Below are 144179 nucleotides of genomic sequence, written 5' to 3' on the forward strand. Positions count from 1 at the left end.
CTAACCCTAACCCTAACACCCCCTAACTTAAATCTATTTTTAATAAATCTAAATAAAATTTCTAAAATTAAATAAATTATTCCTATTTAAAACTAAATACTTACCTATAAAATAAACCCTAATATAGCTACAATATAACTAATAGTTACATGGTAGCTATTTTAGGATTTATATTTATTTTACAGGCAACTTTGTATTTATTTTAACTAGGTACAATAGCTATTAAATAGTTAATAACTATTTAATAGCTACCTAGTTAAAATAATTACAAAATTACCTGTAAAATAAATCCTAACCTAAATTACAAATACACCTAACACTGCACTATAAATAAATTAATTAAATAAATTAACTACAATTATCTAACATAAAATACAATTAAATAAACTAAACTATATTACAAAAACAAACACTAAATTACAAAAAATAAAAAAATTACAAGAATTTTAATCTAATTACACCTAATCTAAGCCCCCTAATAAAATAAAAAAGCCCCCCAAAATAATAACATTCCCTATCCTAAACTAAATTACTAAGTAATCAGCTCTTTTACCAGCCCTTAAAAGGGCTTTTTGCGGGGCATTGCCTGTAAAAAAAAAAAAATACAATACCCCCCCAACATTACAACCCACCACCCACACACCCCTACTCTAAAACCCACCCAATCCCCCCTTAAATAAACCTAACACTACCCCATTGAAGATCACCCTACCTTGAGCCGACTTCACCCAGCCGGGCCAAACTCTTCATCCTATCCGGGCACAAGTGGTCCTCCAGCTGGGCAGAAGTCTTCATCCGATTGGGGCAGAAGAGGTCCTCCATTCAGCAGAAGTCTTCATCCAAGCAGCATCTTCTATCTTCAATCAATCGGAGCGGAGCGGGTCCATCTACAATCCAGCCGACACGGAGCCATCCTCTTCTTCCAATGTCCTAACAGTGAATGAAGGTTCCTTTAAATGACGTCATCCAAGATGACGTCCCTCGAATTCCGATTGGCTGATAGGATTCTATCAGCCAATCGGAATTAAGGTAGGAAAAATCCGATTGGTTGATTTAATCAGCCAATCGGATTGAACTTCAATCCGATTGGCTGATTGGATCAGCCAATAGAATGCAAGGTAAATTAATTTTAGCTTTAGTGTAGAGATCAGCCTCCCACCTGACACATCCCACCCCCTGATCCCTCCCTGACCCCCTCAAACAGCTCCCTTCCCTCCCCCACCCCACAATTGTCACGGCCATCTTAAGTACTGGCAGAAACTCTTTTTTTTAGTTATTCTGTAGTGTTGGATCCCCCTTAGCCCCCAACCTCCCTGATCCCCCCAAACAGCTCTCTAACCCTCTCCGCTCTACCTAGATGCCGCCATCTTGGGTAGTGGCAGCTGTCTGCCACTACACAGTTTGCTGAAAAAAATGTGTTTTTAATAATTTGTTATCTTATAGATAAGATTTTTTGTAGTGTAGCTACCCCCCCCCTCAATTCCCTCCCCCATACCCCTCTCCCCCTCCCATATCCCTTGCCAAATATTGATTTCCCCCTTCCCTCCTTCTTATACATAACTTGTCTCATTCATACTTGTCTGGTAGTGGTAAATGATGCGGCACGGATGTCAACCACCGATGGGCCGCCCACCCGCCTCCCTGCTGCACTAACACCTAACCACCAAAGATTGGCACCATCGATGGCCGATGCAGAGACGGCCACAGAGTGGCCCTCTCTGCATCAGTGTGTAAAAAAGGGTATCGCAGTGATGCCTCAATATCGAGGCATCACTGCAATACCCTAAGAGCAGCTAGAAGCGATAGCAATCGCTTCCAGCGCTCATTTTCACAGAGGACTTACCAGGTACGTCCATTGTCATTAATTGACAGTTTTTGCAGGACGTACCCGGTACGTCCTCTGTCATTAAGGGATTAAAAAATAGGGCAAGAAACAATACAGAATCAACAATTCAAATAGAAAAGAAATGGGATTCCATAACTCAATTGTTTTCTCAACTGAGTACTCTGAGCAGTTTAATAAGGTTTGCAAAATTTTGAAAAGGAATCTTTATATTCTGAGACAGGATGAGATATTGAGTGGGGTAATTGACTCTTGTAAATTTGTACCAAAGAAAGCTCCTACTTTGTCTAATAAGTTGTCACCTAGCCTTGTAACAAGTAAAAAGAACGTAAGCAGAAATTGGCTAAATAGGAAAGGCAACTTTAAATGTGGAACTGGCCCATGTTTAACATGTGATGTCATTAGTCTGGGGAACAGGTTTAGGAGTTCTTCTACCCAGGCGACCTTTGAGAATAAATTCTATGCTAATTGTAGAACTGAGTATGTTGTGTACCTTTTAGAGTGTAACATTACAAATTATGAACCATTACCCCTACAGGGATTAATAGAGAATGGGACATGAGTTTGTTTGTAGAATAAAAAGATTACAATGAGTTATTTTATAATATAAAATGTATCCGCTATTTTTAGGTCGTTTTGATACAATATATACTTGCATACTATAATAGTATTTGCCATATTCAAGATTTTGGGCTATGTTTAGCATTTGAAGAGAAATATGTTACTTTCTAAATTTGCAATAAGAACTAGGCTTAAAATATATGCTTAGTGAAATACTGGGTCATATGTACCATTTGATAATAATGCATTAATTATCTAAGTTCAAATTGTGTTTTTTTTTTGTCTCATATCATTGTCTCTGTGACTGCTTTTCATTCCTGTGATCATATGTTTGTGCACTTTCAATGTCTAAATTGGCATGTTTTAAATTTTCTGTACTGGTGATTGGCTGGTCTCACCTTTATTAGGGGGAGGCTGGACTTTGACCATTATTCCTATGACTAAATGCCCTGTGGCGGCACAAAATGCGTAAGGAGTTCTGTATTGTTTCTTGCCCTATTTTTTAAGATGATTCAATAAAAGCATTTTTTAGCTTTCTATTGGTGTCCTCCTTGGACGCCATATTTAATCACGTACCTTGAATTCACTATTCAGTGTACGGCGGCGATCGTACAAAGAGGATCCTCAATGCTCCATGTTTCCACGGTCGCCGGCTTCAGTTCCATGGTCGCCGGTCTTCAGTTCCGCGGTCGCCGGTCTTCAGTTCCACGGTCTTGGATGAAGATAGAGGTCTTCAGGAACTTTGAGCACCTACCTGGGATTAGAGTTAGGCTTTTTTTTAAAAACATTTTTATTTTTTATTTTTTAGATTAGGGATTTGGGCGCTGAAAAAGAGCTGAATGCCCTTTTAAGGGCAGTAAAATAACTGAATGCCCTTTTAAGGCAATTCCCATACAAATGCCTCTTTAGGGGCAATGGGTAGTTTAGGATTTTTTAGTGTTATTTTTTTTTTATTTTGGGGGGGTTTGGTTGATGGGTTGTTTTACTTAGGGCATTGTGGATTAGGGGTTAATAGATTTAATAGATAGTTTGCATTGTGGGGGAATTGCGGATTAGGAGTTAAAAGTTTAAATAGATAGTTTGTGTTGTGGGGGCATTGCGGATTAGGGGTTAATAGATTGAATCCATCTTTCCTGCCTTGTGTTTAAGTGCCTTTCTGGAAAGCTCCCACCCTACCTGAGCAGAATGCTCTCCACCGGCTATTCCCACCTCCTATATCCTCCGATCGAGTACCAGCACATTATTTAGCTTACATCAATACAAAAAAAAATCAGCTCAATCCTCCTTTTCCTACCGAGCGCCACACTTATGGAATGACCTCCCGCACACTTTCAAATCTTCCCCAAGCCTAACATCCTTTAAGAGATCCCTCTCTACATATATCAAAATAGAATGCACCTGTCATGGTTGATTATATATTTCTTACCTGTTCTATGTAAAATTTTTGCATCTATTGTGAATTATTATTGTTTTTGAATTTTATTGTACCCTATTGTATCAATGCAATGGACCCAGGACATACTTGAAAACGAGAGAAATCTCAATGTATCCTTCCTGGTAAAATATTTTATAAATAAATAAAATAGTTTGTGTTGTGGGGGGATAGTGGTTTAGGGGTTAATAACTTTGAGAGATACTTTTCGGTATGGGGTTTGGCAGATTAGGGGTTAATACATTAGTTATTGCGGTGGGGGGGGGTTGCAGTTGAGAGGTAGATATTGCGCATGTTTTATTCTAACAGCGAGTGACGGGTAAAATATACGGTGCGCTGCACTTGTATGGGGCACCGTATATATGCCATCGAGTGTAGTGTAAGGTCGGGTTACCATAGTAAACTATTAATATTTTAGAAATCCGGCATCAGTTGGAAGCGTTAACAGAAAACTAACTTACACCTACACAAAAAGAGCAACCGCTCACAAAGCAGAAACCTTTTCAATGGAAACCTGGTACTAAAATGGAGCCATAAATTACTTTTAGCTGTCGGCCACTTCGGTAGTTTATGGCTCCATTTTTAACGGCTCAATGAAAACAAGCCAAAAGTTACTGGCTTGTCTCTTGCCTGCATCCTATTGTACTGCTGCTACTACAGACTGTTAAATGGTACAGACCCTGACAAAGTTACTGGCTTGTCTCCTGCCTGCATCCTATTGTACTGCTGCTACTACAGACTGTTAAATGGTACAGACCCTGACAAAGTTACTGCTTTGTCTCCTGCCTGCATCCTATTGTACTGCTGCTACTACAGATTGTTCAATGGTACAGACCCTGACACAGCTACTGGCTTGTCTCCTGCCTGCATCCGATTGTACTGCTGCTATTAGAGACTGTTATATGGCACAGACCCTGAAAAAGTTACTGGCTTGTCTCCTGCCTGACAACTATTGTACTGTTGTTACCATGGACTACAAAGTTTATAGTTGTTCCCTTGTATGCTTCATTACTACAGAGAGTTATGTCATCCTGGCTAGGTTTCTGGATTGTCTTCTGCTAATCCATCAGTGTTGCCATCCTCTCAGACAATTTCATGTGTCCCTTTCCTTGTCATATCCTACACTTCACCTGGCTTATATTTCAGTTGCTGATCTCTGGTTACATCTTGCTTCCAAGAACCTTCTACTTCTGATTACCTACTGAACTAAGGTGGAACTACTAGCATGTTTGATCTAAATGTTTCTATATTCTAGGAAACCTGTTCCAGCTCTTGACTTCCTTAGTAAATGGTGAGCTCTCTTTGCAAGGAAAGATATTATATATCTGCGTGGAAACATTGTCTACTTACATTATGATAAATATGGTTCACAATGTTAAATGTCTAGATTTTAAAGGGACAGTCTACACCAGAATTTTTATTGTTTAAAATTATAGATAATCCCTTTATTACCAATATCCTAGTTTTACATAACAAACACGGTTATAATAATACACTTTTTACCTCTGTGATTACCTCCCTTTATTACCAATTTCCTAGTTTTGCATAACAAACACGGTTATAATAATACACTTTTTACCTCTGTGATTACCTTGTATCTAAGCCTCTGCAAACTGCCCCCTTATTTCAGTTCTTTTGACAGACATCCTTTTTAGCCAATCAGTGCTGGCTCCCTTGAACTCCACGTGCGTGAGCACAGTGTTATCTATATGACACCACCTCTAGTGGTGAAAAACTGTCAAAATGCCCTAAGAGAAGAGGTGGCCTTCAAGGGCTTAGAAATTAGCATATGAACCTCCTAGGTTTAACTTTCAACTAAGAATACCAAGTGAACAAAGCAAAATTGGTGATAAAAGTAAATTGGAAAATTGTTTAAAATCACACTCTCTATCTGAATCATGAAAGTTTATTTTGGACTAGACTGTCCCTTTAAGTGCAGTTAGATTTTGATGCTCATGACATTGCAAAGGGGTTAAGTACACAGGAGAAGTACTAATCAGGACCCATAGAGCACAGTGGTTCCCAATTAAACATTTCTGCTGATCCAATCAGCTGGGCTAGTTACACATCTGGGGCCCGATCCGATATGCAGCGTCGCCCGCAAAAGCCGGCAACGCCAAATTTTGCGCTGGTTTGGTATCACATATACGGCGTAACATAGAAGTTACGCTTGTATATTTCACCCTTCGGCCGTAGTTTTTTGGCCCATAGAGTTATATACCAAACCTGCGCAGTTTGGTATCCAATATACAGCGTAAGGACTTACGTGGCGAAAATGGAGAAATCTTACTCCATTTTCACCTCGCCACAAAATGCAGGCGTAGTAAGCCTTACGCTGAGTATTGGAGCCCCGTAACTCCCTAAACTACCTGCAAAATAAAACCTAACACCTAACGCATGCGCAATGTCTATCTACCTGTCAACCGCAATCCCCGCCGCAATCCTTAATAAAGTGTTTAACCCCTAAACCGCCGCTCCCGGACCCCGCCGCCACCTACATTATATGTATTACCCCATAATCTGATCCCCCTACACCGCCGCCACCTATATTATATGTATTACCCCCTAATGTGAGCCCCCTACCCCGCCGCCACCTACATTAACTATATTAACCTCTAATCTGAGCCCCCTACCCCGCAGCCACCTATTTTAACTATATTAACCCCTAATCTGAGCCCCCTACCCCGCCACCACCTACATTAACTATATTAACCCCTAATCTGAGCCCCCTACCCCGCAGCCACCTATTTTAACTATATTAACCCCTAATCTGAGCCCCCTACCCAGCCGCCACCTACATTAACTATATTAACCCCTAATCTGAGCCCCCTACACTGCTGCCACCTATTTTAAATATATTACCCCCTAATATGATTCCCCTACACCACCGCCACCTATTTTAAATATATTAACCCCTAATCTAATCCCCCTACACCGCCGCCACCTATATTAAATATATTAACCCCTAAACCTAAGTCTAACCCTAACACCCCCTAACTTAATTATTATTGAAATAAATCTAAATAATATTAATATTAACTAAATTATTCCTATTTAAAACTAAATACTTACCTATAAAATAAACCCTAAGGCCTAGATTTGGAGTTCGGCGGTAGCCGTCAAAACCAGCGTTAGAGGCTCCTAACGCTGGTTTTGGCCGCCCGCTGGTATTTGGAGTCAGTGATTAAAGGGTCTAACGCTCACTTTTCAGCCGCAACTTTTCCATACCGCAGATCCCCCTACGCCATTTGCGTAGCCTATCTTTTCAATGGGATCTTTCTAACGCTGGTATTTAGAGTCGTTTCTGAAGTGAGCGTTAGAGCTCTAACGACAAAATTCCAGCCGCCTGAAAATAGCAGGAGTTAAGAGCTTTCTGGCTAACGCCGGTTTATAAAGCTCTTAACTACTGTACCCTAAAGTACACTAACACCCATAAACTACCTATGTACCCCTAAACCGAGGTCCCCCCACATCGCCGCCACTCGATTTAAATTTTTAACCCCTAATCTGCCGACCGCCACCTACGTTATACTTATGTACCCCTAATCTGCTGCCCCTAACCCCGCCGACCCCTATATTATATTTCTTAACCCCTAACTTGCCCCCCACAACGTCGCCGCAAGCTACTTAAAATAATTAACCCCTAATCTTCCGACCGCAAATCGCCGCCACCTACGTTATCCCTATGTACCCCTAATCTGCTACCCCTAACATCGCCGACCCCTATATTATATTTATTAACCCCTAATCTGCCCCCCTCAACGTCGCCGACACCTGCCTACACTTATTAACCCCTAATCTGCCGAGCGGACCTGAGCGCTACTATAATAAAGTTATGAACCCCTAACCCGCCTCACTAACCCTATCATAAATAGTATTAACCCCTAATCTGCCCTCCCTAACATCGCCGACACCTAACTTCAATTATTAACCCCTAATCTGCCGACCGGAGCTCACCGCTATTCTAATAAATGTATTAACCCCTAAAGCTAAGTCTAACCCTAACACTAACACCCCCCTAAGTTAAATATAATTTTTATCTAACGAAATAAATTAACTCTTATTAAATAAATGATTCCTATTTAAAGCTAAATACTTACCTGTAAAATACATCCTAATATAGCTACAATATAAATTATAATTATATTATAGCTATTATAGGATTAATATTTATTTTACAGGTAACTTTGTAATTATTTTAACCAGGTACAATAGCTATTAAATAGTTAAGAACTATTTAATAGTTACCTAGTTAAAATAATTACAAAATTACCTGTAAAATAAGTCCTAACCTAAGATATAATTAAACCTAACACTACCCTATCAATAAAATAATTAAATAAACTACCTACAATTACCTACAATTAACCTAACACTACACTATCAATAAATTAATTAAACACAATTCCTACAAATAAATACAATTAAATAAACTAGCTAAAGTACAAAAAATAAAAAAGATCTAAGTTACAGAAAATAAAAAAATATTTACAAACATAATAAAAATATTACAACAATTTTAAACTAATTACACCTACTCTAAGCCCCCTAATAAAATAACAAAGCCCCCCAAAATAAAAAATTCCCTACCCTATTCTAAATTAAAAAAGTTACAAGCTCTTTTACCTTACCAGCCCTGAACAGGGCCCTTTGCGGGGCATGCCCCAAGAATTTCAGCTCTTTTGCCTGTAAAAGAATAAATACAATACCCCCCCCCCCAACATTACAACCCACCACCCACATACCCCTAATCTAACCCAAACCCCCCTTAAATAAACCTAACACTAAGCCCCTGAAGATCTTCCTACCTTGTCTTCACCATACCAGGTTCACCGATCCGTCCTGAAGAGCTCCTCCGATGTCCTGATCCAAGCCCAAGCGGGGGCTGAAGAGGTCCATGATCCGGTCAAAGTCTTCATCCAAGCGGGGCAGAAGAGGATCTTCCATCCGATTGAGGTCATCATCCAGGCGGCATCTTCGATCTTCTTCCATCCGGAGCGAAGCGGCAGGATCCTGAAGACATCCAGCGCGGAACATCCATCCGGACCGACGACTGAACGACGAATGACTGTTCCTTTAAGGGACGTCATCCAAGATGGCGTCCCTCGAATTCCGATTGGCTGATAGGATTCTATCAGCCAATCGGAATTAAGGTAGGAATTTTCTGATTGGCTGATGGAATCAGCCAATCAGAATCAAGTTCAATCCGATTGGCTGATCCAATCAGCCAATCAGATTGAGCTCGCATTCTATTGGCTGTTCCGATCAGCCAATAGAATGCGAGCTCAATCTGATTGGCTGATTGGATCAGCCAATCGGATTGAACTTGATTCTGATTGGCTGATTCCATCAGCCAATCAGAAAATTCCTACCTTAATTCCGATTGGCTGATAGAATCCTATCAGCCAATCGGAATTCGAGGGACGCCATCTTGGATGACGTCCCTTAAAGGAACAGTCATTCGTCGTTCAGTCGTCGGTCCGGATGGATGTTCCGCGCTGGATGTCTTCAGGATCCTGCCGCTTCGCTCCGGATGGAAGAAGATCGAAGATGCTGCCTGGATGATGACTTCAATCGGATGGAAGATCCTCTTCTGCCCCGCTTGGATGAAGACTTTGACCGGATCATGGACCTCTTCAGCCCCCGCTTGGGCTTGGATCAGGACATCGGAGGAGCTCTTCAGGACGGATCGGTGAACCTGGTATGGTGAAGACAAGGTAGGAAGATCTTCAGGGGCTTAGTGTTAGGTTTATTTAAGGGGGGTTTGGGTTAGATTAGGGGTATGTGGGTGGTGGGTTGTAATGTTGGGGGGGGGGGTATTGTATTTATTCTTTTACAGGCAAAAGAGCTGAAATTCTTGGGGCATGCCCCGCAAAGGGCCCTGTTCAGGGCTGGTAAGGTAAAAGAGCTTGTAACTTTTTTAATTTAGAATAGGGTAGGGAATTTTTTATTTTGGGGGGCTTTGTTATTTTATTAGGGGGCTTAGAGTAGGTGTAATTAGTTTAAAATTGTTGTAATATTTTTCTTATGTTTGTAAATATTTTTTTATTTTCTGTAACTTAGTTCTTTTTTATTTTTTGTACTTTAGCTAGTTTATTTAATTGTATTTATTTGTAGGAATTGTGTTTAATTAATTTATTGATAGTGTAGTGTTAGGTTAATTGTAGGTAATTGTAGGTAGTTTATTTAATTATTTTATTGATAGGGTAGTGTTAGGTTTAATTATATCTTAGGTTAGGATTTATTTTACAGGTAAATTTGTTATTATTTTAACTAGGTAACTATTAAATAGTTCTTAACTATTTAATAGCTATTGTACCTGGTTAAAATAATTACAAAGTTGCCTGTAAAATAAATATTAATCCTAAAATAGCTATAATATAATTATAATTTATATTGTAGCTATATTAGGATTTATTTTACAGGTAAGTATTTAGCTTTAAATAGGAATAAGTTATTTAATAATAGTTAATTTATTTCGTTAGATAAAAATTATATTTAACTTAGGGGGGTGTTAGTGTTAGGATTAGACTTAGCTTTAGGGGTTAATACATTTATTAGAATAGCGGTGAGCTCCGGTCGGCAGATTAGGGGTTAATAATTGAAGTTAGGTGTCGGCGATGTTAGGGAGGGCAGATTAGGGGTTAATACTATTTATGATAGGGTTAGTGAGGCGGATTAGGGGTTAATAACTTTATTATAGTAGCGCTCAGGTCCGCTCGGCAGATTAGGGGTTAATAAGTGTAGGCAGGTGTCGGCGACGTTGAGGGGGGCAGATTAGGGGTTAATAAATATAATATAGGGGTCGGCGATGTTAGGGCAGCAGATTAGGGGTACATAGGGATAACGTAGGTGGCGGCGGTTTACGGAGCGGCAGATTAGGGGTTTAAAAAAATATGCAGGGGTCAGCGATAGCGGGGGCGGCAGATTAGGGGTTAATAAGTGTAAGGTTAGGGGTGTTTAGACTCGGGGTACATGTTAGAGTGTTAGGTGCAGACGTAGGAAGTGTTTCCCCATAGGAAACAATGGGGCTGCGTTAGGAGCTGAACGCTGCTTTTTTGCAGGTGTTAGGTTTTTTTTCAGCTCAAACAGCCCCATTGTTTCCTATGGGGATATCGTGCACGAGCACGTTTTTGAGGCCGGCCGCGTCCGTAAGCAACTCTGGTATCGAGAGTTGCATTTGCGGTAAAAATGCTCTACGCTCCTTTTTTGGAGCCTAACGCAGCATTTGATTAAACTCTCGATACCAGAGTTAAATTTATGGTGCGGCCAGAAAAAAGCCCGCGGAGCGTTAGCAGCCCTTTTACCGCCGAACTCCAAATCTAGGCCTAAGATAGCTACAATATAATTAATAATTACATTGTAGCTATTTTAGGGTTTATATTTATTTTACAGGTAACTTTGTATTTATTTTAACTAGGTACAATAGCTATTAAATAGTTAATAACTATTTAATAGCTACCTAGTTAAAATAATTACCAAATTACCTGTAAAATAAATCCTGCAGTCTAGAAATGCTGAAGATTTGAAACAAATTGATTGAGTAGTTCTGTAGTTATTAACTGTTAAAAAATGATTAACATAACCTACAGCAATACATCCTAAACTAATTTATGAACATCTGGTATGCAGATTAAATTTATTGTCTAGTAAGGTGATTTTCTTAATGAAAGAAACTGCATTGATTGATGAGATGTAAAGGCTCAGTAGTGATTTGGTTACAGTGATTTATATATTCTTTGGGAAAAAGATGTATACAAGAATTGAACAAGGATTGGACAAGGGACACGACACTAGGCAAGTGCTGCTGTAATACTTTCTTTTATTTGCTTCATTGGTTCCCTCTTTTGTAAAAATGCTCAATATCTTCATATTCCTTTTTGCTATCTCTTGTCTCAGTAACAAACTACTTTACTCAATTACTCCTTCCCCCTCACCACCTGCACTGTTCATTAGCCCATCTCTCCTAACCTCACCTTACTTTTGTACTCATGAACTTTACACATTCCTAAACATTCTCTCTCCTCCCTCCCCCTTATCCCAAAAAGTCTCATTACTGCAAATCTGGGGTCCATTACATATGCGGCGTCGCCTGTAAAAGCCAGCGCCACCAGGTTTTAAACACATTTTTGGTATTACATATACGGCATAACATACAAGGTACGCGCGTATATTTCACCCGTCGGCCATATTTTTTTCTTCCATAGATTAACATAGAACAGCCGCGCAATTTGGTATCCAATATACAGCATAAGGACTTACGCGCGCATAATTCAGAAAATCAACTCCATTCTCATCTCGCCAAACATTGCAGGCGCAGCAACCCTTGCACTGACTTAAAAAGCAATATAACTCCCTGGAAGCCTTAACAAACACATACATTTAAGCAGCATCTCAAATAGTTAAAGGGACAGTATATTATGAGATTTGTTTTTTAAGCTTTCTTTGAAATAGCTGATTTTGTATTTTGAAGTCACAACAATCAAATGCATTGAGCTTGTAGGTATAATCAGATCTCATTACTTTATCATATTGTGTACATATACTTGCTTATTTACTTTATATTTGTTCTTAAAACAATCACCAATACTTGGAGAGAACAATGGGAAATCATAATTGCATTACCTTTATCTCTTTAGAACCCACTGGGAATGTAATTTTTTCTACTGTTAACACAGCTTGGCATTGATGCTAAAATATATAATGGGACAGTCAAGTCCAAAGAAAACCTTCTTGTTTCAAATAGGGCATGTCATTTCAAACATCTTTCCAATTTAATTCTAACACCAATTTAGCTTTGTTCTCTTGGTATTCTTAGTTGAAAGATAAACCTAGGATGGCTCATATGATAATTTCTTGGACCTTGAAGGCCGCCTCTTTGGAATTGTGTCAAACCAATCACAAACAACACAACCTTTCACCTGCAGCCTTAAAACACCTGAAAATGCACACCTATCGGTAACATCAGTATTATATATACCCATGTGTCAATTTATATTGGATGTGAGATACATTGATTTACATCTTAGAAGTATATATTACTATATGTACCCTTCAGAAACAACTATTGTGGATGTGAGTTATAGTACAAGAATATGTCATAAACATTATAATATTACCTGTTTTATTGCCATTTCCACACAGGTCATATTATATGTTTTAACAATATTAGTGTAATAAAACATACCTTACATGGATGTGTATGACAATTACATGGTAAATAACAGAGGACAAGGTTTATGGTGAACTATAAAAATATTTATTTATTTTTTTGTCTTCTTGGATGAGGGAGCTGAGGTGCCTGTAGTGGATTTCCTTGTTTTCCTGGTTTTAGAAGATTCTGGTGTTTCTGCTGGAGTGCTGGCCACAGATGATAGGCTGGAGGCTGTGTCCTGCTGGTGTGTAAAGTGCTCAACCAACACACCCAAGAGTTGATTTTGTTCTCTCCATCTATTGTCCATCTGCATATCAGACAGAATTCGCATCCTCTCATCCTTCTCCTCCTTTTCCTGCCCTGAACAATCTATCCGCCACTATAATTCCACCCTTATATCCGTCCTTGACAATCTCGCCCCTCTTACCACTGCTAGGAAATCACACACTCATCCCCAGCCCTGGCATACTCCTCTGACACGGTACCTACGCAGATGTTCCCGTACTGCTGAACGGCATTGGAGAAAATCATGGAGTTCAGCTGATTTTCTTCATTACAAATTCATCTTGAACTCCTACTACTCTGCCCTTAATCTCCACAATCAACATTACTTCTCTACTCTTATCTCTAATCTTTCTTCAAACCCAAAACGTCTGTTCTCCACTTTCAATACTCTCCTCCGCCCTCCTCCACTTCCTAATACAACTTCTCTGTCAGCTCAAGACTTTGCCAGTCACTTCATTAACAAAATTGATTCCATCAGACATAAAATCAGTTCTCAACACAATTCCATTCTCTCCCCCCCTCAAATACTCTCACTCAACCACAACCCTCATAACCTGAAACTTAGTTCATTCTCCCCTGTTACTGAGGACGAAGTTTCAGCACTTATACTGCGCTCTCACCTCACTACCTGTCCCCTTGACCCTATCCCCTCACAGCTGCTCCCCTCTCTCTCTGCTACCCTTACCCCTATACTAACACACATTTTCAACCTCTCCCTCAGCACTGGTACATTTCCCTCATCAATGAAACATGCACTGGTCACACCTATCCTCAAAAAACCTTCCCTTGATCCTACCTCCCCATCCAACTACCGCCCAATTTCCCTCCTCCCTCTTGCTTCAAAGCTTCTCGAAAAACTAGTATATGCACGCCTATCCCATTTCCTTACGTTAAACTCCCTTCTTGACCCGCTGCAATCTGGATTTCGTCCCTATCACTCCACAGAGACAGCTATTGTTAAGGTCACCAACGACCTACTTACAGCTAAATCAAAAGGCCACTTCTCTCTGCTTATCCTCCTTGATCTGTCCGCAGCCTTTGACACTGTCGACCACCCTCTTTTGCTCCAAACCCTCCAATCCTTCGGCATCTGTGACACAGCCCTTTCGTGGCTCTCTTCCTACCTGTCAAACCGTACCTTCAGTGTAGCCTTCTCTGGGGCCTCCTCTGCCCCGTCACCACTTTCTGTCGGAATACCGCAAGGCTCTGTCCTCGGTCCCCTTCTCTTCTCAATCTATACGTCATCACTAGGTTCCTTAATTAAGTCCCACGGTTTCCAATATCATTTGTATGCCGATGACACCCAAATCTACTTCTCTGCACCAGATCTATCTCCTTCCTTGCTAACCCGTGTCACTAACTGTCTTTCTCACATCTCTTCCTGGATATCCTCTCACTACCTCTAGCTAAATCTCTCCAAAACTGAGCTCCTCATTTTCCCCCCTTCTTCCAACATCTCCACCCCCAATATCTTTATAACTGTCGACAACTCCATCATTACCCCTACCCCGCATGCCCGATGTCTCGGGGTCACATTTGACTCAGATCTTTCCTTCACTCCTCACATTCAGTCCTTGGCTACAGCCTGCCGCTTCCGCCTTAAAAACATTTCTAAAATTAGACACTTCCTTACACAAGACACAACTAAGATTTTAATCCACTCTCTCATTCTTTCCCGCCTTGATTACTGCAACTCTGTCCTCTCTGGTCTCCCCACCTGCCGCCTAGCTCCTTTACAATCCATAATGAATGCCTCTGCCAGACTCATCTTCCTTACATGTCGCTCTTCATCTGCTGCGCCCCTCTGCCAATCCCTTCACTGGCTTCCTCTTGCCTCTAGGATCAAACACAAAACTCTCACTCTTACATACAAAGCCCTCAACTGCACTGCTCCCCCCTACATCTCAGACCTTGTCTCCAGATACTCTCCCTCCCGTCCCCTTCACTCTGCTCATGACCTCCTACTCTCCTCCTCTCTTGTCACCTCATCACACTCTCGTTTACAGGACTTCTCCAGACTGGCTCCCATCTTGTGGAACTCTCTGCCTCGCTCCACAAGACTCTCTTCTAGTTTTAAAAGCTTCAAGTGCTCCCTAAAGACTCTACTGTTCAGGGACGCATACAACCTACGCTAACCTTTCCTAATACCAGTTCCTCTCCTCCACTGCAATCCCCTAAACCCTCTTAGCATGTAAGCCTAAAAGTCCAGCTGTTTGTAGATCACCTTCTTAAGAGCTGACTACAACAGTGCAACTCTTGGCAGGGCCCTCTACCCTATAATTGTTTTGTTGTACTCCCCCTTTGTTTATAGTGCTGCGGAATCTGTTGGCGCTCTACAAATAACCGATAATAATAATAATAATCATCTGTGACTGGTTCTGAACGCTCGCACTTAATGATGCTGCCATGTCCCTCTGCAGCTCTATGCTACATTGTTGTATCCTTTCTTGCCTCCTGAAGAACCTCTCTTGGCCTCTTTGTATGCTCTCAGTGCTTGTTATGAGCCTCCTCTGGAGTGCAAGGTATTCCTCACCCAGGGGACAATACAATGCTTCCACAGGCTCTTGAGCAACAGGGCTTCTAGTTGCTTGTGGGGCAGGTTCAGCTGCATCTGATGGTGCTTGTGGTGCATGTTCACCTGCATCTGCTGGTGCTTGTGGGGCAGGTTCAGCTGCATCTGCTGGTGCTTGTGGGGCAGGTTCACCTGCATCTGCTGGTGGGGCACATTCAGCTGCATCTGATGGTGCTTGTGGGGCAGGTTCACCTGCATCTGATGGTGCTTGAGGTGCTGCTGTAGTTTCTGATATATTTCCATTTTCAGATGGTGGAGGTCGTCCCATGGATGAGGGTGGGGGAGGTTGTCCCATGGATGAAGATGGGGGTGGTCGTCCCATGGATGAGGATGATGGGAGCTCTCATGGCTGATTGATAGTCCCACTGATGACCAGTGTGTGACCACTCAGCCTTTCCAATTGGCACTTCTTGTGACTTATTGGGTAAAATCCATGACTGACATGAGATTGTGTTGTGGGGGGGGGGGTAAATACATGGACCCTTTGTGGCTGTCTTGGCTCCCCCTCAAAACCAAAGGAAGGACATTCCTCTGGCCAGGAATCTTGCCAGGGGTCATCACTCCCGGGTCCTCAACTGAAGCCATCCAACCATGCTCATGCCTGGGAGCATACTGTTCTTGCGGTTGCCTAAAGACTGGTGGTGGTGGTGGTGGTGGTGGCATGGATGTTTGTATCCTCATGACAGGAGGTTCTGTGGAGGAGTCAAAGGATGAGAGGGATTAGTACAGTGAGATATATGTCCATGTGGGCATACAATTACATGTGGCTTGTGGCCTGTGTTACTCTGAGACATGTTAGTATTGCACTATTCCACCTCATATCATGAATTGCATTGTGTTAAGTAGCAGTAATGTGAAGTATAATTGTAGATGTTTTTGTTAGTATGCCAAATACCATGCTCCTCATTGTGTACATGAATGTGTGATATTAAAGGATGCTATATCTCAATAATACTGGTGTGTGGGATGTTACTCACCAGCATGATGTGCTGTGGTTGCAGCCCCTGAGTCACGAGCCCCTGGAAGTCCACGGACTGCTGTGATACTCAGGGACCTGCGTATCATCTCCTGCCAGGTGTTATACTCTATATCCAGGGATGGACCACCACCTGTTCCCTTCTGGTGTATAGCTTCCTCCCCCATCTTTTCTTTGACCCACCTCTTGCAGTCATTCCCACGCTTTTCAGGCCCTCAACAGTCCTCCTCTGTGGGGCCACACTGTTGACGGCATCCTCCACCGCCAACCATGCTGTTTTTCTTGTTTTGGCAATGCCTTTGCCCTTCTCTTGCCTGAAGAGGGCACTGTAATTGTCCATGATGGTCTGGACAAGGGCAACATTTTCTGCAAATGAGAAGTTGGGACATCTCATCCTCTCATTCTCCATGGCCACTTAACTATCTCCCTGTGATGTCCCTGGTGTGGGTTCCACCCTATCCTCTCCCTCCTCCCCACTTATGTCCCCATGTGCACCCTCTGTCCCTCTCCTAGATATGCCTGCTCTCTTTGGCTCTTGGGCATCTCCCCTCCCATCAACCCTTCTAGCTCTCCCTCTCCCCACTCCATTAACTCCCTGATGGGGGGGGGGGCACTGCTCCTCCTGTCCTCTCCAATACTCCTCTCCCTGCCACTCCTCTCCCCTCCAACCCTACCTCTCCCTGCCATCCTCACACTAAATTACACTACACACACTCACACTCCCAGTTCAATCACACACATTCACAACCAAACACTCAGCCTATCACACTGTAAAAATCAAATAAAATATGTGTGAGGTGTTAGAAAAAAAAGTGTGTTGTATTTGTATATGTATGTAAGTATGCAATGTGTCTAATATGTAATAATATGTGTAAGTGTACAAGCTTACTCAGCAACAATGCAACCTAACTCCTCTGTTTGCGCCTCTCTCTCTACTCTGACTAATCCTCCACTCCAGTGTAGTGTGTTGTAGCTCAACAAACAATCCAAACACAATGAAGAACATGGCGGCTGCGCATGGTTCTATATATGAATTTGAATAGCGTAATCACATTTTTATTTGAGTTCCTGTTTCATTTTTACCTAATTTGCATAAATACTGGCGTAAGCTATTTGCGATGACTAAAATGTGTATTTGCGCACATTTCAGAAGATCGCCAGTTTGTCCTACTTACGCCAGTTTAGCATCTAATGGCGCTGTATATGCTATACCCCGATGTGCAAGGTGAAATTACGGCTGGCGTAGGTTTCAATGCTTGCGCCTAAGCCTGGGTCGTATATGTAATCGCGCCCCTGCATCTCATCTCATTTCACTCTTCCTCTTGCTCATACTAGCTGCTGGTGACATATCCCCTAATCCTGGTCCCCAACAACTTCCTAGCCTTGCACATCCATGTGTGCCTTTCCATAGAGTCAGAAAACAAAACTCTGGTAACCTTACTCACATTTCTCTTGTATCTAAAGCCACTGCCCCTTAACTTGTGCTCTCTGGAACTCTTGCTCTGCTTGCAACAAGCTTACTTCTATCCATGACCTCTATATCTCCCACTCCCTCAACCTTCTGGCTCTCACAGAAACCTGGCTCTCTCCTTTAGACACAGCATCCACTGCTGCACTGTCACATGGGGGTCTCCACTTCAGCCACACTCCTAGGTCTGGTAATAGACAAGGAGATTATGTAGCATTTTACTTTCCTCTCATTGTACATTTCAACAAATACAGCCCTTCTCTTCCCTCACATTCTCTTCATTTGAAACATACATGATTAGCTTATTCTCTCCCCTCTCTATACATGGTGCAGTTATATACCGTCCCCCTCGCTCCTCAACTCAATTTGTAGATCACTTTGCCGCCTGACTACCTTATTTCCTTCCCTCAGTCACCCCTGCCCTCATTCTTCATGACTTTAACATCCCTCTTTTCAATCCCACTGCCTCCTCTGCAAAACAACTTCTGCAACTTACTTCCTCTTTTGGTCTGTCACAATGTATTGACTCTCCCACTCACAAAGATGGTCACTCCCTTGATCTGATCTTTAGCTATCGATGGACTATTTCAAACTTTACAAACTCCCCCTTTCCTCTTTCTGACCACCATCTCCTTACTTACAACATCACATCCCTCCCTACAACTCTCCCTCCTTCTTCCCCTTACACCAAACATCACAGAAGCATTATGCCATTAGATCAGCAAGAGCTTGCTAGTTCTCTCGAAATTTTCCTATCTTCCATCTCCTCCTTTTTCTGCCCTGACCAATCTATTTGCCTCTATAATTGCACCCTTTCATCTGTCCTTGACAATCTGGCCCCTCCTAACATAGCTTGGAAATCACACACTCATCCTCAGCCCTGGCATACTCCTCTGACACGGTACCTATGCAGATGTTCCCATACTGCTGAGCGGCACTGGAGAAAAACTCAGAGTTCAGCTGGCTTTCTTCACTACAAGATCATCTTATACTCCTACTATTCTGCCCTTAATCTCTCCAAGCAACATTAAATTTCTACACTTATCTCTACTCTTTCTTCAAACCCAAAACGTCTGTTCTCCACATTCAATACGCTTCCCCGCCCACCCCCACCTCCTAATACAACTTCTCTCTCAGCTCAAGATTTTGCCAGCCTCTTCAATAACAAAGAAGTGTGTACTAGGAAACCAAACTGGAAACGTAAAGGTGGCGCATTAAACACATCTCAAAGTGTGATGAAAAAACGTGTTTGTGAATAGGTTAAAGTATAAAACAGTGATATGTTAAAAACCTAATAATAAACAAACCTGTGATTATTATCACAACATTTATAAAATGAAGACGCTATGCAGAAATACAAATAATAAAAAAATAAATAAAAAAAAAAGCATAAGAACCGCAGTGCGGTGAAACAATCACTCAAAACTTGATAGTAGACTGGTCTTAGTGATCCAAAAGATGGAATAGATGAAAAGGAGGCTTGCTCCACTTAGGTCATCTAGATGAAACGGTCAGCACTGTAAAATTAGAACAAAACCAAGGGGCACCTCAAAGTGAATTCTGTGGCATAATTTGCAATATGAAGAAAGGAATCAAACTCGCAATTCTGTTGGCACTCGTAAGTGCTAGAAAGCAGTCTGAAGCTCACAGTGATCAGCTCACTGGTCACGTATGTGACGATGGAAACCTCCGTCGGTTCCGTCCAGGAAATCTGTATCAGCTGCTGTAGTCAAGGTATGCTGGTAACTGGAGACTACACGTAAAGTGAGTCAAGTGCAGGAAAAGATCTTAGCGGCAAATGTCTACTGATATGAATCAGGGATTGGTCTACTGATATAAATCAGAACTTGAGCAAACCGCCGTGATAAAGATAAAATAAAACACTTTTATTAACTGCAACGCATTTCTCGAACGGTTACTGGTCGTTTCATCAGGCTTGATGAATACAACAAGTTGAAAATGACTATATAAGCCTAACATTACAATCTCATTGGACCACTTCAGATTGTCCAATCCTGTGTCTGAACCTGCACATGTTAATTGGTATCATCTCTAAAGATATATTCTTTTAAAATTGAGATATAAACATAAAATATGTTGGTAAGTTATACCACATACAGTATACAATAAAGGCTAATAGTTACAAACCTTGCAATATAGTAATTTAACAAACAAATTTGTTACAAACTTGCATCCGCACAAATCAATGTGAGATGCTCAGATTTAACCATATAAGAAACCTCAATTAAAATGGTACATAAACAAGAGACTAATAAAAACCAACATGTATATTAAACTATCAAAAAATAGGTAATAGAAGAATGATGAAATATTGTATGCCAAAAAATAAATTAAAAAAAGGATATGTACATAAAAACGTTAGATGTTTGGTAAACCAGCGCCAAACAACTTGAAAATTGTACAAGACATGCAATCGCCTTAATGGTAATGGTGATATTATAAAAGGTCTATGTATATCTACTTCTATACTGTTTTAAAATCCGTAACCCCCTTGGAATAAGTTTGAGTTCATTATATTTTTCGAATGTGGTTAAGTCCCACCAATGCCCGTGTTCTTTTATAATCTCTTCTTCTATAATTGCGACTCCAGTTATGTAGTGTATCTTGTAGAGTGCTCTTATGTGGCATCCAATACGTAGGTTGTACCTCTAGGAAGGTTAGAGCCAGATGGGGGGAACATTTTCGGAATTGTAAAAATTGTAAAAATTGTAAAATCAGACATAGCATTCCCAATCACTGTTTGTTTATACATTCAGGAAATCCAAACATATAAAAATTTATGCCAATAGACTATGTTCCAAAATCTCAAGACTATAATAGATTAGTGAGACTCAGACAACGGGAAACTTTTTGGATCTACAAATTAAAAACTTTATCCCATGTAGATGCCAATGTAGATCTGGCTGCTTTTATCTAAATGCTTAGGACAAGTGTGCCACTTATAAATATATAAAAAAAAAATCCCCAAATTTGTCCCCGTTTTTCTTTTATATTTATTTACAATGGTTGTTTTTTCTATTAAGCAATATTCACATATGGACACACTTGTTCATTTACATTTAACATACAACATATTACATCACATTTTGTTGCATTTTAGTTTCAAATTCCCCTTATAATTCTTAGTACACATAGGCCTCTATTTATCAAGACGTTGACTTTCTTGCATTCGACGGCACCAATACGCTCACCTAAGTTCGCCTAACATCGCTTCCCCGCACCTGAATACGTTCTCCAAAGTTACCAAAAAAGCTTTCAAAAAGCCGCGCACCAAGTACGGGGCGATGAGCAGCAGACTGTTGTTAACTAACAGTCATCGATCTCGCTGCTCTTCAGCTTTTTTTCAGCTTTCTTGGTACCCTGTCACTAAACACCCGCACAATACTATACTGTTTACCCCCTAAACCGCCGCTCCCGGACCCCGCCGCACCTAAATAAAGTTATTAACCCCTAAACCGCCGCTCCCAGAGCCCACCTCAACTCAAATAAATGTATTAACCCCTAAACCGCCGCTCCCGGAGCCCACCGCCACCTACATTATACATATTAACCCCTAATCTTCCACCCTCTATACCGCCGCCACCTACATAAAGTTATTAACCCCTATCCTGCTGTTCCCGGACCCCGCCGCAACTAAATAAAGTGTTTAACCCCTAAACCGCCGCTCCCGGAGCCCACCGCCACCTACATTATATTTATTAACCCCTAATCTGTCCCCCCTACACCGCCGCCACCTACATTATATTTATTGACCCCTTATCTGCCCTCCCCTACACCGCCGCCACCTACATTATATTTATTAACCCCTAATCTGCCCCCCTACACCGCCGCCACTATATTAAATGTATTAACCCCTAAACCTAAGTCTAACATTAACCCTAACACCCCCTAACTTAAATCTAATTTAAATAAATCTTAATACATTATTCCTATTTAAAACTAAATACTTACCTATAAAATAAACCCTAAGCTAGCTACAATATAACTAATAGTTACATTGTAGCTATCTTAGGATTTATTTTTATTTTACAGGCAAATTTGTATTTATTTTAACTAGCTACAATAGATATTAAATAATTATTAACTATTTAATAACTACCTAGTTAAAATAAAGACAAAAGTACCTGTAAAATAAAACCTAACCTAAGTTACAATTACTCCTAACACTACACTATCATTAAATTAATTACCTGCATTAACTACAATTAACTACAATTAAATAAAATTAAATAACATTATCTAAAAAAGTACAAACCCCCCCCACTAAATTACAGAAAATAATAAAATAATTACAAGTTTTTTAAACTAATTACACCTAATCTAATCCCCCTAATAAAATAAAAAAGCCCCCCAAAATAATAAAAAGCCCTACCCTATACTAAATTACGAATAGCCCTTAAAAGGGCCTTTTGTGGGGCATTGCCCCAAAGTAATCAGCTCTTTTACCTGTAAAAAAAGTACAATACCCCCCCAACATTAAAACCCACCACCCACACACCCAACCCTACTCTAAAACCCACCCAATCCCCCCTTAATAAAACCTAACACTAACCCCTTGAAGAGCACCCTACCTTGAGACATCTTCACCCAACCGGGCCGAAGTCCTCCACAAAGCCGGGGCGAAGTGGTCCTACAGATGAGCAGAAGTCTTCATCCAGGTGGCATCTTCTATCTTCATGCATCCGGCACGGAGCAGGTCCATCTTCAAGACATCCAACGTGGAGCATCCTCTTCCAACGACATCCGATGACTGAATGAAGGTACCTTTAAGTGACGTCATCCAAGATGGCGTCCCTTGAATTCCAATTGGCTGATAGAATTCTATCAGCCAATCGGAATTAAGGTAGGAAAAATCCTATTGGCTGATGCAATCAGCCAATAGGATTGAAGTTCAATCCTATTGGCTGATCCAATCAGCCAATAGGATTGAGCTTGCATTCTATTGGCTGTTCCAATCAGCCAATAGAATGCAAGCTCAATCCTATTGGCTGATTGGATCAGTCAATAGGATTGAACTTCAATCCTATTGGCTGATTGCATCAGCCAATAGGATTTTTCCTACCTTTTTTTTTCAACTTCTGCCCATCTGGAGGACCACTTCGCCTGGCTTCGTGGAGGACTTTGGCCTGGTTGGGTGAAGACGTCTCAAGGTAGGGTGATCTTCAAGGGGTTAGTGTTTGTTTTTTTTTAAGAGGGGATTAGGTGGGTTTTAGAGTAGGGTTGGGTGTGTGGGCGGTGGGTTTTAATGTTGAAGGGGTATTGTACTTTTTTTTACAGGTAAAAGAGCTGATTACTTTGGGGCAATGCCCCGCAAAAGGCCCTTTTAAGGGCTATTCGTAATTTAGTATAGGGTAGGGCTTTTTATTATTTTGAGGGGCTTTTTATTTTAATAGGGGGATTAGATTAGGTGTAATTAGTTTAAAAAACTTGTAATTATTTTATTATTTTCTGTAATTTAGTGTTTTTTTCCGTACTTTAGATAATGTTATTTAATTTTATTTAATTTTATTTAATTTTAGTTAATGCAGGTAATAAATTTAATGATAGTGTAGTGTTAGGTGTAATTGTAACTTAGGTTAGGTTTTATTTTACAGGTACTTTTGTCTTTATTTTAACTAGGTAGTTATTAAATAGTTAATAACTATTTAATAACTATTGTAGCTAGTTAAAATAACTACAAAGTTGCCTGTAAAATTAAAATAAACCCTAAGCTAGATACAATGTAACTATTAGTTATATTGTAGCTATCTTAGGGTTTATTTTATAGGTAAGTATTTAGTTTTAAATAGGAATAATTTATTTCGATTTAGTTAAATTATATTTAAGTTAGTGGGTGTTAGGGTTAGGGTTAGACTTAGGTTTAGGGGTTAATACATTTAATATAGTGGTGGCGGTGTAGGGGGGGCAGATTAGGGGTTAATAAATATAATAATGGGCTCCGGGAGCGGCGGTTTAGGGGTTAAACACTTTATTTAGTTGCGGCGGGGTCCAGGAGCGGCGGTTTAGGGGTTAATAAGTATAATGTAGGTGGCGGCGGTGTAGGGGGGGCAGATTAGGGGTGTTTAGACTCGGGGTACATGTTAGGGTGTTAGGTGTAGACATTCCCATAGGAATCAATGGGATATCGGGCAGCAGCGAACATGAGCGTTCGCTGCTTTCCGACTCCCATCGATTCCTATGGCATCCGCGGCCTCCAGGGCGGTTGATTGAAAACCAGGTACACTGGGCCGGAAAAGTGCCGAGCGTACCTGCTAGTTATTTGATAACTAGCAAAAGTAGTCAGATAGTGCCAAACTTGCGTTCGGAACATCTGTAATGACGTAAGCATCGAAATGTGTCGGACTGAGTCCGGCGGATCGTATGTTACGTCACTAAATTCTACTTTTGCCGGTCTGTAGGGCGAATCAGGCTCACCACAAATACGCTGCAGAATTCCAGTGTATTTATTTGCGATTGACGGCTTGATAAATAGAGGCCCTCGTGTCTTATTCAAGTGCACAAAGTGTTTTTTTGATGAACTCACACATATATTTGTGCACTAATTAGTTTGGGGTACGATATCAGACACAACTGATTAGGCTATTTCCTCAACCTTATTTTGACATTTTCAAAAAAAAAAATGTTTAATTTTTTTTTCTGAAACACATTTAGATTTGTTAATTCTTTCCCATATAGTCAACACATATAGAACATCTTTCATTATACAATTAGATATACATAGACCTTTTCTAATATCACCATTACCATTTAGGCGATTGCATGTCTTGTACAATTTTCAAGTTGTTTGGCGCTGGTTTACCAAACTTCTGACATTTTTATGTACATATACATTTTTTAATTTATTTTTTGGCATACAATATTTTATCAATTCTTCTATTACCTATTTTTTGATAGTTTAATATACATGAAGGTTTTTATTAGTCTCTTGTTTATGTACCATTTTAATTGAGGTTTCTTATATGGTTAAATCTGAGCATCTCACATTGATTTGTGCGGATGCAAGTTTGTAACAAATTTGTTTGTTAAATTACTATATTGAAAGGTTTGTAACTGTTAGCCTTTATTGTATACTGTATGTGGTATAACTTACCAACACATTTTATGTTTATATCTCAATTTTAAAAGAATATATCTTTAGAGATGATACCAATTAACATGTGCAGGTTCAGACACAGGAATGGGCCCTTTGTATTTAAAGTGGTCCAATGAGATTGTAATGTTAGGCTTATATAGCCATTTTCAACTTGTTGTATTCATTAAGCCTAAGGAAACGACCAGTACCCGTTCAAAAAACGCGTTGCAGTTAATAAAAGTGTTTTATTTTATCTTTATCATGGCGGTTTGCGCAATTTCTGATTTATATCAGTAGACAAATCCCTGATTCATATCAGTAGACATTTGCCGCTAAGATCTTTTCCTGCACATGACTCACTTTACGTGTTGTCTCCAGTTACCAGCAAACCTTGACTACATTAGCTGATACAGATTTCCTGGACGGAACCGATGGAGGTTTCCATTGTCACATACGTGACCAGTGAACTGATCACTGTGAGCTTCAGCCTGCTTTCTAGCACTTACAAGTGCCAACAGAATTGTGAGTTTGATTCCTTTCTTCATATTGTCAATTATGCCACAGAGTTCACTATAAGGCTCCCCTTGTTTCTGTTCTAACTTCAATAACCAAATCGAATCCATCAGAAACTAAATCAGCTCTCAACATACTACCAGTCTCCCACCCCTCAAAAGCTCGCAATCATCCAAAACCCAAATTGTCATAAATTTAGCTCTTTCGCCCCTGTTACTGAGTTACTGAGGAAGACGTTTCTGCACTTATACTGTGCTCTCACCTCAGTACCTGTCCCCTCGACCCTATCCCTTCACAGATACTCCCCTCCCTGTCTTCTATGCTTACCCCTATACTCACACACATTTTCAACCTCTCTCTCAGCACCGGTATATTTCCATCATCTCTAAGACATGCACTGGTCACACCTATCCTCAAAAAACCTTCTCACTCTCAATCCAACCTCCCCATCCAACTACCGCTCTATTTCCCTACTCCCTCTTGTCTCAAAGCTTCTTGAAAAGCTAGTATATGCATGCCTATCCTATTTTCTTACATTAAACTCCCTCCTTGACCCACTGCAATCTGGATTTTGCCCCCATCACTCCACAGAGACAGCAATCGCTAAGGTTACCAATGACCTACTTAAAGCAAAATCCAAAGGCCACTTCTCTCTGCTTATCCTCCTTGATCTGTCTTTAGCCTTTGATACTGTTGACCACTCTTATTTGTTCTAAACCCTCCAATCCTTCTGCATTTGTGACACAGCCCTCTTGTTGTTCTCCTCCTACCTGTCTAACCGTATCTTTAGTGTAGCTTTCTCTGGGGCTTCCTTTGCCCAGTTACCACTTTCTGTTGGGGTACCGCAAGGCTCTGTCCTCGGTCACCTTCTCTTCTCAATCTATACGTCATCATTTAATTAATTAAGACTCTCTCATCCTTTCCTGCCTTGACTACTGCAACTCTGTCCTCTCTGGTCTCCCTAGCTGCCACCTAGCTCCTTTATAATCCATAATGAATACCTCTGCCAGGCTCATCTTCCTTACACGTCGCTCTTCATCTGCTGCACCTCTCTACCAATCCCTTCACTGGCATCCTCTTGCTTGCAGGATTAAACACAAAACTCTCACTCTGACATACAAGGCCCTCAACTGCACTGCTCCACCATATATCTCAGACCTTGTCTCCAGATACTCTCTCTCCCCTTTGCTCTGCTCACAACCTCGTACTCTCCTCCTCTCTTGTTACTTCCTCACATTCCCATTTAAAGGACTTCTCAAGACTGGGTCCCATCTTGTGGAACTCTCTGCCTCACTCCACAAGACTCCCCTAGTTTTGAAAGCTTCAAGCGCTCCCTAAAGACTCTATTGCTCAGGGATGCATACAACCTACACTAACCTTTCCTAATCCCAGTTCCTCTCCTCCATTGTTATCCCCTTGAACCCCCTTAGCATGTAAGCCTAAGAGCCCAACTGTTTGCAGGTTACCTTCATAAGAACTGACTACAACAGTGCAACTCTCGGCAGGGCCCTCTACCTATTTTATCCCTATAAATGTTACCTTGTATACTGCCTATGTAATGCCTTAAATCCTTGGAGGTGACGGAAATATAACTGCAGATATGAGATATCCATTTATTGAGTGCCTTAATCGCCACACCAACTGCACAGCCTACCCTATATGTATGTGATTTACATGACTTAAAGAGTAGCCCTTGCAATAATATATCCTACTGTCTTGATCGATTGGGCCCCTTTGCTATTTTCACAAATAATACATTTAGGACTGAGATCTATCTCTTGGGAACTTTAATATTTTGCAAATATATGAACTTTGATTTGTGTGATTCATATATCATGACCTGTTTACTGTTATACAACAAGTGGGCCCACTTTCATGAGTAATAATCAGTGGCGACTCGTGGGTTATTCAAATGGGGGTTCACTATATATATATATATATATATATATATATACTGTATATACACAAAATCTATATCATATATATAAGAGCTGGTCATTCAGTCAATAAACAATAACATATTACAAAGGTTATAGCAATGAACTTTCCTAAATGTAAAGGGGGACATTGGCATCTGCATACTGAACAAAATATATACCTGGGGCGCGATCACATATATGGCGCAGGTTTCGGTGCAAGCGTACGAACCTGCGCCGGCCGTAATTTCACCTTGCACATCGGGGTATTACATATACTGTGCCGTTAGATGTTAAAATGGCGTAAGTAGGACAAACTGGCGATCTTCTGAAATGTGCGCAAATACACATTTCAGTCATCGTAAGTAACTTACGCCAGTATTTTGTCCATGGAAAGTGTCAATAAAGAGTAGTTTTATGCAAATTAGGCTAACATTCGTAAAAATGAACTGCGATTTCATTTAAAAATGCGACACGTAATTACGCTATTCAAAATTCATATATAAACCCATATATAAAGAGATGAAGGTAATACAATTATGATTTCCCATTGTTCTCTCCTCCAAGTATTGTTGATTGTTTTGAGAACAAATTTAAAGTAAATAAGCAAGTATATGTCCACAATGTGATAAAGTACCTACAAGCTCAATCCATTTGATTATGTTGTGGCTTCAAACTATTTCAAATACACAAATAAACCTTAAAAAAACAATATCATAGTATACTGTCCCTTTAACCTTGAGATGCTGCTTAAATGTATGTGTTTGTTAAGGCTTTCAGGGAGTTACGTTGCTTTTTTAGTCAGTGCAAGGGTTGCTGCGCCTGCAATATGTGGAGAGATGAGAATGGAGTAGATTTTCTGAATTCTGTGCGCGTAAGTCCTTATGCTGTATATTGGATACCAAATTGCGCGGCTGTTCTATGTTAGTCTATGGGTAAAATAAATACGTCCGAAGGGTGAAAAATACGCGCGTAACTTGTATGCTACGCCGTATATGTAATACCAAAATTGTGTAAAATCTGGCGGCGGAGGATTTTGTGGGCGACGCTGCATATGTAATGGAGGCCCTGTTGTTTCTGCACGAAGAGCTGTCCTAGCTGTGTTGTAGCAGCTTGAGTACACACACACACACACACACACACATATATATATATATATATATATATATTATTGTTTTTATTTTATTTTTTATTTATTTCAAGAAATCATTTTTTTATTTTACTCACTAAATAACTTTCCCTGTTCTCCCCCCACAACCATAGGTAATAATATAACTAGTCACTGTGATAAATATGAAATAAAGATGTGTTTTGCCAATGTTAAAGAAGGGAGAAGGCACAAAATAAATTTCCCTACCTTCTTCCACTGTGCCGCACAGACTTGCTTCAGTATAAATTCAGTGGGTCTGCAGGGTCACCACGGGGAAGGGATGAAGTGAGCAAGGAGCTAAAGATGCTATAGTAATATGCAGAGGTCAGCTGTCAGTGCCACTCCATCTCCTCCTGACCATAAAAAAAAGTTTGACATGTGAGGGGGTGTTTGTTGCATGTTTTATGTTAAATTGCACCGTTTTGCCTGGTATGTAAAAATGAATAGAAAATGTGAATAAACAGACAGTCCTCCCTTCCAAGCCCAGGGAAAGGTGAGCGCATAATGGCATGTTTGAAAAGAGACAATTTCCTTTGATATAAACAGTAGCGTTTTTTGTAGCATACTGCTCAGAATCCTTAAAGGGAAAGTAAACGTCATACACTTCTGTGAAAAAAAATAAAGTATTCTAGGCAATTCTAACAATGCAGAGCAGAAGTGTTTAATTTGCATTCTTAACTTACTAAATCACGGCTCCCCTGGCCACCTATGAAGCTGGAGCATTTTTTCTCTTTCTTTTCTTAGAAAGAAAAAACAAAACAAATGGCTTTGTAGGCAGCAAAGGGAGCCCTGCAATGGTGAGTTTAGAATAAAGATTAAAATGCTTTCAAGCGCATCTGCTCTGTATTGGTAGATATAACTTTTAAGGGTAAAGTTTATTTTATTAAAACAAAAATGTGTAATGGTCACTGTCCCTTTAAGATCCACTGACTTACCGTTATCTGTATACATACAAGCCAGCTCCCAACGTCCCCCTGCTTTTTTCCTCAGACTGGTGCAGAAAATGAATCCTGATTCTGGCCGTTGGATCTGTGCATGAAGCAGCAGCTGATTGCTCTCCCATTCACACTGATGCAGCTCACTAGTTATTGGATGCCTACAAGCCCTAACAAGCAATAACCTCTTACCTCTGTAGGCTGCTTCTAGCTCTGAAACCTCTACATTCGCAGCGGGAACATAGCTCTTCCGGATCTCACAGGGTTTAGTTAATCTGCTTGAGAACCAGTAGAGCTACATTCCCTCTGTATAACAGAGCACCAGGAGGTTTGCCCTATGGGTGGCCCTGTACAATATGCCTGACTGCCATGGCCCCTGGTGACAGCTGCAGGGACACGGAGATACAATGTGTGCTGTATTCCAGCAGACCCAGCCTCCATGCGGGGAAACATGTCTGTCACCGGCTCCTAAACTGCAGCCACGTGTACTACCCCATTGGCACCAACTGCACCCACATACCGACCCATGGGACCCACAGCAAGAGGTGAGGGCAACAGGCTCCATTAATTCATCAGACCGGAACCGACACCAACAACCCCCCTCGCTCTTCCCATGCACTTACTTACCTGGTCGTCACCAGTCAGGAGCTCTGCTCTTCCCTCTGATGCCTGCCTCTCCAAGTGTCAATACAGTGTGTGTGGTACAGCCGCGGGAAAAAGGAAACAACTTCCTCCCGCGCGAACTGCTTTCCACAACGTTTAAAAAAAAATGAAAGAAATACACACACAAAAATTTTTTAAGTGCTCTCCACTGCTCCCACGATCCCCACAGCTCCCACGACCCACAGTTTAAGAAGGGCTGGTTTAGATCACTCAGCCCCATCTCCTGCTTCTTCCTTTTCTGCCGCTGACACTGTGATCCACATAGAGGGATAATATAGAGCAGGCAGGGAGGGATAACACACAAACATAAAAAAGTGCTCCCTCTACTGCCCGCCCATAGAAATGGCCCAATTCGAACACTGAAAATTGTGCGATTAGCAAAGGTATAGGCTTTGTTATGGGCGGCTCAGCAGGCACATAGAAAAAAATGTGCAAAGGGCTATGGCAGGCTATACCTCTCTACCGCACGTGCGGTTAAAAAAGGGATTTTATATTTATTCAGCCAAAAAATGTATTTTCTTTTTTTCTTTTTTTTTCACAGGGGGCTCACGTGCGGCTGTTCTTATATGGAGGCGCCTCCACTGGTAATAATGGTGGTTATTAAATAGCATAGTGTTCTTTATACACTTGTATAGTCCTCTTTGATTGTGCATTAATATTATGTTTCTGTGAACTTTACGTGTCTAACTTATCTATTCCTCTATAGTAATAGACAGTATATTTTGTTAAATACTTTGGTGCTGGATAGGGTAGACTTTTTGGAGTACTGAAATACATTCAAACTGCAAAAAGCTTTTTTAAACATTTTTTTTATATTTCATAATGTGTTTTAACTATTTATTTAATGCACATATTTCACAATCCAATGTTCTTCACATACAGGACAATGTTCTTTGTATTTTTAGATAGATATTCCAATATATATATCTATATATACCTATTCATATAGATATATAGGTATAGATATATATTTTACATTAACATGATCATATACTGTGTATATATATATATATATATATATATATATATATATATATATATATATATATATATATATACACACACAGTGGGTATTGAAAAGAATCACCCCCCTTGAAAATTATCACATTTTGTTGCTTTGCAGCCTGAAATAAAGACAGACACAGTTTTTGTTTATCCAGTTTTAAATACTCAGTGCAAGTTTTAACATCTAAGTGAAAGATATAACACCAACATGTTAGGTAAGAATAAAGACAATTCAAAAACAGAATCACTGAGTTGCAAAAAAAGGTTCATCCCCCTGTGTCGGTATTTTGTTAAACCACCTTTTGCTTTAATTACAGCCTTTAGTCTGTTGGGATATTTCTCTACTATCTTTGCACATCTAGACTGTGCAATATTTGTACTCTCTTCTTTGCAGAACTGCTCCAGTTCCGTTACATTTGATGGTGACCGTTTGTGGACTGCAGTCTTCAAGTCATGCCACAGATATTCAATGGGGTTTAAGTCAGGGCTCTGACTAGGCCATGCAAGGACATTCACCTTTTTCTCCTTCAACCACTGTGTGGTCATTTTTGCTGTGTGCTTTGGGTCATTGTCATGTTGGAAGGTAAACCTTCTTCCCATTGAAAACTTCCTGGCAGAGGGCAGCATATTTTCCTCAAGAATTTGACGGTATTTTGCACTATCCATTATTCCTTCTATCCTGACAAGTGCTCCATTGCCTGCTGCAGAGAAACACCCCTATAACAGGATACTACCACCTCCATGGTTTACTGTAGGTATGGTGTTATTTGGATGGTGAGCTGTATTGGATATCCTTCAGACATATCGTTTGTTGAGGCAATATAATTCAATGTTAGTCTCATCTGACCATAACACCTTTTTCCATGTGGCCTCAGAATCTCCTAGGTGTGTTATGGCAAAGCTCAGTCGTGACTGCATGTGGCCTTTCTTGAGGAGTGGCTTTTTTCTTGCAACCCTCCCATACAAGCCACATTTGTGGAGATTTCATGATATTGTTGTCACATGCACACAATGACCACTCTTTTTCATAAATTCCTGCAACTGCTTTAGAGTTGCTGTGGGCCTCTTTTTAGCCTCTCTAAATAGTTTCCTCCTGGCTCTTTCATCCAGTTTGGAGTGATGTCCTGATTCAGAGAGGGTCTGAGTTGTACCAAATACCTTCCACTTCTTAATAATAGACTTCACTGTGCTTCTAGGCATTTTGAAAGTGCCTTGCCACCCATAGTTGATTCTTTGCTTCAGTTGCACTACCAGAGACTGAGATGCTCCAGGAAAACTATTTTAATGCTGAGCTAATCAATATGCCCACAGCTGATCATAGTTGAAGGTATAATGGCTTTGTGTGTGCTGTTGAGAAGGTGATTAGCTACACCTAATTGAGTTTACAAGTAATTTTAGGAGGGGTGATCCTTTAGCAACTCTGTTTTTGAATTGTCTTTATTTTTGCCTGACATGTTGGTGTTATATCTTTCAATTGGATGTTATAAATTGCACTGAGTAATTATAACTGGATAAACAAAAACTGTGTCTGTCTTTATTTCAAAGCAACAAAATGTGATTATTTTCAAAGGGGGGGGGGTGATTCTTTTCAATACCCACTGTGTATATATATATATATATATAATATATATATATATATATATATATATATATATATATATATATATACAGAGAGAAGTGCACTCACAGGAACAAATAACTGGCTCAATACCATTGTTAGCCTGTTCTATGGCGATTTACTACCTGGGTGCAACTTTTTAACCCAGTAATGCTTTTCACACAGTGGAACTTTCCTGTAGCATATTAGTCTGATCCCGCCTATTACGGTCAGTCCAGCGCCGAATTACCAGGCAATTCCTCTCTAAACAAGGAACACAGCAACCCCAGATGATCGTTTCGGCCTTCATTGGGCCTCGTCAGTGAGGTGTAGCCATATTCCTCTAAGCACACTGAGCAAGGAGTCCACGTCTGGTTGCCCCTTTTTCCCATAGGGAGACTAAATACATACAGAGAGAAGTGCACTCACAGGAATGAACATCTGGTGGATGGTTTATAAATGGGGTAGAAGCATTGGCACTATGCTTGTCAAACACGATATTAGATCTCCACAATATATGTGGCTTTCTAAAGCAAAGACAGGATGCTTCAAGTGTGGCAATTGTGTCACTTGCAATACTTTACAAACAGCTAGCACTTTTTACCATCCACACACGCAACAAAAATTTTCCATCAGACATAGGCTCACTTGTACTTCTGATTTTGTTATTTATATGATTATTTGTCCATGTAGAAAGGTTTACGTCAGTAAGACGAGCACCTCTTTCCATGAAAGGTTAGCCAACCATAAGAGTGCTATCCGTAAAGCAATTAATGATGGACATAGTGAACAGCCTGTAGCCAAGAATTTTTTGGAACATGGTCACACAGTTGCCATGTTGAAAACCATGCTAATTGATAGAATCCCCCCGTTTAGAAAGGAGGTAACAGAGGTGAGGAGCTCTTAAAGAGAGAAGCTGCCGTCTCTATTGACAATTACATTAGATACTTTTTCATGCTTTAAACATGTTCTAGCAGTATCAGTTTAAATGCTTCAATGTATAACTGATGTATAGGTTCAGTTTTAAATTTTTCTCCATTGGGATTGTTTTAGGGTGGGTTTCTTGTCCACAGCACTAGTGTTTAATCAATTTGTTTGTTTTAATGTAATTGTTTATATATGCATCAATTGATTTATGTAAATTATGTTTTTAGATTGTCTTGAAAAAAGGTTAAATTTGTAGCTGAAACGTCGACTGACATGTATATGACGAAATAAATGAAATAAAAGTTTTTTCTACAATTTTCGAGTCCTGTGAGTGCCCTTACTTCTGGAGATTTACTATATATATATATATATATATATATATATATATATATATATATATATGTGAGAATTTTATTATGTGAAGAAAATTGGAAGCTAAAATATGCGTAACACGCTTCGGATTTTGTGCTGTAGGTCTAACGTGGTGTTGGGTTAGCGCACAAGAAGAATTCATTTTCTTAAGATATGTTATATAAATATTAAACATAAAATATTGACAAATATTATTTAATGTAAATAATTATTATAGATATAGATTAAAAATAATTTGAAAATATATGTATATTTTTCAGTAGCTATAATAATTATTAATAATTATTATTTATATTTTATAAATATTTTTATTTTATTTGAATTTTTACATAACTCGCTGCAGGACAAATATTTTTTCATGTGCGCTAACCCGACACCCCGATAGACCTACAGAGCCAAACTCGAAGCGCGTAACATTTATTTTACATTCAAATGTTTTTCACATAGAATTTTTTTTATTATTAAATATATATTTCTATATATATCTGAAGATGTAAATTATATATCTATACCTAAAAATCTATATGAATATGAATATATATATATATATATATATATATATATACACCTCAGTGGAAGAAAGCACTCACAGGACTTCTCAGTAGTGGGTCAAAAAAAAGACACGCCTAGATTATGAGTTTTTGTCGGTAAGGCTGTGTGGGGCTAACGATCCTTTTTTTCTTACCGCTCACTTAAGCCAACGCTGGTATTACGAGTTTTCTTCAAGCCGGCGTTAGCCTCAGAAAAGTGAGCGTTGAGCAAAATTTAGCTCCACATTTCACTGTAATACCAGCGTTGCTTACGGTAGCGGTAAGCTGCCAAAACGTGCTCGTGCACGATTTCCCCATAGGAAACAATGGGGCTGAGCTGGCTGAAAAAATACCTAACACCTGCAAAAAAGCAGCGTTCAGCTCCTAACACAGCCCCATTGTTTCCTATGGGGAAATTAATTTTATGTCTGCACCTAACACCCTAACATGAACCCGAGTCTAAACACCCCTAATATTACACTTATTAACCCCTAATCTGCCGCCCCCACTATCGCTGACACCTACATTATATTATTAACCCCTAATCTGCCGCCCCGGACACCGCCGCCACCTACATTATACTTATGAACCCCTAATCTACTGCCCCCAACATCGCTTACACCTACATTATAGTTATTAAACCCTAATCTGTCCCCCCAACGTCGCCGCAACTATATTAAATTTATTAACCCCGAATCTGCTGCCGCCAACGTCGCCACCACTATAATAAATGTATTAACCCCTAAACCTAAGTCTAACCCTAACCCTAACACCCCCCTAACTTAAATATAATTTAAAATAATCTAAATAAATTTACTACAATTAAATAAATTATTCCTATTTAAAACTAAATACTTACCGATTAAATAAACCCTAAGTTAGCTACAATATAACTAATAGGTACATTGTAGCTAGTTTAGGATTTATATTTATTTTACAGGCAACTTTGTATTTATTTGAACTAGGTACAATAGTTATTAAATAGTTATTAACGATTTAATAACTTCCTAGTTAAAATAAAATTTACCTGTCAAATAAACCCTAACCTAAGTTACAATTACACCTAACACTACACTATAATTAAACTAATTACCTAAACTACCTACAATTAATTACAATTAAATTAAAGAAACTAAATTATGAAAAAAAACAAACAAACACTAAATTACAGAAAATAAAAAAAGAATTACAAGAATTTTAAACTAATTACACCTAATCCCCCCATTAAAATAAAAAAGCCCCCCAAAATAATAAAATTCCCTACCCTATACTAAATTACAAATAGCCCTTAAAAGGGCCTTTTGCGGGTCATTGCCCCAAAGTAATCAGCTCTTTCACCTGTAAAAAAAATACAATACCCCCCCCAACATTAAAACCCACCACCCACACACCCAACCCTACTCTAAAACCCACCCAATCCCCCCTTAAAAAAACCTAACACTACTCTCTTGAAGATCACCCTACCTTGAGACGTCTTCACCCAGCCGGGCACAAGTGGTCCTCCAGAGGGTCCGAAGTCTTCATCCTATCCGGCCAGAAGAGGACCTCCAGACCAGCAGAAGTCTTCATCCAGGCGGCATCTTCTATCATCATCCTTAAAATAAATACAAAGTTGCCTGTAAAATAAAAATAAACCCTAAGATGGCTACAATGTAATTATTAATTATATTGTAGCTATCTTAGGGTTTATTTTATAGGTAAGTATTTAGTTTTAAATTGGATTAATTTATTTAATTGTAGTAATTTAATTTGTTTTATTTAAAGTATATTTAAGTTGGGGGGGTTAGGGTTAGATTTAGATTTAGGGGTTAATACATTTAATATAGTAGCGGCGACGTTGGGGGCGGCAGATTAGGGGTTAATAAAATTTAACTCGTGTTTGCGAGGCGGGAGTGCGGCGGTTTAGGGGTTAATACATTTAATAAAGTGGCGGCGATGTCCGGTCGGCAGATTAGGGGTTAAATAATTTTATTATAGTGTTTTCTATGTGGGGGGGCCTCAGTTTAGGGGTTAATAGGTAGTTTATGGGAGTTAGTGTACTTTGTAGCACTTTAGTTAAGAGCTTTATGTTCCGGCGTTAGCCCATAAAACTCTTAACTACAGACTTTTAAATGCGGTAGGAGTCTGGACAGGAGAGGGTCTACCGCTCACTTTTTCAGGCGATAGTAATACCGGCGTAAGGAAAATCCCATTAAAAAGATAGGTTACGCAATTGACGTAAGGGGATTTGCGGTATGCTAAAATCGGGGAAAAAAGTGAGCTGTACACCTGTACCTGCCAGACTCGTAATACCAGCGGGCGTTAAAAAGCAGCGTTGGGACCCCTCAACGCTGCTTTTTAAGGCTAATGCAAGACTCGTAATCTAGCCATTAGTGTTTATTAACGTTTCGGGGTTCACACAGACCCCTTCATCAGAATGAAAAAACAGTGTCACATCATAACTTAATAAAGTGTTCAAAGCAATCAAGCAAATACATACAACAAATCAATGTGTCTCATGATAAAGTTCCCATGTGTTATGGTGGAACGCACGCCATGCGTTCCACTAAACCGGAAGTTACCTTACTTCCGGTTGAGTTTAAATACAACATGTTCTAATACAAACAAACTTAATAAAACCAAACTTTATGTCCTCATACTGTCAAAAGCATCACAAACCTATGTGTAGCAAGCTGTGTGTATATGTATATATAGATATATATTCGTACGCACGTACATACTTATGTGTGTGTATTTGTGTATGTGAAAGTCAGACTACACACACATACTACACCCACTTGCACACACACACCTGTATATTTTTTACAATAGAAAACCATAAAATATATTCACATATAGTAAGTTAATTTACTAGTAGACAGAAACTTTGATGTGAATAAAATAGAGCTTAGGTAGTGACAAAAGATAAATAAGGGTGTAGTCTGACTGAGGTCTGCCTAACAGGCAATGAATTGTTTTTGAGGGGTATCAATGTTAAAGGAACACTAAAGTCAAAATTAAACTTTCCAATTCACTTCAATTATTACAATGTGCACAGTATTTTTATATGCTCACTTTCTGAGGCACCAGCTCCTACTAAGCATGTGCAAGAATTCACAGTATATATATATATATATATATATATATATATATATATATATATATATATATATATATATATATATATATATATATATATATATATATATATAGATATATATAGATATAAAAGCATTTTGGGTGGAATTACATATGCGGCGCAGGCTTCAGCGTAACTGTTGAAACCCGCGTTGCCCGTAAATTCACCTCGCACATCGGGGAATCACATAAACCCTGCCGGCAGTTCATAAACTGCAGTAAGTCGGATAAACTAGCGATGTTCAGAAATGTGAGTGAATACACATGTCTGGAGTCGCCAGTGACATACGGCAGTTTAGAAACTGCCGGCGCATAAGAAAAAAAAAAGAAAAGTCAAATCTCCCGTAAAAGTCTAACCCGCCTCCCAAAAAAAATAATAAAACAGACACGTCAAAACCCCTATATCCATAATCACCCCACATCGCAACTAATAATAAAAGTATTAACCTCTAAACCGCCAAACCACCACAACGCAATATACCTAATAAATGTATTAACCCCTAACCCGGCATTCACCCACATCGCAATCTACCTAATACATATATTAACCCCTAATCCGCCATTCACCCAAATCATGATCTACCTAATATATGTATTAACCCCTAATCTGCCATTCACCCACAACGCCAACTACCTATCAACACTATTAACCCCTAATCCGCCAACCCCCCACAACGCAAAGTACCTATCAACACTATTAACCCCTAATCCGCCAACCCCCCACAACGCAAAGTACCTATCAACACTATTAACTCCAAAACAGCCAAACCCCCACAGTGCATTAAACCTAATTAACATATTAACCCCTAAACTGCCAGCCACCCACAACGCAAATAAATTTAATTTCTTAGCCCCCTAACCTAACACCCCCTAAATTAACCCCAATTACATAAAATAAAAAATACTAAGTTACAAAATAAAAAAAAACTAAGTTTAAATTAATCTAAAATTACAAAAAAATAAAAAAGTCTAACATTACAGAAAATAATAATTATAATTATCAAAAATAAAAAAAATTAAACCTTATCCCTATGAAAATAAAAAAGCCCCCCAAAATAAAAACACCCCCTAATCTAAACTAACCTACCAATAGCCCTTAAAAGGGCCTTTTGTAAGGCATTGCCCTAAGTTAAACAGCTCTTTTACATTTAAAAATACTAACTCCCCCCTAACAGTAACCCCCCCACCCACCAAACCCCCCCAAATAAAAAAACCTAACACTAAAAAAACTAAGCTCGGGGGCGTGTCCAAGCCATTATCCTGATCAGTCGCATAATCTGAAGCTGCAGCAGAACTCTGAATACTTTTCAAATTATCCTAGGGGATTTTTCAGCATCACCTCTATATATTACTATATCTCGACTCCTTATCTCTTGCTGAATTGAACCATGCGAAAATCTGTGGTATATATGGCTATTTTCTTTTCTTCCGGACCGATTACAGGGCAGTGGCCTAGATAGCATACTCACCATCTTTCCTCCCCCCATGGCATTACGGGCCATTATGCAGATACATACTAATGGCTAAATCAATCCTACACAAACCCTGTCATGCAAAACTTAGAAACCCCCCTGCTCACACTGCTCTCAGAACTAAGTGTCTCAATGGACAAAACCTTTGCCCAGCTCTCCAGAGATATTGTGGAATGTTTTGGCATGCATGGGGATTCTTGCAACCTCCCAGATGGGGACACACAGGTTCCTACCTCGTCTTCGATAAGCACAGTGTCTAAAACCTCAGGACAGCCGCAAGTCGATGTGCATTAGGTATCCCATAGAGGAGACTCTCCGGAGGTCTCCATTCAGGCTGTATATGAGGGTGCCGCTATTATCACTCCCAATGCGGGGAAGAGTTATGGCGTCGCAAGAGATGCCCAGAGTCTGCGGAGGCATAGAAAACAACCGCGACATCAGCTGCTCCTGGTCGAGTCGCAGCAATCTGCCGACACTACGCTCATGCCCAAACTATATTCCACACAGCTAATGCTAGTTCCTACACTGAAATTAAAGGTCCAGGATTGCTACGTCAAATGAGGCCTCCATCCTCCCTACTATAGCCCAGCCGAGTATGGGCCGCTTCAGAAAGCATCGCACCTCCTAGGTCAACGCACAAGCTTGAAGACTGGAGTGGGGTAATTTCATTTCATCACACTGGATAAGACTCTCCATGGTACCTCTCACAAGGGACTATACTGCTCGTTTAATATACATAAGGGTGCCCATTCGACAGCCTGAAGGGAACTGGTTTCTCCATAATTGTATGACTGTTTCTATGTAGATACATGATAAGAGATTTTGGCTGACGCCAGACCCGCAGAATCCCTAGCTCATGCTTGCTCTACTTGTTTTTCTATAGATATAAGGAGGCACATACAGGGAGTGCAGAATTATTAGGCAAATGAGTATTTTGACCACATCATCCTCTTTATGCATGTTGTCTTACTCCAAGCTGTATAGGCTCGAAAGCCTACTACCAATTAAGCATATTAGGTGATGTGCATCTCTGTAATGAGAAGGGGTGTGGTCTAATGACATCAACACCCTATATCAGGTGTGCATAATTATTAGGCAACTTCCTTTCCTTTGGCAAAATGGGTCAAAAGAAGGACTTGACAGGCTCAGAAAAGTAAAAAATAGTGAGATATCTTGCAGAGGGATGCAGCACTCTTAAAATTGCAAAGCTTCTGAAGCGTGATCATCGAACAATCAAGCGTTTCATTCAAAATAGTCAACAGGGTCGCAAGAAGCGTGTGGAAAAACCAAGGCGCAAAATAACTGCCCATGAACTGAGAAAAGTCAAGCGTGCAGCTGCCAAGATGCCACTTGCCACCAGTTTGGCCATATTTCAGAGCTGCAACATCACTGGAGTGCCCAAAAGCACAAGGTGTGCAATACTCATGGCCAAGGTAAGAAAGGCTGAAAGACGACCACCACTGAACAAGACACACAAGCTGAAACATCAAGACTGGGCCAAGAAATATCTCAAGACTGATTTTTCTAAGGTTTTATGGACTGATGAAATGAGAGTGAGTCTTGATGGGCCAGATGGATGGGCCCGTGGCTGGATTGGTAAAGGGCAGAGAGCTACAGTCCGACTCAGACGCCAGCAAGGTGGAGGTGGAGTACTGGTTTGGGCTGGTATCATCAAAGATGAGCTTGTGGGGCCTTTTCGGGTTGAGGATGGAGTCAAGCTCAACTCCCAGTCCTACTGCCAGTTTCTGGAAGACACCTTCTTCAAGCAGTGGTACAGGAAGAAGTCTGCATCCTTCAAGAAAAACATGATTTTCATGCAGGACAATGATCCATCACACGCGCTTAAGTACTCCACAGCATGGCTGGCAAGAAAGGGTATAAAAGAAGAAAATCTAATGACATGGCCTCCTTGTTCACCTGATCTGAACCCCATTGAGAACCTGTGGTCCATCATCAAATGTGAGATTTACAAGGATGGAAAACAGTACACCTCTCTGAACAGTGTCTGGGAGGCTGTGGTTGCTGCTGCACGCAATGTTGATGGTGAACAGATCAAAACACTGACAGGCTTTTGAGTGTCCTTGCAAAGAAAGGTGGCTATATTGGTCACTGATTTGTTTTTGTTTTGTTTTTGAATGTCAGAAATGTATATTTGTGAATGTTGAGATGTTATATTGGTTTCACTGGTAAAAATAAATAATTGAAATGGGTATATATTTGTTTTTTGTTAAGTTGCCTAATAATTATGCACAGTAATAGTCACCTGCACACACAGATATCCCCCTAAAATAGCTAAAACTAAAAACAAACTAAAAACTACTTCCAAAAATATTCAGCTTTGATATTAATGAGTTTTTTGGGTTCATTGAGAACATGGTTGTTGTTCAATAATAAAATTAATCCTCAAAAATACAACTTGCCTAATAATTCTGCACTCCCTGTACATCCCATATTGTTAACATGTATTCCTCTTTATTAGTTGCCTATGGTAGGTATGTATTTGAGGTTGGGGTCCTGTGAGTTGTATGCCAGTAGCTTATAAACACAAAAATCCAGATATACTATTAATGCATGCTTTATCTGACTTTAATTACATATTCCTACAGCATGTTTCTCAAAACCTATAGATAGCTCCAAAACTAACATGCTGAGTGTTATGGATTTAGAGGTGTAAATTGCATTAGCTTGAATGTTATCCCTGTTTTGGTAGTTCAGAGTTCTACTGTGTTGACTGGAGAGACATATAGAGTATCTACACTGTGCTTGTACACACAGGAATCATAAGTGTATTTAAATGATGATATCTAGCTTTTCATATTTTGATGTGTTACATATTTTTCTGTGTATATTATTAATGAAGCCCAAAAGCTATCTCAATGTTATAGAGAACCCTCATCTTTATTTTTACTGAGAGTATTAAACATGATACCTTACATTACCTTTAGAAAACAGATATTTAGGGGGTTAAACATAATCATAAGGGTATAAGAACAGTTTTACATACACTTAATGTTCTTTTAATCATACAAAGCCTTGATATTTGGCCTCTACTCATTCAGTGCTTTGTTGGTACTATTTGACTTACTATCTATCATGGGTTTTGAACTGAATTATGCAATACTCCATAAGTGACTGAATTATCATATCTCCTGCCTTACTAGAATGGGCTCTCACTGTTTATAATGAGCTCAAAATGGATCCATTATGTAGTTAATGGAGGATAAAATATTAAGTAATTTATAACTCTATTAGCCTCTGTTATATACTATTAAGAGCCCTATGCTTAGAATCTTTGCATACTACAGGTACAACTCATCTGTATCCACATACCCTACCTGTCGCTACACCAGTCTGCAGAACACTTACAGAAACTCTGAGAGAACTACTTGTTATATTATCTCAAAATTGCTAGATATAGGTATTTACACTATGTATCATTCACGATTGTGGGAACATAGAAGTGGAATGTGTTCCTGAAGTGGCTCATACATCTTTAGATTGGTTACTGTTGTTTATATACCAAGTGAGCCTCATAGGACCCATATGACCTATAACTAGAGCCATTCTCACATTCAGGTACTACTCAGGTACTACTTTACCTAATCTGCTATATAACTAATGGGAAGGAACACCGCACAACACCATCTCACTTACAGGGAACACACTAATTACAACATAAGCACACATGTTTCAGCTATATTTTATAATAATCTGTGTGCAACCTCTAGATAAGGAGTTATACCCTCTCACATTCAAGTTAGGCGCTCACATGAAATAAGTAATGTTATACTTAGCAATCACAATAATCTCCTACTATTTGTTCAACTCATAACTTACCCTCCTATTTGAGGTTTATGGCACCATGGCGGAATTTATACAGGAGATAGAGAACTACATCATATTAGTTACCTGCACTGCATTAACTTTACTTGTCCCATAGTTTTGTCATCATGTTCCTCATCATTCTCCAAGGCTGGGTAGTGTCCTATACCACCTCTTGGAAGTGTAAAACAGAAGTTCTAGAAGCCATTTTATGACAGTTCTTTATATTCTCAATTATTTTTAAAAGGTTATATATTGTCAGTTCAAGGACATTTTTTATTCCTGTTATATGATGTTAATCCTTCTTAGTGTGCATAATTCTGATCCTCTTATATCATCAACATATGAAATAATAGATAATGGTTCTGTATATCTCTTATAACCCTAAAGTTCTGCATGTTGAATTTACAGAATAATAGTTGGTCCTCTTCATATACATTCCATTGGTCGTATAACAAGCCCAAAAGAGACCCGTTCCCTAATGAGCCATACAATAATAATACAGTAGTTTTATATCATTAAACTACCCATACACGCCCCCTCCCCTTCCTATTATTAGAGCAGCTCTCGCCTGCTGATTACCCCCACTCTTCATATACCATTATATATTACATACTAACCCTATCAAAAATGAGATTTCACTATACTAAGTCCATCTACTTATTCAATAGTGGAGACTTGAGATGACTAATAGATATATGTTTTGAAATCTTATAACTATAAATGCTAGGTAGCAGCTTAACACACAATCAGAGATTACCACATAAAAGGGCAGGTCTGTTAGGCACTTATTTGACTATTTACTATTCCCTTTAAAGGAACTTGTATAGACATATCTGTTTTGAGAAATGACTTGTGTTTCCAAATTCCTATCAATGTCATAATAAGTTTACAAACATATTGTATATCCAACTCTTCACCATATCCACCCTCATATTTTATGTGTATTTTCTGTTATTGTAAATGAACAAAAGCTTTATATTGTATCTATCGCAAATCTCAATAAAAAGTATATTTAAAAAAAAAAAAAAAAAAAAAAAAACTAAGCTACCCATTGCCCCTAAAGGGGCATTTGCATTGGCATTGCTCCTAAAATGGCATTTAGCTCTTTTACTGCCCTTAAAATGGCATTCAGCTCTTTTACAAGTCCATTAAAACCCTAATATATAAAAAAAAAAAAATCCTAATTCTAACCCCCAAATAGGTACTCACCGTTCCTGAAGTCCAGTGGAGAAGGTCTTCTTCCAGGCGGTGAAGTCTTCTTGGAGGCGGTGATAACTTCTTCCAGCGCGGCGACCTCTTCTATCTTCATCAAGGACCAAGCCGGCGCGGAGCGAAGGTGACCGCGGACAGAAGACCGGCGACCGCAGAGCCATCGAGCGTGGAGATCCTCTTCATACGATTGTCGCCGCACAGTGAAGATGGAATGCAAGGTACCCGTTTAAATTTGGGGTACCTTGCATTCCTATTGGCTGAAAAAACATAATTTACGTAAGAACTTACCTGATAAATTAATTTCTTTCATATTGGCAAGAGTCCATGAGCTAGTGGCGTATGGGATATACAATCCTACCAGGAGGGGCAAAGCTTCCCAAACCTCAAAATGCCTATAAATACACCCCTCACCACACCCACAACTCAGTTTAACGAATAGCCAAGTAGTGAGGTGATAAAAATAAGGAGTAAAAAAGCATACAAAAAGAGGAACTGGAACTATAATTGTGCTTTTATACAAAAAATCATAACCACCATAAATAGGGTGGGCCTCATGGACTTTTGCCAATATGAAATAAATTAATTTATCAGGTAAGTTCTTACATAAATTATGTTTTCTTTCTTGTAATTGGCAAGACTCCATGAGCTAGTGACGTATGGGATAGAAATACCCAAGATGTGGAACTCCACACAAGAGTCACTAGAGAGGGAGGGATAAAATAACAACAGCTATTTCCACTGAGAAAATTAAATCCAAACAAAATAATAAGTCTTACTTAAAAATTTGAAGAAAAAAACTTAAATCATAAGCAGAAGAATCAAACTGAGACAGCTACCTGAAGAACTTTTCAACCAAAGACTGCTTCTGAAGAAGCAAATACATCAAATTGGTAAAATTTAGTAAATGTATGCAAAGAAGACCAAGTTGCTGCTTTGCAAATCTGATCAACTGAAGCTTTATTCTTAAAAGCCCAAGAAGTGGCGACTGATCTAGTAAAATGAGCTGTAATTCTCTGAGGCGGAAACTGTCCCACCTCCAAATAAGCCTTGTGAATCAAAAGCTTTAACGAAGATGCCACAAAAATCGCAGAGGCTTTCTGACCTTTCCTAGAACCAGAAAACACAACAAATAGACTAGAAGTCTTTCTGAAATCCTTAGTAGCTTCGATATAGTATTTCAAAGCTCTTACAACATCTAAAGAATGTAAATATCTTTCAAGAGCATTCTTAGGATTAGGACACAAAGAAGGAACAACAATTTCCCTACTTATGTTGTTAGAATTCATAACCTTAGGAAGAAATTTAAACGAAGTCCGCAAAACCGCCTTATCCTGATGGAAAATCAGAAAAGGAGACTCGCAAGGGAGAGCAGACAATTCAGAAACTCTTCTAGCAGAAGAGATAGCCAAAAGATACAACACTTTCCAAGAAAGTAGTTTAATATCCAAAGAATACATAGTCTCAAAAGGAGGAGCCTGCAAAGCCTTCAAAACCAAATTAAGACTCCAAGGAGGAGAGATTGATTTAATAACAGGCTTGATATGAACCAAAGCTTGAACAAAACAGTGAATATCAGGAAGTTTAGCAATCTTTCTATGAAATAAAACAGAAAGAGCAGAGATTTGTCCCTTCAAAGTACTTGCAGACAAACCTTTATCCAAACCATCCTGAAGAAACTGTAAAATTCTAGGGATTCTAAAAGAACGCCAAGAGATTTTATGAGAACACCATGAAATATAGGCTTTCCAAACCTGATAATAAATCTTCCTTGAAACAGACTTACGAGCCTGTAGCATAGTATTAATCACTGAGTCAGAGAAACCTCTATGACTAAGCACTAAGCGTTCAATTTCCATACCTTCAAATTTAGTGATTTGAGATCCTGATGGAAAAACGGCCCTTGAGATTGGCCTTAAAGGAAGTGGCCAAGGTTGGCAACTGGACATCTGGACAAGATCTGCATACCAAAACCTGTGAGGCCATGCTGGTGCTATCAGAAACACATGCGATTGTTCCATTATGATCTTGGAGATCACCCTTGGAAGAAGGACTAGAGGCGGAAAAATGTAAGCAGGTTGGTAAAAACAAAAAACTGCTAATGCATCCACCATCTCCGCCTGAGGATCCCTTGACCTGGAAAGCTTTTTGTTTAGATGGGAAGCCATCAGATCTATTTTGGGAAGACCCCACATCTGTACAATCTGACAAAATACTTCTGGATGGAGAGACCACTCCCCTGTATGTAAAGACTGATGGCTGAGATAATCTGCTTCCCAATTGTCTACACCTGGGATATGTATTGCAGAAATTAGCATGAGTTGGATTCCGCCTAAGAAAGTATCCTAGATACTTCTTTCATCGCTAAAGGACTGCGAGTCCCACCCTGATGATTGACATATGCCACAGTTGTGATATTGTCTGTCTGAAAATGAATAAATGGTTCTCTCTTCAATAGAGGCCAAGCCTGAAGAGCCCTGAAAATAGCACGGAGTTCTAAAATATTGATTGGTATCCTCGCCTCTTGAGGATTTCAAACTCCTTGTGCTGTCAGAGACCCCCAGGCAGCTCCCCAACCTGTGAGACTTGCATCTGTTGAAATCACAGTCCAGGAAGGATGAACAAAAGAGGCCCCTTGAATAATCCGATGATGGTCTAACCACCAAGTCAGAGAGAGTTGAGTGTTGGGATTTAAGAATATCAATTGTGATATCCGAGTATAATCCCTGCACCATTGATTCAGCATGCAAAGCTGCAGAGGTCTCATATGAAAACGAGCAAAGGGGATCGCGTCCGATGCTGCAGTCATGAGACCTAAAACTTCCATGCACATAGCCACTGAGGGGAATGATCGAGACGGAAGGTTTCGACAGGCAGAAACCAATTTCATTCGTCTCTTGTCTGTTAAAGACAGAGTCATGGACACTGAATCTGGAAACCTAAAAAGGTGACCCTTGTCTGAGGAATCAAGAAACTCTTTGGTAAATTAATCCTCCAACCATGTCTTTGAAGAAACAACACAAGTTGATTCGTGTGAGATTCTGCTAGATGAAAAGATTGAGCCAGTACCAAGATATCGTCCAAAAAGGAAACACTGCAATACCCTGCTCTCTGATTACAGATAGAAGGGCACCGAGAACCTTCGAAAAGCTTCTTGGAGCTGTCGCTAGGCCAAATGGAAGAGCAACAAATTGGTAATGCTTGTCTAGAAAAGAGAATCTCAGAAACCGATAGTGGTCTGGATGAATCAGAATGTGAAGATACTCATCCTGTAAGTCTATTGAGGACATGTAATGACCTTGCTGAACAAAAGTCAGAATAGTCCTTATAGTCACCATCTTGAAAGTTGGGACCCTTACAAATTGATTCAAAAACTTCAGATCCAGAACTGGTCTTAAATAATTTTCCTTCTTCGGGACAATGAATAAATTTGAATAAAAACCCAGACCCTGTTCCAGAAGTGGAACTGGTACAATTACCCCTGAAAGCTTACAGGATGTCTTATTCTGAAACCTATTCGATATCCCTGAGAGACAATATTCTGAATCCAATGAATCTGACCGGAACCTGCCCAAACGTCTTGAAATAATTTCAATCAGTAGAACTGGATAGAGGGCCGCACATTCATGCAGTCATGGGGGCTGGCTTTGGTTTCTTATAAGGCTTGGTTTTTTTCCAACTCAAAGATGGCTTACAATTGGAGCCAGAGTCCTTAGGGGAAGGAGTGTTTTTCTGTTCTCTATTTTGACGAAAGGAACAAAACCGATTAGAAGTTTTAAATTTACCTTTAGACTTTTTATCTTGGGGCAAAAAAAATCCCTTCCCCCCAGTAATAGTGGAAATAATAGAATCCAACTGGGAACCAAACAAATTATTACCCTGGAATGATAGAGATAGTAACCTAGATTTAGATACCATCTTAGCATTCCATGATTTGAGCCATAAAGCTCTTCTAGCTAAAATAGCCAAAGACATAGCTTTAACATCAATCTTGATGATATCAAAAATAGCATCACAGATAAAATGATTAGCATGTTGAAGCAAACGAACAATGCTATGCAAATCAGAATCTTTTTCCTGTTGTGCTAAGCTATGCAACCAAAAAGTTGATGCAGCTGCAACATCAGCCATAGAAATGGCAGGTCTGAGAATATAGCCAGAATGTACATAAGCTTCTCTTAGATAAGATTCAATTTTCCTATCTAAAGGATCCTTAAAAGAGGTACTATCTTCCATAGGAATAGTAGTACGCTTTGCAAGAGTAGAAATACTTGAATAAGGAACAAAAGAAGTACCAGGCTTAGATCATTCCTTAGCAATCACATCAGAAATAGCATCAGGAACAGGAAAAACCTCAGGAGTAATCACAGGAGGTTTATAGACAGAATTTAAACGTTTACTGGATTTATTATCAAGAGGACCAGACTCCTCAATATCCAAAGATATCAACACTTCTTTTAATAAAGACTGAATATACTCAATCTTAAAAGATAAGCTGATTTATCAGTGTCAACATCTGAAGTAGGATCTTCCGAATCAGAGAGATCCTCATCAGAGATGGATATATCAGTATGTTGTCGGTCATTACAAATTTCATCAGTATTATGAGAAGTTTTAAAAGACCATTTACATTTATTTGAAGGCGGAATAGCAGCCATAGCTTTCTGTATCGCATCAGCAATGTAATTTTTCATATCAACAGAGATATCATGTACATTAGATGCTGAGGGAACAACAGATAATGTACTAGCACTAATAGAAACTTTTTCTGCATGCAAAAGCTTATCATGACAACTGTTACATACTACAGCTGGAGATATAATCTCCACTAGCTTACAACAGATACACTTAGCTTTGGTAGAACTGTGTTCAGGCAGCATGGTTCCTACAGCATCTTCTGAGACAGGATCCGATTGAGACATCTTGTAAAATGTAAAAGAGAAAATAACATTTAAACAAAAATATCTTATTTCCACATATAGCAGTTTCAGGAATGGGAAAAAAATGCAAATGCTAGAATTGACAAAAAAGCAAATAGCATAGCCCTCTGAGCATATGATTGCATCAGCCAATAGCATTTTTTCTACCTTAATTCCGATTGGCTGATAGAATTCTATCAGCCAATTGGAATCTAAGGGACGCCATCTTGGATGATGTCATTTAAAGAGATATTCATTACGAAGAAGCCATCGTTTGAAGAGGATGCTCCGCGTCGGATGTCTTGAAGATGGACCCGCTCCGCGCCGGATGGATGAAGATAGAAGATGCCGTCTGGATGAAGACTTCTGCCCATCTGGAGGACCACTTCTGCCCGGCTTGGGTGAAGACTTCTGCTCGTCTGGAGGACCACTTCGCCCCGCTTGGATGAAGACGTCTCCCGGTAAGTCGATCTTCAGCTGGGGGTTAGTGTTAGGTTTTTTTAAGGGTGTATTGGGTGGGTTTTATTTTTAGGTTAGGGTTTGGGCTGCAAAAGAGCTAACTGTCCTTTTAAGGGCAATGCCCATCCAAATGCCCTTTTCAGGGCAATGGGGAGCTTAGGTTTTTTAGTTAGTATTTTATTTGGGGGGTTGGTTGTATGGATGGTGGGTTTTACTGTAGGGGGGGTTGTTTGTATTTTTTTACAAGTAAAAGAGCTGATTACTTTGGGGCAATGCCCCACAAAAGGCCCTTTTAAGGGCTAATGATAGTTTAGTTTAGGCTAGGGTTTTTTTTATTTTGGGGGGGCATTTTTTTATTTTGATAGGGCTCTTAGATTAGGTGTAATTAGTTTAAATATCTGTAATTTGTTTTTTATTTTCTGTAATTTAGTGTGTTTTTTTGTACTTTAGATAATTTAATTGATTTAATAGTATTTGATTTAGTTTATTTAGTTATAGTGTAGTGTTAGGTGTTAGTGTAACTTAGGTTAGGTTTTATTTTACAGGTACTTTTGTATTTATTTTAGCTAGGTAGTTATTAAATAGTTAATAACTATTTAGTAACTATTCTACCTAGTTAAAATAAATACAAACTTGCCTGTAAAATAAAAATAAACCCTAAGCTAGCTACAATGTAACTATTAGTTATATTGTAGCTAGCTTAGGGTTTATTTTACAGGTAAGTATTTAGTTTTAAATAGGAATAATGTAGTTAATGATAGGAATTTTATTTAGATTTATTGTAATTATATTTAAGTTAGGGGGTGTTAGGGTTATGGTTAGACTTAGGTTTAGGGGTTAATAAATTTAATATAGTGGCGGCGACGTTGGGGGCAGCAGATTAGGGGTTAATAAATATAGGTAGGTGGGGGTATGGCTGATTAGGGCTTAATATATTTTAATATTTATTTTGCGGTGGGGGAGATGGCGGTTGACAGGTAGATATTGCGCATGCGTTAGGTGTTAGAACTTTCAGGGAGTTACGGTGCTTATATACTCAGCTCAAGGCTTGCTGCGCCTGCCTATGTGTGGCGAGGTGAAAATGGAGTAAGATTTCTCCATTTTTGCCGCTTAAGTCCTTGCACTGAACATGTGATACCGATTTACAACGCAGTTCTATGTTAGTTTATGGGAGTAAAATTAGCGGGCAACGGGTGAAATATTTATTATGCGGCGCCGTATATGTGATAGCAATACAGGACTAAAAACCGGCGTTATCTTACCCTTTGTGATTGGTTGATGACCGTCACATGATGCAGGGGGAAGTAAAATTTAACTAACTTTGGAATTAAATTGTTTTAGAAGAAAACCTTCTACGCTTTAAAAATTCATAATTATCCTTATAAGAAATAGTAAACTTTCATTTCTATCATGCATATGAAAGAGCATGAAAAAAAAAGTTATGTTAAAGGGACATAAAACCCACATTTTTTCTTTCATGATTTAGATATTAAACAACTTTCTAATTTACTTCTATCCTTATTTTAAAAAAGCAGAAATGTAACTTCAAGGGTGTGCACATGTCTGGAGCACTATAAGGCAGCAGTTTTGCAACAATGTTATACATTAGCAGGAGCACTAGATGGCAGCAGTTTTATAACAATGTTATACATTAGCAGGAGCACTAGATGGCAGCAGTTTTATAACAATGTTATACATTAGCAGGAGCAATAGATGGCAGCAGTTTTATGACAATGTTATACATTAGCAGGAGCACTAGATGGCAGCAGTTTTATAACAATGTTATACATTAGCAGGAGCACTAGATGGCAGCAGTTTTATAACAATGTTATACATTAGCAGGAGCACTAGATGGCAGCAGTTTTATAACAATGTTATACATTAATAGGAGCACTAGATGGCAGCAGTTTTATAACAGTGTTATACATTAGCAGGAGCACTAGATGGCAGCAGTTTTATAACAGTGTTATACATTAGCAGGAGCACTAGATGGCAGCAGTTTTATAACAATGTTATACATTACCAGGAGCACTAGATGGCAGCAGTTTTATAACAATGTTTTACAGTAGCAGGAGCAATAGATGGCAGCAGTTTTATAACAGTGTTATACATAAGCAGGAGCACTAGATGGCAGCAGTTTTATAACAATGTTATACATTAGCAGGAGCACTAGATGGCAGCAGTTTTAGAACAATGTTATACATAAGCAGGAGCACTAGATGGCAGCAGTTTTATAACAGTGTTATACATTAGCAAGAGCACTAGATGGCAGCAGTTTTATAACAATGTTATACATTAGCAGGAGCACTAGATGGCAGCAGTTTTATAACAATGTTATACATTAGCAGGAGCACTAGATGGCAGCAGCTTTATAACAGTGTTATACATTAGCAGGAGCACTAGATGGCAGCAGTTTTATAACAATGTTATACATTAGCAGGAGCACTAGATGGCAGCAGTTTATAACAATGTTATACATTAGCAGGAGCACTAGATGGCAGCAGTTTTATAACAATGTTATACATTAGCAGGAGCACTAGATGGCAGCAGTTTTATAACAATGTTATATATTAGCAGGAGCACTAGATGGCAGCAGTTTTATAACAGTGTTATACATTAGCAGGAGCACTAGATGGCAGCAGTTTTATAACAGTGTTATACATTAGCAGGAGCACTAGATGGCAGCAGTTTTATAACAATGTTATACATTAGCAGGAGCACTAGATGGCAGCAGTTTTATAACAGTGTTATACATAAGCAGGAGCACTAGATGGCAGCAGTTTTATAACAATGTTATACATAAGCAGGAGCACTAGATGGCAGCAGTTTTATAACAGTGTTATACATTAGCAGGAGCACTAGATGGCAGCAGTTTTATAACAATGTTTTACATTAGCAGGAGCAATAGATGGCATCAGTTTTATAACAATGTTATACATAAGCAGGAGCACTAGATGGCAGCAGTTTTATAGCAATGTTATACATTAGCAGGAGCACTAGATGGCAGCAGTTTTATAACAATGTTATTCATTAGCAGGAGCACTAGATGGCAGCAGTTTTATAATAATGTTATACATTAGCAGGAGCACTAGATGGCAGCAGTTTTATAACAATGTTATACATAAGCAGGAGCACTAGATGGCAGCAGTTTTATAACAATGTTATACATTAGCAGGAGCACTAGATGGCAGCAGTTTTATAACAATGTTATACATAAGCAGGAGCACTAGATGGCAGCAGTTTTATAACAGTGTTATACATAGGCAGGAGCACTATATGGCAGCAGTTTTATAACAATGTTATACATTAGCAGGAGCACTAGATGGCAGCAGTTTTATAACAATGTTATACATTAGCAGGAGCACTAGATGGCAGCAGTTTTATAACAATTTTATACATAAGCAGGAGCACTAGATGGCAACAGTTTTATAACAGTGTTATACATTAGCAAGAGCACTAGATAGCAGCAGTTTTATAACAATGTTATACATAAGCAGGAACACTAGATGGCAGCAGTTTTTATAACAATGTTATACATTAGCAGGAGCACTAGATGGCAGCAGTTTAATAACAATGTTTTACATTAGCAGGAGCAATAGATGGCAGCACTATTTCCTGTCAGGTATTGCTTCAGGCATGTGCACACTACCTACCTAGGTATCTTTTCAACAAAGAATAAGATGAGAATAACATCAATTTGATAATAGAAGTAAATTGGAAACTTTTTTAAAAATTATATTCTCTATCTGAATCATGAAAGAAAATGTTTGGGTTTAAGTCCCTTTAAAGCTGTTTGTCTTTAGCATTAAGTGCTGAGTGATCATTGGCTGGTAAGCAGATCTCCCACTTTATTGTTTTAGGGCACACATAAAAACAAAGAGCAAAAAAGTGCCCTTAACTGCTGAAAAGTTAACCCCTTAACGACCAGTGTCGTACCCTGTACGACGCTAGTTGTTATGCCTTTAAGAACCAGCGACGTACCCTGTAGGAAGGGAAGTGAGGGTTAAGGAGGGAGGAAGGGCAATAAGGAGTTCCTATGTGGGATCCATTGTGGGAAAGTGATCTGGGAGGGGGGTAGGGTAATGAGGGGGGGCAGTAAACTACAGAAAAAATGGTTAATGTTTTTTGTTTTTTTTAATGCATAAATTGAGGCAAACTGGGTACTGGCAGACAGCTGCCAGTACCTAAGATGGCGGCAAATAGGTAGAGGGGAAGGGTAAGAGAGCTGTTTGGGGGGGATCAGGGAGGTTGGGGGTAAAATGAGATCCTACACTGCAAAAAATATAAAAAAAAATATAAATATATATAAAACAAAAAAAGCAGCCTTTTATTTTAGTACTGGCAGACTTTTTGCCAGTACTTAAGATGGGGGTGACAATTGTGGGGTGGGGAGAGAAGAAAGCTGTTTGAGAGGAGTCAGGGAGGGATCAGGGTGAGGGATGTGTCAGGTGGGAGGCTGATCTCTATACTAAAGCTAAAATTAACCCTAAAAGCTACCTAATTAAGCCCTTCACTGCTGGGCATAACACAAGTGTGGTGAGCAGCAGCATTTAGTGGCCTTTTAATTACCCAAAAGCAATGCCAAAGCCATATATGTCTGCTATTTCTGAACAAAGGGGATCCCAGAGAAGAGTTTACAACCATTTGCGCCGTGATTGCACAAGCTGTTTGTAAATAATTTCAGTGAGAAAACCTAAAATTGTGAAAAAGTTAACGATTTTTTTTATTTGATCGCATTTGGCGGTGAAATGGTGGCATGAAATATACCAAAATGGGCCTAGATCAATACTTTGTCTACTAAAAAAAATTATATAATTTTGATAGGTAACTATATAAAAAAAGTCTCTATTTATGTTTAAATGTAGTGATGGCAAAAATGCTAAAAATGCTCTGGTCTTTTGGGGAAGTTTTTGTCTGAAATCTTTTTAACAAATGGATTGAAATAGCTGCTTGCAAAAAAAAGCTCATCAAAGGGAGAGTCTACTCCAGATTTTTCTTTTATTTTTTTTTTTAAATAATATTTTATTGAGGTTTTTCATAAAAGAAAACATACAACAAATTCCATGTACTAGAAATGACAAAGTTTCATGCAAACAATTAACAATGCTGGTAATAAGAATACAAATGAATGGTAAAATATGGACTGAAACCTTTTTGATGTAAATAATAGCGTATCTTGATGACTATTTAGCAAGCCTCATATGTGCCAAGTGATTTAGGAACAGATATATTATACAAGATAGTCATATTTTGAACCTCTTAGGGTCCAAATGCCACATAAAAGATGCATTGTGACAGTGGGTAAACACCACTTTGGCTAATATATTAAATAGTATGGATGGTACTATCAACGTGAAAATGGCTATTAAACAGATCGCTGACTTTAACAATTAACTTATTCTGGGAGCAGCAAGTGCAATGCAATACAAATACAAATCCCCTCTGGTATTTAATCTAGCAAAATGTTGTGGAACTAATAACATTATATGTGTCAGATTGTAGAATGGTGTGGATTGTACTCGAGATAGGGTTGTGCTTCATAAGGTGGCTATATTAAAGGAAGTAGAAAGCTCTTTTACAGAAGGTTTAGTTCTAAGGTATAAGTAGAATTTTGCGTCAGAACTTTAATTAAACTTGTGTTAAGCACTGTTGTGTGAGGCTATGGATCCTAGGTATGCTCTGGAAGTAAGTTAATTTAAGTGATATAATGCCCTGACAACTAAGTATAAATCAGTGCTATATTCCTCAAACCTAAGACCACACTAGCAGAATTTAGGATATTTAATAAGTTTTGAATATGGTGTGGGTAGGCAGTGAAATCTAGTGGTTATGTCTGCTGGGTGTTATGAATCCTCCCTCCCCCTCCGCTGGCTGAGGAAGAGAGAGGGAATATGTTGTTATATGAAGAGAGGGGAAGATAATAGAGTGCGAAAGAGATGTCACATTACAAAGCAGATCACCCACTAAATATAAAAGAGAGAATATATGACAACATATTAGAGCTTTGATTGCCCAAAACATGAGATAAGAGACTGTTAAATCTTGGCAATTTACAGGGGATATTGATAATAGCAAACAACAGTAGAGTAATTAATAAAATATCCTTATGAACTTTAAAACTATTCCAAGAGTCATGGGAGCTAAATACCCCAACATGGGTCATCTTAAAAAGTATCTCTACTAGCTTCTACTGAAACATACCATCTATGCCAACATTAAACCAGAGTGTACCCTTTCGCATGGTAGAGGTGTCTGATCTATTATCAATGTGCTGGAAGTGTATCCACAATAGCGCTTTATGTTGTAGAAGGGCTAAATTAGTGTATCTTAATCTTAATATCAAGATGTAGGAAAAGAGCCGCTCTTCTTTAGTTGTGGGGGTAAGATCTAATTGTAGAGGGACTGCCATTATTAAAAGGAGCAGGAGAATATGTGCGCAACATTTTTTGGAGCTTAAATATATTGGAGCAGTTTGCTAAACTTTAATTAATAGTAGGAGCTATGTATAACTTATCGGGTAGTAGTAAGTGACTTCAAGGGTGAGGTTGAAGGAAGGGGAAACTCTCATGGAGACAACGAATGTGTTGCTATGGTGGAGGGTTAGCGGGTAAGATGCTAGTTGGGGCTGTGATCTCTTTCCTTGTGAGGGATACTAGAGGAAGCATTTATGTGTATGTCTGACTGTGCGGGGGCAATGAAAAGGTCAGGGAGAGATATGGCATGTCATGGTTTACTGGCTTAGCCTGCCTGACCTGAAATAATTCTGTTTCCTAATCTCAGAAGGGCACCTGCTAGGATGAACCCTTAGGAGTCCTGCTATATTAAGTATATGAGTGCTATGTGGTCTCTTGTTTTCACCTAGTACTGAGGGTATATAAGCTATATAGATGCGTGATGGTGTAGTACATAAAATCACATTATCCAGGGGTCATGTGTGTGGCAATAAATATAAATATAATATAGGCCAAATCTTTCCCCATGTCAGCCACAGCTAGGATATTACACTGCTATGGAACTGCTGCGATGGAACAGAAAGCTGATAGAGCCTGTGCTTACATATGGGAACTGGGGATTGGGGGAAGACAGCGGCAGCATGGCAATTAACAAAGTAAATCCCACAGTACGTGAACATAGTCAGCCCCTCATGTACATTCAAGTACGCATCAATATGGACCACCTATCTTGTATGGAGCAGGAACTGTACAGAGAATCTGGCTACTAGTGCTTTAGGGTATGCTGACAAAGACACTAAATATACATATACATGAAGTCCGAGGCATAGGTAATACATACGGCCAGATATTGAACAATACAAATTCTGAGCTCGAGTCACACATGCTAAACCCTTCTAACATATTTAAAAAATAAAGAAAACAGAACAACTCATAACTTGCATGGAATATAGCAAGAGGTTAAGGAGTCTTTTAAATTCAGCCCACCCCTGATCGGAGACTGTATTGTGTCAGCCCATTAGGAAAGATAAGGTAGGTCGTGCTAGCATGGCGGGCGGGTGTTTTAGGAGACACTTAGACAGAGGCCTCCAAGCCAAATAAGTCTCTATACACAACATAAGTCCCTTAAGTAGTTGGAGAGTAGGCTCTCAAACTCGTCCCAGGGAGTAATCCGTGCCTCCCTCGCCAGAGGCCAGAGGTGAGTGAGCGGGTATCTGTGCTTCCGCGGGGCGCAAGGTCCAAGGCTCCAGGAGTCGATCATGCTGTATGTCTGTGACCAGCAAAGGCGTCTTGGCGCTTGGTGCATCAGAGCTGGTGAGTAGATCCTTCCGTACATCCCCATCTAGAGAGGGCGATACCCCTGCGAGGCCACACACGATTCCACTTACATTGTTATTTCCTGAGCAGTAATCCGGAGCCTCGTCAGACCCTGCTTTCAGCAGTGGCAATGACTGCAGAGCTGGGGAGGTATCCTCTGTCAACTCCGGGAGTCCCGGGCCCCCACTTGTAAGGCTCCCTATGCAGTCCTGCACATGTGCTCCCCTGATGGTTGCGGTAAGATCAGCAAATCTCCTTTCAAACTTATTTGCAAGCTCTATTAGTAAGGTATGGATGTCAGGATGCTTCATCTTGAGCCGGCAGTGAGAGGGTCTTGCTGAACCCCACTATGTGGAGGGGACTAGCAGAGTTGATAATTGAAGGCCGGCGCCACTCGTTATGTCGATCTGATCTTGTGCTCTAAACAGCGCTGCAGCAAGGTAATGCTGATATCAAATTAGTCCTTCAGATATTGAGGATCATATATAGAGGATACAGATCTATTATTTAGTAGGATTCTAAAGATAATTGAAAAGATTGTTGTATTGGATCCAGAGCAGCTGTGGAGTGCAACTTGTCATGGTGCCGGCTAGACACGCCCCCCCTACTTCAGAATTTTAATTATTTAAAAAGAAAGATAATCTCTTTATTACCCACTAGCGGTGAGAACGCAATATTTCCGGTGGCCAGCAGGAAAGAGGGAGGGTATAATAGCATGGTCTCGCCACTTGCGGGAGACCCGCACTATTATTACCAAGAAAACCTCTAACTACCAGCGACATTGTGGTCGTTAAGGGGTTACAATTTGTGGATCAGTCTTTGCACTCCATTTATGAAGCAGTGAATGCTGCTTCAGAGGTCTATCATTTCAGGCTCGCTGCTTCTTAACCTGTCCGCCAAATTTTACGATTGGTCTGATTAACAGCCCCTGCTAGTTGTCATCTGCTTGCCAGTGTGCAGGGGGCGGCTGTGCACAAGCATTTCACTAGAAATGCTTGTGCAATGATAAATGCCGACAGCGTATGCGACGTAGAGCGAACATGATTCCCTATAGCGAATCATTTCCGTTCAACATTTAATAAATTTACCCCTAAGTGCTATTTATTTGTCTTGTTATCATGTGTTTGTTTATTATGCAAATCTACTGTATTTTCTGGTCCTAATTTGTAAAAAGATTATTACAGTTTATTATTTCTAATTAAGGATTAAATGTATACTTACAAGTTCTGATCACTCTGTAGAATCTGCTTCAGACAGACAGGCATATGCTTCTCTGACTTGTCTGTTACTTTGCTGGAGATAAATATCGATATGTCCAAATATTTGTTTAAACGTGTTAAATCTGCTTGTAATTAATCTGAAATAGTTGCATATAGTATGTATCTTCTTGTTTGTCAATATCAATAATATAGGAATAATTAGAGCTATAGTAATTTACTAGATCAGTGTTTGGCGAGTCTTTTATGAGCGCTGTGCCAAAGTAATACGATAATGTGACCTAATGTGCCAGCCTTATCTTTTGTGTAAAGTTTGAAAATAAAGATCAAATACTTATATTCTAATAATTATAACAAAAAATAAAGACTGTGCATCCAAACTATAACATTATTTTATGTACATTATATACCATGACATGTGAGAACTCTACAACAAAAGGTGTAAAAATGTATGTTTTTATTGTAATTTCAATAAACAATGTTGTAAACAATAGTGTTTGAGTTTCTTTTTTTTTGAGGTTGTCCTCAAAGGACCTTTGGGTATGGTTGTATAACTTTAATCCAGTTATATAGAATTTAGCAACGCTATACAATAAAATTATTATAATAATAATCTGCACATGGGTCTCCCATATATACACATGCCAGGTGTTCACTATTACCACAGTGATCATGTGGTTATTCGAACATATATGGGTTTTATTTTAACCAGATATTGAATGTCCATAGAACCTTAATCTTAAAACAATACCTTTAATAGGACAAGTTAACCCCTTAGTGACCAGATCATTTTTCAATTTTCTTACCATTAAGGACCAGGGCTATTTTGCTATTTTACATTTCTGCTGTGTTTGTGTTTAGCTGTAATTTTCCTCTTACTCATTTACTGTACCCACACATATTATATATAATTTTTCTCGCCATTAAATTGACTTTCTAAAGGTACCATTATTTTCATCATATCATATAATTTACTATAAAATAGTTAATAAAATATGATGACAAAATTGAAATAAACACACTTTGTCTAACTTTGACCCCCAAAATCTCTTACGCGTCTACAACCACCAAAAAACTCCCAATTTTGTCCTGAGTTTAGAAATACACAATGTTTACATTGTCTTTGCCTTTTTTGCAAGTTATAGGGCAATAAGTACAAGTAGCACTTTGGTATTTCCAAACCATTTTTTTTTCAAAATTTGCAGTTACATTTTAATACTGATATCTGTCAGGAATCCCTGAATAACCCTTTACATGTGTATATATTTTTTAAAGTATTGATATAGGCCCATTTTGTTATATTTCATGCCACCATTTCAACGCCAAATGTGATCAAATAAAAAAAATCATTAACTTTCTCAATGAAATTATTTACAGCTTGTGCAATTATGGCACAAATGGTTGTAAATGCTTCTCTGGAATCCCCTTTGTTTAGAAATAGCAGACACATATGTATTATATATTATATATTATGTATTATGCCCAGCAGTGAATGGGGTTAATTAGGTAGCTTGTAGGGTTAATTTTAGCTTTAGTGTAGAGATCAGCCTCCAATCTGACACATCCCACCCCCAGATCCCTCCCTGACCCCCCCTCAATCAGCTCTCTTCCCTCCTCCACCTCACAATTGTCACTGCCATCTTAAGTACTGGCATAAAGTGTGCCAGTACTCCAGTACTAAAAAAAAGGCTTTTTATTTTTTTAATTTAATCATTTTTTGTATATATATATATATATATATATATATATATATATATATATATATATATATATATATATATATATATATATATATATATATATATATATATACAGTATATATATATATATATATATATATTCTGCAGTGTTGGATCCCCCCTTAGCCCCCAACCTCCCTGATCCCCTCCAAACAGCTCTCTCACCCTCTTCCCCTCTAACTATTTGCCACCATCTTGGATACTGGCAGCTGTCTGCCAGTACCCAGTTTGTTAAAAAAATTGCGTTTTTTTTTTTACAATCAAAGGCCAATTTTCTGTAGTGTAGCTGCCCCCCCTCAAAACCCTACCCCCTCCAAGATACAATTCCCAACATTTATCCCCCCCTCCCTCTCCCTCCTTTCTTTACACTTGTGAATGTGTAGCAGGTGCATGTGCGATTCCGCTGCGCGTGCTGCCACCCCCTTGCACGCTCCTGGCCTCTGCCACGCACTCCAGGAACAGAAACTGCTCCAGCGATGGGCTGCCCACCCGCCTCCTTCATATCCCTCCAACCCACCCACCAACGATTGGCACCATCACTGGTCAATGCAGAGAGGGCCACAGAGTGGCCCTCTCTGCATCAGTTTGCTTAAAAAAGGGTATTGCACAATGCCTCAATATTAAGGCCTCGTTGCAATACCCTGAAAGCGGCTGGAAGCAATCACTATCACTTCCAGCACTTGAAACCCCAGATGATGTGCCAGGCACGTCCTTGGTCGTTAACAACCGTTTTTTGTAGGACGTGTCTGGCACGTCCTTTGTCATTAAGGGGTTAAAATACATGCAACATTTTGGGACTTTCAGCCCTTAATCATGCATGATTACACATCTCTAAGATAAAAAAGTATGTTTTGTACTTCCTCCTAATCCTCACTGGCTGGGACCTCTGCTTCATTAGTGAGATGGACACACTGTGCAAGTATGACAAAGAAACATTGATTTATTCAGAAAAGAAGATTTAAAAACCAAAAAAAACCCAAAAGTGAAATAAGTTTTGAAATGCCTGCAAAGGTACTGGTTAATTACAATGGGGCCTATTTATCAAGCCGTCAACCGCAAATACGCTGGAATTCCGCAGCGTAATTGTGGCGAGCTTGATTCCCCTTATTTATCAAACCTTACAGACCGGCAAAAGTAGAATTTTGTGACGTAACATACGATCCGCCGGTCAAAGTCCGACACAGATCAATGCTTACGTCATTACAGATGTTCCAAATGCAAATTCGGCACTATCTGACTACTTTTGCAAGTTAACAAATTTCTACCAGGTACACTCTGCACTATTCCGGCCCTGCGTACCTGGTTTTCAATCCGCCGCCCTGGAGGCGGCTGATGCCATAGGAATCAATAGGAGTCTGAAAGCAGCGAAAGCTTATGTTCGCTGCTGCCCGATATTCCATTCATTCCTATAAAGTTACATTTACACCTAACATCCTAACATATACCCTGAGTCTAAACACCCCTAATCTGCTGCCCCGACACTGCCACCACCTACATTATACTTATTAACCCCTAATCTGCCGCCCCCTACACCGCCGCCACCTACATTATGTTATTAACCCCTAATCTGCCCCCCTACACTGCCGCCAACTACATTATGTAATTAACCCCTAATCTGCCGTCCCCAACCTTGCCGCCACTATATTAAATGTATTAAACCCCTAAACCTAAGTCTAACCCTAACACTCCCTAACTTAAATCTAATTTAAATAAATATAAATAAAATTACTATCATTAACTATTCCTATTTAAAACTAAATACTTACCTATAAAATAAACCCTAAGCTAGCTACAATATAACTAATAGTTACATTACAGCTAGCTTAGGGTTTATTTTTATTTTACAGGCAAGTTTGTATTTATTTTAACTAGGTAGAATAGTTATTATATAGTTATTAACTATTTAATAACTACCTAGCTAAAATAAATACAAAAGTACCTGTTAAATACAACCTAACCTAAGTTACACTAAAACCTAAAACTACACTATAATTAAATAAATTAACTAAATTAAATACAATAAACTAAATTAAATACAATAAACTAAATTAAATACAATAAACTAAATTAAATTAAATTATCTAAAGTACAAAAACAAACAAACAATACATTACAGAAAATAATAAACAAATTACAGAAATTTAAACTAATTACACCTAATCTAATAGCCCTATCAAAATAAAAAAGCCCCCCCAAAATAAAAAAAAACCCCTAGCCTAAACTAAACTACCAATAGCCCTTAAAAGGGCCTTTTGCGGGGCATTGCCCCAAAGTAATCAGCTCTTTTACCTGTAAAAAAAATACAAACAACCCCCCAACAGTAAAACCCACCACCCACACAACCAACCCCCCAAAAAATACTAACTCTAAAAACCTAAGCTCCCCATTGCCCTGAAAAGGGCATTTTGATGGGCATTGCCCTTAAAAGGACAGCTAGCTCTTTTGCAGCCCAAAGCCCTAACCTAAAAATAAAACCCACCCAATACACCCTTAAAAAAACCTAACACTAACCCCCTGAAGATTGACTTACCGGGAGACGTCTTCATCCAAGCCAGGCAGAAGTGGTCCTCCAGATGTGCAGAAGTCTTCATCCAAGCCGGGCAGAAGTGGTCCTCCAGACAGCAGAAGTCTTCATCCAGGCGGCATCTTCTATCTTCATCCATCCGGCGCCGAGCGGGTCCATCTTCAAGACATCTGATGCTGAGCATCCTCTTCGGCCAACGACTACCCGACGAATGAAGGTTCCTTCAAGTGACGTCATCCAAGATGGCGTCCCTTAGATTCCGATTGGCTGATAGAATTCTATCAGCCAATCGGAATTAAGGTAGAAAAATTCCTACTGGCTGATGCAATCAGCCAATAGGATTGAACTTCAATCCTATTGGCTGATTGGAACAGCCAATAGGATTGAGCTTGCAGTCTATTGGCTGTTCCAATCAGCCAATAGGATTGAAGTTCAATCCTATTGGCTGATTGCATCAGCCAATAGGATTTTTTCTACCTTAATTCCGATTGGCTGATAGAATTCTATCAGCCAATCAGAATCTAAGGGACGCCATCTTGGATGACGTCACTTAAAGGAACCTTCATTCGTCAATAGTCGTCAGGCCGAAGAGGATGCTCCGTGTCAGATGTCTTGAAGATGGACCCGCCGGCGCCGGATGGATGAAGATAGAAGATGCCGTCTGGATGAAGACTTCTGCCATCTGGAGGACCACTTCTGCCCGGCTTGGATGAAGACTTCTGCCTGTCTGGAGGACCACTTCTGCCTGGCTTGGATGAAGACTTCTCCCGGTAAGTCGATTGGGTTAGTGTTAGGTTTTTTAAGGGTGTATTGGGTGGGTTTTATTTTTATGTTAGGGCTTTGGGCTGTAAAAGAGCTAACTGCCCTTTTAAGGGCAATGCCCATCCAAATGTCTTTTTCAGGGTAATGGGGAGCTTAGGTTTTTTTAGTTAGTATTTTTTTGGGGTGTTGGTTGTGTGGGTGGTGGGTTTTACTGTTGGGGGGGTTGTTTGTATTTTTTTGTACAGGTAAAAGAGCTGATTACTTTGGGACAATGCCCCGCAAAAGGCCCTTTTAAGGGCTATTGGTAGTTTAGTTTAGGCTAGGGTTTTTTTTTATTTTGGGGGGGCTTTTTTATTTTGATGGGGCTATTAGATTAGGTGTAATTAGTTTAAATTTCTGTAATTTGTTTATTATTTTCTGTAATTTAGTGTTGTTTTTTTTTGTACTTTAGATAATTTAATTTAGGTTATTGTATTTAATTTAGTTAATTGTATGTAATTTATTTAATTGTATTTAATTGTAGTGTAGTGTTAGGTGTTATTGTAACTTAGGTTAGGTTTTATTTTACAGGTACTTTTGTATTTATTTTAGCTAGGTAGTTATTAAATAGTTAATAACTATTTCATAACTATTGTACCTAGTTAAAATAAATACAAACTTGCCTGTAAACCCCCCCCCCCCCTAAGCTAGATACAATGTAAATATTAGTTATATTGTAGCTATCTTAGGGTTTATTTTATAGGTAACTATTTTGTTTTAAATAGGAATAATGTAGTTAATGATAGTAATTTTATTTATATTTATTTAAATTAGATTTAAATTAGGGGGTGTTAGGGTTAGACATACGTTTAGGGGTTAATAAATTTAATATAGTGGCGGCGATGTTGGGGACGGCAGATTAGGGGTTAATAAGTGTTATGTAGGTGGCGGCGGTGTAGGGGGGGCAGATTAGGGGTTAATAACATAATGTAGGTGGTGGCGGTGTAGGGGCGGCAGATTAGGGGTTAATAAGTATAATGTAGGTGGCGGCGGTGTAGGGGGGCAGATTAGGGATTAATAACATAATGTAGGTGGTGGCGGTGTAGGGGGCAGCAGATTAGGGGTTAATAAGTATAATGTAGGTGGCGGTGGGCTCCGGGAGTGGTGGTTTAGGGGTTAATAACTTTAGTTACGGCGGGGTCCGGGAGCAGCGGTATACGGGTAAAACAGTAAAGTATAGTGTGGGTGTTTAGTGACAGTATACCAATAAAGCTGGGAAAAAGCCAAAGAGCAGCGAGATTGATGACTGTTAGTTAACAACCTTTCCGCTGCTCATCACCCCGTACTTGGTGCGTGGCTTTTTGACAGCTTTTTTGGTAACTTTGGAGAACGTATTCAGGTCCGCGGCAGCGTTGTTAGGCGATCTTAGGCGAGCGTATTGGTGCCGGCAAATGCAAGTAAGTTGACGGGTTGATAAATAGCGGCCATAGTCTCAAGTCTGAAGAAATTAATTTCATTGCATTCTGGTATAATATAGTATCTAGATATAACTTTTCTACACTGCAGTGTTAATTGGAATTGAGGCTGTAGGTTATTAGTAGACATAATTTAGCAGCCTGTGTATAATGTTTTAGAGCAATATAATAATTATATTAACGTGCATTGATGCCTAATACTTAGCTCATGCACTTTAAATACAGATAATTTTGTGTATTCTTGGATACAGATTAGTTAAGCATTTATAGGTCTTTAGTGGTTTTATTTCCCATTTATTTGTTTAAGAGAAAGATCACATGAGTTTGAAAATGATGTTCCAGATCATTTATAAAATGAATAAACCATGTTATTTGAAGTCTTAAACAGATGGTATGGGACCAACATTAAGAATCCAAAAACTGACTTCTGGATGTCTTAAATATTGTTTTATCCAGTTTATGTTGCTCTAAAGATGCAAGAGTAATCTCTCGCATTCTAAACACATATTGTAAACATTTCAAGATGATGATTAAAAACAAATATAGCGGTTGAAGCATTGTCATACTAAGAATCAGGTGTGTCAGATCAAGGCAGGGAAAAAAATGAAAGGTTTACATGATTTTTGCAATGGTAGCGAAGTTATGGAAGAGTTGACAGCATTATGAAGTCACTTGTATACATCTATGAGAGTGGAATTGTCTTGACAGCCAGTATCTTTGATAAAACACTACTGTGAACCACCATGGTATCCCTGTCTTGGTATCAATCTGATTATGCCCCTTTATTTATAACCAGAGAGGGTACTGTTATTTTGAATCAGTATCACCTAGATTACGAGTTTTGTCGGTAATGCTGTGCGGTGCTAACGAGCAGTTTTCCCTCACTGCTAACCTACAGACAACGCTGGTATTACGGGTTTTTACAAACCCGGCGTTAGCCGCAGAAAAGTGAGCGAAGAGCAAAATTTAGCTCCACATCTCACCTCAATACCAGCGCTGCTTACGGTAGCGGTGAGCTGGCAAAACGCGCTCGTGCATGATTTCCCCATAGGACTCAATGGGGGAAAGCCAGCTGAGAAAAAACACCTGCAAAAAAGCAGCGTAAAGCTCCTAACGCAGCCCCATTGATTTCTATGGGGAAATAAAAGTTATATCTACACCTAACACCCTAGGTCCCGATCCAATATGCAGTGTCGCCCGCAAAAGCCGGCGACGCCTAATTTTGTGCGGGTTTGGTATCCTATATACGGCATAACCTAGAAGTTACGCTCGTATATTTCTGCCTTCGGCCATAGTTTTTTGGGCCATAGGCAGGTATACCAAACCCGCGCAGTTTGGTATCCAATATACAGCGTAAGGACTTACGTGGCGAAAATGGAGAAATCTTACTCCATTTTCACCTCGCCACAAAATGCAGCCGTAGTAAGCCTTACGCTGTCTATTGGAGCCCTGTAACTCTCTAAACTACCTGCCAAATAAAACCTAACATCTAACGCATGCGCAATGTCTATCTACCTGTCAACCACGATCTGCTAAATAAAACCTAACACCTAACGCATGCGCAATGTCTATCTACCTGTCAACCGTGATCCCCCGCCACAATCCCTAATAAAGTATTTAACCCCTAAACCGCCGCTCCCGGACCCCGCCGCCACCTACATTAAAAGTATAACCCCCTAATGTGATCCCCCTACACTGTCGCCAGCTACATTACATACCCCCTAATATGAGCCCCTTACACCGCCGCCATCTACATTACCTACCCCCTAATGTGAGCCCCTTACACTGCCGCCATCTACATTACCTACCCCCTAATGTGAGCCCCTTACACCTCCGCCATCTATATTACCTACCCCCTAATGTGAGCTCCTACCCCGCCGCCAGCTATATTAAAATTATTAACCCCTAATTTAATCCCCCTACCCTGCTGCCAGCTATATTAATTACATTAACCCCTAATTTAATCCCCCTATACCGCCGCCAGCTATATTAATTACATGAACCCCTAATTTAATCCCCCTACCCTGCCTCCAGCTATATTAATTACATTAACCCCTAATTTAATCCCCCTATACCGCCGCCAGCTATATTAAATTAATTAACCCCTAATCTAATCCCCCTACACCGCCGCAAGCTATATTAACTATATTAACCCTAATTATATTAGGGTTAATATAGTTAATATAGTTTTTATATTATATATATTAACTATATTAACCCTAATTATATTAAGGTTAATATAGTTAATATCGTTATTATATTATCTATATTAACTATATTAACCCTAATTATATTAGGGTTAATATAGTTAATATAGTTATTATATATATTAACTATATTAACCCTAATTATATTAGTGTTAATATAGTTAATATCGTTATTATATTATAAATATTTTAAGTATAATAACCCTATCTAACTCTAACATCCCTAACTAAATTCTTATTAAAATAAATCTAATTAATATTAATATTATTAATTAAAATATTCCTATTTAAATCTAAATACTTAATTATAAAATAAACCATAAAATAGCTACAATGTAATTAATAATTACATTGTAGCTATTTTAGGGTTTATATTTATTTTACAGGTAACTTGGTATTTATTTTAAATAGGTACAATAGCTACCTAGTTAAAATAATTACCAATTTACCTGTAAAATAAATCCTAACCTAAGTTCCAAATACACCTACACTATCAATAAATTAAATAAACTACAAATATCTAAACTAAAATACAATAAAATAAACTAAACTAAATTACAAAAAATACAAACACTTAATTACAAAAAAAGATTACAAGATTTTTAAGCTAATTACACCTATTCTAAGCCCCCTAATAAAATAATAAAGCCCCCCAAAATAAAAAAAAATCCCTTCCCTATTCTAAATTAAAAAAGTTAACAGCTCTATTACCTCACCAGCCCTTAAAAGGGCCTTTTGGGGGGCATGCCCCAAAGAAATCAGCTCTTTTGCCTGTAAAAAAACAACACAATACCACCGCCCAACATTACAACCCACCACCCATATACCCCTACTCTAAACCCACCCAAACCCCCCTTAAATAAACCTAACACTACCCCCCTGAAGATCTCCCTACCTTGTCTTCACCCAGCCAGGCAGAACTCTTCATCCGATCCAGGCGATGTCTTCAATCAAGCGGCAGAGAAGAAGTCTTCCATCCGGCGATGTCTTCAATCAAGCGGCAGAGAAGAGGTCCTCCATCGGAGCAAAGCTTTCTTCCAAGCGGCATCTTCAATCTTCTTTCTTCACTCCTCCGACGCGAAACATCCATCCGTCACGACGACTTCCCAACTAATGAGGTTCCTTTAAATGACGTCATCCAAGATGGTGTCCGTCGAATTCCGATTGGCTGATAGGATTCTATCAGCCAATCGGAATAAAAGTAGAAAAATCTGATTAGCTGATTGAATCAGCCAATCAGATTCAAGTTCAATCCGATTGGCTGAACCAATCAGTCAATCGGATTGAACTTGAATCTGATTGGCTGATTCAAGAGTTGAAGAGTTCTGCCTGGCTGGGTGAAGACAAGGTAGGGAGATCTTCAGGGGGGTAGTGTTAGGTTTATTTAAGGGGGGTTTGGGTGGGGTTAGAGTAGGGGTATGTGGGTGGTGGGTTGTAATGTTGGGGGGTGGTATTGTGTTTTTTTTTTACAGGCAAAAGAGCTGATTTCTTTGGGGCATGTCCCACAAAAGGCCCTTTTAAGGGCTGGTAAGGTAATAGAGCTGTTAACTTTTTTAATTTAGAATAGGGTAGGGAATTTTTTTTATTTTGGGGGCTTTATTATTTTATTAGGGGGCTTAGAATAGGTGTAATTAGCTTAAAAATCTTGTAATCTTTTTTTATTTTTTGTTATTTAGTGTTTGTTTGTTTTTGTAATTTAGTTTAGTTTATTTTATTGTATTTTAGCTTAGATATTTGTAGTTTATTTAATTTATTGATAGTGTAGGTGTATTTGGAACTTAGGTTAGGATTTATTTTACAGGTAAATTTGTAATTATTTTAACTAGGTAGCTATTAAATAGTTATTAACTATTTAATAGCTATTGTACCTAGTTAAAATAAATACCAAGTTACCTGTAAAATAAATATAAACCCTAAAATAGCTACAATGTAATTATTAATTACATTGTAGCTATTTTAGGGTTTATTTTATAAGTATTTAGATTTAATTAATATAAATTAATTAGATTTATTTTAATAAGAATTTAGTTAAGGATGTTAGAGTTAGATAGGGTTATTATACTTAATACATATATAATATAATAACGATATTAACTATATTAACCCTAATATAATTAGGGTTAATATAGTTAATATATATAATATAATAACTATATTAACTATATTAACCCTAATATAATTAGGGTTAATATAATTAATATAGCTGGCGGCGGTATAGGGGGATTCGATTAGGGGTTAATTAATTTAATATAGCTGCGGCGGTGTAGGGGGATTAAATTAGGGGTTAATACATTTAATATAGCTTGCGGCGGTGTAGGGGGATTAAATTAGGGGTTAATGTAAATAATATAGCTGGCGGCAGTGTAGGGGGATTAGATTAGGGGTTAATTAATTTAATATAGCTGGCGGCGGGGTAGGGGGATTAGATTAGGGGTTAATAATTTTAATATAGCTGGCGGCGGTGTAAGGGGCTCACATTAGGGGGTAGTTAATGTAGGTGGCGGCGGGGTAGGAGCTCAAATTAGGGGGTAGTTAATGTAGGTGGCGGCGGGGTAGGAGCTCACATTAGGGGGTAATATAGTTAATGTAGGCGGCGGCGGGGTCCGGGAGAGGCGGTTTAGGGGTTAATAACTTTATTAGGTGGCGGCGGGGTCCGGGAGCGGCGGTTTAGGGGTTAATACATTTTTTATTGTTAGGATAGTGAGGGGGGATAGCGGATAGAGGGTTAGACGTGTCGGGCTATGTTTGGGAGGCGTGTTAGACAGTACGGGAGATTTAATAATTTAGTCAGCTTTTGTAGGCTCCGGCAGTTTCTAAAGTGGCGTAAGTCACTGGCGACTCCAGAAATTTGTACTTACGCAGATTTCTGGACATCGCTGGTTTATCCGACTTACGGCACTTTAGCATCTGACGGCGCCGTATATAGGATAGCTCAAGTTGCAAGCTGAAACTACGGGCGGCGGGGGTTCCCTCGCTTGCGCCACAAACTACGATCTTTATTGGATTGCGCCCCTAACATGAACCCGAGTCCAAACACCCCTAATCTTACACTTATTAACCCCTAATCTGCTGCCCCCGACATCGCCGACACCTGCATTATATTATTAACCCCTAATCTGCCGCTCTGGACACCGCCACCACCTACATTATACTTATGAACCCCTAATCTGATTGGATCAGCCAATAGAATGCAAGTTCAATCCTATTGGCTGATTGCATCAGCCAATAGGATTTTTTCTACCTTAATTCCGATTGGTTGATAGAATTCTATCAGCCAATCAGAATTCAAGGGACGCCATCTTGGATGACGTAATTTAGAGGAACCTTCATTCTTCAGTTGGACTTCGTTTGAAGAGGATGCTCTGCGTCGGATGTCTTGAAGATGGAGCCGCTCCGCGCCGGATGGATGAAGATAGAAGATGCCGCCTGGATGAAGACTTCTGCCCGTCTGGAGGACCTCTTCTGGCCGGCTTGGATGAAGACTTCTGCCCGTCTGGAGGACCACTTCGCCCGGCTTCGTTGAGGACTTTGGGCCGGCTGGGTGAAGACTTCTCAAGGTAAGGTGATCTTCAAGGGGTTAGTGTTAGGTTCTATTAAGGGGGTATTGGGTGGGTTTTAGAGTAGGGTTGGGTGTGTGGGTGGTGGGTTTTAATGTTGGGGGGGTATTGTACTTTTTTTACAGGTAATAGAGCTGATTACTTTAGGGCAATGCCCCGCAAAAGGCCCTTTTAAGGGCTATTTGTAATTTAGTATAGGGTAGGGCTTTTTATTATTTTGGGGGGCTTTTTTATTTTATTAGGGGGATTAGATTAGGTGTAATTAGTTTAAAAACTTTTAATTATTTTATTATTTTCTGTAATTTAGTGTTTGTTTTTTTCGTACTTTAGATAATTTTTTAAAATTGTATTTAATTGTGATTAGTTTAAGTAATTTATTTAATTATAGTGTAGTGTTAGGTGTAATTGTAACTTAGGTTATGATTTATTTTACAGGTAAATATGTATTTATTTTGACTAGGTAGCTATTAAATAGTTAATAACTATTTAATAACTATTCTACCTAGTTAAAAAAAATACAAAGTTGCCTGTAAAATAAAAATAAACCATAAGCTAGCTACAATATAACTATTAGTTATATTGTAGCTAGCTTAGGCTTTATTTTATAGGTATTTAGTTTTAAATAGGAATAATTTAGTAAATGATAGTTATTTTATTTCGATTTATTTAAATTATATTTAAGTTAGGGGGTGTTAGGGTTAGACTTAGATTTAGGGGTTAATACATTTAATATAGTTGTGGTGACGTTGGGGGTGGCAGATTAGGGGTTAATAAATGTAGGTAGGTGTCTGCGATGTTAGGGATGGCAGATTAGGGGTTAATAAAATTTAACTAGTGTTTGTGATGCGGGAGTGCGGCGGTTTAGGGGTTAATATATTTTTTATAGTGGCGGCGATGTCCTGTTTGGCAGAGTAGGGGTTAAATTTTTTTTTAGTGTTTGCGATGTGGGGGGGGGAGCTCGGTTTTGGGTTTAATAGGTAGTTTATGGGTGTTAGTCTACTTTTTAGCACTTTAGTTAAGAGTTTTATGCTACGGTGTTAGCCCATAAAACTTTTTAACTACTGACTTTTAAATGCTGTACCAGTCTTGACAGGAGAGGCTGTACCGCGTTATGCAAGTCCCATTGAAAATATAGGATACTCAATTGACGTAAGTGGATTTGCGGTATTTTCGAGTCTGACCAAAAAAGTGAGCAGTACACCTGTACCTGCAAGACTCGTAATACCAGCGTTAGGAGAAAAGCAGCGTTGGGACCTCTCAACGCTGCTTTTTAAGGCTAACGCACAACTCGTAATCTAGCCGTATGTGTTTCTAGGTATTGCAAACTATTATAAATAGGGAGAAAAATAAGGAGAAGTAAAAAGATAGGGAATTCAGCACTCTCATAGACACATTTAAAGAAACAGAGATATAAATATCACAATGTATCAACCTAAGTTTCTCGATAAATAGAGCTTAAGTGGTGCCAGGTGAAAACCCAGAATAAAGACTTGACAACTAGCATGCTTGCAGAGCACTCATAATTTTATTATTTACAAAAAAGCAAAAAATATTTTTCTTAATAAAGGTCATATGACCATAAAAGTAAATTAGAACAAAATTTATTCAAAAATGTGAGCTAAAAAGCTAAGTGAGACGTCTCATAGGAAAATAAAGTATCTAAAATTGAGTGGCTAAATATAATAGTGACAATGCAACACCTCTATTAGAGGACAACCCCAAAAGAGAGAATAATATGAGGGTCATTTTGTCATAATAATATCGTGAGGATCTATGGAATTCACATAAACATTAAGCCAGAGTAATATAATCACAAGAATACTGTAGAATGCATATTTTCAAATTGGAGTGAAATATGGACACAGGAAAAAAGCTTTGCACAATCATATGCAGCATACAGCTATACCGAATCTTAAAACACAACACCAAAATCAGTGGACAGTCCCAAAGTTAAGGGTCAATACTGTCATGATATAAATATAGGATCTATGTGTTTTTAAAGATGGGTATTGTATAGTAAATTTTGCATAACTTCTGACAAACAGGATATTAGTAAAGCAGCAGCATTTAACATGAACACATCACAAATTAAAGGAAGTCCTTCCAAATCTGTTGTAAACAGGCATCCACTTGTATTGCGGGAGGAAAAAATGGATAAAGTAAATTTCCACTGCCTGTAAATAACAACACAGTCATAGCATGCACTCACAGTCTTTGTGATGTAAATCAAGAACAGAATCCTTGAAAGAAAGCTGCAAATCCGATGAATGTTCCTGTGTTGCACAAAACTGCAAAATGAAGTAGTAAATCACTCCAGCAAACTGCAATTCTTTGAGGTGTAGTAGAAATTTCCAAAAGACAGGCGTCTCATCAAAGCAATCAGCTGTTACAACTGCCTACACGTGTTTCATCCCAATATGTAGCAGGGACTCCTCAGGGCTAACCTCATCAACCTAAACTCTGCCTTTTATAGGCCATATTGGGACACGCCTCTGGGATTTTTCAAAAAACAAAAATTGTGTACATATACAAAAAGTAACATTTCATGTATAAAATATATTTACAAAATAATAATATTATTTCAAAAATAAAAATAAAGAACATGGTGCTCAGTAATGCATGCAATTCGTTAAGATATAACTAACAGCTGAACTGAGAAAAATGAGAGCTCCCCCCAACGATGCATTGGACACATAGGGAGGATCAGCAAGTTACACCTAACAAGTCAGTTTGTTATTTATCTGATTCCTAAAAGGCTAAATAATAAGGAAAGGGATAAAATATATTTAGTCAAAAATGAAGTAAACTTAGAAACTACTATTGTTATAAGTTTCATATAGAGGCAAGACCGGGATCGAACGTGTAACCTCAAATCTACTATAACTAAAAATCAAATTAAACTAGCATTAACCCACTACTCTAAACGCTATAGCTTATATATGATGAAGATCTAACAATAATAGATCTACAACCCTTAAAGTTGAAATATACTTATTATCCAACTGTATAATAACTGCATTTAAGTATCCTTGACAATATTATTAAGAGCTGAAAGATTTGAGCTAAACTAGTAACAATGATAGCAAAACAAAGTCATATTAGTTCAATAATTTTGTATTTAATGTAAGGGATCAAACCCAAGGTCTAAAGGGTCTATATATCTTAATGACTTAGAAAAACCACAGTCCTAGTCCACTAGCCTAAAGGCACAGTCTAGAAAAATAAACAAACTTTATAGAAATGGTGCAAACTCAAGTTTTTCATTTAACCCAAATGGTGCACAGGTATGTAAGCGATAAATCCAACCAGTTTCCTTCTGGAGAAGACATTTGTCCTGATCACCCCCTCTCTTATGTGACAAACCAGTATCAATTCCAATGAACTTTAATAGTTCAAAATCTGAATTGTGGCACATCTGAAAATGACATGCAACACTACTAGTATCTTTGTTATTTTTCACGTCATCACAATGTTCTCTCACCCTGTCAAGAAACTGGCGCTTCATCTTCCCTACGTAAAACATAGGGCAAGGACAGTATAACAGATAAATTACCCCAAAAGTTTGACAATTAATTGGGTAGTTAATGCGATACACTTTGCCACCTGTAGTAAAGGTTTCAGTCCTTGTAATAAAACTGCAAGAAACACACTTTCCACAAGGAAAACTACCTTTGTGTGATTGGTGTATAGTGAGCCAATTCTGTTTTGGAGTTTGAACAAAGTGACTTCTAACCAAGCAGTCTTTCAAGCTCATAGCTTTTCTAGCGGTAAGTAGCAGACGATCACCTACTTTTCCTGCCAGTTTTTTGTCTGCAAGTAAATTTTTTTTACTTAAGATAGAGTGAATTTTGTCCCAGTGAGAGTTAAATTGTGTGATAAATCTTACATGGGTATTTTCCATACTCTTCTCATTTTTTGAGAAGAGAATTGTTTCTCTTTTCAACTTTCTTACTCTACTGAGTGAACTCAGGACCAGTTTTTTAGAATACCCGCGAGCCAAAAATCTTTCTTTCATCCTTATCGCATGATATTCAAAACTTGAATTTGTGGAACAATTTCTGCGTAAACGCAGAAACTGACCATAAGGGATTCCCTTTTTTAATGAATAGGGATGATTACTGTGAGCTAAAAGTAAGCTATTAGTGGCTGTTGGTTTACGAAAGATTTCCGTATGAAGATACCTCCCTTGTTTCTTAATCAGAATATCCAAAAAAGATAATTTATGTAGATTAGCCTCATAGGTCAAAAGTATATTGTAAGAATTAGTGTTAAGAGTTTTGATGAATGTTTCCAAGTTGGTCAAATCACCTTTCCACAACATGAAAACATCATCCACATAACGGAGCCACAACTGGACCGAGCTCTCAACTATATCATTATGTGTGTCAAAAACTTCTGATAGCTCCCAAATGCCAAGATGAAGGCAAGCATAGGTGGGGGCACAAGTGGCCCCTATTGCTGTGCCACAAATTTGTTTAAAATATTTTCCATCAAAACAGAAAATGTTATTCTCAAGGACGAATTTTAAGAGAGAGAGAACAAATTCAGTGTGTTTTTTATATAGAGGGCCACAAGATTCAAGAAAAGACCGACAAGCAGCAATTGCCACTTCGTGGGGAATTGAAGAATATAAACCTTCGACGTCCAGAGAAACTAAAATAACATCTTCATCCACGATTAAGTTATCAAGTTTTTTGTAGGAGGTCAGAAGTATCTCTGACATAGGTAGGTAAAGTCAGAAGGAAAGGCTTCAAGAAAAAATCTACAAAATTGCCTACATTTTCTGTAACTCCCCCAATCCCTGACACGATAGGACGGCCGGGTGGATTTTTGCTGTCTTTGTGCAGTTTGGGGAGGCAGTAAAAAGTAGGTAAAGTAGGATAATGTGAATACAGATAATCAAATTCCTTTTTAGAAATTAAGCCTTCATATTTTGCGTCATTTAGCAAAAACAACAATTTAGTTTGAGTTTCCTCCAGAGGATTTGATCTCAAACGAGCATACTGTTCTCTATTATTGAGTTGTCTCATTACTTCTCTGAGGTAAGAATCCTCATCTAAGAGAACCAGATTTCCACCTTTATCAGCTGCCTTAATGACCACATTAGGAGCATTTTTGAGGTCAGACATCGCTTTTCTCTCAGCCTTCGTAAGGTTATCAGTCACGATGCCGGAAAAAACAATTTGTTCAATGTCTTTCTCAACTGCATTCACAAAATACTGTACAGCAGGAGAAAGAGAGAGAGCAGGCATAAACTTAGACTTAGGTTTAAAAGGGGAACGCGGCACAGAACATTCTGTAGAATTTACAGGGGAAGCCTCTAATTCTGTTAAAGATAAAGGTAAATCAGATTCATTCTCCTCCAAAAGGGTTACTAAATTAGATATCGCCAAGTCATCTTGTATTTTCTCTAAGTCTAAATTCATTGAATTTTTGCCTTCCATTATAGAAGACAAGACCAATTTTCTTCCAAATAAATGTAAATCCTTAATGACAGTAAATTTGTCTAAATGATTAGATGGACAGAAAGATAAGCCTTTCTTTAAAAGACTAATATGGGACAGATTTAACTTGAAAGAAGATAAATTCACAATCTGCATTTCCTCACAACTTTCGAGAGTTAATAATCCTTCTGAGTCCCTAGCCTTGTCCTCCATCTCCATTGTGGAGGGGCATCCTGACTTTGTTGTCTCCTCCCTTGCCTCCGCTGTCTCGCTTGAAAGTGTGTATCTTTGCTTTTTATTTTTGGGTCTTTTCCTCCCCCCTCTACGTCTTTGTCTAAAACTGACCCGTTTTTTGAGGATCTATTATCTCCTTCAATATCTGAGGCGTCTGTGCCTGAGTCATATGAACCTCTATTCAGAAAATAAGTATAGACTTTGTCTTTCTTGTAATCTTCTTGGTCCCTATTTAACTTTCTACATTTTCTAGATTTGATTTCAGTTCTAAGTTTGAGGACATGTTCCTTTACTTCATCATTTAATTTGCTAAATTTAGAGTCTGTTTCAAAAGAATTGACCAATTTAACTGATTCTTCAATCTCTACTTTAATTTTTTCAAGTCGTCTTTTATCTTTTTTAATCATAATTTCCATCAAGCCTAATGAACAAGAAGACAATTTCTTGTTCCAATCACTCATAAAGTCTTCACCTTCCTCATCATCATCCCTAAGATTAGTACCAGGGTCTAAACGTAAACGGAGGACACGGGGAATAATCCCTAAATGTACATAATTCTCCAAGCTTGATGTTTCTGCTCTTAACCTAATCTCGTTGGATAATACATTTTTATACTTTTTAAATACTGAGTAAATATTAGTTGGAGTTTCCCCCCCTTCAGTATCCAACGCACCAGAGGACAAGCTCTCACTCAATTCCGCCTCCCATTGTTCATCATTCAGCACAAATGCCATAGTTAAAGCTCTCAAGAAAGTATAGATACTTCATTTTCCATTTTTTGAATAAATTTTATTCTAATTTACTTTTATGGTCATATGACCTTTATTAAGAAAAATATTTTTTGCTTTTTTGTAAATAATAAAATTATGAGTGCCCTGCAAGTATGCTAGTTGTCAAGTCTTTATTCTGGGTTTTCACCTGGCACCACACTTAAGCTCTATTTATCGAGAAACTTAGGTTGATACATTGTGATATTTATATCTCTGTCTCTTTAAATGTGTCTATGAGAGTGCTGAATTCCCTATCTTTTTACTTCTCCTTATTTTTCTCCCTATTTATAATAGTTTGCAATAGTTTAATAGGGTCTGCACCTCTAGTTTAATATTATTACACAGATTTAAAATATTGTTAAATGACTCCCTTATCTCCATTTTTTGTGTTTCTAGGTATATTTTACTTACACTAAGAAATTGAAACAGTTTTTTTTATTAGTTCTGAAAGTATATTTAGTGTTTTATATCAGTTATTAGGTGAAGAATAATTATGTTAATTTTACATACCTACATCATTGTTAACCTGGACATATATTGGATCCTGCTGCGTCTGCTAGAAGGCTATTGTAATACCATTTCTCTAAGCTTATGTAAGGAAAAAAAACATTCGGATTGCAATGTGTTATCTTGCTTTTAGTGCTGTATACAAGGTGTTTTTTAATGTACAGTTAAAGGGACATGAAACCCAAAAATTTTCTTTCATGATTCAGATAGAGAATACAATTTCAAACAACTTTCCTATTTACTTCTATTATTTAATTTGCTTCCTTCTCTTGTTATCTTTTGCTGAAAGGTTTATCTAGGCAAGCTCAGGAGCAGCAGAGAACCTAGGTTCTAGCTGTTGATTGGTGGATGCATATATATATATTGATTGTGATTGGCTCACCCATGTGTTCAGTTAGAAACCATTAGTGCATTGCTGCTCCTTCAACAAATGATACCAAGAGAATGAAACAGATTAGATAATAGAAGTAAATTATAAAGTAGTTTCAAATGGTATTCTCTATCTGAATCATGAAATAAAAATGTTGGGTTTCATGTCCCTTTAAGGACAGATATGCAATCAAAGGGCTCCATGTCCTAAGCAGCGAAAGCTGCCCTAAAGCCCTTGCAGTCTAATGACCGCTGTTTCTTGCAGTCTGCGCCACCTCTGAGGTGGTGAGGGGAAATCACAGAGAGCTTGCTCCCAGTGATTGAGAATCCCTTTTCTCACTCACTTCTCTCAATTGGTCGCGAGCTTTACACGCTCACTTGAGCATGTAATGATACATACGGTGCAGCGGATCCTGTTTGTCTGCTGCACAAATGTAGCGAAGGTGAGCGGACAACTTCTCTAGTTGAGAAAATTTAAGTTTTATTCATCTGGCATTGATCGCAATTCCTTTGTGATGTTCTGTATGCGATTTCCAGAGATCCAACGCCGATGAACAGCTGTGCACTATATGCTCTGTGGAGAGCCAATCCACAACTCCCTATCGACTGTGACGTCACCCGGAAGAGCCGGGCCATCTGTGGAGCGCTTTAGGCTTGAGACGCCGAAGGAGGCGGAGGAGACAGAGGAGCCGATTGCTCTCAACGACAGTGGTCCCCCTTGTTCTCAGAAGCCGAAAAGTCGAAGGTGGAAGGTAAGAGTGCACGATCTAAGTGCCTACCCCTGTTTGATTTTTTCACAAGTTGGGAGTTACTTTTCTCTGTTTACTAGATACCCTAAGAGAGACTTGTGGTCTGATTACTTTCAGCGGAAAGGCATATGAGATGTATTATGATGCTGAAGTGGGTATACTGAATTGATTCGCACTCTACACGTTTTTGTGTGTGACTGTTAGGAGTTTATATCTAAAATTGCATAGCAGTGTACAGTGACATAGATCTTATGACCAAATGTATTATGGGCTAGATTACAAGAGGAGCGCTAATTTATTAGAGGAATTTGCTTGTTTGCGGATGCGCGATAAATAACCAGCCATTACAAGTGACTGGTTATTGCTACCGTAACCTCTGGTTAATTTTCTAAATGTGTCCCAAATGGCCCTAAATTTCAGTGTATTAATCTTTATTTAAAAATATAACAACTTTCCATTTTACATTTATCATCAAATTTGCTTTGTTCTCTTAATGTTCTTAGTTGAAAGCTAAACCTAGATAGGCTCATATGCTAATTTCTAAGGCCTTGAAGGCCACCTCTTATCTGAATGCATTTGACAGTTTTTCCCAGCTAGAGGGTGTTGGTTCATGTGTGCCGTATAGATAACATTGTGCTCATGCTTGTGGAGTTACTTATGAGAGGGCACTGAATGGCTAAAATGCAAGTCTGTCAAATTAACTGAAATAAGGCGGCAGTCTGCAGAAGCTTAGATACAAGGGCCCCTATTTAACAAAGGTCTGTCGGACCTGATCCGACAGTGCGAACAGGTCCGACAGACCTCGCTGAATGCGGAGAGCAATACACTCTCCATATTCAGTATTGCACCAGCAGCTCTTGTGAGCTGCTGGTGTAAAGCTGCCGCCAGCAGGGGGTTGTCAATCAACCCGATCGTACTCGATCGTGCTGAACTGCGGCGATGTCTGTCGCCTGCTCAGAGCAGGCGGATAGGTTATGGAGCAGCGGTCTTTAGCCCATGTAGAGCTTGATAAATGGGCCCCAAGGTAATCACAGAGGTACAAAGTATATTATTATAATTGTGCTGGTTATGCAAAACTGGGGAATGGGTAATAAAGGGATTATCTATCTTTTTAAACAATAACAATCCTGGAGTAGACTGTCCCTTTAAGCGTATACCAAACATGGCAAGTTAAATACCTAAAGGAGAAACAAGTAGAAGATACTTGCAAAAGAGTGTACTTTTTAGCACTCACAACACTACTGGGTATGATACTAGGTAGAACAAGAGAATGAATCCCAAAGGAAGGGGGTAGTGTTTAAAACATAACTTTTAATAATCAAATAAAATAAAAAATGTGTTAAAACCACGAAGTGGACAAAGAGATGCTTTATAGGACAATCTAGAATCCGTATCGAAAATCTAGATACTGGTATAGTGGGGACTGTGTTATCCAAGGTAAGGATACACAGTTATCTCCCTGGAGAGAAACATACACCTAAAATGCTAATAGATTATATATTCAGACATATTATCCTGAAGAATCAGCACACACATGACAAATCGTACTACAATATACTTCTGATCTGGCGGATAACATTATTCCTGATTTAGCATGGATATGTTAGGGTACCTCAATCTGATAGCAATACTCCCTGATTTTGTAATTGTAATATAGTACAGTTCAGTTAATATCTATAGTTCATATATTGCAAAGTAGATATTAATCTACCAATTGATGCTCAGGGGTGACTGATTTATCACATGAATAGAGACCGATGTTTGCCAATTCTACATTTGTTAGGAGGGGTATATTAAAGTGTGCATTACGCATTAGTAATATACTCTTACTCCTATTTGTGGGATATATATAAGCAAGGTGTGCTACAAAATTACCAAGAGACACACATTATGCACCAGATTTTTTATTATTATTTATTGGTATTCTGATAACTTTATTATAGGGTGGATAAATCATTCATCATGACAACTAATGGTCCAATATTGGCAACAATTGTCAGGGTATGTATCTTAATTTTTGTGTACCATTTGTGATTGTAGCGACTATGTCGTAAGTATTTTCCTCTAGGAAGCCCCAGCATGCAATGGTGTCCGTTTAGTAATGTTTGTAGTCACAGAGAATATATGCTATTTATATTATGTGGCTATACTTAAGTTCACTTACAACATCGTTACTAGGTTGCAATATTTCCTACATTTAGATAGTGATTATACAGTACTGTAACGAGTTATAGTTAGATCGTAAGCTTGAGAGCATTATGTATTCATGGGCAGAAATACAAAAGTCGTAAGTTATAAGAGTGTTATTTGATTGACGTCAAAATAACTGATATTTTAAATGGAGGCACACATTTTGCACCAAATTGATAGTTATTATACACACAATATGTTACTGTGGTAATTATTGACGTAACATATATGGTACACAAAGATATCTCAATGGTGTTTTTGCTCAAAGATTCAGGCGCACGTTTGCACCAGTTTTCTTACAATGCTTGCTATTAGGTGAAATATAAGGTGATTCAGTTAAATACTAATATGTAAGCGGACTTATTTTCACCGCAATTTGATAGTTGTGCATTCTGTTTTTGCCTCTAAATTGGGATTATTACTATAAATTAATATGGTCTAGATCGTCAAGTTGTAGGAGCAGTTAATACACAAAATCTGATTGGGGACTAAATCGCTATACTTGCGGTTGCTTAGTTAGCAAATATATATAAAAAGAGTGGTTTATAATTTCAAATATAGGCGCACATTTTGCACCAAAATTCTATTTTTGAACAATATATTGCTATACTATGTAATTTAGAGCAAGGCGCACATATTGCACCAAGATTATTGGTTATATGCAAATACTGTTGTTGGGAACCATCAAGCAATAAATTATAAAGCAAGAAATAGTTCTCCAGGGTCGCGACACAAATCGTCAGCCACTTGTGTTTACCAGTATTATAGTAGTTAGGGTACGGTTAGCATATTAAGCATCTAATTGCCACAATTGCAAAGTTAAAAAAACGAAAATCAGAGTTCTCACTGCCCATGACATGTTTTGCCCGTAGGCTTTTTATAGGCCGGCACTGATGACAAAAATTACCATTTCATAGCTGATGGGTCAATCTAAGAGGGTGTGTGCATGATGCATATTAAGTCATCATGGACTAAAAGAGAGCGTATAAGTTATTCAAACTTCTATAGTGAATCATACTGATGGAAAAATACAATGCATTTGTTTAGAGGGAAATGTACATATCTGGGAATAAATGCTATCCCAGCTTATGATAGTAAATAGTATTATGTCATTCTAAAAATCATGAATAACCTTATAAATAAATGGGAACACATTAATGTCAGTGAATGGTACAATAAGTTTGGGTACCACAAGCATAGTGATGAGTTACTGTTTAAAGGGGTGGTATGTAGTACAACAATACAATATAGAAAATGTAGGGCTTAAAAAGTGAAGGTGCTGCAAAAATCAATTAAACAAACCACAGTGTTAAAAGTGTGATAAGATAAAAAAATAATTATTAAATGATATAATATCTCACATAATATGGTATATTATAGATTAGTGATGTCGCTGGGACGTGTGTAATTATTGGTCAATTAAGAAAGAAATCAATGTACTTGTCGGGTGAAAAAACAATCATGTTATTAGAAAAATAGCGCTCGTGTGCAATGCTGAATTCCGCCAGGGGAAATGAGCCCGCCAGAGGAGAGCTGCTGTGGACATGGGCGCATATGTGTGCCCCTGTCCACCTCAGCTTGATAAATCACCCTCTAAATCTATTTATACGCATAGTATTGAGGTTATTCCCTGCATCTCTCCTTAAAACACCTGCAGTGTAAACTATGGTTTCATTACGGTAGTGCCCATAATTAGAGGTAGTAGAGGTAGGTGCATTAAATGTATTTAGTGTTCAGTGTGTATTTATTAGTTTACCTGATCAAGCATAAATAAAAAAAAACTTCAAATAAATGCAAAAAAATATATAATAATAAAAAAAATATATATTCTGAACAACTCTGCCAGAAAAAGGTTTGTTTATGTAAGACAAAAGGGAAGAAATTACTGAAAATTTAAGTGTCTACATCAACACCTGTAAACTACAATAATTTGTAAATTTAATTAGTTTCTAGAGTCAGTGACTTTCTAATAGTGAAATCTAATAAACATCAAAATCCAATACAAAAAAGAACCATATAATACCCAAATAATTATATTCTATTTGACAAAATATGGTCAATCTATAGCATTAATCTTTAATTTTTAAACTGACTATATATTTTGCATGTCTGAACATGTAACATTATATAATTTTAATTTAGGAACCACATATATTACAGCAGCAAAGGTATATTGCATTTTAATGGAGAGCTTACAATCTAAAATAGCTACCTGCAATAAAAAGGGAGTATAAAATTCTCCTTAGTATTAAAACTATTTTAGGTTATATTTTCTAATCTACTGTACTAACAATTTTACCCAGCAGATGGCACTATTGCCTCAGCAGATTACAAAAGTATTATCTGTTTTTCCCCTCTATGAAACGATTGTCCATTACAGTGCAATTCTCTACACATAATTCTACTTTGTATTTCAGATAGGTTTATTCTTCAGCAATACTGAAAACAAAAAGAAGAAGAAGAAAAAGAAAAACGAAAAAGACCCAGAAAAACAGAGCGGGGGCTCCCTCGTCTTTTCTACAAGACACACTAATTACATCCTCACAGCTGGATTTTCTGTTATTCCTTCTGAAATGAAATATTATCTGGCACAGATACCTCTGAACTTGCACACTATGAGCACACGAGGGAACAGCAAAAGACTGACGCATTGTGGGGCTTTATGTTACAGCTGTCAGATGTTTTAGAATCATAAGTTCATTTCTTCTATTATTATATATTTTTTAATTCAGTGCAAGAAGCAAATATGCAAAGAAAAGCTATCATAGTTGAAATAATACTAAATTCTAAGAAACTATGTGAAGTATAATGTAGCACAATGTACAGAAACTTAGAATTAAGGGGACCGTCTGCACCTTAGTCTTTTTAAAGTTTTACCTTAAATTAAACTGCAAATAGTCTCCTGCACCCTTTCTATATCATGCAGCAGGATAAGTAACAAAGTTATTTTAAAATGAATATTGTTTTTAGCCACTTTGAAATGGCTGCCAAGCTCCACCCACTGATGACATCATGATCCGCGCCGCATCTAGGAACTGTGCTGAATAGTAATGTCTATTGAGTCCAACCAGTGCGCCTTTTGTGATTAGAAGCAATATGCAACCCAGATTGTGATGTCATCAAAGGGCGGAGCTTGGCAGCCATTTCAAAGTGGCCAGAAACAATATTCATTTTAAAATAACTTTTTTTTACCATGGCTGCTGTATGATATAGAAAGGGGTGCAGGATGCTATTTGCAGCTTAATCTAAGTTAAGACTTTAAGATGACTAAGGTGTAGACTGTCCCTTTAAAAGTATCTCTGCATTAGTAATAGGCAATCAGTTTCCTCTAAATGGCTATATGTATTATAGGCGTGATCACTTTCCAGTAGTGATTTTATTTTTTAACTACTTTTTATAATCAAATGGCATTAGCTAATTTATAGACACTTGTGGAAATTATTGGAAGATTCAACATATAATAGTGCACACGAATATCAGACTCATTAAAGGGACACTGAACACAAAGTTAAAGTTTCATGATTCAGACTGTACAATTTAGGAAAAAGACAAACAAACAAAAAAAAGATGTTTCCAATTGACTTATTAAATTTATACATGTGCATATGGAAAGAGAAGCGCTCTACCAAGCACGAACAACAGCTCAGTAGCTTGTTCTAAGGCGAGTTTCCACACCGGAGCAACCTCTTTTAGCCCAATTGTGCTTTTTACAGAGGAGAGCTTTCCTGAAGTGTATCAGTCTGACCCCACCTAGTAATCCTCCAGGCAATCCTCCTTTGAACAAGGAACATGACAACCCCAGACAATCATTTCGGCCTTCATTGGGGCTTGTCAGTGAGGTGAAGCCATACTCCTCTAAGCATATTGTGCAAGGAGTCCACGTCTGGTTTCCCCATCACCCCTAGGGAGGCTTCCCAAGAGTCATAATACAAATGCATACAAAGAGAGAAGTGCTCTGTCAGGAATGAACAACAGCTCAGTAGCTTGCTCTATGGCGAGTTACTACCAAATAGCAGCCTCTTTTAGCCCAATTGTGCTTTTCACAGGAGGATAACTTTCCTGAAGTATATCAGTCTTATCCCACCTAGTAAGGTAATTTCAGGGCTGGACTGACCTTACTAGGTGGGATCAGACTGACATACTTCAGGAAAGTTCTCTTCTGTGAAAAGCACAATTGGGCTAAAAGAGGTTCCTCCTGGGTGGTAACTCACCATAGAACAAGCTACAGAGCTTTTGTTTGTTTCTGGTAGATCGCTTCTCTCTTTGTTTGCATTTTATTAAATTTACTCTTTTCTTTAAGCATTCATTGTTGAAACTTAGGGCTTAATTTTTCAATGTGTGGGCAGTCAAGGTTCCTATAATTGCATGAGCAGCTGCTATTGCAACACCACCTCCTGTTCTCATGCAACAAATCGTAAAAGAATAGTGGATGTCAGTCATCCCAATTAGATTAGTTTGACTGTGATCATTTCAAGCAAAGAAAGGAACTCCAGAATGGCTCAATCAATACCACTTTATTAAGGTAAAAGATTACCAACGTGGGCAAACAGCATACAAAAATTATTTTAAAACAGGAAGAAATTAGTAGTACAGCACACATCCCAGTCAAGGACGCGTTTCGGGATTGCCCCGTATTTACAGTAAGCCAGGTTAGTGCTACTAGGTCTATTTGTATGCGCATACTCTAAGCACCTGGTACATGCTAATTTAGTAACACCTGTTATGCATAGAGACAAGCACCGCAAACTTGGATACTGACCCCAATACATGTGAGCTTAGAAGACACTATAATGAGTGAAGTTTAACCCATTAAATGCATTAAATATATAGAGAGAAGTAAATGAATATATTTACATAAACGCTATTCTCACACATATATATGTACAGACCAGCTGACCGAGTTGGCAGATACACTCTGCAGAACAATAATATTCCCCTAAAGTCGGAGGCATATAATGTCTAAATACAGTCACGAAAAAACAAATATAGTTACAAATACAAGTACAGGTACAGGGTAAACTAGGAGAGGTAAGCGTGAACAATTATTCAGTGATATATTAGCCCCTATTCCAGCGACATAAATAGGTGTTAAATAGTAAGCAACTATAGTCAATTCTAATTACTTAGGAATATCGTCAAAAAGCACCAGCATTGGAATTAGTGAATATAATTTCTCTATGCTTAATATTTAAATTTAAATAAAGATACAGAAAAGATGTTGTAGTTTAGATCAAAGCTAAGTCAATAAATAAATAAATAGCTACATAGCTAGCTCTAATCGGCTACTTGTAGGTAAGTCAGAGCAATGCTTGTGCAGTTGGTCACATTTCAGTCCTATATTGTATGATATAATTACCATCAGCATTATGTTTCATCATGTTATATTAAAAAGGGAGATCAAGTACGATAAGCCTTACATAGGCTACATGAATGTACATAGATGCCTATTAAGTATTATTTTACTATAATTTGGTTTAAGTAGTACTGCTGACCCACTGAATCCTCTATAAAATAGTAGTAGCCCTGATATTAGTGTTCCCAATTATTCAGAATGTCATAGTCAGAATGAAAGCTTGTTGGGTATCTTGTACCTAATTTAAAGATCCAGAAGGTTTCTCTATGGTTAAGTTCCTTAACTCTGTCACCTCTTCTCTTGGGCGATATACAAGTGAGGTCCTGTATACGTGAACATCTGAGTAATATCAATTGCAAAAAAGAGTGCTCAGCACTGGCCAAACGTTTTATTCACCAACACAATCAGTTGGTGGAGAAACTAAGGTGGCAGGCGATTGAACTTGTATATCGCCCCAAGAGAGGAGGTGACAGAGTTAAGGAACTTAGGGCTCCATTTAAGAAGTGGCAAACTTCTTTAACAAATGAACAAACTATAATTGCACAATTTGCCGCGTGTGCAACGCCACTGCTTCTGTCAGTCTCCCCGGTCGGGGAAGTCCGTGCTTTTAAGATTCTTACATAAAGTCCTAAGAGTAATGTGTATCATTTTATGTAATTAAAGGGACAGTAAAGTCAAAATTAAGCTTTCATGATTCAGAAAGAGCAGGTGATTTTAAATAACGTTCTATCGTGTCATTTTCTTTGTTCTATTAGTATCCTTTGTTCAAAAGCATACCTAGGTAGGCTCACCAGCAGCAAGGGATTACTGGGAGCTAGCTGCTGATTGATGGCTGCACATATATGCCCCTTGTCTTTAGCTCAGCTCACCCCATGTGTTCAGCTAGCTCCCAGTAGAGGATTGCTGCATTCTTCAACAAAGCATACCAAGAGAATGAAGCAAATTTGATTATAAAAGGCTAAACAGAAAGTTGTTTAAAATGGTATACTCTATCTGAATCATCAAAGAACAATTTTAGGGCTCTATTTCCCTTGAACAAAACAAGACAATGAAGTCCTTGGACTTATGCATTTATTGCAAATAATGAGCTGAGCAATTCCTCCTTTAACTGGCTATGTTACCCCAATTCCCCATGGAGCCTGATGAATTAATTTACAATTCTCTGACCATTTAAGAGTTCTTGAATGACTCTGTTGAGAAAAAAAAAGAAAACAGGATATTGAAAATGTTTTGAAGCAGTGAAGTGACAATAGGCAGAAAATGTGATTTCAGAGACAGCTAGACGTATAAGATGGAAACAGCAGTGAAAATTGATGAGTCTTGATAAATTGGTATACACACCTGTTCATAAAGTTATACCCACTGAAGGGATGTTGCATAGAAAGCTAGTGACCATGGTTGCTCTCATTACAGCAGCCTACTTCCATAATAATTTTTATATGGCATTGATCTGTACCTTTTATAATGCATGCTTTTTTCTAATCTGCACAAATATAAGTAGAAATCATTTTAAGATTAGGTCAGACATAAAACGGTCACCTTATTTTTCCCTTGTGTATGGTTGCCATGGAAACAAAAAGCAAACTATCTTAGTGTGGCACAGAGGTTCAACCATCAAAATGATCTTCCCCAATGAATAACAAGTTTGACACCATACAGGTTAATTACATTTTGATCAAAGTAAAATAATAGATTCACTTGCAGATAACGGAGCTTGTTTAGTTAATAAATATTATATATATTGCTTGGAATGTGCGTGGAAAAGTCAGAAAAGTTCCTATCAAGCTCTGTAAAAATACAACTGAAAGCAATGAAAAATGAGAAGATATCTTTCTAGAGAGTCATGAAAGACTATATTAATATTATCATTGTTATTATCATAATTTATTTGTATAGGGCCACAAAATTCCGTATCATGAGATCAGCCTTTATCAGAACTTCAACTAATAGATATCAAGCAACAGCACAACCAAGAAAATCGCATTGGAGGATGGTTATTAGGGTTTTTATTTTCAACAACTTTAACATTTATTTCTATGATCTAATTTGCTTTGTTCTCTTGTGACCTGACGACGAAGAACTTGCCAGCATGGAGGTAAATCACACAAGAACCTTGAGTTTTTTATTAAATATTATATTGTAAGGTAGGTGTCACTAGTTCCCATTCAGAACTCGCATTGGCTCACCCAATATGTTTAGGTGGCTCCCAGTAGTGCACTGCTGTTCCTTTTAACAAAGGATGTCACGAAAATGAAGGAAATTTGACAAAGGGAGGTCAAATTGGAAAGTTGTTTAAAGCTGTAAACTGGATCATAAAGGAAAATAACTGTTTCATGTCCCTTTAACCACATTTGTTATATGTTTTAAAATAATTTTCATTTATTAGCTATACCATTGAAATGTAATAAATTTAAAGGGTCACTCTCATGAAAAAATGAACACTCTGGTTAGAGAATCTCATTTTTATATTATTGACCCTACATATATGGAACTCTTACTTACGGCTTGAAGATCGAAAACTCCACTCAGGAGAGATGATCTAAAACGAACATCCAGTGTTTCATGTATAGAAATCAAGACACTACAAGCTGTTAGTGTGAGGAATCATGTTTGACTATAGAACTACATCCAGGTCAGAGGTAGGAACAGGAAACAGGAAGTATAAGGCAATACAATGTTACCATGTATTTGCATATTTAATAACTCCATAACATCTCCCCTTTTTACATTCAATCCAAAATTTGCTAACAATTTACCTAAAACAGATCCTGAACATTCTTAAACATAACATACTGCATTACTGGTAGATACACTACAGATTGAGTCTATCTGGTGGTCTTGAAACTCGACTGCTATGCAAGGCCACAGGGATTTTGCCCGGGGAAATCTGTTCAGCTCCAGAAGGTGTTGATAAGGAGTTGCCCTCTTTCCTGGCTGATGTGTTTGGCACAGAAGAACTTGCTGGTATAAGAGGCTGCATTATGTCATCCTTAATGTATCCTTCTGATATGAAAGCAGTATTGTCTCTGCCTTGCTTATGTGGTCCAGTAGGACTATGTGCATTGAGAGCCTCTGAAAGCTCAAGTGCAGGATGCTTATAGGCTTGTGTGGTGAGATGTTCTGCCACTTGCAGGTCTACTTGATTGCGGTGGTAGAGACTGCCTTCCACATCCAAAAGATATGAGCGAGGAGTAACCCTCTGAACACAGGTACCCAGTCTCCAGCGACCAGTCCTGTCACCAGGGAGTGGCTTCATATGGATTGGCTCTCCAATGCTTAGTTCAGGTAAGTCTTTGGCAGACACATCGTATGTCAGTTTAGAGATCTGTATCCTCTGTCACAGTTTCTCCAGTACCCCTGTTACCACACAAGGTTCAAGTAATTTATTTGCAACTGGCAATGAAGTCTTCAGCCTCCTTGACATCAAGCGCTGTACTGAACTACAGTCCATCCCTTCAGTTGGGGTGTTCCTCCAATGTAGAATGGCTTTCCATGGGTCATTACCTTCATACTTGGCCTTCTTGCAAAGATTCTTCCCTATCTTTACAGCTGATTCCACTTTGCCATTAGCTTGAGGGTGTCGCGGGGAAGAGGTAAGATGCTCAAACCCCCAATCTGTAGAGAACCATCTGAATTGCTCACATGTAAACTGAGGTCCATTATCTGAGATTACCCTGTCTGGCTGTCCATGATGTTCAAATTGTGCTTTACAACGCTTGATTGTAGTTTCAGCAGACCGGTCTGGAAGCAGCTCAATCTCCCAAAAGTCAGAATAGTGATCATCGATTAGTAGAAAATCTTGCCCAGCATAATTAAGTAAATCCATGCTTACAATTTGCCAAGGCCATGTGGGCAGCACATGTGACATCATGGGTTCTTTCTGTTGTGCCTGTGCATATTCATTGCATGCTGAACAACGGCTAACAAAGTCTCTAATCTCATTTTGCATGTTGGGCCAATATAGTGCCTGCCTTTAGCATGGTTTTCCACCAATGTGACTGGCATGAATACGCATCAGCATCTCCGATCTTAATGATTTAGGAATGATGACCCTTGACCCCTTGTACAGTACACCATCCTGAATGCCGATTTCAGAGACATTGCGCCACTCGCAGGAACTTCCCCTTTTTTAAGATAATTCCATTAGGGTAACTCCTGCAAGGGTCAGCGTAAAAAAACACGTCTGATCTGGCAAAGTTTAGATAATCAGGCCCTTGGGGTCTGATGATCAAAAACTCGCCATCATAGAGAGAAATCACGCAAAATCTTTTGAGACTTTTTTTTAGCATTATTTTGTAATGAAGGTGTCTCTCCTTCCAATACCAAACCTTGCATAGCTAGATAAGCAGCACTCACACTCCAATTTTATCAAATTCTTATAAAATCTTGCAAGAACAGAGAGCTTTAGATCATCACGCCCAATTTGTGCAACAAGCCAGCTTCTGTCTATGAACTTTTTATCTCCAACAATCTCAGCCTCCTGCTACTCACTGAGGGCCTGATATTCAGAACCTCTCTGCTCAGGTGAGATATTCTAAAATGATCCTTTAGTACTGCGAGATCCCTAGTGAAATTTTCAAAGGGCAAATTTTGTTTTACTTCTCAAAGGGACCTTCCCTGCATTTCTGTATGTGAAGGAAAGATAAGCCCAGTGCAATATAGCACTGCAGGACATGAGAGTTCTACTGCATTTATTCTTTGTGTTTTGTATTTTATATTACTTTACACTCCATATTACATTTTATTACATTTAAATCTTGCACTTTCTATTTTGTATTTTATTTTATATACAGCAGTGTATTTAGGATTGTGATTTTACAAATTCTGATTATGCTTACACAGTTTCTGTGTAACTTTTAACAAATTAGGATCATACTTTGTATATTTATGTTTATCTTTTACAAATTGCATTGCACTTATCATGTTGTCTATTTAAAATAAAACTGAAAAACTGTCTGCTTTAGTTTTACAGAGCGCTTCATTGCTTTCTATGGGCCAGACAATCAAATACTCTAGTTTGGAGAGAAATTATCATGCAGACTTTACTGGGGCTGAACTCACTGACTTTTCTAAGAAAAAGGGCATAACCTGGAAGTCTCACAGAGGTGAGAGATGCCTTCCATAGAAAGTAATGAAGCTCTCTGGGATACAAAATTTCACATGGGAGAGAGAAGATAACTGGAGAACACCTGGGGCTGATATAAAGGCTCAGTTTGCATCAATTACAAATTAAACTGAAATGTTTTCACTACAGTTTAACTTGTTTTTGTTACATATTAGTATATATTATTGTTCTGTAAGTTAAAATCAGTGAATGGTGAATTTAGAGCAAACTTCACCTGCATACAGCTGGCGAGATAAGTCAGTGAGACCAGATTGTGGAAACTGCTTAAAAAATTTCACAAGACTTGTAAGAGAGCTTCAGGCATACCCTGGGAACTCAACTTGTTCAGCCCAGGGAACTGCCCTGTCCCTCCCACTTTCTAAAACTGTCAGTTTGCAATGCAGAAAATTCAAGGTGCAATGTAATTTGTAAAAGCTACACATTAGGATCATACTCTATACATTTCTATGTTAATGTAACACAGGAACTTTCAATACAAAATCAGAATTTGTAAAATCAGTGCTAGAGCTAAATCTAAATGTATTAAAATATAAATGAGAAAGTGCAAAGCTTAAATGCTATAATACTGAAAAGAACCATTTTAAAGTGTAACATAATCTAAAATACAAAGCACAAAGTGTAACAAAAATGTCATATTATTCAGTGCTATATTACACCGGGCTTGTTTCTCCGTCATTTATATAAATAAGAGACATCTTGCAGGGCTGGAGAGTTCCGCTCTTTGTCTTTTAAATATTCAGTGAGTTCAGCCTCTGTGAAATCTGAATTGCAATTTTTCTCCAAGCTGGAGAACCTTTGAATATCAGGGCCTGAGGGCTTGATGATCTAAACCTCTTTGCTCTGGCGAGATGATCTAATATGTCTTGTCAGTACCCACAAAGACTTTCAAAAAGGCAATTATTTTCTTGAGAGTTGTTTATCTCTTTAAGTAGAGTTCTGGATTGGAAGATGAAACACCTACAGTATATTGCAATAAAATGCTCAAAAGTAGCCCTAAAGATTTGGCGAGATTTCTCTCCATGCCAGCAAGTTTTTGACCATATTCCTGCTGCACTATAATATGGAGGCTGTTACAGCCAGGACTGGTAGCTAACTGGGAGATAGTGTTGGAATTCTATTGTTCCTCATAGTACTTTCCAACACACATCCTCATTTATTCCCTCACAATCTTTTCTTTGCAAGCTTTTGTGTTTTGCACTTTCTTTCTCCTTTCTTTATGTGTTGTTGTTGCTGCTTTCCCCAGGTCAACCACAGAGTTTCTTAATCATTGTGCTCTCGGGCTCCCTTTCACTTCTCTGACAGCATTTCCCTTATGAATTGACAACTATACTGCCCCTGTGGGTTTAAAGCATGTCCAGCTTACTTTCTCCTATAATCTTATAGAATGGATGTATTTTCCTCTCACCAAGATTCTCTCTCAACTTGTCCTGATTTTCAGCTACTTTTGTTCTGTTTCAGAGTTTACCAATTGCCTATTCCCTCTTTCTGAACATCATGTAGCTCACTGTCTTCTTCTTCTAGTCCACCGTGTGTATCTCGTTTGGTATGTCACTTCAGTCCCTGTACCATATTTTGCAGAACTCACTTTCAATTCTGCTGCTATTTTCCGCCCTGGAGGCGACGGATGCCATAGGAATCAATGGGAGTCTGAAAGCAGCGAAAGCTCATGTTCAGTGATGCCCGATATCCCATTGATTCCTATGGGAGAATAAAAGTTATGTTTACACCTAACACCCTAACATGTACCCCGAGTCTAAACACCCCTAATCTGCTGCCCCCTACACCGCCGCCACTTACATTATGTTATTAACCCCTAATCTACCGCCCAACACTGCCGCCAAATACATAAAGTTATTAACCCCTACCCCGCCGCTCCCGGAGCCCACCGCAACTAAATAAATGTATTAACCCCTAAACCTATGGCCTCCCACATCACTAGCACTTAATAAACCTATTAACCCCTAAACCGCTAGCCCCCCATATCGCCATTAACTAAATTAAACTATTAACCCCTAAACCTAACAACCCGCTAACTTTATGTTAAATATTAACTCATCCCTATCTTATAATAAATTTAAACTTACCTGTAGATTTAAATTAAACTATATTAAACTAATAATTAATCTACCCTAACTGTTATACTAAATTACATTAAACTATATTAAACTATTAATTAATCTACCCTGTTATACTAAAATTACATTAAACTATATTAAACTATTAATTAACCTACCCTAACTGTTATACTAAAATTACATTAAACTACATTAAACTATTGATTAATCTACCCTGTTATACTAAATTACATTAAACTAAAAATTACATTAACTATCTTATATATTTAAACACCTAACCCTACTCAAATAATTTAAATCTACAATGAAAAATTACAAAGTTACAAAAAACTAACAACTAAGTTACAAAAAATAACAAACACTGTTACACAAAAAAATAAACACTAAGTTACACAAAATAAAAAATAAATGATCAAATATTTAAACTAATTACACCTAACCTAAGAGCCCTATGAAACCCCCCAAAAAATAAAAAAACCCTAACCTACAATAAACTACAAATAGCCCTTAAAAGGGCCTTTTGCGGGGCATTGCCCCAAAGAAATCAGCTCTTTTACCTGTAAATAAAAAATACAAACAACCACCCCAACAGTAAAACCCACCACCCACACAACCAACCCCTCCAAATAAAAACCTAACTCAAAAAACCTAAACTCCCCATTGCCTGAAAAGGGCATTTGGATGGGCATTGCCCTTAAAAGGGCATTTAGCTCTATTGCAGCCCAAACCCTAATCTAAAACTAAAACCCACCCAATAAACCCTTAAAAAAACACTAACCCCTGAACATCCACTTACAGTTTTGAAGATCCGACATCCATCCTCAAAGAAGCCGGGAGAAGTTCTCATAGAAGCCAGCAGAAGTCTTCATCCAAGAGGACGAAGTCTTCATCGAAGCCCGCAGAAGTCTTCACCCAGATGGCATCTTCTATCTTCATCCATCCGGCTTGGAGCGGGTCCATCTTCAAGACATCCGACGCGGAGCATCCTCTTCGTTCGACGTCTTCTTGAACAATGAATGCTCCTTTAAATGACGTCATCCAAGATGGCGTCCCTTAGATTCAGAATGGCTGATAGAATTCTATCAGCCAATCAGAATTAAGGTTGAAAAAATCCTTTTGGCTGTTGAAATAAGCCAATAGGATTGAGCTTTCATCCTATTGGCTGATCCAATCAGCCAATAGGATTGAGCTCGCATTCTATTGGCTATTCCAATCAGTCAACAGAATGCGAGCTCAATCTTTTTTTTCAACCTTAATTCCGATTGGCTGATAGAATTCTATCAGCCAATCGGAATCTAAGAACGCCATCTTGGATGACGTCATTTAAAGGAACATTCATTGTTCAAAAAGACGTCGAACTAAGAGGATGCTCCGCGTTGGATGTCTTGAAGATGGACCCGCTCTGTGCCGGATGGATGAAGATAGAAGATGCCATCTGGGTGAAGACTTCTGCGGGCTTGGATGAAGACTTCGGCCGCTTGGATGAAGACTTCTGCCGGCTTCGATGAGGACTTCTCCCGGCTTCTTTGAGGCTGGATGTCGGAACTTAAAAACTGTAAGTGGATCTTCAGGGGTTAGTGTTAGTTTTTTTTTAAGGGTTTATTGGGTGGGTTTTAGTTTTAGATTAGGGTTTGGGCTGCAATAGAGCTAAATGCCCCTTTAAGGACAATGCCCATCCAAATGCCCTTTTCAGGGCAATGGGGAGCTTAGGTTTTTTGAGTTAGGTTTTTATTTGGGGAGGTTGGTTGTGTGGGTGGTGGGTTTTACTGTTGGGGTGGTTGTTTGTATTTTTTATTTACAGGTAAAAGAGCTAATTTCTTTGGGGCAATGCCCCACAAAAGGGTCTTTTAAGGGCTATTTGTTGTTTATTGTAGGTTAGGTTTTTTTTTTATTTTTGGGGGGAGGGGTTCATAGGGCTCTTAGATTAGGTGTAATTAGTTTAAATATTTGATAATTTCTTTTTTATTTTGTGTAACTTAGTGTTTTATTTTTTGCAACTTAGTTTAATTTTTAATTGTAGAATTAAATTATTTGAGTAGGCTTAGGTGTTTAAATATATAATATTGTTAATTTAAATTGTAGCTTAATGTAATTTGAGTATAACAGTTAGGGTAGATTAATTATTAGTTTAATATAGTTTAATGTATTTTGAGTATAACAGTTAGGGTAGGTTAATTATTAAAACATACCTTTATTTAGACTTTTAAAACATGATGTGTTCCCAAACAGAGGGCAGACACATAGACAGGGTCAGTCTTATGCGTTTTGCGCCCCCTAGTGGCGCTTATTCATAGACTAGTGAGGAGAGACAGAGACAAGCAATTTATACCCATGGTACAAGCTGATTAACTCTTGTCGCTCAAACTTAATTTAAAATACATATCAAATAGATGTTAAAAACAACAGATAAAATGGAAATATAATTGCAGTGAAGAGATGAAATAATACACTTAGGCCTAGATTTGGAGTTCGGCGGTAGCCGTGAAAACCAGCGTTAGAGGCTCCTAACGCGGGTTTCTTACGCACTCCGGTATTTAGAGTTTATTTACAGCCACTCAAAATACACCTAACGCTCACCTTTCTACCGCCACCTCAGACGCAGTAGTAAACATATACCGACAAAAAAAACATCCACGAATCACAAAACAAATATTACACAAAGTACACTTACACTCATACAAACACTACACTATCTTTATTTTTCATATTTATTTTGTTTTCGGTAAAATACAAAGTATTAAAGTTGCGAGATCTCGGGTGTTTGAAAAAAATCCACACAAATCCATTTTCCCATTGACTTACATGGACATACGGGAAAAGACCCTCATATACCTACATCTAACTAATAACATTATCACAAACATACACTCATCGATGCATACAAACAATATACACCACATGACATACACAAAATATTTATTTATTACAAAAAGAACACGATTTAGTTACTTTTTCACACAAGCTCATGACGTCACTCACTTTACGAGGAAAACCAGTCTTAGAAAATTTTTTTTATAAATCTTTAGAGCCTCCATTGACTTCTATTGGGAAGACGTGCTCGTGCACGCGAAACCCTCATTTTCCTAACGCACGCAAATAGCGTAGACTGAAAAACTCCAAATACCAGCGCTAGAAAATACGTGATTTCATGCGTTAGACCCAGCTATGATAAATAGATTAAGAAATGACTATTTCCCTATGGTGGACTTATGGTTTTTAATTATTAAATATTCACAACACCATAAATTTGTTTCACACTTTTAGATTACATCAACTACAAATCCACATCACTAGTAACACATTATTATTTCAATAAAATTACATTTAAAATTAAAATAAAATTCAATACACATTTCTGGATTCACAAACACTACACAATGGGAAACACCTCTCATTTACCTTTATTATTGCATTTCAGTTATTCAACTCATATGCTTGCAGCAACTGCATATTTACATAGGCTTAACACATAATCACTCATGGATGCACATATATTACTTTTAACATTCACTCATACATGTGCATTCAAATGATGGTGGACAAACACATTACATTCTCTACAGGAATCACAAAACACAACATATGGATTTGACGGTACTTGTAACATCATTATTCCATCACAATAAACCATTAGGAATTACCTACAAAAAATACATCATTACACCAGATTACAGATGTCACTTTATGGGAAGGAACAACAATGCCAGACCGCTATATAGAAGTCAGCATATGTGGGACACAATCACAATATATACGTACATGTACATAACACGTATCACCCATCACGCAACCACAAAGCACACATTTAGATTTTATTCAGCACACAATAACAATGTAGCACAATACAACAACATAATGAGGATTTCACAACTACATAGGCAGGTTAATAATATCATGACGTCATTAGAAGATTCAACCATACACATCACAGATTCACCACTGTACCGCCCCTTTAGGAACTTTAACACTCAATACTACAATACAACATATACGTAAACCACACTTTTGAACAGCATTATTATGGAGATTTCAATGGGACAATTAAGAAATATTGTCAGATCGCAAATCAATTATATATACAATACTACAGATGGCAGCCGGAAGTTATTCAGTATTAGTGCCATTTTTATGGCACGCATACAATATTGTCAGATCTAAAATCACGTATATATACAATACTACAGATGGCAGACGGGAAGTTCTGAATTATTATTGCGATTTGAAAGGGACGCATACAATATTGACAGCTCGGAAATCACTTATATATACAATACTACAGATGACAGCCGGAAGTTATTCAGTATTAGTGCGATTTTAATGGGACGCATACAATATTAACAGCTCGGCAATCACTTATATATACAATACTACAGATGACAGCCGGAAGTTCTGAATTATTATTGCGATTTTAATGGGACGCATACAATATTGACAGCTCGGCAATCACTTATATATACAATACTACAGATGGCAGCCGGAAGTTATTCAGTATTCGTGCAATTTTTATGGGACGCATACAATATTGACATCTCGGCAATCACTTATATACACAATACTACAGATGGCAGACGGGAAGTTCGGAATTATTATTGCGATTTGAATGGGACGCATACAATATTGACAGCTCGGCAATCACTTATATATACAATACTACAGATGACAGCCGGAAGTTATTCAGTATTATTGTGATTTTAAAGGGACGCATACAATATTGACAGCTCGGCAATCACTTATATATACAATACTACAGATGACAGCCGGAAGTTATTCAGTATTATTGCGATTTTAAAGGGACACATACAATATTGACAGCTCGGCAATCACTTATATATACAATACTACAGATGGCAGATGTTACTTTATCGTTTACAAACAATGTTGCAGCAACATTGATCGATCACATTATACACAACTATGCACTTTCATTCATGTTAGCCTGGACGTGTGCTTGTTACTATAACATCGCGTTTAAGAAATATTGATTACGCATATGAACATGCACTGTATGTGTGATATTTGACACTTTCACATTGAGATTTATTGGCGGAAAACAACATTTCAGCCAAAAAAATACAACGCCCACTTTGAAAGCATTCGCGCCGCTCACATACAAACAGGTGAATACAATCAGCAATCATTACAAACTCAATACCATTGGACTAATCGTACTATAAATCCCCCAAACAACATGGCCAATGCATCACTTGTGATCCACATCAGATCAAGTGCTTACCTTGTTACGCTGTTTTGAAAGATGGATGACGATGACATGGTAGACGCTGCTGGTGCTGCTATTGGCGAACTAGCTGTTGGTCGAATCAGGCAGCCTCGGCGGCTCAGACCGAGACGAAGGGGTCGTCTGGTTCGAGGTCCTCGTGTCTACAGGGTGAGACCCACCTTGGAAAACATGAGCGACTTTGAGGTTTTTGATAAGTATCGGCTCGATCGCGAACAGCTCATTGGCCTTTACGAGCTTCTTAAACCTCATTTGGAGCCACGTATACAAATAAGGACTGCTGTTCCCCCCATGAGTAAGATGCTAAGCTGTCTATACGTCCTGGCCTCCGGGAGTTTTCAATCCGGAGAACTGTACATGCATGGCCTGGCTCAAGGTACATTCTCTGTGGTGTTTGATAACTTTCTGGACGCCATGGTACGTATCAGTAAGCAATACATAGGATTCCCACAGAATGATGGTGATTGGAGGCGCCTGAAGCGGGAATTCTTTGATATTGCTCAATTGCCCAATGTCTTGGGAGCCATAGATTGTACCCACATTGCGCTGCGTGCTCCAATTGATGACTTGCCCTTCAGAAATCGCAAACATTTTCATAGCCTCAACGTGCAGTATGTTTGTGACGCACGGATGAGGATTATGCATGTGTATGCGAATTTTGGAGGGGCTTGTCATGATGCCCGCATCCTCTCTCTGTCGTCCCTGTGGAGCCAGTTTGAGGAAAGACAAATGCCCCCTGGTTATCTCGTTGGTGAGTATTTGTGCTCAACATGGTTAATTATTTTGACAATTGCCCCTGTATTTTTTAACTGTTAGCGTCATGTTCAGCTATAGGATTAAATTTAACCATTTGTTATTTACCGACGCTAATGTCTAGTTTTATTTAAATGCAGATATGTAGCATGTCTTACCTTAAGTGTTCAGATAGAGAATGCAATGTAACCATGTAGTTAGCATTTTACACAAGGTTTGTTTTCAGAACAATACGCATATGTAGCATGTCTTAGCTGAAATGGGAAGATATTATCTCATGCAATTTAACCCTGTCATTGTCTCTTTCCGCTAATGTCTAGTTTTATTTAAATGCAGATATGTAGCATGTCTTACCTTAAGTGTTCAGATAGAGAATGCAATGTAACCATGTAGTTAGCATTTTACACAAGGTTTGTTTTCAGAACAATACGCATATGTAGCATGTCTTAGCTGAAATGGGAAGATATTATCTCATGCAATTTAACCCTGTCATTGTCTCTTTCTGCTAATGTCTAGTTTTATTTAAATGCAGATATGTAGCATGTCTTACCTTAAGTGTTCAGATAGAGAATGCAATGTAACCATGTAGTTAGCATTTTACACAAGGTTTTTTTTCAGAACAATACGCATATGTAGCATGTCTTAGCTGAAATGGGAAGATATTATCTCATGCAATTTAACCCTGTCATTGTCTCTTTCTGCTAATGTCTAGTTTTATTTAAATGCAGATATGTAGCATGTCTTACCTTAAGTGTTCAGATAGAGAATGCAATGTAACCATGTAGTTAGCATTTTACACAAGGTTTTTTTTTCAGAACAATACGCATATGTAGCATGTCTTAGCTGAAATGGGAAGATATTATCTCATGCAATTTAACCCTGTCATTGTCTCTTTCTGCTAATGTCTAGTTTTATTTAAATGCAGATATGTAGCATGTCTTACCTTAAGTGTTCAGATAGAGAATGCAATGTAACCATGTAGTTAGCATTTTACACAAGGTTTTTTTTCAGAACAATACGCATATGTAGCATGTCTTAGCTGAAATGGGAAGATATTATCTCATGCAATTTAACCCTGTCATTGTCTCTTTCTGCTAATGTCTAGTTTTATTTAAATGCAGATATGTAGCATGTCTTACCTTAAGTGTTCAGATAGAGAATGCAATGTAACCATGTAGTTAGCATTTTACACAAGGTTTTTTTTCAGAACAATACGCATATGTAGCATGTCTTAGCTGAAATGGGAAGATATTATCTCATGCAATTTAACCCTGTCATTGTCTCTTTCTGCTAATGTCTAGTTTTATTTAAATGCAGATATGTAGCATGTCTTACCTTAAGTGTTCAGATAGAGAATGCAATGTAACCATGTAGTTAGCATTTTACACAAGGTTTGTTTTCAGAACATTACGCATATGTAGCATGTCTTAGCTGAAATGGGAAGATATTATCTCATGCAATTTAACCCTGTCATTGTCTCTTTCTGCTAATGTCTAGTTTTATTTAAATGCAGATATGTAGCATGTCTTACCTTAAGTGTTCAGATAGAGAATGCAATGTAACCATGTAGTTAGCATTTTACACAAGGTTTGTTTTCAGAACAATACGCATATGTAGCATGTCTTAGCTGAAATGGGAAGATATTATCTCATGCAATTTAACCCTGTCATTGTCTCTTTCTGCTAATGTCTAGTTTTATTTAAATGCAGATATGTAGCATGTCTTACCTTAAGTGTTCAGATAGAGAATGCAATGTAACCATGTAGTTAGCATTTTACACAAGGTTTGTTTTCAGAACATTACGCATATGTAGCATGTCTTAGCTGAAATGGGAAGATATTATCTCATGCAATTTAACACAGAATACAGAATAATATAGAAATTTATTTTTTGGATGTTTCTGACAACTTTTAATATGGATTATCGTTTTTAAAAATAAAAATTTATACAACAATATACTAGTTTAAGTATTCTGTTTGAATTATGTTCTGTTCAAAATTTATAGGTGATTCTGGGTACATGAGCCGGCCTTGGCTCATTACCCCCTTGCGTAGCCCGACTGATGTGTCTGAGGAGCGCTACAATAGGGCTCATAAGAGAACCAGGGCGGTGGTTGAAAGGATGTTCGGGCTCCTGAAGATGAGATTCAGGTGCCTGGACCGTTCTGGAGGAGCACTCCAGTACAACCCAAAGAAGGTGGCTAAGATCGTTGTAGCCTGTAGCGTCCTGCATAATATTGCACAGCGGGCTGGGATGCTGCAGGCCGTCCCGGTGGACAGAGACCTCCTCAGAGATGAGGAGGATGATCCTGTTCTAGAGGGGGAATTCCAGGACGAGGGACTTGATGTCAGAGCAGACGTCATCAACCGCCACTTTAGACGGTAAAGAATAGAAGTTACACTGGAGTATTTTCAATAGATGTGAACTCTATGGAAATGACAAGTAGAGAATTGTGCAAACATGTTAGTATTGATCAAATGTTAGAATAATTTTTAATTTTCATAATATAGGTGATGCTCTGGGCATTGGGTCCTATAGCGAGTCTTTGCCACCTGGTTTTTAAAGAGGACATCAGATGGTAAGTAGAAATGTATGGACTGTTGCTGGCATGATTTGTACACAAATACATCATATGGCATACATTTTCAAAAATAGAATTTTGTTTACACATTACTTAAAATGTACATAATCAGAAAGGGATACTGTAGAATGACTATGGTTCAATGTCACACAGAGGTTTATTCTGCTCAATATGACTAATCTTCACACTTGATAGAAAATAACACAGGTTCATACACAGGCTTAGTAAGCTAGTGACAGATATTTATTATGAAATGGGGGGTGGGAGAGGGGTACAGAACTGATTCACACACTTGTATGAATTTTTTTGATAAAATTTCTTACATTAGGGAGATGACTTAATCTAAAGACTGAAAGGGAACAATTTGAAGCCTGACAGTGAAGATTGCCCAGACTGACAGTGGGGAAAAAGCCAAGATTGAAATTGAAGTATACCAATGGGATCATGTCTGGCATTATCTTTCAATTCTGCTGACCTTGAAAACCATACAAAGACATGTTCACATGGTAAGTGCAAACTATTTGATAGAATAAGGCTGTGGAGACATCCTATTGGAGACACTTAGATGATTTTCTATTTTGTAGATGGTATTTCCCAGTCCTCTATTTAATGAACTGATGAATAAGACACCTATTGAAGATCAACTGTTTACCCCTGAATTGACTTTCAAAGACCATGCATTGTCCAGGTTGGTGTACCAATGCATGCTAGTGAAGCCTGTAGAATATTAGTAGCTTACATACATTAGTCATATTTAGTTGTTAATTAGATATTTATGGATCACAATCAGACACTTAGATGATTGTACTTTTTTAGATGGTATTTCCCAGTCCTCTATTTAATGAACTGATGAATAAGACACCTATTGAAGATCAACTGTTTACCCCTGAATTGACTTTCAAAGACCATGCATTGTCCAGGTTGGTGTACCAAAGCATGCTAGTGAAGACTGTAGAATATTAGTAGCTTACATACATTAGTCATATTTAGTTGTTAATTAGATATTTATGGATCACAATCAGACACTTAGATGATTGTACTTTTTTAGATGGTATTTCCCAGTCCTCTATTTAATGAACTGATGAATAAGACACCTATTGAAGATCAACTGTTTAACCCTGAATTGACTTTCAAAGACCATGCATTATCCAGGTTGGTGCATGCTAGTTAAGAATCACATGAAGAATGTTGATTATTGTTAGCTTACATACATTAGTCATACTTATTTCATCATTAGATATTTAGGGATCACAATCAGAAAAAGGAATACATATTATAGTTGATATAGAGGTATTTGAATGGACATGAAATATTAGATTTATGTTCAGCATACATATATTTTTGAAATGTGATATACATTATTATGTATAATTTGAATTTTGGATATTTAAATAGAATTTTTAATCAACAATATAATGGTGTATGTATTTCATTAATTTTAAATCAATTTAATGATTATCTTTAAAAAATGTTGATCAAAGTTAGAGCATAGACACCATATGATTTTAAATGTATTTTATTAATATTTGACAACGTGTGTATTAACTTTGTTCCATTTTTATTATTTGTCATTTCAGATTGGCATCTGATGACTTCCAGGAATATTTAATTATTTTCTATTAAATATATTTTTACATGTTAATACTAAACATTTTATTATTAAATACATTATTTTGAACAGATTCTACTAAATATCAATATAATCTGTAAATAAATAAAACTTGGACTCCCATGACTGGTAGTTGGCTATTTGACAAGCACATGCATAAGATAAAATAATGCATTAATATTAGAAAATAAAATGCTTCCGAGAATATTAAAATATATTTTATAACATTAATTGGGGAGTCAGATTCTTCAATGCTTTTATATTGAAAATGTATATATTAAAATTATTTAGGATATGTAGTAAAATTTTAATTGTTTTAACATTTAATAAGGTGAAGTGGTTCAATTACATGAAAGTGACAGTGTTGTTGAATGTAAAAATAATTGTATAAGATCATGTATCTTCCTTAGGTATCTCAAAACATTATTAGAAAAATTATTTAAATTATTACATTTATAAATGGTAGGTCATTTAACTTGATATTTTTCAAAAATTAGTTATTGGATGCCAGGTTAATCTATGTAATTTTCTAGTGGAGTCATTTAACTATACTTAGTAATATTATGTATTTATTACAATCTTACCTCTTGGGTTAGACATCAAATATCTATATAGAATGTAAATTCCCCTTTTGTTTATTTTGTCAATGTTAAATCAAAATACAAAATGTTTGGGTCCTTAAAGGGACATTCACAAAGTATATTTTGTATAGATTTTTACAAATATCATACAAGAATTTAAACATATTTAGAAAGTACTATAGAATTACATTCAGTCTTTAAATATACTTGTTAAAATAAAAAAAAAATGCACATATCTTAGTCAATGATATAAGGCATCTATATGCAAACAACAATCAGCATCAAAATAGCCTATGTAGAGATGTATTTAATCCAAGAATATATATAATTACAATATAATGATTGAATAACAAAACATATTAAGTTGTTCAAATATAAGAATGTTATACAAAATGCATACATAACATATAGCTTAATGTCCCTCTACGCTGAAGGCTAAAAAAGACCTCATTTAATAAATATATTTCAGTCAGTGTGTAAAACAATCTAGAAGTTAATCTAAATTTGCTTTACTCATATGTTAGACTCATTTAGCAAAAGGAAGGTGCCTAGGTTTATGATATTTTAAGCATTATTGTGAAATGTTTATTTAAAGGGACATGAACTCAAAATATACTTAAAGGTAGAAAGTTAAAAAATTAATGATTTATACATTCTGAATGAGTATTCTATTTTAATCAACTTTAAAACTTGTCTCATATTATGAATGCTCATTGTGATGTTGCTATCATTACTTTAAAAATAAGGCAGTAAATAGCTAATTTATTTGCTTCAGTACTCTGGACAGAACTTGATTGTTTGGAATAATTGATGCAACAATCGTCAAGGACAACCCAGGTTTTTATTAAACAATTGTCCGTAATATAAAATATCATTATTGATTTGCAAAGAAACATAACAAGATAACTGTTAACATTTGATAATCGGATTAAATAATAAAGTTGATTAACATTTCATGCTCAATCACCAATGCTAAATTTGTTTGGACAGTGTCCCTTTAAGAGATTTAAATAGTGTATTTACTTCTCTTCCTATCTTGACATACTTTGCTTGAAAAGCATATCGAGATCGGCTCAGTAGATGAAGATTGGTGGATGCACAGAGATGCCTTATGTGATTGTCTCAACCATGTGCATTTAAATTTCTTCTGTTGAGGATATATAAATACTAAGGGAAAATGATTTACATTTTAAAGTCTAAACAATCTTCTATCTCTACAGATCATTTGATACAATTGTTTGTAATGTCTCTTTAAAACTAAAGACGCCATTGCACAATAACATATATGAGCACTTCAGACAAATACAAGCTCGAGGTTTATTTGCGAATAACAAAGCTGTAGTTTAATATTTATAAACAGATTATCCAAGTTACTGACATTCTAACCTGAATTTTAACATTAATAAATATTGCGTGGGAAACGCATCTTGAAACACCAGATTAGCATATTTAAACATTAGTCTAATGTCACGCAATAGCACACAATCAATGTGCATTATAAAGACATTTAATAGAGCAATGTCAATACTTCACAATAAATGTATTTAAAGAACAATAAAGACATACAATATGAAATGTGTATTTGTATTAAAGAAACAGACCGTTATTAAACCGAGAAATGTCTACAACATTAATAATGTGACAGTATTAGATTTTAAAGAGTATTTAATCATTAATATTTAACGGATCACGGATATTAAATCTGCGTCACACATATCCGCATGACAGGCCCATGAGTTACAAATAAGTCTACATGAAAAATGAAGTAACAGCACCACCAAGCGGTATGTGTAAGGAAGTTACTAAGATATGAAACATTAAGGAACGGCCAATCAGAGTTCATCACACAAACACAACTTGAGTCAGGATGGTCTCACAGACATTATAACAATATTTCTAACTTTTATCCAATCAGATGTACAGATAAAATGTCCCATGGTGCATCTCATGTTTACTTTACTATATAAAAGTCCATTACACGTTGCCATCTTTGTCAGTTCTCTAATGCCTGCAGGCAGTGTTATATATTAATATTATTATAATATATTTAGTAGCCAACCGAGCAGGCATGTCAGTTCCCAGGTTCACCAAGGAGGAGAGCGCTGCACTGGTCCACGCCGTCAAGGACTTTTATCCCCAGCTGTTTGGGAACAAGAGGAGCTCGACAGATGCGCCTGTTAAGAAGGCCCTCTGGGAGTCTATCACCAATGCGGTTAGATTGGTGTGTGACGTCCAGAGGACCCAGGATCAGATCATGAGGAGATTCGGAGATATGAGGTTGCGTTTATCGAAAAAAGTAAACCTCATAAGGGACTGGGTACAAGCCCGTAAAAGAGGGGGCCAAAGAAAGGCCCCGCGGAAACTGTACCTACTCCCTTATGAGGTGACTTTATGCAAGCTCCTCAATCTCCGGGTCCCCAAAAGATTTAGATCCTCGCCATCCTCGGCCTCCTCTTCTTCCCTCCCAGCTGCGGGATCTGAAAGTCCTGACGCGGGGGACAGGGCAGATGCTTCTCCGTCCGGTGGCCTGGGAGGAGATGATAGAGAATCTGAACCAGGTAATTATCCAACTTCATATAATATCTTTTTTTTTTTTTTTATAATCAAAAAATGTGTATATAGTCAGATACTAAACCTATACAGATCTCACAACATACACTACATATGATGTTTAGATATCTGATTTTAGATTATTGACACATGAAATAGGAATGATGTTTCTTGCGCTCTACAGAATATGCGTCACAGAGCGGAAATATAATTTCTCATCCACGTTAACATGGGTTTGCGGAAAGTGGCATTGCTTTATACATGTTGTTCAAATGACGGATGCGTAATTCCGCTTGTAATCATTGCGCAATGATCGCGAAAATGGCATTTCTCATCCACGTTAACATGGGTTTGCGGAAAGTGGCATTGCTTTATACATGTTGTTCAAATGACGGATGCGTAATTCCGCTTGGAATCATTGCGCAATGATCGCGAAAATGGCATTTCTCATCCACGTTAACATGGGTTTGCGGAAAGTGGCATTGCTTTATACATGTTGTTAAAAATTAAATGGGAATTCTTAGATTAGTGAAGAATACAGTATTCTTATTTTAAATATTATAGCTAATAATAAACGAATAATACAAATAAATTATAACATATGGCCATCAATTGATGATTATGTAATAACAAGCAGATATTCTTAAAGATACAGTAAACAACACAACTGATTGAAAATAAGAGTCCAGGATATATTTATAATTAATTTAATTGAGGAAACAATTAACTCATGGGACTACCAAAGGATTAATATTTTTCAATTGATTTGTTATTAATGTAAATTTTTTAAACATGGCATGATTAGTATTAATGATATGCAATCCTCATTTTATATATTACAGATATGGATGTGGCTGCTGGATCCTCAAGCCAGGGCTTGTCACAGTATGGTATGTCTCTTTTTAATTGACATTTGTCTTAGAAACATGGACTGAACATTACATACTAAATACACATTGTTCAATATTTATATGTAATGTCTATTTAATAGATGAAAATTAAATAATTATTCGGATATCCTTAAATAACATATTAGATTTTAATTGCATGCTCAATACCATTCATGACATCAACATATGGAGTAGATAATTCATTAACAACAACATTGTGGAATCAATTTAATTTTAGATTAAAGGGATACTGAGCTACAATTATTAATATTGTCATTCAGATACAGTATGCAATATTAATAAACATAAAAATATAATACTATCATCATATGTGACATATTCTATTGCTAAATGTATTTTAAAATAAAGAAAGTACGTTTATGTGCATCTAAATTTTGGTTGACCAACCTGGGTTTTTATTGATGATTGGTGGATACCTTCAACAAACAATATTTATTGAATCCAATATTCCTTATCTGCCTTTTAGATTAATATCGAGCAACATTCTAATTATAATAGGAGTCAATGTTAAATCATTTTTAACAGTTTGAACATAGAAATCAATTATTTAAATTAATCATGTCAGTGTCCCTTTAAGACAAAATAGATTCATTCATCTTTACATTCTTTTTATTAAAAACTATTGATATATAAATCACATTCTCTGTTGGAGTTACTTTATAGATATCTGCATACTCTAACAGCACCATGATTACATATTTGTAATAATCAATTTTGTTTTGTATTGTGATAAATATGTGTTGTGTCCTAAACAAGATTACTGTACATTGCAAAAATGGCTCGATGTGACACATGTGTTTGTTTAGATTTGTCAACAGATGCTCCTCAATATGTGGTTTGTGTGTATTCTTGTAACTTCTTAAGGACATATGACGGAATTATTCCGTCATAAAACAATTGAGCAAAGTGAAAGCTGTGTCCTTAAAGGGTTAAGAACATTGATCATTGGGTATATTTAGATATGCAATAGCAGCATCTGCGATGAATTTGATGTCTAATGTAGTCTGAGATTAAACATATGTTCAATACAGATATTTTTACAGAATCCCCTTGATTCAATCAAGCATTTTCTGGTGTAATGACTGCTCTATTCTTCACATTTTAAAGTTGATTAATGTTAAAATTCTAGACAGATGTGATTTAGTGATATCCCAAATGTGTTTAATAATATATATCTATATCATTCATAGAGAGAGTTGGTGTGGTGAGCCCACAGGAATCCAGCAGTGACATAGAGCCGCCTTTGCGGTCTCCTGGTAAGTCCATTGACTCATTTATATGTAATTGAAGGTGTATTGCTAATCAATATTATGATCATGATTCTGATGAAGCATAACATTATAAAAATTCAAAATATTTATCTTCTGATTATATATTAATTTTTTTTTCATATTGAACGATTAATAATTTCAACTTTATTAGTCTACACATATGTTATTCATAAGATGTATAACATATGTTTGTTTCCATTTGATTTTTTGACAACAGTCATCAAGTGATACACACATGAGAAATCTTAAATGTTCTATGTACTATGCTTTTATGAATTTAACATTAATACAAACAATACATTAAAATTCAGATTCATTGACAATAACAAATCTATTGTCATTTGTATGCTCCATCAAAATGATGTAAATCATAACTTTGTGTGTGTATATCTTTAATGCAACATTGATGTGCGTATTTGAGCAACAGTAACATATGTTATAATATCTGATCTTAACGTGTACACAACATGTTATGTTTTACAGAGATTGATGTCACATGTGGGACGGAGGAGGAAGAGGCTGCCTTGGAGTCTGATGGTATGTGAAATATATCTATCATGTTTCCAACATGTTTCTTTTTTGGAAATCATTTTATTGAAGACATTAAAAGTCTACAGCTTTTGCCCTTTAAAAAGGAATATTATTTGTCTGTTCAAATACACTACTGCCCCCTTTCTATATCAGGCAGCATGAAAATCTGCTTGTATATTTATTTTTAAAAATTTATAATTCATTCCATCATTATGTCACATGCATATTCCATGCCAAAACACAATAATAAGGTTCAAATTGTACATACAGTCATTGATATTCATCTGAGTGCCTATATAGATACCATATCCTCATTTCATAATTGTTTACAAATTCAAACACACTTCAAAGTATATTGAAAACATAATCAATTTGAAATGCGTTGATTTGATGTCAGGATGTATGAGATGTTAATATATTTTCTTTACATTTTCAGATGGATCCACCACTTCTGGTCATCTGGTTTCCGCCCCTGCCCAGTCACAGACCCCTCCCCATGCACACACCCCTGACCATGGCCACACCCCTGCACAGACCCAGAGCCCTTCCCATGACCAAACTCATGACCATGCCCAGACCACTGCCAGCCCTTCCCATATTTCATATCCTGTCCCTCCCAAAAAACTCCCATACACCCCCCTTCGCCGCTCTCCCCGTATTCTGGCCCGTACAGCTGCCCAGACCCAAACTCCCCACTCCCCAGCTGTACGGCCTACCCCGGAGCGGCAGCTCACCACTCCCCAAGCCATTCACATCCCTCCCCAAGCCAATCCCATCCCTCCCCCCTGTCTCAACCTTCATTGTCCTGGGTGTCAGATTGTCCTTCCCAGGCACAGCTGTAAGTATCATTCTAAATACACTTTATAAGATACTTAAAGGTACAGTGAAGTTAAATTGGTTAAATTGTGATTCAAATCCAGCATGCAATGTTAATCAAATTTATAATTTAATACTCTTATGAATTATTCGTCATTCTCTTGATATATTTTTTGAAAAAAAGTAATTCCTATAATTAGTTTAAACAATAAAATAAATCTGGCCATCATTTCTTTATTGTTGGATGAATGTATCCATCAACCAGCATGCACAAACAAAGTTGATAAACAAATATTGGCTTCCATAAAAAGCAACATTCTTGCATTCTAAATATAGCTTGATAATTAAAACATATAATGAATATGTGTAATTTATAAAGATTTGTCATGTCATGCTCTATCTGAATCAGTCCATTAAATATTTAGGTTCAGTGTCCCTTTAATTGGATATCACTACATATACCAAACACCACTACTTGGATCCAAAATTTTATGTACAAATGTGGATACATTATCTCTTGTCTAACCCAGTGGGAATGTAATTTCTTCTGGTTGCTATGTTTACACAGCTTGTCCTCAATGCAAAAATGTTTAAGGATAGGTGTGCCTACCACAGTCTAAATTTAATTTTTAAATTGCTGATGTAAGTACAATGTAAATCCTTTAACAAGATTTGATACACTCAAGCTGTATAAGTGGATCATCTAAAACCAATTAAAGGGGACAACATGTTTGAGTAACATGTCCCTTTAATGATTTCTGTCTGTCTGAATAACCTAATTCATGTGTAAAGAATAAATGTAAACTAATTTATGTAAAGAATTATTTGTCTTTATGATGACAATGTATGTATTAAAATTTTTTAGTCTGTTGTGTAATTATCCTTAATATTTAATTTTATTTTATTTTAGGCTGTGACTCAGCATGGCTCATGCTAGAAGGGATAGCAAGAGTAGAGCAGGCCGTGTTGAGGAACGCAGCTGTCCTGAGAGGGATGAACGACACCATGCAGGCCCAGCTCCGGGTTCAGGACTTGACTCTGCGTGAAATTATGCGATTACGTTCAAGGCCTGAATCTGGAGCTGGACATGCACAGGACAATGAAGAGGATGACCAGTAAGTGGAGGATCTGGATATGCTCCATGGTGGCAGATAAGAATCCTCCGTCCACATGTTGAATTTGTATTTTTATTGTTGCCATTTGGCCTTTTTTTCTGTTTATTGTTGTGCCTGTTGCACTCTTTTACCTTGTCATATGTCTCCAATGGGGCTATGCTGGCCCTTGGCAACTCTCTTCATGGACTGTGATGCACTGTGTTACCTTGCCATGTGTCTCCAATGGGGCTATGCTGGCCCTTGGCAACTCTCTTCATGGACTGTGATGCACTGTGTTACCTTGCCATGTGTCTCCAATGGGGCTATGCTGGCCCTTGGCAACTCTCTTCATGGACTGTGATGCACTGTGTTACCTTGTCATATGTCTCCAATGGGGCTATGCTGGCTCTTGGCAACTCTCTTCATGGACTGTGATGCACTGTGTTACCTTGCCATGTGTCTCAAATGGGGCTATGCTGGCCCTTGGCAACTCTCTTCATGGACTGTGATGCACTGTGTTACCTTGTCATATGTCTCCAATGGGGCTATGCTGGCCCTTGGCAACTCTCTTCATGGACTGTGATGCACTGTGTTACCTTGCCATGTGTCTCAAATGGGGCTATGCTGGCCCTTGGCAACTCTCTTCATGGACTGTGATGCACTGTGTTACCTTGTCATATGTCTCCAATGGGGCTATGCTGGCCCTTGGCAACTCTCTTCATGGACTGTGATGCACTGTGTTACCTTGCCATGTGTCTCCAATGGGGCTATGCTGGCCCTTGGCAACTCTCTTCATGGACTGTGATGCACTGTGTTACCTTGTCATATGGTTCATATATTCCTTATTTTTACAAGATTATTTATAAACGTTGTGTATGTTTTCTTACATACTAATAAAATACATTTTATTTCACAAATCTTTGTCCTCATTCTTCCTGTTATTTTTTGAAAGCTCTAGTTTATGTTGTTGATCCTTAAAGGGACCTACCAAATATATTTGTTATAATGAAATCATATATGTAAGACAATAGTAAATGACTTTAAGATTAACATCTCCAATGTAATCTTATTATTTGTCTTTATATTATTTTCTCTTAGCTCTATCATTGCCTGATTATGATTAGCAGAGTAATTTCTTTATATATGTATATATAGATTGGTATTTGTGTATATATGTATATTTAAATGTTCAGATCCATGTGTGTATTTAGAAACTCTGCATGAATTGATGCACCTTTACCAAATGATCTGAGTATTGATACAATGATATAATCCCTGTAAAGTGTTCATTTTATTGAAATAGTATTGACTATGTGTATGCTCTTTTTAAAAACAAAATAATGTCCCTTTAAGTGATGTTGATCACAATTGTTAATGAATGTATTTCCATTTGTAAAGCGTTTTTGTCCTTTTTACAAGAACAAGGACATATAATTTTATTAATAAACAATCTTATTGTAATGTTGACAGCACCTGTATTTCATTTTCAAATCTATATTATTGTAAAAGTGTAACCAAATAAATCTCTGTGTGTAATGCAAATAATTTAGATGATGAATATTAGTTAACTAATATGTTAGCAAAATACATCTCCTCCCATATATGGCTATAGGTAGGCTGACAATAATTAAACTTGAATAAATGACACGTTTAATCAATACATGTATAACTATTGTTATTCAACAACAATCCAAACATATCTTAAAACATCAATGGCATATGTATTTCTCATGTGTATCTTTTAAATGTTAAAGATATACACCATAGCTATAGTTCAAGGGACAGTCAAGTCTGAAAAGATGATTCAGGATTTGTTGTCATTCCTAGATAGCAATCTACACACATACTAGTTCCTAAAATATAAATACGTTTCTTAGTGATATGCCAAGATGTCACTGAGTCCTTGTATTGTCTGCGGTTTTTCAGCGATCTCGGATGCGCCATGTTGCTTAAGACGTCACCTGCCAGGCTGTCCAATGATTCCTTGTATTGACTGACGTTCTTACGTGATCAGGAATATGCCTTTTATTGGATTGCGTTTTGACGCGATCAAGGATGCGCCTTTTTTTTGGGGCGTTCTTACGTGATCAATAATGTGCCTTTCATTGGATGGCGTTCTTACGTGATCAAGGAAGCGCCATGTTAAGACGGCACATGTAAAGGTAAAAAAACGTCTGATTGGATTACGTAGTCCCGCAATATTTGTGCACGTTAAAAACGTTTGTGACTGCATCCAATTTTAAAAAGCTTGCGAATATGTATTATTTGCATCATGTTACATTGTTGACCCGTAGCTGATAAAGACCACCACATTCTCTTTTGCTGTATGTCTGGTTGAATCAACGAACGAAAGAAAAATGTTTTCATGCATAGGATATTTCTAGGCAAGTGCAAATCTCTACAGTCCATGTTTAATATGTTTGTCAACAATATGTTCCTTTTTCTGAAAAATTAATGTTGTGTTTAATGTTGAATATATCTAATTAATAAATATGCGCTATTGTGTTTGAATAAAGTAATCAATATGCATTTATCTTTATCATATGCTAAATATATGATGCCGACTTCTTCTAAATGTAATTTCGTTGTATATTTTATTAAAGGTTCATTAGACACTCACATTATAAATCAAAAGCTTGGATTTTGTCTCTAGTTAGATAGTCCATTGTTTAACCAATACGTTTATTTTTTCTTCTGTTCTAAGAAAATGTAAGTAATTTTCTTACTCCTCGCAAAGCCTCTGAGTTTCATGTGAGTACCATCTCCAGCTTTCTCCAGTTTGTGTAAAGGGTCTTTTCATATGTTAATGATGGGGTATTGTGTTGTTTTACGGTTGTAATGGGGGTTCATCTATATTTTCAATATAGCTAACCCTATTTTATTTTCAAGTGTTTGAAGCTTTTTAATATTGATATCAGTATATGTTAATCTTGTTGTTTGTAGTAGTGTCTATTACATACAGTTATGTTAAAAATATAGGATACTGTCCCTTGAATGCAAATGTTGTTTTTTGTATCATGTATGAGATCCACATAGTTTAATCTTCAAATATATTATTGTTAGCATATTTTCACCCCCCCCCACTCCTAAAAGGACTTTAAACCATATTCATTGTTAAAAAAAATGTCTTTACAATAAAATATTAACACAATAATGTCTCTTAAAGAAAATAGACTTTATTTAACACGTCAATATAAATGTGATTTCAATATTTTTTTTTTTACAAAGTACATGTAGATATACCAACAAGCTTAAAATATGTGTTAGCATATGTAATGTTGTTAAAGGGACAGTTTAGAAAAAATATAATGTTTTTCATTATTCTAAAAGTCAATTATGTAATATCAAGGCTATCAAATGTTTCTCAACAATTGAACATTTGTCTGGGTTTATTTAAATTTGCTATCTAAACCTATGAGGTTGGTGTGCTCATTTCTTCAATCTTGAAGAGTGCTTGTAATCATTATACAATTTGAGCACTAGAGGGCATTTGGATAGCATTTGTATATGTAAAACCTTGTGCTCATACAGCATATTATTGACCATGTATTGATCATTGATATCTAAAATGTTGTTATGTATGAACAACAAATAAGTGGTCATTTTTCATAGTCATAGATACAAGGGTAAGCACATAAGTCACACATGTATTTCTCCATGTTTTGTTGTTTCAAACTTTATAATGCGTAATACAGTGTTTTCTTTGTAATCAATAATTTTCTGACTGTCCCTTTAAGCTGTGTTATTGGCATTCAAACAGTAATATGCCATCATGGATAATTGTTATGGTAATTTAGTTAGCGATTCGGGAAACAGTTTGGACATCACATCACAGAAACCAATCAATATCATGAACAAGGATAGGTATGTGATGATGTGGTTTTGACACACTTATAACCCACACTCTGCAAACAATCTGCCTCCATGGACCCGGTCCCATAGAAGTCGATTATATACAGAGTGTGGTCCACAAGTGTATGAAAACCACATCATCACATACCTATCCATTATACATTAAATTAAAAAAAGCAGTGAAGATGAAAAAAAATACTTACTTCCTCTTCCTTCCCCTCTTCCCACGGGGCTGAGGCTCTGGGAGAGGCAACTGCCGACTCCGAAGAGTCCTCCTTGGAGCTGTTGTGGGAGGAGTGGAAGTAAGAGTACTGGGACGACCAAGGTGAGGAATAGATGGCTGAGGAGGAGAAGATGGATGAGGAGGAGAAGATGGATGAGGAGGAGAAGATGGCTGAGGAGGAGAAGATGGCTGAGGCGGAGTAGATGGCTGAGAAGGATGAGTAGATGGCTGAGGAGGAGGAGTAGATGGCTGAGGAGGATGAGATGGGCCGGCAGGAGGAGATGGCCCAGCAGCAAGAGGCCCAGCAACAAGAGGCCCAGCAACAGGAGGTAGACCAGCATGCGCCTCCCGGAAAAAAGTGAACATTTCTTGATGAAGCTGAAATATTCTGGTTTGTCCTTCTTCTATTCGATTCAGTATGTTGATGATTTCATTTTGTCCTTGAATAATTTGATTTTGGCCATCAAGTATTCTGTGTCGTCCTTCTATATTTTCTATCCGGGAGGTACGCATCTGGTCTATGTACTCCAGTAGAACCCGCACCTCCGCTATTTCCTCTTGTTGTGCTTGTTGAACCCGTGCACGGCGGGGTGCCCATGCACGGCGGAGTGCGGGTCTTTGAGGGACCTCGGGTTCCGCGGGTTCCGCGGGATCCTCCTGTGCTTCCGGGGCCTCTTCATCAGCTCCCGTGCGCTGTTCGTCACGGGGGGCCTCTTCCCTCCGAAGTGGAAATTCCTCACCACCACTCTCATCCCGGGGAGATGCAGGAGGCTGTGCTGCCTCGTCCCCAGACTCTGTATATAAAAAAAAAAAAAAGAAATAAAGAAATGTATATATTAGCATATTTGCAAATAAAGGTTTAAATTACTTAGCTTACGATACAATTACAAATGCAGAATCATTAATCCACTTTGAAATCTAACAAACAATCAATACTATTTCCGCTTTTTCTAAACCGTGTTTGTGATATCTGTGGTCAATGTGAATGTTTTTGCGTTTGTTTTCAGTCTGTTTAAATGCACACCTAACCTATAGCCTAGATACTGATGTAACCGCAAAGTAATAGAATGCGTGTAAACAACGTTATAGCATTAATCTGATCCTTAACACATGAAACCCAATGTTTTATCTTTCATGATTTAGAAGCATACATTTTGTATCAACTTTCGAATGTACTTTTCTTATCTAATTCGCTTAATTCTCTGGATATTCTTTGCTGAAAAGCATATCTAAATATGCTTATAAGATGCTGATTGTTAGCTGAATATAGCTGCCTCCTGTGATTGTTTTACCGTGTGCATGGCTATTTCTTCATTAAAATATATCTCAAGAATGAATCAAATTAGGTAATATAAGTACATTTGAATGTTTTGTCAAATTGTATTCGCTACCTCAATCATGAAAGTAAATGTTTGCGTATAGTGTCCCTTGAAATACATTTGTATGTGAAATTATTGTTCAATGAGCTTACCGTCAGATGAGAGTGGCAGGTTCCCGGTATCGATTCCTCCGATACCGACTACTTCCACCTCGGAGATGCTGGGCCGCAACATTTCCTCCCATCGGCAGTACTCCATTTCAATGGCAGGGCCGCCACCGGTCCCTGCGGCATGTCGGGCCTCCAGGCTTAACTTTTTTTTCAGTTCAAGTTTACAGTCCCGGTAGCAATGTTTGATAGAATCCATATCTCGGTTCCGGCCACCCACTGCATTGACTGCATTCCTGATCTCGTTCCAGAGCCTCCTCTTATCAGTCGGGGTGGTCTTTTGGTGCTGCAGCATCCTATGCCTGGCCATATAGGCCTCTACGAGGGCCTCCTTCTCCTCCATCGTAAACCTCGCCTCCCTAGTCGCCTTGGCCTTCCCCTGTGACGATGCCCTCTGTTTCCCGGACTGTGAAGCCCTACTCTGACCGCCACTGGGCCCAGCCACTTGGTCATCTTGAACCAAGTGGCTGGGTCCACCCACCGCTTCCACCCCCGCTTCCTGCCCCCCTTCCTGCCCCCCTTCCTGCCCTGTTCCTCTCCCCCTCCCTCTACTCCCCCCTCTACCTGTCCCCTGCCTGGCCTCCATCTCTTCCCTAAACTAAACCCCAAATAATAAAACAAAAAGTGAGTGTGATGAAATTAAAGGGGGTCAAAATAAAGAACTAAAAAGACAAAAAAGGTGCTTAAAGTGTGAGAGGGATGTAAAAAACAAAGAGGGTAAGGAGTATTTAAATAAACGAAAAGAATAAGACTAAAAGGAGGATATGTAAACTAAATGTAACTAGGGGATGGGTATGGGATGGGTATGGGGTATGGGATAAGAGTAAATGGGATGAAAGGGAATGGGACTACAAGGAATGGGGTATGGAGTGTAGTATGAGGGGGTAGGGGGTATGTAGTGTATGTAGTGTTATTGATAAGTGTATGTATGTATTGAATGTGTTTGCGTGTAAATGTGTTAAGTGTACAGAAAAATAACTCGCTCGCTAACTCACACTACTTCTAATTCTCACTAACAAACACTCCCACTAACGCTCACTAACTACCACTAACTGACGCTCCCACTAACAACTCTCACTAATAACTCCCACTAACTCACTCACGCTCCCACTAACAGACTCTCTCCCACTCCCACTAACTCCCACTAACTCACTCACTCTCTCACGCTAACACTACCAACTGACTCTCTCACGCTAACACTAACTCACTCTCAAAAATTCTCAAACTCTCTATTCTTAAACCTCCAATCTCCAAAGACCCAACAGCAACACAGTCAAAGAAGCCATGCTTGTGTGGTGCTTATATACCCTGTGTAAATGTTCAATGATGTCCCAATTTCCGTTGTAAATAGTGTTCAGGTGTGCTTTATTAGCAATTAATATTATTGCAATGTGTATTAAGTGTCTGAATTTGCGCATGCTCATTTAGAGTTGGTATTTGTGGAATGTGTAGAATGCGATGATGTCATAGTGTTCGTTTTAGCTTTCATTGTCCAAAAGTATTCTTTTTAAATGTGATTTTGCGATGGTGTGTTCTTCGTGAAGTGTTGTATATGTATGTTTGTCATAATATATAGTGATATTGAATGCGATTTTGTTTCGAGTGTATGTATATCTTTTTTAATCCTTGTTGTTATTTTGCGATTTTCCGCATCTTAAAGTATATGCGTATTCCCCGTATAAAATTTTATTAAAACATCCCCCGCTTGTGAATGTGTAATGCTTGTGTGCTTTGTTGATTGATTGTTGTTGTGACATTTGCGGCGTGTTATTGTTGTGCATGATGTGGTATGCGTCATATGACCGAGCTGTACGTATTCTCGCGAGATCGAGTGTTAGGTGAAAAAAGCAATTTTTTGCCTTTCCCATTGATCTCTATGGGAGACTGTCTAACGCGGGCAGTATTACGCGTGTGACATACACGCGTTAGGAGCATTGTTAGATGGTCTTATATTAACTCTAAATACCGGAGTCAAACAATGACGTGCGTTAGACATAAACACGCGTGGCGTTAACAACCCATCTACCGCCGGACTCCAAATCTAGGCCTTATTTTGCAAATGATTTTACAGATATCTATAGATAAACTGATAGATAAGCTTTAAATTTGATATTGTAAATGCCAAGGCTATTTTATGATAAACTGCTTGGTGGATGGAGCAGTTTATCATAAACAAGGGAGAAGCTAATTTATAAAGTGACATAAACCTGACTTTATAAATAACCATCTAATGCTGCTATGATAAATTATATAATACATTAATAACATAATGTAGGTGGCGGCAGTGTAGGGGGCGGCAGATTAGGGGTTAAGAACATAATGTAGGTGGCGGCGGGGTCCGGGAGTGGCGGGATAGGGGTTAATAAGTTTATTAGAGTTGCAGCGGTGTCAGGGAGCAGAGGGATAGGGGTTAATAACTTTATTTAGTTGCAGCGGGGTCGGGGAGCGGCGGCATAGGGGTTAAACACGCTGCTCATCGCCCCGTACTTAGTGCGCGGCTTTTTGACAGCTTTTTTGTTAAATATGGAGATCGTATTCAGGTCCGTGGCCGCGATGTTAGGAGATGTCAGACGAGCGTATTGGTGCCGGCGAATGCAGCACAGTTGACGGCTTGATAAGCAGGCCTCACAGTCTCCCCTGCTGCATTATCACATGGGGTCTCCACTTCATTCAAACTCCTATTCTTGGAAACAGACAAGGAGGTTGTGCAGGTATTTTACTTTCCTATCGTTATACCATTTAACAAATACAACCCATCTCTGTCATCATATTTTCTTCCTTTAAAACCCACATGATTCACTTATTCTCTCCTCTCTCACTGTTGTGATTATATATCACCACCCTGACTCAATTTCTTGGTCATTTTGTTGCCTGGCTACCTTATTTCTTCTGCTTATATACTATCACCCTTTATTCTTGGGGATTTTAACTTCCCTGTTGACAATCCCACTGCCCCAGAGCAAAAAATATTTTTCCAGCTCACTTCCTGTTATAGTATGTCACAATGGACTGACTCTCCACTCACAAAGATTTAGAGGCATATTTATCAAAGTGTCAACTATGTTGCATTCGCCGGCATCAATATGCTTGTCTAACATCACCAAACATCGCGGCCGCGGATCTCAATATACTCTCCTTATTTATAAAAAAAAGCAGTCAAAAACACACGCACTAAGTACAGGGCGATGAGCGTCGGACTGTTGTTAACTAGCAGTTATCAATCTCGCGTCTATTCGGCTTTTTTCCAACTTTATTCATACCCTGTCACTAAACGCTGCCACTATACTAAAATGTTTAACCCCTATCCCGCCACTCCCCAACATCGCCGCAACCTAAATAAAGTTATTAACCCCTATCCCGCCGCTCCCCAACATCGCCGCAACCTAAATAAAGTTATTAACCCCTATTCTGCCACTCCCCAACACCGCTGCCACTAAATAAACTTATTAACCCCTAAACCCCTGGCCTCCCACATCACCACCACTAACTACCACCACTAACTAAACCTATTAACCCCTAAATCATCAGCCCCCCACATCGCAAAAAACTAAATTAAGCTATTAATCCCTATCTTCAAATAAATTAAGACTTACCAGTAGAATTAAAATAAACTAACCTACCCTAACTATTATACTACAATTAAGTTAAACTACCAATTAAATAAACTAAATTACATATTAAAAAAACAAACTCTACTAAAATTATTAAAATATACAATTAAACATTCTTACAAAGTCCTAAATTACAAAAAAAAATAAAAACCAAGTTACATAAAAACAAACAAGCACTAAATTACAAAAAATAACAAACCAAATTATCAAAAATAAAAAATTTACACCTAATCTAATAGTCCTATCAAAATAGAAAAGCCCCCCCAAAAGAAAAAAACCTTAGCCTACATTAAAACTACCAATGGCCCTTAAAAGATAACAGCTCTTTTACCTGGCAAAAATAAATAAATACAAACACCCCCCAACAGTAAAACCCACCACCCAACCAACCCCCCCAAATAAAAAAACTATCTAAAATAACCTAAGCTACCCATTGACCTGAAAAGGGCATTTGTATGGGCATTGCCTTTAAAAGGGCATTTAGCTCTTTTACTGCCCAGACCCTAATCTAAAAATAAAACCCACCCAAAAAACCCTTTAAAAACACTAACCCCCGAAGATTCACTTACAGTTCTTGAAGTCCCGCTTGAAGGATCCATCCAACCATCCTCATCCAGGCGGCCTCTTCTATCTTCATCCAGCTGGCGCAGAGCGGGTCCATCCTGAAGACACCCGGCGCGGAGCATCCTCTTCATACGGTCACCGCCATACACTGATTCTTCAATGCAAGAGACGCAATCCAAGATGGCGTCCCTTGCATTCATATTGGCTGAAAGAATTCAATCAGCCAATAGGAATTAGAGCTGCTAAAATCCTATTGACTGTTCCAATCAGCCAATAGGATTGAGCTCTCATCCTCTTGGCTGTTCCAATCTTCGCCGGCTGGATAAAGATAGTAGAGGCCGCCTGGATGAAGACTTCTTGCCGCCTGGATGAGCACTTAGCTAGCTGGATGGCTCCTTCAAGCAGGACTTCAAGAACTGTAAGTGGATCGTCGGGGGTTAGTGTTAGTTTTTTTTTAAGGGTTTTTGGGTGGGTTTTATTTTTAGATTAGGGTCTGGGCAGTAAAAGAGCTAAATGCCCATTTAAAGTCAATGCCCACACAAATGCCCTTTTCAGGGCAATGGGTAGCTTAGGTTATTTTAGATAGTTTTTTTATTTGGGGGGGGGGTTGGTTGGGTGGTGGGTTTTACTGTTGGGGGGGTGTTTGTATTTTTTGGCCAGGTAAAAGATCTGTTATCTTTGGGGCAATGCCCCACAAAAGGCCCTTTTAATGGCCATTGGTAGTTTATTATAGGCTAGGGTTTTTTTTTTTTGGGGGGGGATTTTTTATTTTGATAGGGTTATTAGATTAGGTGTAAAAAACATTATTTTTGATAATTTGGTTTGTTATTTTTCAGAATTAAGTGTTTTTTTTTGTAATTTAGGACTTTGTAAGAATGTTTAATTGTATATTTAAATAATTTTAGTAGTGTTAGGTTTTTTTAATATGTAATTTAGTTTATTCAATTGGTAGTTTAATTTAATTGTAGTATAATAGTTAGGGTAGTTAATTAATAGTTTAAAATTAGTTTATTTTAATTCTACAGGTAAGTTTTAATTTGTATTACGATAGGGATGTTGTAATTTTTATTTAAAGTTAAGGGGTTGTTAGGTTTAGGGGTTAATAGCTGAATTTAGTTTTTTTGCAATGTGGTGGGCTGACGGTTTAGGGGTTAATAGGTTTAGTTAGTGGTGGTGATGTGGGAGGCCATAGGTTTAGGGGTTAATAAGTTTATTTAGTGGTGGCGGTGTTGGGGAGCGGCGGAATATGGGTTAATAACATTATGTAGGTGGCAGCAATGTCGGGGGCGGCAGATTACTGGTGTTTAGACTCAGAGTTTATATTAGGGTGTTAAATGTAAACGTAACTTTTTTTCTACCATAGAAATCAATAGGGTATGCTTCATTCTCTTGCAGCATCAAACATAAGCTTTCGGTGCTTTCAGACTCCCATTGATTTCTATGGCATCTGCGGCCTTAAGGGTGGCGAATTGAAATCCAGGTACGCTGTGTCGGAAAAGACACAAACGTACCTGGTAAATGTTTGATAAATGGGGAAAAGTGTCAAATAGAGTCGTATGTGTATTCGGAACATCTGTAATGACCTAAGCATCGATCTGCATCTCATTAAGATTGCGGGATCGTATCTTACGTCAAAAAATTTCAACATTTGCCGATCTTGAGGCTTTGATAACTAGGTCGGATCAATCTCGCAACAATTACGATGCAGAATTCCAGTGTCTTTTCAGGTGACACTTTGATAAATAGGCCCCTTAATCTTTCCTTGATCTGATTTTCAGCTACCGATGCACTCTCTCAGACTTCAGAAATTTTACTTTTCTTATTTCTAGCCATCATCTCCTCACTTGCAGCATCACAGCACTTTCCACTACTCTACATCCTTCTAACCCTCACACAAAAGTCACTAGATCAGCAACATTTCTCATAAACTCTTGAACTTTTGTTCTCTTCCATTTCCTGCCCTTACCAATCTATCTGTCACTACAACTCCACTTTTACATCGGTCCTTAACATTTTGGCCCTTCCTACCTTAGCTCAGAAATCACACATTCCTTATCAGCCTTGGCATACTCCTCTGACATGCTACCTATGCAGATATTTCTGCACTGCCATGTGACATTGGAGAAAGTCTCTGTGTTTAGCTGACTTTCTTTACCACACGTTCATCTTTAACTACTATTATTCTGCCCTTAACCTCTCTAAGCAGGATTACTTCTCTACTCTTATCTCTACTCTTTATTCAAACCCAAAAAGGATTTAAACTTCTTTTATTACCCTTCACCGCCCACCCCCACCTCCTATTACAGCTTCTCTCTAACCTCAAGATTTTGCCAACCACTTCAACAACAAAAATGGTTTAATCAGAAACAAAATAATCTCAAAACATACTACAAGTCTCCAACCTCCCCCAAGCATTTGAAAATGTCCTAAATCCACAAATTCAGCTTTTTTGCCCCTTTTACTGAGGGGGCAAGTTTCTCCCCTTATATCTTCCACTACCTGTCCCCTCGATCCCCTCAAAGCTACTGTGCTCCCTCTCTCCTAATCTTACTCCATTCTTCATTCATATTTTTAATCTCTCCCTTAACACTGGTATATTTATCTCATCCCTTAAACATGCCCTATTCACACCTCTTTTCAAAAAACTCTCAATCCAACCTCCGCATCCAACTACTGTTCTGTTTCCCTACTCCCCATTACCTCAAAACTTTTGAGCAGGCTAGATTCCCTCCATTGCAATCTGGATTTTGCCCCCAACACTCCAAAGAGACAACAATAATTAAGGTTACTAATGATTTACTTACAATAAAAATGAAAGGCCACTTCTCTCTGGTTATCCTTTGCAGCTTTTGATACTATTGACCACACTATCTCGCTCAAAACCCTTCAATCCTTCAGCATTTGTGACACAGCCCTCTCGTGGTCCTCCTCCTACCTGTCCAACCATACCTTTAATGTAGCCTTCTCTGGTGCATCCTCTGCCCCTTTACCACTTTCTGTAGGGGTATCACAAGTTTCTGTCATTGACCCCCTTCTCTTCTCAATCAATACGTTATCCTTATGTTCTTTAATAAAGTCCCATGGGTTTGAATACCATTTGTATGACGATGACACCATGTTAGCAATACAGTTAACTATTTGCATTTTTGTGGTGGAAAGCTGTCAACCCTACCCGCAAGGGCTCTTATAACCAAGCTGTTCTTCAAAATTTGCTGCCCTTCCCCAAAATCCTGCTGCCCTTGGCACACACCTGGTTTGCCTTGGCCAAAATACACCACTAATGATACTAGTAATACTATGATTCTCTGCACAGAACCCACAAAGTTATGGTAGATGCTCATTATTTCATGAGTATTTCTTTATAATAATCACATTTAGTTTCATCCTATACTATAAAAAGCCAAGTGTGTTTGTCCGAAGCTGTCATGCGCAGTAGAGACAGCACAAGGTCAAACACACCTGGCCTTAGAGTCCCTACCTGATCTGTGGTGCAGGCAAAAGTGGGCGTGAACATGGGGCGTGGCCGGATGTGAAGGGGGCGGGGACTGGTATGAAGTGGGTGGGGCCGGACGTGATTGCGCATGTGAGATAGAGGGGAGAGAGATAGAGAGGGGGAGAGATAGAAAGAGGGGGAGAGAACAAAAGAGATGGGAAAGAGCTAAAGATAGGATAAGAGAGGGGAAAGAGCAAGAGAGGGAGAAGAAAGAGCAAAATAGAGGGGGAGAGAGAAAATAAGAGGGGGAAAGAGAGAGAGCAAAAGAGAGGGGAAGAGAGAGGGCAAAAGAAAAGGGGGAGAGAGAGCAAAAGGAGAGAGGGGGGAGAGAGGGGGGGAGAGAGAGGGGGGAAAAGAGAGAGAGAGAGGGGGGAGAGAGGTGGGGGAGAGAGAGGGGGAGAGAGAGAGAGAGAGAGAGAGGGAGAGAGAGGGGTGGGGGAGAGAGAGGGGGGGAGAGAGAGGGGGAAAGAGAGAGGGGGGAGAGAGAGAGAGGGGAGAGAGAGAGAAGGGGAAGAGAGAGAAGGGGGAGAGAGAGAGGGGGGAGAGAGAGGGGGAGTGAGAGAGGGGAGAGAGAGGGGAGGAAGAGAGAGAGGGGAGGAAGAGAGAGAGGGGGAGAGAGAGGGGGGAGATAGAGAGAGAGGGGAGAGAGAGAGGGGGGAGAGAGGGAGAGGGGAGATAGAGAGGGGAGAGAGAGCAAAATAGAGGGGGGAGAGAGAGAGAGCAAAAGAGAGGGGGAGAGAGAGAGCAAAAGATAGGGGGGAGAGAGAGAGCAAAAGAGAGAGGGGAGAGAGAGCGCAAAAGAGAGGGGGGAGAGAGTGCGCAAAAGAGAGGGGGGAGAGAGTGCGCAAAAGAGAGGGGGGAGAGAGAGAGCGCAAAAGAGAGGGGGGAGAGAGAGAGCATAAAAGAGAGGGGGAGAGAGAGAGCGCAAAAGAGAGGGGGAGAGAGAGAGTGCAAAAGAGAGGGGGGAGAGAGAGAGCTCAAAAGAGAGGGGGAGAGAACGCAAAAGAGAGGGGGAGAGATAGCGCAAAAGAGAGGGGGAAGAGAGAGAGCAAAAGAGAGGGGGAGGGAGAGAGCGCAAGGGGTGGGAGCGCTGTACTGCACAAAATGGCCCGTGTGAACGGGCTTTAGGACTAGTTAGAGAGGGGGGAGTGAGAGAGGGGAGAGAGAGGGGAGGAAGAGAGAGAGGGGAGGAAGAGAGAGAGGGGAGGAAGAGAGAGAGGGGGAGATAGAGAGAGAGGGGAGAGAGAGAGGGGGGAGAGAGAGAGAGGGAGAGGGGAGATAGAGAGGGGAGAGAGAGCAAAATAGAGGGGGGAGAGAGAGAGAGCAAAAGAGAGGGGGAGAGAGAGAGCAAAAGAGAGAGGGGAGAGAGAGCGCAAAAGAGAGGGGGGAGAGAGTGCGCAAAAGAGAGGGGGGAGAGAGAGAGTGCAAAAGAGAGGAGGGACAGAGAGAGCATAAAAGAGAGGGGGGAGAGAGTGAGCGCAAAATAGAGGGGGAGAGAGAGAGCGCAAAAGAGAGGGGGAGAGAGAGAGTGCAAAAGAGAGGGGGGAGAGAGAGAGCTCAAAAGAGAGGGGGAGAGAACGCAAAAGAGAGGGGGAGAGAGAGCGCAAAAGAGAGGGGGAAGAGAGAGAGCAAAAGAGAGGGGGAGGGAGAGAGCGCAAGGGGTGGGACCGCTGTACTGCACAAAATGGCCCGTGTGAACGGGCTTTAGGACTAGTTATGAATAATTCTTTGTTCACAGATTCCACTTTGCTTACATTCAATAGCTTCCTGTTTTCTAGTGCTATAAGGGTTCAACAAAGCCAGAGGCTGTAAAATATTGTTTTAGCTAACTAAGCATTTAAGCATAATATTAGAAACTGAAAAGTCAGCTTTTTCAATTATCCAGTCAAAGGTTTTAGATATTATAACTGACATATTATTAATGGAGTTTGTGCTGCCTAAAGAAATAGTAGCTAACTTATATGAAGCAATTTCCGTACGTTATTTATAAATGATATGGAAAATTATTTTACAGTTTGGGAAAATTTTATTACGGACTGTGGGGCAGGTTAAATTGAGCTAAATATTTTGATATTGAAAATATGATTTATGAAGTCTCCAACTTTGTTGTGTAATCTTTTGAGACTCCACTTAAAGAACATGGAAGTCAAAATTTTATCTTTTATGATTCCAATTTTCTTCTGATATCAGTTTTACTTCTTGATTTTCTTTATTGTAACTTGGCCCTTTTCTATGAGAACCTTATGTTAGTAGCATATTTTTGTAGTCACTTTCTTTAATAAATATATAAAATGTTATTTTATTCACCTCTTTATTAGACCACATAAAAAACAAAATAATATTTTTTTAACAAATTCAGCTGATGAAATGTGGCTTGTAAAAAAACAAGTTCTGCAACATGGGTGATTTTGTCTTCTTTTTCGAACCCATTCCAATACATTTGAACAGCCAATTTTTGAATTTGTAGGAACATCTAGTTAAAGGGACAGTAAACCCACAACTGTCCTTACTGTATATAAAAGTTTGAAAAAATAAAAACAAGTGTGCTATAAAAGAAGCATTTACTCTTTTGATGCATATTTTTATGTTTGCCTATATTTAGGGCTAGATTACGAGTGGCACGTTAACTGTTCGCGCAAGAGTTATTGGGCTTTCATCATCTTTTTGCTCGCATTTTACTAGTTGACAGTAAATATGTTTGCTCAAGTGCAATCAAGATTTACGCTCGTCAGTTTAGAGCGACATGAGAGCTCACGTAAATGCTAAGGGCAGAAAAAAGTTGCATTAAGCACAACATAAATACATTTAAAATTACATTAACACTCAAATAAAAACTGTCTGTGAAAAATTAATTAATAAAAAAAATAATTAAAAAGTTAAAGTTTAAGGGCTCACAGATATATGGTATAAGGTGTTTGACAAAAAAAGGTATGCAAAGGGCTTTAACACACACACACACACACACACACACACACATATATATATCTATACTATAATTGCGTTTGTAATGTCCGTCGCAGTCAGCAGTTGCGCACGCATCCTCAATGGAATGTTGGCAGCGCAAGGACAAAAGAATTCACCTGGATGCAGAGAAGGCAAACGGAGCATTACAAAAGCAAAAACGAACTGCCCGCATCAAGTATTAAAAAAAAAAACTAACCGCCCGCATCAAGTATTAAAAAGAAAACTAACCGCCCGCATCAAGTATTAAAAAACAAAACACGCCCGCACTAAATATAACAAAAAAACAACCTACTACATGAAGTATTAACACATACACCGCAAACCCCCACATCGCTAAATAATAAAGTAATTAACCCCTTAATCACTTAACCGTCAACTCCCCACATCGCAATACACCTATTAACCCCTAAACTGCAAAACCCCCACATCGCAATAAACCTAATTATCCTATTAACCCTTAAACTGAAAACCCCCCCACATCGCAATAAACCTAATAAACTTATTAACCCCTTAAACGCACAACGCAAATAACTATTTAAATAACTAAGCACCCTAACCATACACCCTCTAACCTAACACCCCCTTTAAATTAACCCAAATTACCTAAACTAATAAATTCTAAAGTTACAAAAAGTAAAAAAAAACTAAGTTTACAAAATAAAAAAAGGCTAACATATCAGCCAATAGGATGAGAGCTACTCAAATCCTATTGGCTGTTAAAATCAGCCAATAGGATAAGAGCTACTGAAATTCTATTGGCTGATTTGAACAGCTCTCATCCTATTGGCTCATTTGAATTTGAAGAATCAAATGAGCCAAAAGGAATTCAAGGGACGCCATCTTTAATCTTACCTTGAATTCACTACCAAGTGTACGGCGGCGATCGTATGAAGAGGATCCTCCTCGCTCCATGGCTCCGCGGTCGCTGGTCTTCAGTTCCTGGGTCGCCGGTCTTCAGCTCCGCCCTCCTCTCCGCACCGGATGTTCCTAAAAGAAGAAAGAAGAGGTTCCGCTTGGAAGAAGACTTCACCGCATGGGACAGGACCATCTCCGCCGGACTTCAGCAACCATGAGTACCACCAGTGGTAAATCGCCATAGAACAGGCTAACAATGTTAGCTCTCTCTCGCCCCCTCTCTTTTGCTTTCTCTCTCCCCCTCTCTTTTGATCTCTCTCTCCCCCCTCTCTTTTGCTTTTTCTCTCCCCCTCTCTTTTGCTCTCTCTTTAGTGCTCTCTCCCCCTCTCTTTTGCGCTCTCTCGCTCTACCTTTCTTTTGCTCTCTCTCCCCCCTCTCTTTTGCTTTTTCTCTCCCCCTCTCTTTTGCTCTCTCTTTAGTGCTCTCTCCCCCTCTCTTTTGCGCTCTCTCGCTCTACCTTTCTTTTGCTCTCTCTCCCCCCCTCTCTTTTGCTCTCTTTCTCCCCCTCTCTTTTGCTTTATCTCCCCCTCTCTTTTGCTCTCTCTCCCCCCTCTCTTTTGCGCTCTCTCTCTCCCCCTCTCTTTTGTGCTCTCTCTCTCTCCCCCTCTCTTTTGCACTCTCTTTCTCCCCCCTCTCTTTTGTTCTCTCTCTCCCCTCTCTTTTGCTCTCTCTCCCCCCTCTTTTGCTCTCTCTCTGTATGCCCCTAGTTCACGCCTTTGTACATGCATTTTAATTAGTTTTTAATAAATAGTATTTTTTAATTTTTAAAAATACTCTTGTGAGTGATTTTAACTGCCTGCACCTGCTTGGAGTGGAATCTAACACACAGAAGTCTGCCACTTTTGGATATTGCATCCTAAGGAAAAGTCCCTTGGTGGTGAGCTGACACACCTTACCATAATATGCCAGCTTGCTCCTACTAGCACATAAGTGTGCTCATCTAACATGTGAGTACCCAATCTTCCTTTGTGCTAAGTCAAACACCATATCCTTTGTGATCTGCACAATTTGGTGCTTTTCCTGTGTTTTATCTTTCTACTACAGTTAATGACTGATATCCTCTGTGGGTGAGCTGTCACACCTGATAAAATCTGCAGCCTGTCCCTACAAGCACATAGGTGTGCTCCAGAGAATTGTGAGTACCCATTTGGCTTTTTTTTCTGTGGCTTTGTGCTTATTTGATGATACTACACATGAGGCACCCCTTTGTTTTGTCTTTTATATAGTATCTCTGGACCATTGTTGGTGAGGAGGAGGCTCCCATCGTTGGGAAGAAAGATACACTTCTTAATCTGAAATTGAACTTTCCTTTAACATGCCAAATTGCCGGCAATTCTAATTGTATTTATATGCTCATATATCATTGAGGTTATTACTAGCTATTTATTAGCGCTCATCCTTTTGTTGTGTAAATTATAGGGATCAAATGGGTAGAGGGCCCTGCCAAGAGTTGCACTGTTGTAGTCAGCTCTTAAGAAGGTGATCTACAAACAGCTGGACTCTAACGCTGAACAGTAGAGTCTTTAGGGAGCACTTGAAGCTTTCAAAACTAGGGGAGTCTCTTCCCCTCTCTTTTGCTCTTTCTCTGTCCCCCCTCTCTTTTGCTTTCTCTCTCTCCCCCTCTCTTTTGCTCTCTCTCCTCCCTCTCTTTTGCTCTCTCTCCCATTCTCTTTTTCTTTCTCCCCCTCTCTTTTGCTCTCTCTCTCCCCCTCTCTTTTGCTCTCTCTCTCTACCCCGCTCTTTTGCTCTCTCTCTTTTCCCCTCTATTTTTCTCTCTCCCCCTCTCTTTTTCTCTCGCTCTCTCTCCCCCTCTATTTTGCTTTCTCTCTCCCCCCTCTCTTTTGTTATTTCCCCTCTCTTTTGCTCTCTCTCCCTTCCCTTTTGCTCTTTCCCCTCTCTTTTGCTCTCTGCCCCTCTCTTTCTCTCTCTCTCCCCCCTTTCTTTTGATCTGTCTCTCTCGCAAGCGTGCAATCATGCCTGATCCCGCACCTGCTGCACCTGGTCCCGCCCCACCATGCCCGGTCACGCAGGGCCACGCCCACTCCTGCCCACTGTTGTTACACCAACAGCAGATCAGGTAGACTTTAGGGCCTGATGGCTTGTTTTTCCCACAGAAAACCTCTGAATTAGGTTGTTTCCAATGCAGCAAAGGATTCTGGGTAAGATATGTAAATGAGGTTCATAATGACTAATTTTTTTACTTCAATCTACTTTTACGCAGACTCCCTTTATGCCAAAGCATCGCTGTTCACACAGCTTATAATCTTAGCTAGAGTTAGTACAGTGATTCAGAACCATCCCAGGACAACCTGTTTCGTGGTGTTTGCCACTCATCAGCTGGGAGTAGGTTTGAATCACTGCTGGGTGAAGTTGATTTCTGGGTGAAATACAACAACATTTAAAATTATGGGGAGGTGAAAAGTGAGTTTTCCAGGACAGCCTGTTTAAATGTTGTTGTATTTCACCCAGAAATCAACTTCACCCAGCAGCGATTCAAGCCTACTCTCTGCTGATGAGTGGCAAACACCATGAAACAGGCTATCCTGGGATGGTTCTGAATCACTGTACTAATCCTAGCTAAGCTTATAAACTGTGTGAAAATACACCCACAGCAATTGCTAATAGAAGCAGAGACTGTAATTTGCAACTTAAAAGTACCTGCATCAATTGTCTGTGAAAACAGCATACAAAGGAAAGACTGTACTATCTGAAAAAACGTTACAGCCTGCAGGCAAAAAAAAAAAAAAATTTAAAGAGATACCGCTGTCATTTATCACTGTGAATATGTTTTATATTTGAAGCATTAGAGCTGTGTTTTCTAACTGCATAGAAACGAAGCAGTCACTGTAGCAAGAATTTTAGAGATATTGTGTCTATCAAACGTTTTTTAAGATGTTTTAAAGCTGACAGTTAATATATATGATTTTAGATTTATTTGCATTATGAAAGCTTGAAGAAATTTTATTGTACAAGTTGGTCTATTAGAGCAAAATTGTTCAAAAATACTGATAATAAAAGTTGTTATAGATTTGATTGAACTACAGAGTGGGAATCAGTTTGTTGGAAAATTGTGACTATCTAGATATAGTCTAAATTTAGAAGAGAGTTTTGAGAATTATCCCTCACTATATACCACTATTTAGTTACCCAATTGCTTTTTAGTGCCATCTACCCTTATTGTTATTTAAATTTGTGGAGCACAATCAATTGTAAGCAAAAGCAATGATTTCCGCATTTGCAAACCCGTGTTTCTGATATTTATATGGTCAATCTGAATGTATTTTTGCATTTGTCTTCAGTCTGATTAAATGCACACCTAATCTGTAGACTAGATACTAATGTGATGGCTTTTCTTGAAATGCAACTGTCTCAAGGTAATTGTGAATGTGTTTACGTAACAATGTATAAAAAAGAATAATTGAGTTAGTTATATCCTTATTTTTTTTTCCGTGTGAATGGGTTATGAGGTGGATGTAAAGAGATTAGTAAATGAGCTCACTGGAAGATGAGAGTGGCAGGTTCCCGATATCGATTCCTCCAATACTGAATATGGCCACCTCGGAGATGTTGGGACGCAGCATTTACTCCCAGCCGGAATATTCAACTATCATTTTAGGACCGCCACCGGTCCCTGTAAGGTATTGGTTCTCCCTTGAGAGCTTTCTTTTTAGTTCCATTCTGCAGTCCCGGTAGCAATGCTGTATAGACTTGACATCCCTGTTATTGACCCCCACTGCATTAACGGCATCCCTGATCTCGAGTCATAGCTTCCTCTTCTCCTTAGGGGTGGCCTTCTGAGCCTGCAGCCTCCTAGCCCTCTCCATAAAAGCCCCTACAAGGGCCTCCTTTTCCTCCATAGTATACTTCTCATCCCTCTGCCTGAGCTTCCCCTGTGATGTGAGCCTCTGTTTCCCGGACTGTGAAGCTCCCTCTCTACACTGCAAGCCACTGGGCCCAGGCACTTGTTCATCCTCAACAAATTGGCCGGGTCCACCCACCGCATCCTCTCCCCCTTTCTCTCCCCCTTCCTCTCCTCCTTCCTGTCCAGTTCCCCTCCCTCTCCCTCTCCCCCTCCGTCTCTCCTGACTAACCTCCTGCCTAACCTCCTCTACAAGCTGTTCTCTAATCTCCTGCCTGATGAGCTTGAATAGCTCAGGGCTAATCTGCCCCCTATCCCCCCCTCCCGACATACTCAAACAAAAAGTAAATGTGCCCAAATGAAAGGGGGTCAAAATAATGAACAAAAATTAAAAAGTGCTCAAAGTGGGAAAGGGATATAAATAAAAGAGGGTAAAGGGTATTAAACAGACAAATATGTAGAAAAAGACAAAAATTAGGATATGTAAATAATAAGATGAAAATCAAACAAAATCTAACTATGGGATGGGTATGGGGTTACAGGGAATGGGGTATGGGTTTAAAGGGAATGGGGTATGGGCTTACAGGGAATGCATAGTTACCAACTGTCCCGTTTTTGCCGGGACAGTCCCGGAATTTGAGAGCCAGTCCCGACCATTTAAATGTCCCGGACTGTCCCGGCAACTGTTTTGTGTGTTCAAAACTCAAGTTAACTGACAGTCTTTTGTAAATAAAGTTTGTTATTTAAAAAAAAAAAACCAAGTCAGTTTCTCCTCCCCGTCAGCTAGCTGTGCAGTGACATCACATTTGGGGCGGGTAAGGGCTGTGGATGTGTCTGATACCTGCGGGCAGCGTGTAACTACTGGTGTGAACTGTGAAGGTAATCAGCGCCACTCCTTTTCCGCCTGATCTGCACTGTGTAAGCCAGTTATCTTAAATACACAAAGGGATTGTATTTTATAAAGCTTATTGTGTCTCTCGTGTTTTTATCCCACACCCCCAGCAATATATTTGTCCCTTCTTCATATGCAAGGAAAAATAAAGCCCCAGATAAAGTTTTCTGTTATTCTCGCAGTTACGTTGTCTGCTAAGATTCCCAAAGTCCTTTGTCTGCTACGGTTTAATTCATACAGTTTTACTTTATTCTTAACAAATTTATAATTTACATTATTCAGCATTTACCATTTATAATGTGCACTAAGCCAACTTGCAAATATGTGCTTCCTCAAAAGTTATTGTTATTTATTTAGATGGGGAAAAAAACTGTACAATAACATCAGGGAACTGAATGCTGCACGTAGCAAAAATGCATTCCTTGTGAACACCAGACGATGCAGAGAGCATATCACACGGTGTCAGTGTTTGAGAGGAATGCCTATTAGTCCCTGGGGTCTCATAAATCCTTTTAGATCACGGAGTTCTGAGGAGGTAAAAAAAGTCACCTATTAACTTGTTGCTGTCTGAGTTGCATTGCGTGTGAGCTGCATGTGAGATGGGAGATAGAAATGGTGGATGAATTATTAGAACAAATATGGGACTTTTATGGCACTTAAAGGGACAGTCAACACCAGAATTTTTGTTGTTTAAAAAGATAGATAATCCCTTTATTACCCATTCCCCAGTTTTGCATAACCAACACTGTTATATTAATACACTTTTTACTGCTGTGACTATATTGTATCTAAGCATCTTCTGACCGCCCCTAATCACATGACTTTTAGTTATTATCTATTGACTTGCAGTTTAGCCAATTAGTGCAGTGTCTGCCACAACTCACGGGCGTGATCACAATGCTATCTATATGGTTTACCTGAACTACTCTCCCCTGCTGTGAAAAGCAAATACAAAAGCATGTGATTAGAGGCGGCCTTCAAGGGCTTAGAAATTATCATATGAGCCTTTCTAGGTTTGCTCTCAACTAGAATACCAAGAGAACAAAGCAAAATTGTTGATAAAAGTAAATTGGAAAGTTGTTTAAAATTACATGCCCTATTTGAAAAATAAAAGTTTTTTTGGGCCTTGACTGTCCCTTTAATTGAAGCTTTACTATTGCAAAGCACAGCATGTGAGCACCTCAGTGAAATGTTGATAAATACAGGGGAGAGATTAATTTACTTAACCCCTAAGTGATTAACTCCTTGCTTCCAGAGATGCTGTAGTGCACAGATGCTAACCCTGTCTGGCATATGAAAGGTTAGAAATATATTGTACTCAAAATGTTTTTTCTCCCTTTCATTTTAAATCCAACTTGTACAGACCTTTATCTCTCCACAAATACAGGGAGTTGTGCAAACATAAGTAGTTTTTCTACATTCCAGTTGCATGTAAACAGAATAAATGTGTAAATTCTGCTAGCTATAAATGTTAATGATCAATAATTGCTTATTGTGACCTCCCTTCACCTATAACTGCTCCCTATGTCTCTCCACTAACTTCACCTATAACTGCTCCCTATGTCTCTCCACTAACTTCACCTATAACTGCTCCCTATGTCTCCTCCACTAACTTCACCTATAACTGCTCCCTATGTCTCCTCCACTAACTGCTCCCTATGTCTCCTCCACTAACTGCTCCTATAACTGCTCCCTATGTCTCCTCCACTAACTTCACCTATAACTGCTCCCTATGTCTCCTCCACTAACTTCACCTATAACTGCTCCCTATGTCTCCTCCACTAACTTCACCTATAACTGCTCCCTATGTCTCCTCCACTAACTTCACCTATAACTGCTCCCTATGTCTCCTCCACTAACTTCACCTATAACTGCTCCCTATGTCTCCTCCACTAACTTCACCTATAACTGCTCCCTATGTCTCCTCCACTAACTTCACCTATAACTGCTCCCTATGTCTCCTCCACTAACTTCACCTATAACTGCTCCCTATGTCTCCTCCACTAACTTCACCTATAACTGCTCCCTATGTCTCCTCCACTAACTTCACCTATAACTGCTCCCTATGTCTCCTCCACTAACTGCTCCTATAACTACTCCCTATGTCTCCTCCACTAACTTCACCTATAACTGCTCCCTATGTCTCCTCCACTAACTTCACCTATAACTGCTCCCTATGTCTCCTCCACTAACTTCACCTATAACTGCTCCCTATGTCTCCTCCACTAACTTCACCTATAACTGCTCCCTATGTCTCCTCCACTAACTGCTCCTATAACTACTCCCTATGTCTCCTCCACTAACTTCACCTATAACTGCTCCCTATGTCTCCTCCTCTAACTTCACCTATAACTGCTCCCTATGTCTCCACTAACTTCACCTATAACTGCTCCCTATGTCTCCTCCACTAACTGCTCCTATAACTGCTCCCTATGTCTCTTCCACTAACTTCACCTATAACTGCTCCCTATGTCTCCTCCACTAACTTCACCTATAACTGCTCCCTATGTCTCCTCCACTAACTGCTCCTATAACTGCTCCCTATGTCTCCTCCTCTAACTTCACCTATAACTGCTCCCTATGTCTCCACTAACTTCACCTATAACTGCTCCCTATGTCTCCTCCACTAACTTCACCTATAACTGCTCCCTATGTCTCCTCCACTAACTTCACCTATAACTGCTCCCTATGTCTCCTCCACTAACTTCACCTATAACTGCTCCCTATGTCTCCTCCACTAACTGCTCCTATAACTGCTCCCTATGTCTCCTCCTCTAACTTCACCTATAACTGCTCCCTATGTCTCCTCCTCTAACTTCACCTATAACTGCTCCCTTTGTCTCCACTAACTTCACCTATAACTGCTCCCTATGTCTCCACTAACTTTACCTATAACTGCTCCCTATGTCTCCTCCACTAACTTTACCTATAACTGCTCCCTATGTCTCCTCCACTAACTTCACCTATAACTGCTCCCTATGTCTCCTCCACTAACTTCACCTATAACTGCTCCCTATGTCTCCTCCACTAACTTCACCTATAACTGCTCCCTATGTCTCCTCCACTAACTTCACCTATAACTGCTCCCTATGTCTCCTCCACTAACTTCACCTATAACTGCTCCCTATGTCTCCACTAACTTCACCTATAACTGCTCCCTATGTCTCCTCCACTAACTTCACCTATAACTGCTCCCTATGTCTCCTCCTATAACTGCTCCCTATGTCTCCTCCACTAACTGCTCCTATAACTGCTCCCTATGTCTCCTCCTCTAACTGCTCCTGTAACTGCTCCCCATGTCCCCTCCACTAACGGCACCTATAACTTCTCCCCATGTTATATATAATATTGTGTGTATATATATATTAAAGTCAGACTGTTAATGTCTTTATTAATACAAAGCCACAGAATGTGACTTTTGTTTGAATTATCCACTTTGAGTCTGCACAGGAGTGAGACATAAGGGAATGTAACCTTTTAAATTTGTTCTTTATAGATTTTTTTTCCCCATAATAAACAGGCGGAGCTAAATTATGCTAATTATGTGGGTTTGACAAAGTGGGCGGACCTTTAGGGCAGGGGGTGTGGTAAAAAATTAAATGCAGGTAATTGATAGCTGCAAAGTGTCCCTGGAATTTTTTTTAAAATGTTGGCAACTATGGGAATGGGGTATGGGTTTAAAGGGAATGGGGTATGGGATGAAAGGGAATGGAGTATGGAGTGTAGTATGAGAGGGGATGGGGTATGGAGTGTATGTAGTGTTAGTGATAAGTGTATGTATGTATTGAATGTGTTTGCGTGTAAATGTGTTTATATAAGTATTAACAAAAAACACTTGCACACTCACCCAAACAAACTCTCGCTCACTAATGCTCTCTCACTAACTCACTATCTCACACTAACTAACTCTCACACTAACACTAACTCTCACAATAACACTAACTCACTATCTCACAATAACTCAGACTAACTATCACTCTAACACTAACAATAACTCTCACAATAACACTAACTCACACTAACTCACTCTCACTAAATCTCTCTCCTCTCTTCTTTCACTAAATCTCTCTCCTCTCTAATCTCACAAAACCCACCAATGCCTAGACCTGCAACAAAAGCAATACAGTCAAAGAAGCCATGTTTGTAGCGTGCTTATATACCATATGTAAATGTTTAATGATGTACCGGTTTGTAAAGTAAAGGAGGTTCAGGTGTGCTTTGTTAGTAATTATTATGTGTGCAATGTGTATTAGTTGTTTAAATTTGTGCATGCTTATACTGATTTTGTATTTGTGTAATGTGTATAATGCGATGATGTCATAGTGATCGTTTTGCATAACATTGTCCAAAAGTAGTATCTGAGACTGTAAATGTAAATGGTGATTTGTGATGGTCTCGTATTTGTCAAGTTGTGTAAATGTTTATTTATACTAATTTTACGTAATCTTTAATGCCAATGTTTTGTTAGTGTATCAGTGTACAATTGTTCCGTGTTGCAAGATCTGAACGTATTTATGGATTCCTCGTTTAGTGTAAATGTTGTGCAATATTTTATTTTTCTGATTGTGAATGTGTAATGCGTATGTGATATGTTGTGTGAGCGATTGTTGTTTGTACATTTGATGTGTGTTTTTTTGTTGTGCAATATGTGGTATACGTAATATGACAGAGCAGTGTGTATTTTTCGCGAGATCAAGTGTTAGCTGAAAAATCTGTGCTTAGTTCATTTATCATTGATCTCTATGGGAGAATGTTTAATGCGCCCGTAATTACGCTTATTAAATAAACGTGGTAATCGTGTTACTGCAACGCGTTACGAGGTTGTTTTCAGACTCGTAATACCTACGTTATTAAAAGCTACGCAATGGAAATAACGTACAAGTAACTATCGCACCCCTCATAACGCAAAACTCGTAATCTAGCCGTATGTCTTGTAAAGTTTTACTGAGTTTCAGATCATAGAGCTGGAGGCAAATAAAGAGTGCGATTCTTTAATAATGAAACATTAGTTCAAAATGTAACAATAAAGTATTTATTGTTCCAAACGTAGTAAATAGGACAGCGCAATACTCAAATCAATTAGATTGTGCAAGTTACACAAAGTTCTTTTGCAACCCCTATTCATAAAATATAAGTCATAAAAAATACAGCAGCATCACTGTTTAAAAATACTCCATCGGGGTCCCTTTATTAGAATGTTGCATCCACAAATACAGAGATATTTCTAGCTACATACAGCCATTAATCATGCGCAAAACACACACATAAATATACTCCCATATACTATTAGATAGTTAAAGGGACAGTATACAGCAATTTTCATATAACTGCATGTAATAGACACTACTGTAAAGTAGAATATGCACAGATACTGGTCTATAAATCCAGTATAAAACCTTTAAAAATCTTTATATAAGCTCCCAGTTTAGCACAGTTGATGAGGTTAGGCTGGGACACCTCGTTAAAGGGGTAGGGAAAACATAAAGAGCAGACACTTCCCCTCCTCCCCTGCATATAATAATACAGATTATAAAAAAAAGAGCCTCATGAATCTGTAGAGATCAGTAAACATCTAAAACTTTAGTTAGGAACCTGAAAATCAGCACAATGTTATGAAAAAGCAAAGCTATAGATTTTTTAAAAAATGCACTCACAGATAGGCTATATAAATGTATCATCTACAAAACATTTATGCAAAGAAAAATCTAGTGTACCATGTCCCTTTAATTCAACACATTTGTGTCCACTGGTACAATTTATCCTTTTTGTTGGAGGGCTGACTGTTTAGAGGTTAATAATGTAGTGTTTTACTTTACTTGGGGGGGGGGGGGGGGGCTTGCGGTTTAGGGGTTAATAGTGTAGTGTTTTACTTTTCATTGGGGGCTGGCAGTTTAGGGGTTAATAGTGTAGTGGGGACTTTGCGGTGAGCTATGTGGCGATTGGGTTTGCGCGAGTATGGTGTTAGGTTTTTCCCACTTTTTTTTCTCCATTGACTTCTATGAGGAAAATAAGTTATCCCAAGGGCGATAGTGTAAGATCGTCTTTTTGTGCTCGTCGGGTTAGCGCGAGCGTGATACATTTTTACTTTCAACTCGCAATACCAGCGCAACCCGTAGAGCATTAAAGTCTTACCTATAGCACAATTAGTGATCTAGAGAAAGCACTAATTAGTGCTACACTTGTAATCCAGCCCTTAGTGTTTAATTTCCCTTTAATGCCACATAGGGCACTTGTGTTATAGCTTAGTCCCGATTGGCCTAGAACAACTTCCGACATCGGCCTATGTTTTAGCTAGTAGTCATTCAACCTACAGATGTCCTTACCTTGCTGAAAAAAATCAACATATTTTTAAGATTCCGAAAAAATATATTTCAGAAAAATAAGCAATGGTTTAACTTAATTTAAATGTACACATTTAGATCTCCTTTTGTAACCCTTTTTTGTCCTTTTAAAACTGGGATTTAATAGCAATGGGTTCAAAAACAACCAATCATTGAAGATTTGATATTTTTTATTGAATTATTTATTTTCTATGTTAGATAGATTTAGACATGCCTTATGCACACTCATGCTTGATTAGCATTTTTACTAATTATAATCTCTATCAAATGTAATTATTTTCAAGGGTACATAGTACAAACTAAACCATCCAACTTTACACTTCCAATGTGTCAATCAGTCAGGATTTCCAATTTAAAACAGGACCTGGTTATAATAAAACCGAACAACAGAAAATAAATATTTTCTTACATAAAACAGAGATAAAGCCTTTGGCATATATGTGCAGTAAATAAAATCAGTAAGTGAATTCCTTGGTTGCAATGATTGTCACATTTTAAGGATTATTTAGAGTTTAGAAAGATTTGCATAAATTAATTACAAATGCTAAATTAAATACATAATTAACAAGCGAGATACATTTAATAGTACTTCCTTTGAAAATGTCATATATACAGTCATTCTCATTAACATTACAAATGAGCATTATAAGGTATTTTAACAATATGCTACAATGAGGGGTATTCTCTAAAAATAGATTTTTTTTTGCATTATTGTTTTTAATTTATAAAAGGACAAAAGCCAGTATATGCTTTATTATAGAAGAATCTACTTATTTATGATATCTATTAAAGGGACAGTAAAGTAAAAATTAAACATTTATGACTCGGATAGGGAATGCAGTTTTAAACAACTTTCTAATTTACTTCTGATATCAAATTTGCTTCTTTCTCTTTGTATCTTTTATTGAAGATAAAAACTAGGTAGGCTCATAAGAGCTCAGGAGTGTCCTTAGTACTCTATCACCTAGATTACGAGTTTTGCGTTAGTGTTTTAACGCTGAAAAAAATGGCCATTTCAGCGTTAAAGGGACAGTCTAGTCCAAAATAAACTTTCATGATTCATGGTATTCTTAGTTGAAAGCTTAACCTAGAAGGTTCATATGCTAATTTCTTAGACCTTGAAGGCCACCTCTTTTCAGAATGCATTTCAACAGTTTTTCACCACTAGAGGGTGTTAGTTCATGTGTTTCATATAGATAACACTGTGCTCATGCACATGAAGTTACCTGGGAGCCAGCACTGATTGGCTAAACTGCAAGTCTGTCAAAAGAACTGAAATAAAAGGGCAGTTTGCAGAGGCTTAGATACAAGATAATCACAGAGATAAAAAATATATAAATATAACTGTGTTGGTTATGCAAAACTGGGGAATGGGTAATAAAGGGATTATCTATCTTTTAAAACAATAACAATTCTGGTGTAGACTGTCCCTTTAAAACAGCAATGGAACCATTATGAGTCTTGTTGGTATAACTATACTGCAAGCCTTTTAGCCTGTAATGCAACGTCAGTCCCGCACTCGAAAATAATGACGTTTTTGCATGGGATTTCCATAGCGCTGCCATTACAAGTTTTGCGGTGAGGCTAAAAAGCTTGCGTTACAGTCTATACCTACACGATCCGTTCTGCAATCTGAGACCAGTAGTTATGAGTTTTACGCAACATAACTTAACTGTTACAAAGTACACTAACATCCATAAACTACACTATATTAAAGTTATTAGGGCCTAATCTGCCACTCCCGACATCACTGCCACTAATTAAATTTATTAACCCCTATTCTGCCACTCCCCGACATCGTCACCACTATACTAAAGTTATTAACCCCTATTCAACTGTACCCCAACATCGCCCACACTATAATAAAGATATTAACCCCTATTCCGCTGCTCCCCAACATCACCGCCACTAAATAAAGTTATTAACCCCTAAACCTCTGGCCTCCCACATCACTACCACTAAATAAACTTATTAACCCCTAAATGCCAGCCCCCCACATCACCAAAAACTAAATTAAACTGTTAACCCCTAAACCTAACAACCCCCTAACTTTATATTAAAATTACAAGATCGCTATCTTAAAATAAATATAAACTTACTTGGGAAATTAAAAAAAACTAAATTTAAACTATAAATTAAACTAACATTAGTATTATACTAAAAGTAAAATAACTACAAATTAAAATAAATAAATTACACACTAAAAAAAACCTAACCCTGCTAAAAAATTTAATTTATAATGGCAAAAAAAAACTAAATTACAAAAAATAAAAAAATACTAAAGTACAAAAAATAACAAACACTAAATTACGAAAAATAACAGACGAAATTATCCAAAATAAAAACAATTACACCTAATCTAATAGCCCTATCAAAATAAAAAGCCCACCAAAATAAAAAAAAAACCTAGCCTACAATAAACTACCAATAGTCCTTAAAAGGGCCTTTTCTAGGCCATTGCCTTAAGGAAATTAGCTATTTTCCCTGTAACTAAAAAAAACAAAGACTCCCGCCAACAGTAAAACCCACCACCCAACCAACCCCCTAAAATAAAAAACCTTAATCTAAAAAAAACTAAGCTACTCATTGCCCTGAAAAGGGCATTTGTATGGGCATTGACCTTAAAAGGGCATTTCGCTCTTTATCATTGCCCTTAAAAGGGCATTTAGCTCTGTTAAGAATGCCCAAAACCTAATCTAAAACAAAAACCCACCCAAATTTTTTTTAAAAAAAAACCTAACACTGACCCCCGACAATTCACTTACAGTTTTTGAAGTCCGAACATCCATCCTCATCCAGTCGACAAAGTCTTCATCCAGGCTGCAAGGTCTTTATCCATCCAGGCGGCGTCTTCTATCTTCATCCAGGCGGCATCTTCTATCTTCATCCTGGCGGCGCAGAGCGGCTCCATCCTGAAGACATCCGACACATAGGCCTCTATTTATCAAGCTATCTACTTACCTGCATTCGATGGCCCCAATATGCTCGCCTAACATCGGCGCCGCAAACCTTAATAGGTTCGCCAAATTTATCAAGAAAGCTGTCAAAAAGCTGCGGACCAAGTACTGTGCGATGAGCAGCAGACTGTTGTTAACTAACAGTCATCGATCTCGCTGCTCATCGGCTTATTCGCAGCTTTCCTGCTAGCCTGTCACTAAGCACCCACACTATCCTATACAGTTTTACCCCCCTAAACCGCCACTCCCGGAGCCCCCCCGTACCTAAATAAAGTTATTAACCCTTAAACCACCGTTCCCGGACCCCGCCGCAACTATAATAAATATATTAACCCCTAAACCGCCGCTCCCAGACCCCACCCCACCTACATTATACATATAAACCCCTAATCTGCCGCCCCCTATACCGCCGCCACCTACATAAAGTTAATAACCCCTATCCTGCTGATCCCGGACCCCGCCGCAACTAAATAAATTTTTTAAACCCTAAACCGCCACTCCCGGAGCCCACCGCCACCTACATTATACATATTAACCCCTATCCTGCCCCCCCCTACACCGCCGCCACTATATTAAAGTAATTAACCCCTAAACCTAAGTCTAACCCTAACACCCCCTAACTTAAATATAATTAAAATAAATCTAAATAAATATTACTATTATTAACTAAATAATTCCTATTTAAAACTAAATACTTACCTATAAAATAAACCCTAAGATAGCTACAATATAATTAATAATTACATTGTAGCTATTTTAGGATTTATTTTTATTTTACAGGCAACTTTGTCTTTATTTTAACTAGGTATAATAGTTATTAAATAGTTATTAACTATTTAATAACTACCTAGCTAAAATAAAGACAAAATGACCTGTAAAATAAAACCTAACCTAAGTTACAATTACACCTAACACTACACTATCATTAAATAAATTACATAAATTAACTACAATTAAATAAAACTAATTACAATTAACTAAAATTAACTAAAGTACAAACCCCCCCCCCACTAAATGACAGAAAATAAAATAAATTTACAAGAATTTTAAA

This window comes from Bombina bombina, chromosome 3 (assembly GCF_027579735.1).
Source record: "Bombina bombina isolate aBomBom1 chromosome 3, aBomBom1.pri, whole genome shotgun sequence".
Taxonomy (NCBI): Eukaryota; Metazoa; Chordata; class Amphibia; order Anura; family Bombinatoridae; genus Bombina; species Bombina bombina.